Source organism: Nicotiana tabacum, chromosome 4 (assembly GCF_000715075.1).
Source record: "Nicotiana tabacum cultivar K326 chromosome 4, ASM71507v2, whole genome shotgun sequence".
Lineage (NCBI taxonomy): Eukaryota > Viridiplantae > Streptophyta > Magnoliopsida > Solanales > Solanaceae > Nicotiana > Nicotiana tabacum.
In genome coordinates, this window is record NC_134083.1 from 19,713,904 (window position 1) to 19,848,147 (window position 134,244).

The 134,244-nt window shown below is 36.9% G+C and overlaps 6 protein-coding genes across 15 annotated transcripts; 2 read left to right on the forward strand and 4 right to left on the reverse strand.

The window, feature by feature from the left end:
* Positions 1-5,688: 5,688 nt before the first annotated feature.
* Positions 5,689-11,053, reverse strand: LOC107824330 (uncharacterized). Its single transcript, XM_016651081.2, has 10 exons — positions 10,530-11,053; positions 10,274-10,339; positions 9,861-10,041; positions 9,448-9,644; positions 8,983-9,033; positions 8,803-8,894; positions 7,612-7,727; positions 6,518-6,612; positions 6,277-6,381; positions 5,689-6,040 (listed from the first exon to the last, which is right to left on the reverse strand). The coding sequence occupies exons 1-10, from the start codon at positions 10,857-10,859 to the stop codon at positions 5,903-5,905; spliced, it is 1,371 nt and encodes a 456-aa protein (XP_016506567.1). The 5' UTR covers positions 10,860-11,053; the 3' UTR covers positions 5,689-5,902.
* An 11,709-nt stretch (positions 11,054-22,762) lies between these two features.
* LOC107824328 (uncharacterized) lies at positions 22,763-35,861 on the forward strand. Of its 9 annotated transcripts, none has more exons than XM_075251484.1 (17): positions 22,763-22,964; positions 24,075-24,147; positions 24,814-25,144; positions 25,241-25,331; positions 25,454-25,661; positions 26,207-26,353; positions 27,241-27,315; positions 28,418-28,489; positions 29,375-29,446; positions 29,680-29,751; positions 29,899-29,970; positions 30,418-30,489; positions 30,849-30,920; positions 31,809-31,952; positions 34,087-34,158; positions 34,621-34,767; positions 35,123-35,861. In XM_075251484.1, the coding sequence occupies exons 3-17, from the start codon at positions 24,873-24,875 to the stop codon at positions 35,305-35,307; spliced, it is 1,773 nt and encodes a 590-aa protein (XP_075107585.1). In that variant the 5' UTR covers positions 22,763-22,964; positions 24,075-24,147; positions 24,814-24,872; the 3' UTR covers positions 35,308-35,861. The 9 variants fall into 9 exon arrangements, with proteins under 9 accessions (XP_075107585.1, XP_075107589.1, XP_075107584.1 ...); XM_075251488.1 differs by having other exon boundaries at positions 24,814-25,114; positions 25,203-25,331; XM_075251491.1 differs by having other exon boundaries at positions 22,954-23,198; positions 24,814-25,114; positions 25,203-25,331.
* Positions 35,862-36,493: 632 nt separating this feature from the next.
* On the reverse strand, positions 36,494-46,345 carry LOC107824331 (protein TOPLESS-like). Of its 2 annotated transcripts, none has more exons than XM_016651082.2 (26): positions 46,194-46,345; positions 45,408-45,545; positions 45,116-45,295; positions 44,916-45,029; positions 44,649-44,807; positions 44,158-44,335; positions 43,955-44,078; positions 43,159-43,268; positions 42,900-43,065; positions 42,683-42,792; positions 42,522-42,591; positions 42,351-42,424; positions 42,170-42,265; positions 41,977-42,072; positions 41,722-41,849; positions 41,323-41,557; positions 41,083-41,241; positions 40,910-40,987; positions 40,530-40,676; positions 39,446-39,556; positions 39,189-39,368; positions 38,980-39,108; positions 38,770-38,865; positions 37,933-38,115; positions 37,686-37,852; positions 36,494-37,086 (listed from the first exon to the last, which is right to left on the reverse strand). In XM_016651082.2, exons 2-26 carry the CDS (start codon positions 45,485-45,487, stop codon positions 36,873-36,875), a joined length of 3,384 nt encoding a protein of 1,127 aa, XP_016506568.1. In that variant the 5' UTR covers positions 45,488-45,545; positions 46,194-46,345; the 3' UTR covers positions 36,494-36,872. The 2 variants fall into 2 exon arrangements, with proteins under 2 accessions (XP_016506568.1, XP_016506569.1); XM_016651083.2 differs by lacking the exon at positions 46,194-46,345 and adding an exon at positions 45,816-46,127.
* A 24,206-nt stretch (positions 46,346-70,551) lies between these two features.
* Positions 70,552-71,058, reverse strand: LOC142179817 (uncharacterized). The gene is made up of 2 exons (XM_075250699.1): positions 70,894-71,058; positions 70,552-70,794 (listed from the first exon to the last, which is right to left on the reverse strand). The coding sequence occupies exons 1-2, from the start codon at positions 71,056-71,058 to the stop codon at positions 70,552-70,554; spliced, it is 408 nt and encodes a 135-aa protein (XP_075106800.1).
* Positions 71,059-71,150: 92 nt separating this feature from the next.
* LOC107825810 (uncharacterized) lies at positions 71,151-71,903 on the reverse strand. The gene is made up of 3 exons (XM_075250700.1): positions 71,776-71,903; positions 71,385-71,724; positions 71,151-71,279 (listed from the first exon to the last, which is right to left on the reverse strand). The coding sequence occupies exons 1-3, from the start codon at positions 71,901-71,903 to the stop codon at positions 71,151-71,153; spliced, it is 597 nt and encodes a 198-aa protein (XP_075106801.1).
* Positions 71,904-128,181: 56,278 nt separating this feature from the next.
* On the forward strand, positions 128,182-130,391 carry LOC107825816 (amino acid transporter AVT6E-like). Its single transcript, XM_016652729.2, has one exon. The coding sequence runs from the start codon at positions 128,542-128,544 to the stop codon at positions 129,958-129,960; it is 1,419 nt and encodes a 472-aa protein (XP_016508215.1). The 5' UTR covers positions 128,182-128,541; the 3' UTR covers positions 129,961-130,391.
* The last annotated feature ends 3,853 nt before the right edge of the window (positions 130,392-134,244 follow it).

A 134,244-nucleotide genomic window follows, 5' to 3' on the forward strand; every position in this document is an offset into this window, starting at 1 on the left:
AATCTGATACCCTCCTGATCTAACACAAATCAACTTTTGGGCCCCACCTATGGGGCTAAACCTGATCTCTCTAACAATATTACTAACACTGTGCAAGGGGAGAATAATTTAATTAAGCCTTCTCACTCTCCCTCTCACATTATAACCAACCTTGTGTCCCATCATCACTCTCCATCTACTGATTTGACTGACGTCGTTGCCTCTCAAAGATTTCTAATGATGAGAAATCTTCATGCACGGAAACCCAACGGAGAAGACACTTGCTTAAAGGGAAATGAAGGCATATCTGATGAGATAAACTCCATTATCATTCTAGACACTAACAATGGAGGGGGAACAAAACAATCCAACAAACAGCAGCAACATGCAGAACAAAGGGGAGGATCCAAATCAGATAAGGGTTTCATCTACCTCACTCCCCATTGATCACATTCCAACCTCATGGTTGGAGATGGAACTGCAGCCTGCAGGGATCGCCTTTCCCTTGAACTTCTTGATAGGGACAGTACCCATCTCAGTGGTAATTCAAAATCCCCACTACTTGGCCAAACTGGTCACAGCCAGCCTAAACTATGCCCTGCTAAACTACGGTCACCAATTGTGGTTGGCAACTCTCATGCAAGCTCAGTATGCAGTGAGCTAGAAAGCAATGACAACAGATCAGTTGAGCCTTCTCATGCAGCAGATAAGCCACACTCTCCCCTTCTTCCCACTAGTCTCTCCAAGGGAGGGGATCCCTAGCCCCCTTCTCCCCATGGATATCAGTGAGCACAAGGACCACATCTCCAAGGATAGGGTCAGAAAATGTCCACGAGCACCTAGAGGCCACCAACATAGAATTAGAGGAAATGATAGCAAGGCTGGGAGTGTCAAAGACCAAAGTTATGCTTCTACAGCAAGAGGAAACAATAGAGTTCAGAGGGCCTGGGGAGAAATACTTATCGTACTATGCCCAAGAAGCATGGTAATGTGTGGAGTAAGCCTAAGATCAGCCTTAGAGCCAAACTCAGGAGACTCAGTTGTGAACTTAAAACCAGTAATGGCCCAGTTAACTCCCCAGAATCCTTAGGGGATGGAGAACCTAGAGAGTTAAACAGTGAAGGGGAAATCCAAGTTCCTGAAAAGGAAGCCACAAACCAACCCAACGTTACTGATGAATTTCATCATCTAGAATGTTAGGGGGCTAAGAGTGAGGAATTTAGAAGACATTGTGTGGAGATGGTTAAGTTGCACAAGCCTGCCATGCTGGTTCTCTTGGAAACAAGGATGACTGAGCACAAGCACCTCATTCAAGAGCTGGGATTCACAGGGCAAATTCAGAACCCTGCTATAGGCCTATCAGGAGGCATTGTCATCATATGGAAAGATGACATGTTGAAGATTGATGAAGTCTCCACCACTCCCCAGGGCATCAATGTTATGGTCAAGGTAACTCCCTCCTCCACCCCTTAGCTTTTCACTGCTATTTATACTAGTAACACATATGCTAACAGAAGGGCTCTCTAGGATCAGCTTAAAACTATCTCTGATGGTTACAAGGGGAGCTGGATAGTTGGGGGGACTTCAATGAAGTCTTAAGGCCAGAGATAAGCAGGGGAAAACTACATCTCTGCCCCAAGAGCTCTCCTGTTCTGGAACTGCCTGAATCACTATAAGCACATTGACTTAGGTTTTAAGGGGAGTAAATACACTTGGACTAACATGAGGTATAGGAATAGGAATCAGTTAATCCTTGAGAGACTAGATAGGTGTTTTGCCAATGATGAATGGATCCATGATTACCCTTCTAGTAATGTGAGCTACCTCCCTAGAACACACTCTGATCACTGCCCTGTGCTGATCAGCTTGTGGCACAATGCTTCCAGAACCACTTCCAAAACTTTTAGGTTTGAGCCCATGTGGTGTAGTCATCCATCCTTCACCAACATTGTCCAACAGGCTTATAAAGGGTGTGGTAGCCTTGAAAGAGGCAATGCCCAGTTCCAGTCCCAGGTGATGACCTGGAACATGACTGTGTTTGGTAATATATTCCATAAGAAGGAGCACATTATTGCCAGACTTGGGGGTATCCAACAATCTAATGCCTACCCCTTCAGCACCTTTCTTCAGAATATATAGGCCAACTTCTGGAGGAATACTCCTCTATTCTCAAATGTGAAGATGTTTTTTGGAAAATTAAGTCTAGGATCAACTGGCTGATAGATGATGATACTAATACTAGATTTTTCCATACTTCTACCCTCAATAGGAGGAGAAGGAACAAAATCATGGCCCTGCAGGATGAAGTAGGGAACTGGATTGAGGAGCAACGAGAAATCCAAAACACCATTTATCACTACTACTCCAAGTTGTTCACCACTGAACACCTACGCTCCCTCACTCCATGGAAAAGCATAGTCTATGATACACACACTCTGTCCAATATGGAGCAAGTTACTCTGAGTGCTCCCCTAAGGAGTAGTGAAATAAAGGTGGCCATGTTCTCTTTCAAACCTACTAAGGCCCCTTGACCTGATGGCCTTTACCCCCTCTTTTACCAAAGACACTAGAATATCCTGGAGAGCAAAGTGACTCAGTTCTGTAACCAGACTTTTAACACCCTAGAAATGAAGCCTGAAGTTAATACAACCTACCTATGCCCGATTCCTAAGTGTGCCAATGCCACAATCCTTAAGAATTGTAGACCTATTGGGCTATGCAACACAATGTACAAGTTGATTACCAAAATAATTGTCAATAGAATCTAGCATGTCCTTCCTTCTGCCATTGGCCCAAGTCAGACCAGTTTCTTGTCCAACAGAAGGGCCAGTGTTAATGCCATCATAGTTCAGGAATACATCAGTCACTTTACTATGATGAAAGGGGAAAATGCTAACATGATCCTCAAAATTAACCTAGAAAAGGCATTTGACATACTAGAATGGTCCTTCATCAGAGACACCTTAGTGTCCTTTGGCTTTCCCCACAATATGACCAAATTAATCATGTCCTGCATTTCTTCAAGCTCTATTTCTGTCATGGTAAATGGGGGTAGGACAGATTTCTTCCAGCCTAGTAGGGATTCAGACAGGGAGATCATATGTCCCCTTACATTTTCATAATGTGTATGAAAAGGCTATCAAGAAGCATTGAGACTCGGGTGCAATAAGAGGGTTGGTTCCCCATCAAAATCAGCCACTCTGGGCCAAAAATCTCACATTTATTCTTTGCAGATAATCTAACTCTGTTTGCTAGGGCAAACCCCAAGAATTGTGCCACACTCATGGGTACTCTACACCATTTTAGTAGCCTATCTGGTCAAAAGGTCAATACCATAAAGTCCAAAGTTGTCTTCTCCAATAACTGTCATAGGGATATTATAGATAGCTTAGCAAGGACTCTGAATATCAAGCCTAGCACTTCCTTTGGGAAATATTTTGGCTTTCCAATTTTTCACAAGAGGCCAACCAATAGAGATTTCCAGTTCATCATTGATCGCATGCAAACTAAGCTAGCTGGTTGGAAAACCAAATTCATGAACATGGCTGGGAGAACTACATTAGCAAAGTCATCACTGGATATATTCCTAGCCATGCCATGCAGTATATTATGTTACATGCCCAGGTGTGCAACCAAATAGATAGGATTAAGAGGAATTTCATATGGGGAACTACTGCTGTGAAGAAGAAAATGCACCTGATTAAGCGGGGTATCGTTACTAAGTCTAGAGAAATAGGGGGTCTTGGTGTGCATAATGTTGACCTTAGGAATACTGCCAGTTATGCTAGTTTGGCTTGGAGGATGTACAACAACCATCAGGCCATGTAGGCTAGAGTGTTGTTCCACAAACACTGCAATAGCAATCACCATAGTAGGCACATTGCCTCCAGAACCAGGACTAGCATCAGAAATGGGTGGAAAGTGTGCAGAGATACTAATAGGTGGATAGTGTAGGTGATAGAATAAACCTCTATAATGACAGATGGATCCAAAACTTAGAACCTATTAGAGCTTTAATTAGTGGCCCTCTTAACAGGGGAGAGGAGAAGAGAACTCTGGCCACATGTCTCCTAAATAGCCAGCTCATCCCCAGCAGTCTTTCCTTCAACCTCCCTGGCAGTGTGCTTTCAAGTATAAACTCCACTATTTGTAATGCTAACCCACTTAGTATAGACAAAATGGTATGGAACAGGACCCATAATGGTCTCTTCTCCACCAAATCTGCCTACGCCATGATCCTTGATCAATCTGAGAATCTGCACCAAAGTCCAATGATGAATTTCACTTGGATTTGGTCAAAGAAAGTGTCTAACAAGTTAAAATACTTTCTGTGATTGATGACCCATGACAGACTCCCCACTACAAAACACCTGCAAAACAGGGGAATTAATCTGAACCCCAGATACTTCTTCTGTGACAAAGAGGGTGAATCAATTGAGCATGTCATAGTTAGTTGTGAGAATGCCAAGCTATTTTGGGATAACCTATCCCACATGAAGTATAATAACCATAGAATCAACACCATCCTGAATAAGCAGAACAACTGGGATTCACCAATAATACAATCCACAACAAAAAATTTAACTCACTTCTTAAATTGGGAGAGTTGATCCCTTTCTGGCTATGGGAGATTTGGCTCACCAGAAACAACAATTGCTTAAATGGAAAGAGAGAGCCTATCTCCTGTAAAAATGTCATAGCTAAAGCTGTTGAGTTCATTCGTGTGGCTGGGGAAAGCACTGAAATCACTAGCAATGTCCTATAACTTATGTTTATAACATACAAACACTTACGTTTGAATGCATATAAGAATGGATATTTGACTTCTATTTATTAAGGATGGATATGACTTCATGTCATATGTGTCTTTCCTTTATTAAAATGGAAATGACTCATATTGTTAATACTTGCCACATAACATAGTGGCTTATGAGTATCAACTCTTGAATTGGTTTGCTGCCACTGAAATCACTACCAATGTCCTATATATCAAGTGGCATCCTCTAAGGAGATGCCACTATAAACTCAACACAGACGGGGCAACCCTTCAAAATGGGCTTATAGGGGGAGTAAGAGGAGTAATCTGAAACAGCAATGGGGATTGGATGATGGAATTCATGGGGAAAATAAATTATACCAATACTCTACACTCTGAACTAACAGCTCTAATGCAGGGACTAAAAATGGCAATCTCAAACAACTTCGCGCCTTTGGAGGTTGACATACACTCGACAAAGGTAATACACAGTATCAATAAAGGCAATCTGATTTATGAGACTATTGTACGTGAATGCAAGACACTCCTAACAACACTGGGACATCCTCCAGTAAATCATAGCTACAGGGAAACCAATAGGGTGGTCGACAAACTAACCAAGGAAGCAAGCAAGACGAATGAAGCAAGAACAAACTTTTTTGGTAATTCCTCCGGTGTTTGCCAATGAAGCAATATGGGCAAACATCCTAGGAACTATTTTGGAAAGAAAAACAAGGGGTTGTAATATTTATAATGTAGCGATAGACTACAATCTTTTTGTGGAGGCTGAGACCTCTCTGATATATATATATATATATATATATATATATATATATATATATCTTGTTAATCAAACAAATGAAAATCTCCCACCAACATAATGTTCTTTTTATTAATTACGGGGAAGCTGAAAAGGGTAAAACAGCATAAAACTGCAAAGATGAAATGGGATATTAGAATAATAGTACTAGACTAGATTTCCAATTTAGACCAAAAAGTCTTCTGTATGTTCCCTAACAAGTCAATTATGCGTACATTTCCCTCTCCCCTGACCAAGTAACAGTAGTAGGTCATCAACCTTTCACAAAATAGTAACCAGAATCTCAGATTTATCTTGTTTGTTCTCGGTCATCAACCTTTCACAAAATAGTAACCAGAATCTCAGATTTATATTAGACAGCCTTTGAAGCCCTCCTCTAATTCCTTTGCGTCTAAGTTCTTCCCTATGAATACTATCTTGTTTGTTCTTGGTTCATCTGACCGCCATGGCCGATCTGGAGAACCTTGGAATATGTCATGGACTCCCTGTTACACCACCAAGTAGACACATCAGCATATTGTCAAATATCAGTGCCACAGAATTTACTCAGTCAAAATTCAATGAGGCTGTGATTCACACCAGTAAAGCACTGATCTTAATTATAGCATCCACATTACAAGAAATGTTTCAGCCATTCCATAAAGGGATTATGTAGTAGTAGTAGTAATCACATTATAACTCATCAGTAAGATAAGTAGCAGTAGGCAAAGAATTTAATAACCTGAAACACAAATCTCTCATCCATTCCCTGAACGGATAAAAGACCTTTCATCCGATAGATGTCATCGCTTCGTTCTATCAGCAACGTTCCCAGCCACATATTAGCCTGAATTACAGAATAACAACTCTTTAGCTTATTAATGCAACTAGCATACTTATCTAGATTTACAACTTACACACAATATCTTAGTGAATGAAGTATTTATATAAAATATGGCCAAATGAAAGACCGTGGTACCAACCTTCTCAAGATCCAAGCTTCCTTCACAAACTATGCTGACAGAAGAGACACCAGGGTCATGAGTGTGATCGTGAGAATGGTGATGATCATGATGTTCTGCAGAAAAGCAACAACACTCTTGAGGCAAACATTCAAGATTCAACTATATGCACAAATAGAACTGCTTTTTGAGAAATAAGCTTACAAAATATACACTAGTACATCACAAGTAGAGCCAAAAGGAAACATGAAAAAAATTGAAATTTTCACGAGGAGTGTGGCGAACAAAAAGGAAACTGGAAAAAACTAACATAAAATAGATTGGTTAATAGAAACAAGATAAATGCCAAAAGAAAGAATTGGAAAAGATAAAGAAAGGGCCTAAAGCTATAAAGGAACCAACAGGTTCGCCAAAGAAACCACAACTAGACTATTTAATTTATTAAATCACCGAGCTCAATCTCACCCTACAGCTCGACTTGGCTTGTTTAGCGTTTACGAATAGTGCCCCCCCCCCCCCACAAAACCCCCCGGAGGGGACTCCTTTTTTCCAATTTTATTCCTCTTTAAATACAAAAAAGTACTTATGCTCCCGTCAGTGTCTCTAATCCCCCAACCGTAAGGTATTCAATAGGAAAATGGTTATTTCAATATTCTCTTGTATTCAGTATTCTTTTAAAATAAATATATGGATCATAAACGGGGTCATGAACAAGCTCAAAGTCAAATAATTTCAAAATGAACTCAAGCTCAATCTTGTAAAAAATTATTCAAGCCAAAGTCAAACTTGACTCTTGACTTCTGGATGGTCGATCGAGCTAGGCCGGGCTCCAATAAATAGTTTAACCGAGTTTGAATTTCCTGAACTAGGCTCGTGCTTGGTAAGAAGTGCTATATGTAATAAGTTAATAGCTCCAATAACGAGAACAGGATACTCATAGAACTATGACTAGAGAGAAACCGTGAAAGTATCAAACACAGACTGCTCAAGTAGTGTCCCCAAAATAAGGGGAAATAGTTCTTTGGAAATCGAACTAACTGAGTTCGTGCAGCATTTTGTTGACATTAGCTGCTAGAAGGGCTAGTATAGAAGTTCTGACATCAAAGAACACTTACCATGCTTGTGATCATGTTCATGGTCATGGTGGTGGTGGTGATCATGATGATCATGATCATGGGTGTGGCTGCTATGGTCTTCCTTGGAACCTTCAGCGCCAACCGAACTCTCAATTCTACATGAATTTAACAAAAATAGCGTAAGCAATAGTCCTGTAACATAGGAACTCAGACAAATCCAAATGGATCTGAGGAACAATGGAAATCTATAAAAATGATTAAAAAGTTCAAATCTGAAGAATCATAGTGCTTTCAGCACACAATTTTCCATAGTTAAAAGAACCATAAGAAGAGTTAAATAAATTATCATTAGCTGAAGGAATTCATCAAAACCTTGACTAAAACGTCGCTGGAAGAAAAAAATGTCTGAAAAATATGAAATAAAAACCTAGATAACTGATGTTGCTCTTTTAAATGCTTTATTCACCAAAAAGGATCATGTTCAAATCCTATTTCCCACAATTCAGTACAAGAAGAAAACACCCACGTGCAACTTATAACTTTTCCTTTAACCCCCCCCCCCCCCAATATCTCTGTTTAAAACTTTTCCCTCCCTTCTCCCAGGGACATTTTCTCTGTTGGCCTGACTCCATGCTGGCCCCTTAGGGATTAATCGGTGCAGGTTTTACTGATTCCCCGGGTCCTGCCCCTCTAAGAGTACCAACAACAGAACCCTGATCTGCTTTTGGTACGAGTCTGCATCTGACATACTTCAACATAATGTTTGGAAGAATACTGTGAACCTAACAAGCAAATCCAAATTTTGAATGCCTTTTTTTACCTTGAAAAACATGAGTATCAGTTTAACAAAATTATCTGGAGTAAGACTTGACCAGTTATTTACATTAGTATACAGTATATGCATTTCTGCATAAAATGCAAGACACAATAATAGACATGCACACTTAAGAATGTCCTCAGAAACCATCTTCTTACTATATAAAATTCAAACAAGCTCCCAGCACATTGATACTAACTAATGATCAACTGCGAAAAGCAAGAATATTAATGCCTTTTCAATAAGATAGAATGATTTATGGGAGCCAACATAATTATTTAGGAAGTTGAAATATGACAATACACTTCACAGGTATGGTATCCAAAAAGCAAGCAAGAAGAAGAAGAAGACTGAATAAGCTCTGCAGATTTACAGAAAAAGAATACACAATCATGAAGGGGAAGAAGTGATACCTTTCCAAATCAAAGCCTCCAATCCCCAGAACATAATCCAAATCGACTTTTCCAAATTGTGTCCTCTTCAAATTAGCCATACCATTTATGCTCTGTTTATGCACCATGAGAGTTTAGTGAGTAACTCTAAGACTGACAGCTAAAAATAATGTCAAATGACAAAACAGCCACAATACCAACCTTTATTCGCTGAATCAAGGAAGAAACTTCAAACTCACCAACAAGATCAGTCTGGCAAGGATATGAAACACATTTGTCAGAACGCAGTGCGATGATTCATACTAGATGTCCAAGCTTAATCTAATGTTCCATACAACAAATTCAACTACATCTCAGATGACCTCCACTTGCAAATAGAAACATCTCACCAATATCACATCCACATGGAAGCAAAATTTGGTGATTGTACTGATAAAACAAATAAATTTGACAGGAAGTAGCAGTAAATGATATATCCCCAATGACTTTTGTCTGGTAAGCAATGATTACTTTTTTGTGATACTGAATATAATAAAATGTCACCAGATCTAGGATTGTTTTTGCTTCCTGGCAACTCCAGAGCCTTGATTGCTATTACCAAGAATAGTACCTGACCGCACGATTGGTAATTGAGATGAATCAGCCATTAAAGAGATCGACGCATACCTTGTTTACAATAATACGGTCAGCATAAGCAATTTGCTCGACCGCTTCATTGACCACACCTTTTGGCTTAATCTCGTCCAAGTGAAAACCAGCATGTTTAGAGTCAACCAATGTAACCACACCATCCAACTTAACATCATTGAAAACCTGATCCTCCGCATAGAAAGTTTGAATAATTGGTGCAGGATTTGCCAAGCCTGCCAAATCAACACAAGAGAGCTAATGTTGGTATCAATTCAAATGTATGAGAAATGAGAAAACGTTTGGCTTAGATGTGTAAGAACGCAAGAAGATACAAATCAACAAATAGCCAAGTTCCTAAATTAGTCAGCTGAGAACTTGTGGATCCCCCACCCAAAAGCATGTATTCTAACAATTTCAGTGCAGAACAATGTGTCTCATCAGTTTCTTACCTGTAGTCTCGATGACAATATGGTCAAATTTCCCTTTCTTTCTACTGACCAACTCCGCAATCATTCTAACTAGATCACCCCTCACAGTGCAACAGAGACACCCATTGTTAAGCATCATAATCTCCTCCGCCCCAGCAGCTTTTGCAGCAACCAAAGACCCATCAATATCCACTTCACCATACTGCATAGGAATAATAGATATAACAATTCAGATTTCAGACAATCACTACCTAGCTGAAACATGAGAAGCTTAAAATGACAATATAATTTCAGAAACTACCAGGGGAGGGGAAGAAATAATAATATGTTAGACATTGACTAGATACCAACATACACTAAGCCTAAAATCTTATTCAACATATAAGAATTAAATAAGCTCCGTAATATTAAGATTATCCGATCTATTCACATACCTCATTTTCGATAACAGCAATGCGCTTCCCATGATCCGCAGTCAATATGTGATTTAATAAGGTAGTCTGCCACATCATTTTCCCATCAAATAATTGCAACAACAAAAAGAGAGTTAAACTCCATCTACTTGAGTACAAACAATAAAGTAAAAGATATAACAATACAAATGTTAAATAATTTAACTATGTAGTTAATTGACAGTGAAATTAAAGCAGTGCGAGGTAAACTGAGCATATCAAGAAGTAAAAAACATACTTTTCCAGAACCTAAGAAACCAGTGATAATGGTAGCCGGAATTCGATTATCAGGAGGTATCTTGGTCAAAATATCAGAGTCCTCGCTTTGTGGGGTGGAAGTAGAAGTGGCAGATACAGTAAATCTGCGAGATAATCTGTTTCGTTTCGTAGGATTATTGATTGCAGAAAGAATTCTTGAAGATGAAGTGGACAATAAACTGGCTCTCTGAGATGAGCTGGTTTTCCACAAATTTGGGAACACTGCAGTGCGAAGACCATAAAGCGGTGGCGTTTGACGCTTGGCCAGTCCCATAAAGGTCGTGGCTATGTCTATGGACAAGGAAGCCATGGCTGTCGAAGAGGAGGGTGCGCAGTGCTTGGTCTTATGGCTATGGATTAGGGGTTTTAGCCTAGCAAGATATTAGCAGGCAACAGAGAATGGGTTTATCTGATACTATACAATTTACTACTATCCAATTGTGGTTTTGGCCGGCCGAACCACTAGAACAAAAAAAACAAATCACTAATTAAAAAAGAAAAAAAGTGAACCACTACAAAAAATAATAATTATACCAAAAACAAATAAAATAGAACCCAAAGGGGTTGCAATATCGTGGTATAAAATAGCGTTATAATAACATTTGACGCGGCATGCGCCACATCACTTTTTGGTGCAAAATATATAAATTTCAGCCTATTTTATTTTTTGATTTATTGGGTTTAATTGGATATTTTTAAGTGACAAAAATTAGAATATCTAATTTGTGCAACAAATATTTATTTAAATAAATTTTAAGTGATAAAAATTAAAATGGTATTTTTTGTGTATTGAACCTTTATTTGAATTGTAATATGGCCATTATTTTGTCAAATGGAGTTCATCTCACATAAGCATAAGCATCTTTGCAAAGTATAGACTTTGTTGGCAATATTGTTTGACACCCAAAAATATTGCATTGTGTGTTGGATATCATTTGCACAAGTTGTATCTCTTCTTTTACACCTGAGAGGTCAAGACTTTTTTGCCTATAAAAGGGAAGGCCATTAGTTCATTTTAGACACACCAACAAGACTTGTCTTCGATTCTTGTTTCTTCCTTTCTTCTTTTATTAAGAGTGTTTTGTATGAGAGTTAGTGTTGGGAAGCACTTGTGTCAACCATTTCTTTGGAGTGATCTTGTGAAGTTATTCTCTTAGGGTATTTGGGATTAATTAGAGTGTTTGCTCTAATTTTGTACTCTCTTTTGTACTCTTATTATTATAGTAAATTGCTCCTTTTCGCTTGTGGACGTAGGTTACTTTGACTGAACCACGTTAAATTTGTGTCTTCTTTATCTACTTTAATTGTCGTTGTTATCAATTTTTATTGTCTTTATTATTATCATTATACCGTTGTTTGGCAAAATTCCACACTATCCGGATTCCCGATCCTAACATGAATGATTACCAATAAAATCATTCGTAATTGTGAGTGCTTCGTTGTCATCTCCTCTGCAAGAAGAAGAATGGGCGATGATAAATTATTTTTAATAATAATCATGCATTTTATTTGAGCTTGAAAACTATTTCCTCATGTTAAGATTGTGTGGTCATTCCAGAAATAACAAAATGGAATGAGAGACGAACTTGGTCACTTAACAACATAACGTGCAATATTCACCACGTTTATTGGCAAACTTAGACATTTCACGTTTCCATTTTGGTACCTGAATTTCATAGCATTTTTTCAGTGGTCGCCTGGATAAATATTCAAAGTTTTCAAAAATGTTCTTCAATGAAATTTTTTGTGCATTTCAAATTATATTTTAGCGTTCTGGTGTGTTTATTTCGGAGAATCAGTTCGGATTCATGTCGGACCGGTCGACTACATAAGTCATTCATATTGTGAGGAGGTTGATGGAACAGTATAGGAAGAAGAAAAAGGACTTGCATATGGTGTTCATTAACCTATAAAAAACCTACGACAAAATCCCAATAGAGGTTCTATGAAAATGTTTGGAGGTTAGTAGTGTTGCGGCAGTGAATATTATGGTGATTAAGGACATGTACATGGAGCTAAGACTCGGGTGAGAATTATGAGAGGAGACTCGGATTATTTTCCAGTGGCGATAGGGTTGCATTAGAGATCAACTCTTATCCCATTTTCATTTTCCCGGGCGATGGATGTGCTGGCGCGACATATTCAAGGGAAGGTACCACGGTGTATGTTATTTATAGATGACATAGTGGTGATTGACGAAACGCGTTGCGGGGTTAACGCTAGGCTGGAGAGTGGAGACAAACTCTGGATTCTAAATATTTCAAGTTGAGTATGACAAAAACAGCATACTTGGGTTGCATGTCCAGTGTTGGACGCAGGCAGCAGAAGCGGACGTGAAGCTTGATGCACAAGTCATCCCCAAGAGAGATAGTTTTAAATATCTTGGGTCTGTAATATAAGATAACAGCGAGATTGACGAGGATGTTATGTATCATATCGGAGCGGGGTAGATGAAATGAAGGCTCGCATATGGTATTTTGTGTGATAGGAATGTGCCACCAAGACTTAAAAGCTAGTTCTAGAGAGTTGTAGTTAGACCGACTATATTGCATGGAATGGCGTTGGGTGCTGGTCAGTCAAGAAATCGCGTGTCCAAATGAAGAAAGTAACAGAAATGAGGATGTTGAGATGGATGTATTGGCATACCAGGAAAGATAATACTAGGAATACATTTACTAGGGACAAGGTGGGCATGTCTCCTGCGGAAGACAAGTTGCGGGAATTGAGGCTGAGATGGTTTGGGCATGTGAAAAGAAGAGACACCAATATCCCGGTTAGGAAGTGTGAGAGGTTGACCATGGCGGGTTTGTCACGACCCAAAATCTCACCACATGCGTCGTGATAGCACTTAGTCTCTAAGACTAAGTAAGCCCATTATAATTACAATTCAAGCCAATTTAATTTTTTTTTAAATAGATAATCAAAACCAACAACGGAAATAATTACAAACAACCTCCCAAGACTGATAATACTGAGTCACGAACTCTAACTGAATACATGAAATGATCTCAAGGATCGAATATTCAATATTGTTTGATTAATAATTAACAGTACAATAAAATGGAAAAACTCAAAGGGACTGCGACGACCAAGCAGCTCGACCTTGAATCATTGCGATCACACTCTAACATTGTCCGAGTCTGATATCTCCAATACCCGGCTCTGCACAAAAATGTGCAGAAGTGTAGTATGAGTACACCACAGTCGGTACCCAGTAAGTATCAAGACTAACCTCAGTGGAGTAGTGACGAGGTACAGTCAAGACACTCACTAGTCTAATAACCTATGCAATGTAGTATACAAAAATAATAAAAAATAAATAACAATGATGGCAACAATAATCAATCAGTGATATACACAGCAGGGCAACAAGAACACCATAAATATTGCTCAACAAATAATGAATACAAGTATAACCAATTAATCAAGTTCTTCAAATATAAATCTTTCGCCTATGTGCTTTTCAAATAATAATCTTCAGGATATAATACTTTTCAATAAATATATTTCGAATATACTCCCTTCAAATAAATATCTTTCAAATATAATTCTTTCAAATATAATTCTTTCAAATAAATATCTTTCGAATAAAAGCCACCATGTGACACCCCATTTCACAATTATAAAATGCGAGTCTCAACCCATTTTCATATTTCTACGGCACCTCGTGTCATTTTCTCTATCACAATTGTACGGACAACTCACGTGCCAATATCATCATCATTTACTCACGGCACCTCGTGCCCACATTTCATATCACAACTTCACGGACAAATCGTGTGTCAATATCATCATTATTTACCCACGGCACCTCGTGCCCATATTTCATTTCATAATCTGCCTGGCAATAGCCACATGCTCCCAATTTCAACATAAATCGTACTATTATCAAGTTTACCGAAACAACAAGACAAATTGTACAAGATATAAAAATAAATATAAGAAAAATTACAACATCACATAAAATTTACCAATGCAATAACTCTATATCATCACATATCATCCCTGACAATAGTCACCCTTATCTCTCATATAGCCACCCTTATCACTCCTATAATAGCCCCCTTATCCCTTATCGCTCTATATAATAGCCACCCTTATCACTCCGCCCAGACAATATCCCAACATACATAACCACGGTGAAATGCCACCCTTATACCCACATAATATCAACAGTGAAATGTCACCCTTATATCCTCATAATAATAACTCAAATCACACAACAATTTACACGAAATATTATCACGACAATACAACACAATCAATTCATATCACAATTTTTTCAATGACCACAACCGATTCCAATGATATAGTAAAATCAATAACTTTCTCAAAAATAACTCAGGGCTCCACACAACATATATAAAATCTCAAAATAACAACATAGATGGAAAAGTAACTTAGCATAGGACAACGCCTTCTTTAATCCAGATTTTAATAAATATAAATTAATGCCTCAATTTAAATTTATTTAATAATTATTTCCAGATAAGGATTCCATAATGAATTTAATTCCAATAAAAAATATCAAATCAACAAGCACACGGAATTCACATAAAAATTTAAGTGACAATAACACCAAATTATCATATAAAATACAGTTTCGACAAACTAGGAACAATGCATGATAATTCAAGGATTGACTAAGTTCCAATAATTTTTTAACTTAATACATAATAGTGTGTACGAATTTTAACCGATATAATTTGCACATATAAACCAAGTACGTACTCGTCACCTTGCGTACACGGCTTTCAATCACACAATTTTCACATAAGACTCAATGCCTAAGGGGTAATTCCCCCACTCAAAGTTAGGCAAGATACTTATCTTTTTGAAGTTAGGTTGATATTCCAAAATTACCGTCTTGCTTGAATTGATATCCGGACAGCTCAAATCTATCCAAATTAATTCAGTTCAGTAAATACTAATTATAGGAATTAATTCTATATGAAAATACTAATTGTCCAACAAAATTCGAAAATTAACTCAAAAATTGCCTGTGAAGTCCACGTCTCGGAATCCGATGAAACTCACAAAATCCGATAACCCATTCAATTACGAGTTCACCCATATCAATTTTATCAAATTCCGATAACAACTCGACCTCCAAATCTAAAATATTCGTTCTTGAAAAGTTTTGCAAAAATCTTGATTTCTTCCATTTAAATCCGAAATAAATGATGAATATAACCATGGATTTATGAAATATAATCACTTTTGGATATAGGACACTTACCCAAGTCGAAGTCGTGAAGAAATCCTCAAAATCGCCCAAGAACCGTGCTTCAAAAATCCAAAACGAAACGAAGGAAATGATCATTTTTGGTCCTTAAGTTTCTGGCCATCCGTCACTAAAAATCTATTTTCCGTCACTAAAAGTCCATTTTTCGTCACTAAAAGTCCACACCAGAACTTGCTTGCACCAGCAGTTATTCTTTTCACTAAAAAGACTCTAAGTCCATCATACGAACTCAGAATTCGACGATTCTTATTCCTACGAGTCACAAATAATAATACGAACCTAGTTGTTCAATCGAAACTTAATTCAGAGCTCATTTGCTCAATGCGATACCAATTTTTCTCGTTAAATAATTAACTCATGTTTCGCGCTAAAACCCCGATCGCTACTCGATGAAATTAGACCAAACTTTCCAGATCACTCCTATAATTCATTATCAAAAATTCGAAAGTCTCGAAATCGAATTTCGATCTCTAGAACTAAAAATGGACCTTTGAATCATTACATGCTTATGCTGAAAACATCAAACTCTTTCAAAACTCTTCCACGAGAGCCTGTAGTATATCAACCATAACTTCTTATACTCAACTCCAACAGCCAAACGATTTACATTTCTGAAAACTAGATACAAAGGACTACAACTTTTATGTTTTGCTTATCTCCCAACTCCTTATAGATTGCGAGATATAAATTCCCAAAGTTAGCCCTATGCAGCAGAAATTTCTGGCGATGCACACTGCTGTAAGCCAAAATCTGCAATACCAGCTTCAGTCAATCAATTATAACTTTTAGTACAAATGTCTGAATAATTAATGGTTTATCATTCTGGAAACTAGAATCAAAGGCCTACAACTTTCATGTTTTGAAAATTTCCAGATTCCTTATAGATTTCGATATATAAGCTTTCAAAGTCAGCTATGCGCATCAGAAATTCCGCACATTGCTGTAAAAAAAAACCAATTGTTAAAAATGATCCGAAACCACTCTGAAACTCACCCGAGGCCCTCGGGACCTCAAATCAATGCACCAATAAGTCCTAAAATATCATACGAACTTAATTGAAACCTCAAATCACATAAATCATTGCTAAAAGCACGAATCATACCCCAATTCAAGCTTAATGAGCTTAAGAATTTTCAACTTCTACATTCGATGCCGAAACCTAACAAATCAATTTCGATTGACCTCAAATTTTGCGCACAAGTCATAAATGATATAACGGATCTATAAAAATTTTCAGAACTGGATTTCAACTCCGATATCAAAAAGTCAACTCCCCGGTAAAATTTCCCAAAAATTCAACTTTCGCCATTTCAAGCAAAATTTCACTACGAACTTCCAAAAAAAATTTCGAACACGCTCATAAGTCCAAAATTACCATACAGAGCTATTGAAATTATCAAAACTCCATTTCGGAGTCGTTTGCTCAAAAGTCACATCTTCGGTCAAACTTTAGAAATTCAAGCTTTATAAAATCAAACCTTTTGTTTGTTTTTTTTTTTTTTAAAAACTAACGGAAAACGTGCCTACACACCTCGGAATAACTTCAAATTTTGTACATAAGTCATAAATATTATTACAAAGCCGATCGAACTCTCGGAATCCAAATCAGGACCCGATATCAATAAAAATCCAATTATGGTCAAATTTAGGAATTCCTTAAACCTTTAAATTTCTAGTTTCCGTCAAATGGCGATAGTTCAAACTAGGGACTTACAAAATTGATTCCGGGCATATGCCCAAGTTTTAAATCATGATACGGGCCCACCGAATATGTCAAAATATTGATCCGGATTCGTTTGCTCAAAATATTAATCGAAGTCAACTCAAATGAGTTTTAAAGGCAAAATTTCACATTTTCTTTGTTTTTTCACATAAATTTTTTTTTCAGAAAAAGATACGGATTGCGCATGCGAATCAAGGAAGGCTGAATAGAGCTATTCGAGGTCTCGGAATACATCAATGAAGGTTAAAATTAAAAATGGCCTATCGGGTCATCACAGGATTAGAGGAGGGGTAGATGGAGGCCTAAGAAGTCATAAAGAGAGGTGATTAGGTAGGACATTACATAACTTCAGCTTACCGAGGACATGACCCTCGATAGGAAGGTATAGTGGTCAAGAATTAGGGTTGTGGGTTGACAGGTAGTCGAGAGTTTCTCCTAGTTTTACCTGTAGTATTAGTACTAGTCTTGTATTTTTTTACTACCAATTTCTTGTTATTATACGATATGTCATTCCTACCGATAGTATTGGAACTATTCTTATATTTTCATATTCCTAGATCTTTGTTGGTACACGTTATGTCATTTGCTTCTGTTGTCCTATTACCTTGTTGTTGCTATTGTTTGTTTATTGCTTCCTTTTCACTATTCTTGAGCCGAGAGCATATCGAAAATAACTTTTCTACTTTATAATATAGGGGTAGATATCAGAAAGAAGACATGCGAGGAGATAAAAGCATAGAATGCATATTACCTTGCTTACAATGATAAACTATTCAATATGATTTTGAATAATTTATAAGAGCTTTTTTAGAAAAAGTAAAAAAAAAAAAAGAACGTTAAGGTTATATATCATACCAAAAAACTTCATTCCCCAGTCAGGGTTATATATTTTTCTCTGTCAAGTACTCATATATATAAATTAAAATAATTATAAAAGTGAATAGTAAATTCTTCAAAACATGATACTTCTATCTTTTATTTTTTTTTCAAGATTTTATTCAAATTAATAGTATTTTTATTTCAAGTGCTCTCTAATTATACCTTTTATTTCTTTATTTTTTGTCAGAATCTCATGCATTTCGAACTAATTTTTTTACGGGGGAAGAATTCACTTTTAGTATAATTTTAAATATTATATATGGGTATTGGGTCAGACTGGGTTGGGTCATTCCTATTTTAAAAAAAAAATATAAAATTAACCGGCCGATCAAAACTAATTGCATTTGCTAGCCAAAATATATATAGATTGTGTATGTTATATGTGTATAATATACACACGCGCGCGCACGCGCGCGCGCACACGCACACGCACACACATATATATATATACTCATATTTTATTGGCTATTATTTTTAGGAGCGGCTAAAAATATACTCATATTTCTTCTATTTTAATCGGGTAATTATTTATTAGACTGAAAATAAAAAATCAAAAAACGTAAAATAAGAAAATACTACCGAAAATTTATTTTTCGACTACTATGATTTTTGTGTGAGAAAACAAAGTTATATGACTACGGTGAAAAAAGTCATAGTTATATGATTTTTGTATAAGAAAATAAAGTTCTATAACTTTGGTGAAAAAAACTCATAGTTATATGAAATTTACCCCTAATTGTGCACATCTAATATGGAACGATATTTAATAGGCATTTGGACATAAGAATTGTAAAATTCGAAAAAATAGTGAAATTATTTTTCAAGTGAAAATTATATTTGAAATTTAGAGTTGTGTTTGGACATAAATTTCAGTTTGAGTTGTTTTTGAAGTTTTGTGAGTGATTTGAGTGAAAATTTTGAAAAACAGCTTTTTGCAGTTTTTCAAATTTTCAAAAATTTTCAAAATGCATCTTCAAGTAAAAATTGGAAATTTTATGAACAAACGCTTATTTCGGAAAAAAGCGAATTTTTTTTGGAAAAATCTTCAAACAAATTGTATGTCCAAATGGGCCCTTAGTGGGCGTTTGGATATAAGAATTGTAAAATTCCAAAATAGGGGAAAAATATTTTTCAAGTAAAAATGGTATTTGAAATTTAGAGTTGTGTTTGGACATGAATATAATTTTGGGTTGTTTTTGAAGTTTTGTGAGTGATTTGAGTGAAAATTTTGAAAAATAGCTTTTTAGAGCTTTTCAAATTTTCGAAAATTTTCAAAATGCATCTTCAAGTGAAAATTGAAAATTTTATGAACAAACGCTAATTTTAGAAAAAAGTAATTTTTTTGAAAAAAAGAAAAAAATTTCTTATGTCTAAACGGGCTCTTAGTGCAACGGCTAATTTCAATTTTGTAGATGTCAACCAATCATCAACATGGTGACTTTTGTTTCAAAAAATTTTAAAACTCGCTTTAATATATTTTTTTGCAAAATTGTTTCAACGAGATATTAAGAGGCCGTTTGGACATAAGAATATTTTTTCCAAAAAAAAAAATCACTTTTTTTCGAAATTAGCATTTTTTTCATAAAATTTCCAATTTTCACTTGAAGATACATTTTGGAAATTTTTGAAAATTTGAAAAACTCCAAAAAGTTATTTTTCAAAATTTTCACTCAAATCACTCACAAAACTTCAAAAACAACCCAAAATTATATTCATGTCCAAACACAACTCTAAATTTCAAATACCATTTTCACTTGAAAATATTTTTCCCCCTATTTTGAAATTTTACAATTCTTATGTCCAAACTCCCACTAAGAATGTAAAGTTATTTAGTTTTTAAAAAATTTCTTACTTAGTGTTTGGTTGAAAAATAATTTTTACATAAAATAAAATTAAAAAATTAATTGAAACTTTTCTGATAATGGTAAGGCAAATGCCAAAGTCATTCAAGGACGGTCGTAGTTAGGATTAAACGCATGACATGACTACTTCCGTTTGGCTATAGATTTTTTGCTATTTTAAAAAAAAATTATGGAATTTGATTGGTTTTTGATTTTTTTTTAAATTTCTTTTTTTAAGTTTTCAAAAAGTGGTTTAGAGCTTTTTGGTGAAATTTTTTCTTCCATACACAAAACTTCATTTAAAAAAATAAAAATAAAACACATGTCTAAATACAACTTCAGCTTTTAACACAGTTTAAAAAATTCTCCTTTTAAATATCAACCAAATTTATCTCCAAACGCTGCTTAGGAAGTTTATTAATTACTAAGCCAACTATTGGGGTAAAGATCGGGTAACACTTCAAACTAATAAAGAATTTACTTTATATATATTTCTAGTGTAATTTTTGTTATACAATCAAATTAGCCAAAATTATTTATATGTAACTCTTTATAATATGTGAAGTTTAAAAATTTGAAAATAAGATGGATTAATACATTCAACAACAATAAAATCAGTGCAATCCCACACATAGGGTCTGAGAAGGGTAATGTGTACGCAAACCTTACCCTGTTCCCGATAAACCATCGACTCAAGAACAGTGAAAAGGACACAATATAACAAATAGTAACAATGGCAAGGAAATAAAATAACACAAACAAATAGCACAACATGTAATAGCAAAGAAACTAGGAATACGAAGCTATAAGAGAAGTGCGAAAACTACCAACAATAATGCCACATCGTCTAACAACAAGGAACTCGGAATAGGAGAATACAAAACTAGTACTAATACTACTAGCACGACTATAAGAGACTCTCGACTACCTGTCAACTCACAACCCTAATCCTCGACCTCCATACCTTTCTATCGAGGGTCATGTGCTCGGTAAGCTAAAATAGTGTCATGTCCTGCCTAATCATCTATCCCCAATACTTTATAGGCCTCCCTCTACCTCTCTGACCCGTCATGGTCAACCTCTTGCATCTCCTTACCGGGGTATCGGTGTCTCTCCTCTTCACATGCCCGATCCATCTCAGTCTCGATTCCCGCAACTTGTATTCCATAGGGGCCACACCCACCTTGTCCGTAATAACTTCATGATTCCTAATATGGTCTTTCCTTGTATGCCCACACATCCATCTCAACATCCTCATCTCTGCTACTTTCATCTTCTGGGCATGAGATTTCTTGTCTGGCCAACACTCGGCTCCATACAATATGGTCGGCCTAACTACCACTTTGTAGTATTTGCCCCTAAGTCTTGGTGGCACATTTCTATTACACAAAATACCAGATGCAAGCCTCTATTTCATCCACCCCCGCTCCAACACGATGCATAACATCCTCGTCAATCTCCCCGTTCCCATGAATAATACACCCAAGTTATTTGAAACTAGCTCTCTTGAAGATGACTGTGTATCAAGTTTCACCTCCACTGAACTTGCACTCCAAGTATTCAGTTTTTGTCATACTCAACTTGAAACCTTTAGACTCCAGGGTCTGCCTCCACAGCTCCAGCCGATCGTTAACCCCGCAACGCGTCTCATCGATTAACACTATGTCATATGCAAATAACATACACCATGACACATCTCCTTGAATGTGGCGCGTCAGCACGTCCATCGCCAGGGCAAATAAAAATGAGCCAAGAGCTGAACCCTGATGTAACCCCATCATCACATGAAAATAGTCCGAGTCTCCTCCCACAGTCCTCACCCGAGTCTTCGCTCCATCGTACATATCCGCAATCACCCTAATATACTCTACCGGAGCGCCACTAACCTCCAGACATCTCCATATAACCTCCTTGGGATTTTATCGTAAGCTTTTTCTAAATCAATGAACACCATATGCAAGTCTCTCTTCCTCTCCCGATACTGCTACATCAACCTCCTCATAAGATGAATGGCTTCTGTGATCGAACACCCCGGCATGAAACCGAACTGATTCTCCGAAATAGACACACTACTCTCCACCCTTCTCTCCATCATCCTCTCTCACACTTTCATAGTGTGACTCAATAGCTTGATACCCTCGTAGTTGTTACAATTTTGGATATCACCCTTGTTCTTTTACAACGGGACCACCAAGCTCCACCTCCATTATTTAAATTAATATATTCGAGTATATAAATTAAACTCATATTTAACTTGGTGGATGATTCTTAGCAGATTATTTTTTCAAATTCTAAGCAGATTGATTGCTCATAAACATGATTATGCTTAAATTAGAGAAGATTTAATAGCAAGTCCGGCCTTAGGACCCCGCAGATTAAGAAAGGCATTTAAGAAACCTTGTGCGCTTGGTAGTAATTTGAACACATTGCGTACACTATCTTCCAATATGAGGGACCCAATCAAACTCAACCCCCAAAACGGATAAAGCTAGCTGAAAAAGAAAGCCCGCGCCCTCTCTTATCTCATCCCTCCAAAGCACTGAACCAAACCTAGTTTCCTCACACGTGTTTCCAATCCGTTGGTTCGGACTCTGGTTCGGTTGTACGCTTCTCTACTTTTTCTAGTTCTAGTACTTGTTCTTCTGCCACTTTCCACTACTTCCTACTCTCTCATCTTCTCCCTTTTAGACGACGAAGACTGATCACTAAGATGATCGAGACTTCAAGGTTCAGTTTTTACTTTTTTTTTTAATTAAATTTATTATTTCAAGAAATATAATTCATTATCTGGTGTAGAGTTGATCATCTGCTGTTGATTGTTTTTTTTTTTCTATTATTTCTATCATATGTTGTTAATATAAATATAAATATTTTTCCGCTTCGGGAGTTGGAATAGTGGCGAGTCTTAAGTGACGGAATATAATCGTTGTGTGAGTTTTGCTCTAATATTGTGGTATTTCGGTTAGTTTTAATGTGATTTCTTTAAATTTTTATTTGTTTTCACGATTTTTTCTGTTAGTTTTGATGGAATTCCGTGTTCTTTGCGTCCCTGACATGCGCTTAGTATGTATTTTTAGGTGAATATACAATAATTTTTTCTACTATTTTTATCTGTATGATGTTCCTTTATTAGTTAACTGGATTTTAGTCCCCGAAGTATGTTTTCCTTTTTTTTTTTTTTTTTTTTCTAATCATTTTTTGGGAGATGTTTCCTTCTGAACTAATCATCAGACTGCGAGGTATCGTCCCTCTTCAGAAATCTAAATTAGAAGGTAAGGAAGAAAAAAGGGGAAAGAAAGAGTTCAATCCATACTGAGAAGTGTTGTTGCCTTCAATATTTTGAGAATTTTCTGAACAGGTTTTAAAAAAGAGTTCAATCTACAATAACAGCATACTCAGTGTATTCCCACATTAAAAGGGAGTTCAATCCACACTAAAAAATCTTTCATGTTATTGGGTGATTGAAAAAGTTTGCGACTTGCTTATATTTTTTAATTATTAGCGGCTTTGTGAAACTGGTATGATACTTCGCTTTGCCCTATACTTTCATATATAACTATTTGAACTGACGTTTCATAAAAGTTAAAATTATTTCATGAACAGTAAACATTCTTTTTAATGAATATTGTGGTTGTACCATATTCTTCTTTTTAGTGTGTATTGGAGGAATCAGAGAGAGACGAAGTAGTGCGGATACGTTTTTTTTTGAGGTGTTGGATATGGCCACCCTTTTCCTTTTTAGAAGAAGCTTCCTGCTTCACGAGTTTCCAAATAAGCAACTACTTGCTTTTATATGGTATACAAACTTTGGGCTTAACATATATGGTTGTTTTGCAGTTACACGCATTGGTCTGAGTACTCTCTTAATGTCTTGAGGTTCTTCCTTGTGTTCTGTGAGAGTGCAGCTCTAGTATGGTTTCCTTTCTTCTTTGGCATTTTCTATGATTGTAGCTCTTGGGATCCTCATCCATTGTTGTGCCATCATGTACACTATTACTGAACAAGGATCATATTTCGCGAGGTCCTTGAAAGCTATTTGTCTGTTTTAGGTACTTCTAGTATGGGAAATAAAATTCCGCTGCATCATATCAGTAAAAGATAAAACAGGAAGAATAAGTCCCTATGTTTTGGCAAATAGTCTGCATCGTGCAGTCACTTCAATATGTCTTTCACTGTTTGTTCTTGTTTAGACATGTTCCCCGGTATCCTTCAAAATTGTACAGTTTCATCATATGTTGGTGCCTGTATCTATATATGCAAATAGTAATATGCAGGTGTAGCCATTTTTTTCTTTATGTCTGGATGCTCTAAAGATGTCAAGTATTTCACCATGTGCGTTTGGACATTCTTTTCCCTTAGGATGTGCACGATTTTGTCATCATCCTGCAGCGGATTATATGACTGCTTATTGCCTTATTGATTCACATTCACGTCTCCCATCATTTCTAGGTTTAAGCCTATGCCTTTGATGTGTTCGTATATATGCTAATGACCTTTTAAGTGATTAATTCACTTGCATTATTAGAAAGGTCTCTGGAGATCAGTCTAAGGCTTTCATGGTTTTGTTGACTCGCAGGGTGTAGTGGTAAAGGGCACCCCAGAATTTAGAGGACCCCATGGCTAGCCACTTGAGCTATGATTTGCAGTTTTGCTGACATAAAGAAAGTTGAACACTGTATCAGATGGGAGGAGCATGTTCTAGGAAGCGTGACCAGCAAGTCAATGATGAAAGTATACATAGAGGAGTTTCTGGACGATATTCCAAAAGTGCAAGTTCAAAATGGTTGGGAACTTCATTTTCTAGAGGAGCAGATGTTAAACAGGGAAATGGAAAATACCCATCTCTCATGGAATTGTGTATTCGTAGAATCTGTGAAGTATGTCCTCCCTTTAGAATGCTTTATCAGGTGAATACATGACTGACCTCTATTTTGCAAACTGATTTCTCCTGCACTTTTGCTGCAGGACATTGATAAATACAATACCTTCTCTGTATTGCCTAGGGACATTAGTCAGCAGATCTTTGATGAATTGGTTGGCGCACAGCGTCTTACCGATGTCTCTCTTGAAGCTTTTAGAGATTGTGCTCTTCAGGTATCTTCATGCCTATTCGTTAATAAATTAGAACAAGTAGATAAGGGGTATTGTAGCAGCTGATTCATTTATGTGATTTTGAGGTCAGCCAAACTCTTGATGAAGTGATTTTGGCATTACAGGATCTTAATATGGGAGAATATCCTGGTCTAAATGACCACTGGATGGATGTCATCTCTTCACAGGGTCCATCTCTACTTTCCCTAGATGTGTCTGGATCTGATGTCACAGATTCTGGACTGACTAATCTCAAAGATTGCAAAAATCTGCAAGCACTAAATCTTAATTATTGTGACCGGATTACGGACCGTGGAGTGGAAAATATAAGTGGTAAATATTTTTTTCCCTCTGATGTGCTGTCTTACTGGAGGAATGTATGTAAGTCATCTAAACATTCATAGCACAACTCCTTAAGCAGTGATGGGGATAGAAAAGGAAGAGAACAAATTTAAATGGCAAAAAGTTAAAGAAGGCGTAGTCCTTGAACTGCTGGATGAACTGCGCTATAATATTTCCTAGTGAATCTAGTTTTGAAGGATAAACTTTGCAGGGGAAGTTTGTCTTTTACCTTGTATTTTTCCATAGTAATACTGGCTACTTTTTAAGCTGCATGATACATTGAAAAAATTTCTCTCAAAACAATGTATGGGGTTTTATCTAGGTTTGATTTTAAAGTTGTGTTTTCTTTGGAATTGTTCTGTAGATAGAAGTTTCCTTTATTCATTTGTTTTTTATTATCTACTGCTTCTTTACATATATAATAATATCTAAGCAATTTTTTTGAGATACTATAATCCAACTTCAACCCCCCAAATTCCAATATTCCCTTCCATTTTGTATTTGTGGTATAGCTGCTAACTACACAATGATTTCAGGTCTATCAAACTTGACTACTCTGAGTTTTAGGAGAAACAATATACTTACTGCTCAAGGGATGAGTGCGTTGGCTGGGTTAATTAACTTGGTGAAGTTAGATTTGGAGAGGTGCCCAAAAATTCACGGCGGTATGGTTCATCTTAAAGGTTTGTTCTTCTCCCTAGACCCTAATGGTGCTTAACTGTCTATAGTTCGTACAGCACCCTTTACAGTTTCAAGCTTGAAAAGCCAAAAATTCTGTTGCAGTTATACTCTCCATGAAAAGTTTGTTGTCTTAATTTGGCTGTCGAAATTCTTGCGTTCAAGTCTATGAGTAGCTAAACTCCCGTATGACCGTTCCAAGTTTTATTTTCTTTTAACACAAGTCAATTCCTGTGTATAGGTGGATCAGATAGGATTTTTAGAGAAGAATCTGTAACCAGTTGTGTATATATCTTGTGTATTGGAGTCTCCCATTTATCGAATAATAAAATATCATTACTGATTTGAAAAAAACTTAGTTCTTTATATATGATGTGATTGATATGACAATAAGATTGTGGTGAGCTGCAGAATAACTGACATGATGGTGGTAATATGAAATTGATGATGTTAGCTTTCTACATGTTTTCTTATGGAACTCGCAAGAATCTGCTCCCGGGATTGTACTTTTAAGCCTGTTCTGATGTTTCTGGTTTCCTCTAGTATAACCTATTATGTGGCATTTTGATTTCTGTATGAGCTGATACATGTACACTCTCTCTCTCTCTCTCTCTCTCTCTCTCTCTCTCTCTCTCTCTGTATATATATAAAATATTTCAGATTTTAATATTTTAATAAGTGGGAAAATTTCCCTATACAAGAAGTATATCAAAAAGTAGAGAGCCTACCCGAGATAGTTAATTTTAGCAAAACCATATGGTTTTCCAAATTGCACCGAATACTCTATATACAGTTAGTATAGTTAATTTTGGCAAAACCATGATTTTATGCCCCCATTGTCTTCTGTGCATAAATGTACTGAACTTGATCCAAGGATTTTTATTCGTGGCAGGTCTAACCAAGCTTGAATCTCTTAATATCAATTGCTGCAACTGCATCACGGATTCGGATATGAAGCCTCTTGGGGGTATGTCTGCCTTGTTCTACTATTCAGATCGCATCGTATCTGTATATCGGAAAAAAACATAAATAAGAAAGCAATTAACTTGGGGAAAGAATTGAAAAAGAGGAATGGAGAAATGAAACCTTAAGATGTGGCCTGCTATTACTGAAAGATTGATGATTATTTCAATTTAGAGGCTTTAGTTATCGAACTGGAAGGCATGAGCCTCTTTCCATTGTAAATCACAATCAGTTGCTTATGTTGAAGGTCATTGATATTAAGGACACCTTTTATCCGTGCATATGCGTCTGTCAAGACAGGTCTATAGCTATGCAAGTCTCTTATGGATAGACAGGAACAGCAAGGATTTAGGAAAATTGAAATATGAATTGTATGGGAATGTTTGTATTGTTTTCTCCTATAAGTCTCTTAGTTTCCCTGCTGTAGATCTGGTTTTGAAATGCTAATTGCTAATAATATTCTTTCTTTATTATTCATACTAGTGATAGTAGAATAGTTATTCAGATATTTCTCCTCAACTGTTATGATTTGTTTAATGAAGTATTCATTTCTTTCGACCAGCCACAGACCTTTTGGATATAACACAGTATGTTGAGGGCGCGTGCCATTAATTTAAGTGAGATATAAGCAACAGAACGATCACAAATTATTTGCTTCCCTCTGAGATGTTCCCTGTCCTATTCTTTTGGTAGATATCTTTGCAATAACACAAGAAATAGTGTGTTGACAATATTGCACCCCGTAGGGTGGTCAGTGAAGTGAGTTCAAACCTTGGGGATCAGGGTTCAATTCCAACGGAAACAAAAAATATTAAGGTGATTTCTTCCCATATACCTAAGCCTTGGTGGCAGTTGCCCGGTACCTACCCTGTACATATGCTGGTATGAGGTAACAGTACCCTGTGGAGTAGTCTGGTACAAAATTGTGCGCATGCTGAATTTTGCTCTTTAATTTTCACAAAATTACTTAATGCGACACATCATGCACAGAAAGCTGAATTTCAACGAGATATAGAGGATAGTATGCGATCTTTTTACTACTTGTGCTGAAATGTTCTGTGTTCATATTTTGTTTGTGATAAAGTTGTTTTATGTTTGTATTTCAGGCCTGACAAATCTGAAAGTGTTGCAAATTTCATCCAGTAAGGTCACAGATTATGGTGCTAATTTTCTGAAAGGTACATATTCTCCCATGTTGAGTACTGTTAGTTGTCACCTAATATGCCACACCTTTACTAGATGGATATGACAAAGGGATGTCCTTTTCTCTCAACTAGCAGTTCTGGACCTGCAAGGCCACCTGATTATTACCCCCATTAGGTTTGGGATTTAAGCTATTTCTAAGTGAGATTTCGGAGTTGGGTCTTGGCTATTGAACTGGCTAATGTTTAGACCTCATTAAGTGCTTTAATCGAAGGTAATGCCTATTTATGAGATGGTTGGAATCCCCCTTCGCAACTGATCCTTAGAAGATCTTTTTTTTTTTTTTTTGTGAGAAGGTAAAGTGTCCAGTATATTCAAAAAATCATCAGCACAAACTTTGTGCTGGAAGCCAAAATAGGCAATTACAATATGGAAAAGCAAAAATATAGTTCTTGTTCTTCTTATAAGGAACTCAAAACATCTAGGATTGAATCAGGATCCTCTACATAGAAGAGTTGTAATCAAGGGATTGAAAAGGGTATCACACACACTTGATCTTAGCCAAAAGGCCGAGAAAGGTGCAGTAACTGGGTAAATTGAGACTGCCTCATTTCATTTATAGATGAGGAGTTCAATATTTAACCAGCCCCGTCACCCCGAAGTCTCTTTGAACCCACAGGGCATTACCAGTACTCTAATTTTGTAGCACGATGAACAGACAATAGTTGATGTTTATTTTTCCAGTCATTTTAAGGGTTTCGTTTGCTAGATAACAAATTTGAATGGAGCCAGCCAGAGCACGTCTTGTGATACATGTGTGGTATTCTGCACTTGAAAAATTTCTTCGGCCTTTCTTATTTAATGCAATTGTTTATAGGCTCTCGTAATGAAGCTTTGTTGTTTCTTTTGTTCTTGGTCAGCTCTAGAAAAGCTTACTCTGTTGAATATGGAGGGTTGTCCTGTCACTGCGGCGTGCCTGGAGTCTCTTTCAGGTATTGTCTGTACGAAATTAGATTGTACGCGAATATAGCATTCCGGGCTGTCAGTTAACTACTTGGCAATTGCAATGACTAAAACCTGTTTGCTAGTCCTATCGATGTTAAAATCCAGTGATGGGGTTTTACCTAATCTGAGAAATCCTCTACTTCAGAAAATGCTTGTTTCCTTTGCCACCTTCCCATTTTTTAATTTCAGTTTTTGATGCATCTTTTTACTGTTTTTGCAGCTCTTCATGCTCTGCTATATTTAAACCTGAGCAGATGTTGTTTGACTGATGATGGGTGTGAGAAGTTTTCGAGTGAGTTTATATTTTTATTATTAATTTATCGGCTCTTATTATCTGACTTGGCATATCATTTCAGATGCATGAGCCATTGATGCATTGTGATCATAATATTCGAAAATCGAAGTTAACTCGTCTACATCATTTTTCATTTTTCTGTAGGTTTGCAGAGTTTGAAAGTGCTGAATTTGGGATTCAACGAGATCACAGATGCCATTCTTGTGCACCTGAAAGGTGATATTGTTTTCATATGCGTCTTTCATGTGGTTGGGATATTGACTGCTCGTTCTGTTTCTGCTGTAGCTTTAGGGAGGCCTACTGTTACTTGTTGGAATAAATGGTGGTTGGTCACAGATGGGATAGGATGGTTTACCAAATTATTGTGTAGGGACTTTGTATGCCTTAAGTCTGCCCGGGGTTAACATGGAGGAGATGGGAATAGGATCAATCGCGGTTCCCATCCCCCCCTTCCCCTTCCATGACCAAAAAAATGAAGGGGAAAAGAAGAGGAAGGGGATTGCTAGTTCAGTTCCCTTATTAGGCCGGTTAAAGATACTATCTTATGGACTTGAGTTGCCTAGCATGGGGCTGTAGTTGGATTTTACCTCTCCCAAAAAGGAGACAAAAGCATGTAGTTCTGATCTTGTAAATTTACGCAAGCTTTTGTCTTGCTTTGAGCAGGTTTCACAAACTTGGAGAGCTTAAACCTGGATTCATGTAGGATTAAGGATGAAGGGCTGATTAATTTGTCAGGTCAGTGTTTCACTATCAACATCAATCAAGTGTGCTTCATTCCCCTATCATTCAACTTATAAGCATATTCCACAAATTAATTTTGAGAAAGTCTTTTGCTTTAATTGTTCTCAACTAAAAAGAAAAAATTGAAGGTTAACTGTGATTTCTTGCCCGGGAGAGTACTCTTAATCCCTCTCTTCCGGACAATTTTATGCCTGTGATCCTTATCCAAAAACAATTTTATGCCTTTTTATAATAGATGTCTTGACCATTTCTTTGGTTAAGATTCATTCTTAAAATTCTTCCTCACTTTATTCTGAGGGACTTGCCTATGTTTTATTTGCTAATCTCCCTCTTCTTTGGTATTCTCTGTTCAGGTCTTCATCGCCTGAAGAGTTTGGAGTTATCTGACACTGAAGTTGGAAACAATGGGATCCGTCATCTCTCAGGTTTCTCTTTTGCATTGTGCATGGAGTAGAAAATTTCAACTGTATTCTGTTTCTTCTTTATTCGGCTGAAGCATTTAGAAATTCGAGAGTATGGCTGGACTGGGTTTCATTCCCACTTGTGACGAGATGATTGTGCTCTGCTTTGTTTTCTAGGTTGCTTTTTTGGGTGAAACATAGCAAATTAAATGTAGTATAGGTAAACCTAAGAGTTGGTAAATAATTTATTGGCTGCATCAACTTTGGTCTTGCTCTATGCTTAAATACAACCAACAAACCCAGTGTAATATAATTACACTGGGGTCTGAGAAGGGTAGTGTCTGCGTAGACCACCTTGGGATGGTAGAGAGGTGGTTTCCAATAGACCCTCGGCTCAAGGAACAGTGTAAAGGAAGCAACAAACCATAGCAACAACAAGGTAATAAAATAACGGAAGCGAACGAGAAAACGAATAATAATAAAGATCTAAGAATAGGAAAATACAAGAATAGTACTATGCTTAAATGCTGTCTGCAATAATTCAACAGAACTCCTTGGAAACCAAGTCTGGATAACAATTTTGGAAATAAAAACTGAATGTTCCAGATATAGTTTTTTGGTCTCGAAGCTGCAGTAAAGTTGCATGAATCTGATTGAGAGTAGTGACTATGGCTATTGAAATTTGAATGTTATAACCGAGGATCTATGAATTGGTTCATTTCCTTTTAGCCCATCTAAATCCATTTCTTGAATGTTATTGCCATGGCAGTGTGAATAGATGCTAGCTCAAGGGAAAGCATTGAACTACTATCTTTAGAGAGTAACTTTTGGCAAAACCCATACCGTAATTGGATAAGTGGACTCTACTTTGCATTTTGTGCTAATGCAATTTGTCTGTTCATTTCTCTGTAGGATTGAGGAATCTAGACATCTTAAATCTGTCCTTCACTGTTGTCACTGACAGTGGTCTAAGGAAGCTTTGTGGTCTGTCCTCTTTGAGGTCACTCAATCTGGACGCACGCCAAATAACTGATACTGGGCTTGCAGCACTTACAAGTAAGAATTTTCCCATAACAGTATCTTTGGTAACACTGTCGTCTCAATTTATTTTCCTCTGTGAATCAAATGTCTCAAAATCGGCAAGTTGAAGATATTTTTTTTTTTGGAAAGACAAATTTCTGCACTCAAAATTCAAAACAGTGCAGAATGCACACAACAGTTACGAGATTTGGGAAGAATGGCAAAAATTCTCTTAACTTTTCCAGATGAAACAAGGATCTCAACACCCTAGTCAATTTTGATCATTATCTAATGGTGCCCAACAACACACAAGCTCCCATAACCTCTCAAACCTTCTAAAATTTTCAGAAAATTTGGCCATCAGGTAAATGGTCCCACAACCAGGAGAAATTTCTGTTTTTTTTTTTAAACTCTTTCAATTGTGGAGCGTAGAACTAAGGAACTTTGATTTGTTTATACTAACTAAAACCAAAATGCTGATACCAAATGCATTCTCAAATAAAATGCTGATACCAAATGACAACACCCAAATTACAACAACAAACCCAGTGGAGTCACACAAGTGGGATCTGGGGAGAGTAGTGTGTATGCAGACCTTACCCCTACCCTTAGGAGGTAGAGATGTTTCAGGTAGACCCTCGGCTCAAAAAAATGAAAATAAAAGAAACAAGCAGTATCAACCACAAAAGCCAGAAAGAAAGTAACAACAATCTAAGGACCAAAAAAATTGGCGGAAGCAAGCAATGCTTCTTTGGCACAAAAAAATGCTCGACTTTCTACTAATCTCTTACCATAATTCTTGATTTTCACACCCTCATATCAAGGCCATGTCCTCGGTAAGCTAAAGCCATGTCCTTCCTGATCACCTCTCCCCAATGCTTCTTTGGCCGCTCTCTACCTCTTCTACCTCTTCTCATACCCACCAGAGCCACCGCTCACACCTCCTTACAGGGGCATCTAAGCTTCTCCTCTTCACATGCCCAAATCTTTGCTTCGCTTCCTGCATCTTGTCCTCTATGGGAGTCACGCCCACTTTAACATAGATATTTCATTTCTAATCTTATCCAACCTAGTATGCCCGCAAATTCATTTCAACATCCTCATTTATGCTACTTTCATTTTCTGGATATGAGAGTTCTTGACTGGCCAACACTCTGCCCCACACAACATAGTCTGTCTACCCACCACTTTGTAGAACCTACCTGTAAGTTTTGGTGGCACGATCTTGTCACACGAGACGCCAAATTACAAGAAAATGAAAATCAAAAAGGAAAAGGAAATAGAGTAGAGATGTAGAAGATAGCGTTAAAATTGAGATCAAAGATCCTAAGAAAATATACAAAAATCAATATGAATTAACTAATCACCTCCTAATACAGATAAGGTTTAATGCCTATAAACATCTCTCTCAAAACACATGAGGAAGTCCAAAACATAGGTAATACCGCCCTGTCAGCTAGTCAAGTGATTAGGGCCAAGTCAGTCCGCATTCTACATCTTCCAAGTCATTGAGCTTGCGTCTCCTTTGAGTAGGTTGCAAAGTCTTGGGCATTCAAGAGTCTCTAAACTCATCTTTTGGTGGTCCATGTCATCTCCCATCTCCGGATAAATTGTTGTATCATCTCCATATTTTCTGATCTCCCATCTCTGGATAAAGTGTTGTATCATCTCCATATTTTCGAACTTTATTGTAAGGAGGTTGTAATCCTCGTAAGTTCCTTCCTTGATCTCTTCAAAGACGTCCGTCTTCGTCAACATCAAATGCAAGTTATGGAATTCTTTGCTCGACTCCTTGTAAATGTCCTCCTTGACATCACTTGACTAGAATCCCTCTCCTTGGATATTGGTGTGGTGCCCGGTGTTTCCGATGTGTAGATCTTTCGTCTCTTTTTGCTATTAATTTTTACTAGTTGAATTTGAAAGCCTGGGAATGTCTTTACTTTGTTTTTTTATTTTTATTTTTTATTGTTGAAATAGGTTGTCTCTAGCATTATAATAATGTCAAGCTAATGCTTGCATATTTTACAACTCGAGTTAGCTTACTATGTGAGGCCTTGTGTTACATGTAACTGGATTATGATTTCTGTTTTAGAAATGTATAATTTAGATATTATAATGATTTCTGTTTTAGAGTAGTATAATTAATTTGCCCGATATGGTACAAATGCAGGCTTGACTGGGCTGACTCACTTGGACCTCTTTGGAGCTAGGATCACTGATTCTGGAACAAGCTATCTTCGACGTATGTCTGATCTGTGTCTCTTTTATGCAACATCTGGTTCTCTCCCTTTCGTCTCAATCTGTGTAATGAAGCATTTGGTCCCCTCCCGTTGTCCCTCTATTCTGTTTATTCCTCTTCAGGGTCGGGGCTTTAACTATAGTCCTGTTGATGGTAATATGATTATGTAATATAGTGTACTTATCAAACAAACAAAAGAAGATATGTCAATCAGTTCGTTCCTGTTGCTTGTGGCCAAGGGTGACTTATTCATGTGAAACAAACATTAATCCTGATATGCCAGTGCTACTGCAGTTGTGTTACTAGATTTTCAGATTGGTCATGCCCCTGTTCTTCTTTTTGCCCTTTAAGAATCATAAAATCCCAGTTCATATGTTTACGCCTTAGAGTAATTAGAATGTGTATAGATTATCACATCATACTTCTGAACTAATGATTATACTGGTCAATCATGTCTGATGATAGATTTTAAGAATCTGCGTTCTCTGGAAATCTGTGGTGGAGGTTTAACCGATGTTGGTGTAAAGAACATCAAGGACCTGACGTCCTTGACATTGCTAAATCTTTCTCAAAACAGTCACCTCACGGATAAGAGCTTGGAAGCGATTTCTGGTATTGTTGCATTCTTTTGTGTTTTTTTTTTTCCCAGTGTCATGGCTTCTTTTTTTTTCCACTTTGATTTTACTAGTCTGAACAAAGGTATATTACGTTTATCTTCCGCCATCTCAAGGCTTTTTTATCGTATGCTTTTGGGCAAAGTAGCTGAATTAGTCATTTGGCTGCGAGTACTCTCCTTAATTCCTCCCTTTGTTCTTCTCAAGGAGCTTTAGCAATTGATACACCAATTTTGTGATTTTTCTTCGAGAATTAGAACAAACTATGCATTTTCCCCCTACCAAATAGTCTTTAAATTTGTTTGAATTTCTGAATTTCTTGCGAATTTACTTTCGTCTGCACTGGAATGCAGGGTTGACGCAGCTGGTGTCTCTGAATGTTTCAAATTCCCGCATAACAAGTGCAGGGTTGCAACATCTGAAGCAACTCAAGAACTTGAAATCACTTACCTTGGAATCCTGCAAAGTGACTGCAAATGACATCAAGAAACTGCAGTCGACTGAGCTCCCAAATCTGGTGAACTACAGGCCGGAATAGATGGTGCAAGGATACTTTCTGCGATCACCTGGTCAGTGCTGGAGAAGTGTTGTACATAGATCAGCAATAAAATGTGTTATTTGTTGAACTGTAAATAATCTGTCTGCTGAAGATTTGGTTAGATCTCATTCTTCAGTGTGTCTTGGTCTTTTCATAGTGCCACAGCATGAAGTTTTCTTTCATATTGTGCGCTTCAGTATGAAGGAAAATGTACATAAGCTTCCTTGGCACTGGATGGAGGTAAATAGGTTTTGTACATATTCGTTGTCAAACTGTTAAGAAACAGTAATGCGCTTCTGAATTGGGGTCCTTTTGTTGGTTCTGGCCTATCTGGCTTTAGTATGGTTTCTGACTTAAGGCTCAGATACGGAAATGAATGATTATTCTCCTTGGCAAGTTGTGGATGCCGTGAAATGCTTGGCTATTGTACCATTTCTATTCCCAGTGGACTCTTACCCAAGGACCTTTGTCTGGATGAATATTCTGTGGACATTATGTTGTGTGATTCTCAGTTCAGTATTTACTTTATCCTAAAATTTTAGATTAAAATAGTAGCCTGAGTAATTCTTAAATAGCAGCTCTTTAGAGTGGCTAACTGGTGTCATTTCTGCTTGATCTTCCTCCTGTCAATATAAAAGTTTGTAGTAGGATTAAGTATTTTTTGGACGAATGCAGGAATAGATTTAAGTGTAAAAACTTTAGGTTTCTGAAAAGTGCAGTACTAACCCGTAAAGACGGTTAACCTTTGACACCAACTATTAGGATTACTTATATGAATAACGTGTTTTCACTTTTAATCACATTTAATGGTTAGTGTATTTTCCATGGCAACCATTTGTCTACTATGAAAATTCAGTCTGAAGGAAGCTAAAATAATGTAGAAATCAACGGCATGGCACAAAAAAAAAGGGTACGTAATAGTTGGGTTCTGTCAACGTTATGAACTGAAAGAATCCGAAATTAGTTGCAAGCTCAGAATTGGATTCTGATCATTATCTTTTTCACACGTCAAAGGATTTTAGAGTTACATCGTGTGTCTGAAATCTCAGCATGTAATAGAAAGATTACACTTATGTTCCAAAAATGGTGCAAAAAGTTGAGCTGAAGTAGATATACGAAGAACCAATTGAAGCGTAACTCAAATTACAAAGCTAGTAGGATAAGTTTCCTCACTAAACTAAAGATATTAGAAGAGTAATGCATTCATTTTACATTACATCTTACCGCATGAGTTGTACATTTACACATTGGAGACTACTGGGCTAAGTTATGTCCTGTACCAAGAAAATCTGTAATACAGTACCACAAATGAAAGTCACAACATTGGTACAAAAAACCAAGAACCTTAAGCTGCAACTAGTGCTAAGACTCCTAGCCCCAGTCGATTTTCTTTCCCTTTCAATTGCAAAGAACACAAGCATTGGGCGATACATTACAGTTTGTGTTTTAACTTGGAGGACTCTGGTTAGTCTACTAAAACGAACATTTACCCGTTAGTCTGAACTGAAATTTGGGAAATATCCAGCAAAACAACACACAAGACCTTGTACTCAGTGGCCTCTTTGTTATCTTGGTGCTTGTTCGGAGCCTGAAGCTCCGACAGATGGAGCGGTTGGCATACCATTTGCTGATCCATTTTCAAGTGGCGGAGGGACCCCCCATTTGCCTTCAGATTCAAGTGGTTCGAAAACATGAACACTACCATCTGACAAGCCTAATGCGAACTGGTTTGGATCTTGTGGATGCGCTGCAACTACAACTGGGTGGACATTCGAATTGCTGCACAAAATATACAAGGTTTTTGAAAAATTACTTCAAATATCAGAGACGAAATTTGTTCGGCCAATTGACCATGTATCCTCACATTACTTCCCGAGGATATCAGACAGAGAAAATTACTTATTGTGAGGACTCGGGATGCAAAGAAGTAACAAAAATTAAACACCTGAAACATAGTATTTGGAGGGATATTCCTGTGATGCTATAAATGATAAATTGATAATAAATGATATTACAAATACATAATTGCAAAATGAATTCTTTTGGGATATCTATTGCACGTGGTCAATATTTTGAAGAAAGAATATGGTCTAGAATGGTGAACTTTGTAATCCTCTTGAATGCATTAAATTTACGTTTCAACATAGCCTATGCATTGGTTAATATCTTTGTACCAATGGCCAAACCAGTGGTTTTTTTTGGGTGACAAGTTGAAGTTCAGACTTCAAGCCTGGATATTGCTTTGATACTGAGTTCACTATTCTATCTCATGAAGGTCTAACTTTTAAAAGAAAAGATGTTTATTTTGTCTTCAATAGTGGAGGCAGAATATCTTAGAATTAGAGCAGTAAATAAGTTAGCAGCGCAGGAAAAAATACCTAATACTTGGTGATAGATAAGCTGAAGGAATAATACGGCATCGCATATGGAGGGGCGTAAAAGTGAATACGCAAACAGTTGCATCCAAGAAACTGGCATATATCAGCTGGCTATCACACGAGAATGTCGCATGAGAAATAGGGGCAGCACTTTCACGTGGAACCCACTGTAGAAGAAGATATTATGTATTAATGTTGAGATCAAGCGGCGTTTGAATAACCAACTGCAGTCACAAAGAGGACTTACCTGCTTTACACATTCCAATTTTGTTGTTTCATATATAGCAATCTGCGCCTCATGCACAACCAGGAAATGAGTTTGGTCCTGATGAAACTGCACTCTGGTATCTGACTGAGATGTTGATCTCCCCAGCAGCTGCAAGGATCTAGCTCTCTGCTTTTCCCACCCATCGGTGCTCCATACACACAGCTGTACAGAAGCAGATGAAGTTGATGAATACAAATGGATAAGAGTACAGAGAAACATATAAAATGTTCCTTTAAAGAGTGCCAGAAATGCAGAATGATAACTTTGATAGACTAAACGAATGATATTTGAAAAGGATATTGCCTTGGCATTTGTCATCAACGGAAGACGTTAAAAATGTCAGATAACTAAACATGACTGCAGAGGGGAGCTTACGCAAAAGGAGATAACCTGCAATATACTCCTCAGCTCATCTTAGGCTATATATTATAGATTTTGGTGTCTCCCAAAATGCTTGAAGCACTTCTAAAACAATAATTTCATGTATGATTTTGAGGATCTTCAAAAAATCAGAACTCACTCAGCTCTTATAAAGAGCATGAAATGATCTTATTCTCCATCAAGCTTCTAAATACAACTAGAATATTTATCATCTTCTAATATGAAATGCAGTGAGATTACTTCTAATTCCCATGCCTAGTTGATTTGCTTAGTATTGAATCGGATGGTGTTATGCATTTTATGCAACACTGTTAGTAGAGAAAATGCAATCTATCATATACATGTATTCTCCACATTAATCTTGAGAGTAGTCTAACAAATCACTGAGAAGTAAGTCAAATAGTACATGATAGCCAAGAGTATCAAGCCATTAACCTGAGAATCAGCTCCTGAAGAAACCAGCACATTAAGCGAATGAGAGAAGGCGAGGCCAGTTATCCTTTTAGAGTGGCCTTTAAGCTTGCTTTTAACCTTCATCAAGATATTGACATCTAGTGAATAACGATATATGGTAACTGGCCCAAAAACATGAAATTCTGATGACTGCCAATAACAGCAAAACCTTCTTATTTATCTCTATCATACCTCATCCACTCGAACATTATATATCTGGATGGTAGAATCATCCATGCCAATAGCGATAATGTTATTATCTTGAGGATGGAATGCTAGAAAAGTTGCTGCTGGAGGTGGGGGCATGAAAGTCGTCATTGTCTGCATCCAGAAGAAAATTCAAAATTCAGCACCTGATCTCTGGGTAAATGTAGAAATAAAACAAGACAATCTTCCTATACCTTGAATGTCATCATATTGAACAAGGAGATCTTTCCTCCAGATGCTGACATCACATAAGAGTCATTCTTGGACAAAGCAAAGCAGGAAACAGCTTCCTCATGGTTTAGTTCGGTCACATCATTTGTCATTAGGATGCCACTTGAAGGTTGCCACAATTGAGGTGATACACTGGCTGTTGCCTAAACAAGATTACCTCACTCCTCAGAATCACTTCTTTACCAAATGGAGGAAAGCAATAATTTTGGTGTGCATTTACCTTTCCACTGGAATTGCGTTCATTTCTTTGCCACTTCCAAAGCAGGTGAATAGCATTTGATGCTAATGCTAAGATAGCATTACCAGAGTTTGTATATATTAACCTTGATATCTGTAGTAATCAGCATTAAATCAGATCAGGAAACTCTGAAATCAAAACTAATACAGTTGAAACAAACCAGGCAAGAAATATTGATAACTCTCCAGGTCAGTATTGTTTCCAGTGAGTTCTATGCGAAATTTTCTGTTAACTGATACAATGTCTTACATCCAGGTTGCATAATCATGGAGACACAATGGCATGCTACCGGATTGAGTGGGTGGGTGGGGTGGGGGTGGGGGTGGGGGGTGCACAATTCAGTAGAACAATAGAGGTAAACATGAAATACTAAGCAGAAGTTTAGTTATTGTTGCTAGTCCTAAGTTGGACAGTAGTACAGTTGCCAAATCATTGCAGGCATAAACTTTAGAGGCCTTTTTATCTACTTGAAAAGATAAAGATTTTTCTCTACTCTGGACAATCTGAAGGAATGAAGATGAAGGCCGTATGGAGGTGCAGAAAATGATACTTGAATATCTGGAGATATGAACTTGAACAATCTATTAGGAAAAGAAAAGAGACTAAAACACAGAATGTCTAGGTGCTAGATTTTGTTCAGAAGGCTTTAGACCTCCATGACATTGTGATTGATGACCTTGATGGACTTCCATTGCACTTGAATAGAATCACATTCAGTGACCAAGAAAGGGAAAAGAGAGGGCACAAAATCAATATATTCCCCTGGCATGTTGTCCTATGGTTCATTTCCTCATTAACCTAATAATTTCATTTGCTGATGGCATGTTGTTCTATCACACCTTGATAATGTAATTGATGCACAAAGGCAACTTTTAAACTTGAAGGGACAAGCCCTTACTGAATGTGCATCAAATTTTATACATGAATTATCTGTTATCTGTATGTTCAATGGAAAAATATTTCCTCAAGAAATAAAAAAATGGATAAGTTTCCAGAGTCCAAAAAATAAGATAAGAAAAACAATCCAATTAGATATCTCATGAATCAAGAGATATGGAGTTTATACCTTAGTCACTCTGAGGTTCTCAGGAAGCTTCAAGGACCGGCACTGTGATGGTTCAGTAATTTCAGTGAGCTTCCATATCTTAGATTTATCATTAGGCTCTTCAACAATCCGGGGTTTTACATCCACTGTATTTCTTGCATCTCCATTCTTAAAAGTCAATACGATGTAAAGAAGTATATATTAGCAGATGATATTGACATGAAAACCAGGTAAGACTTCTGGTGTGTCCTCCACCTTTGAACAACAGAACGAGTAACTAGGGGAAAAGTGAGTGTGGACTGTGGATATGCATATATATAGTTTTTCCATGGGCCTACGAACTATGTCAATAAACAAAAACTTCTTTGCATATTTTACATTTGAGAGTAATATTTACAAACCATTCCAGAGATGCCAACACCAGAGGCCACCCTGTCTGCAAATCCAGAACTGCTTGCTGATATTTGATTTACTGTGGGCTGCATGACATTAAAGCAAAGCATATCCTGGTCATCTTTGTGTTAAAATAAAAAGGAGGGAACCTGAATATTTATATAAATGGGGTTAGAAGTACCTTTGCACTTTCAGATGCCCTGGAAGCATCATAAGCTAGGTTCTCAAAAGCACGAACTAAACGAATACCATCACTATTTGCCAAAATCTTTATACCATTTTCATTAGCAGAAACAGCCAATAGAGAACCGTCCTTGTTAAATCGAATTCGAGGGCTTGCCTTTAATTAATATAAAAGAAAAAGCAGTTAGACCATAGTAGAATACAACAATTTTCTCAGACAATCTCAAATTTAACTTACTGGAAGACCTCCATCAGCATCAATACTGGTCAGGAGTTGAACATGGTCCATATCCCAGAATTTGATCGAGAAATCATCACCAGCTGCCAAAAATCTATTTTTAGTGGTATCAAATTGTACAACACCCAACGATCTTTTCCGAAAACCTAGATATGTTCTCTTAACAGCCCCTTCACTTTCGTTCCACTCAACAATGTGTGACTCCCCATCTTTGCTGGTTCCACATGAAAATAGTCTGCAATTTTTCCACCCACCCACCCCCATCCAAAAGGGAAAAGAGAAAAAGAAGAGGCAGACAAGAAGAGAGAAAATGTGAGATCGGAGAAAAAGCTATTGTCCCCAAGTGACTTCAGTAAACTATGTAAAGTAGCAATAATGCAATGCATCAACAAAATCAACCTAGTTCCGTCGGCACTGTATGCCATTGTTGTGCACCAACGACCAGGAGCATCATAATCTACTCGAGATCCCAAATTATCATATAGCCATGCTTTTATCTTTCCATCTAATGCTGTTGAGAAAATAAACTGAAGAAGAACAGAGGTCATCAACACAAGTACAAATGTGCAGACAGCTAAACCTTTTGTAGTGTTTAAGAGACATCATGACGTCCTGATCAACAAAAAAAAAAAGACATCAAGATGGTATCCATACCTGAATGTTCTCTTTATGGTGAGGGCACACAGAGTACACAGGAGCCTCATGACCCTCAAATGTGTATTGTTTTGCACCAGATGTGGCATCCCAAACCTAGAAATTAGGAAGTGTTGGAAAGAACTAGCTATTATTCAACTACCAAAAAATGTTGTTCAGAGGCAACAAATACATATATTTATGCCTAGCCAACCTTTATAGTTTTGTCGTCTCCACATGTTATAACACAAAGCTGCTTATTAGGGTGAGAGAATGCAAGATCATTTACGCCTCCAACATGAGCATCAATCTGCAAAAGCATTATCAGTCTAACCTGCAAACTTATTCAACATTTATCACCAGGGCAAGAGTCATGGAATGCCACCACAGTTTACCTCCAAATGCTGACGAATATCATCATTCCCATGATAAGAATATATTTGAACAATGTGCCTAGAGTATGCAACCCCTGCTCAATAGAAGGATGGTCATTCTAAAAGATCATTCAACTTCTTTTGACAGCGAAATACAGTAAGATTGGAAATGTGCATTTCATGAAAGCTTACCAAATAATGAACCATCGGGGCTCCATATAACACGGTTAACTGAGACACCAGGATCTTTTACCAAAGCAGTCTGAGTTCAGTTGGGAAATTATTTTGATCAGATTAGATGAATCTCACTTAACTTAGGATGATCAGTTCTATTTATGGAAAAAAGATCAAACCTGTAACGGCATTGAACATGCACCCAAGTCCCAGACTTTGAAGTTTCTCAACACCAGTCTCTCCCTAGAACCAACTTCCCACAATGCAATATCTCCAACATTCGTGCCGACTAGTTTGTCACACGGATAGATATGATTAATGCAAACAGCCAAAAAGAGCCAAAAAGTAGGTAGACACCAGTATGTTAATAAAGAAGAGCATTCAGATGATGCAGACCTAGAAGCAACGTCTGCTGAGAAGGATGAAAATCCATGCTCATGGGAGATGATCCCTGGTTTAAAGTTCGTGCAACAGTCTTGGGCAGGTCATCAGGTACACTAAGCGCTTGATTATGACCTTGCCCTGGAAATGATATAGGCAGCACATTGACAGGAAGATTAACCTGTATTATGAACAATTAAAAAAAAAGTAAAACAACAGTAGAAAATCTGAATATTGCTGACTGAATGATTGAAAAATCTGGAGAGTCTACTACCTCATCAGATATTCCAAGTGACCTAGTTCTTTTGGCAACATGATCAGATTCCCCAGATGGATAATCAATGGAAGGATTTGTTGGTGGAGTCCTGGGATGTTTAAGGGAAGCTACAACAGGTAATAAAAAAACTCACAAGTTAAAAGAACAAGAATAACCTATAGAAAATCTAATGGAGTAGTTTCATGTGAAGACCAAACTCTTTGTTTTTTTTTTTTTGGGATGGGGGTGGGGGTCAAACAAATTTGTTAATCCAATTAGACCAATTTCATTCACTTTGATTTTCTGATTCCTAGATCTCAATACGAGTTCATATGATTTATTCAAGAAAAATGCTCAGAAACAATTTTTCAAAATTGACCAGAACTGGAAAAAAAAAATCACAACTATGTCTGTATGCAGCAAAAAGAGGTCAATCAATTCCTCATGCCAACTTGCGACCAGACTGTACTAATGTAAAAGCACTATCATCATGATCTATGTTACTCGGACTCTTCAATAATGTTGTTGGGTGCGTGTCGGATCCTCCAAATTTAGTGCATTTTTAAAGGATCCGACACGGGTACGGTAACTTAGGTGATAACTGATGGCTGAGCATTTTAAGCCTTTCTTTATTCCCAATTGCATATCTGAACATACTTGTGAATGCCATCAACCAAGTGAAGAATGATTTGTAACAATCAAAATGCTCAATAAAAAAGATAGCACCAAGTACCGGCATATCTCCATATTCAGTTGCTTATTAAGGGAAAACAAAAGAGTCATTCACCCCATCTAAGTAACCATTAAGTGATACCTGGAATAGATGAAGAACCAAGACCCATAGGTCCACCAGAAACTGCTGGATGAGCTACAGTCGGTGTGTTGGACATCCAACCAGCAAGTGGAGCTGCCACAGGTGGTGGCCCAGGTTGGAAAGGCTGAATAAAGTTTGTAATAGATAAGCAAAAATCTTATAGGTTCAACATAATTAGCAAGTAAGCTCTAGAAAACACCAACCCCATGTGCACCAAGAGGAGGAAAGCTGCCAGGTTTTGGCACTGATCCAAGCAACGGATTGTTTGCAGGTGACGGAGCACGAGCACCATTTGGTTGTCCACAAGAATGATCCACAAAAAGAGTTTTAATATCTGGATTTGGTCTAGGATTTTTACAAAGTTGGTGCTGCCAATTTAGGCTGCAGCATGCATTCGTCGTCAGTTCCCAATTTATAAAAACCTAGTATTGCTAGTTTACTTGAATAATCACAGGGCAGGTTACATTGATGGTGACTAATACTTTCATAATTTTAAGCTAATTATTTGGACCAATATCATGAGTTGCTTACATTGCATAGCACTTCTTAGGTCCAAAAGGACCTTTAGCTCAAGTTGTGATGTGCACAAGTAAATACAAGATAGCTAAGTTAGGCTTGGAAGAGTATGCTCTGGTAGTGCATTTAGGCCACTATATCTTTCAAAACAAATGCTGAAGTTTCACATGGACGTCACCTTTGGTTAATCAAAGTTCGTAATCTTGAATTTTTGAGGTTTGGAAACTGCAATTTGTCACGAAACAATGGATTTGCTTCAATAAGCTTCTTGAGCTCAACCAACATGATAGCTCGTGCAGATTTAGTATCTCCATACTTGGACAGCTGTTCATTCTCCCTACAAATTGATCAAGCCACTTAATTACACGTCTAAAAGGGTCATATCTTCATACCTATCCAAAGAAAAGGGTTTTATATTCATTGACAAATTATATGAAGGCAATACCTGAAATTCTCTAGTGTTAACAGCTGAGTGATCTCCTTAAAAAGCTCCTCATTGAACGATGCAAAAACTTTAAGATCTTTTACAAGAATTTCAACACCCTTGGACCGGTCACGCCTATTACAAACTCAAATTACCCAATTTCATCAATAAGTAAAATCTGGGGAAAGCAAAATTATTCCTCAAGAAAGATAAAATCTTACTTGTCCAATGCCTCAAGATACTTTTGCTTCCTTATTTCAAAGAAAATTTTCATGGAATAACGGTTATCGTCCACTTTGGTAAAACCAGAGAGATACTTTTCAACTTCATCCCAGTTACCATTATGCACTTCATCTTCAAAGTACTTCATGTTAAAGAAAAAGCCAGATTCTTGTTCAAGTCTATAGCAACAAAACAAAGGGCCTTTTAGCAATGCGAATGTGGAAAATTAACTGCTCATCAGTGGGTAAATCGTTAAAATGGAAGCATTAGAAATTGAAAAAAGGTACATACTTGTGGACAGATTCTTTGAACTTTTCCTCATCTAGAAACTGTAAAATCAAGAACACAAGTTCTCTGCTGAGAGATGACATTGCAACTACTTTGTCTTCAAGCCCAGAGGAAAGTATGAAAATCCTTATGTTTGCAGATCTGCAAAATTCCATAAAATGAATTTCTTAACTAAAAACTCCAGAGATATTAATAATAAGAATAAACAAATAACTAACCCATATGATTAAAAATGTTGTCCAGCTCATACTAACTTTATATTAAATCATTAAAATATCTAAGCATTTAATAATTGCCGGACACAAGCCCCGAAACTCAATAAAATAAAGTAACTGTTCAAAAATTAAACTAATCCCCAAAATATTAAAAGTAAAAAAGGAAAAAATGAAAAGAGATCCAACGAATTTAAACCTAAAAAAACTCAAACCAGAATCCGATCATTGAACTGATCTTCTTCAATCTAACGAGAACACAACTCCATTTAGCATTCACCGACGCAGCTGATGTAGAAAGTAGAATAACCCCAAAAAAAGAAGATTTTTTTTTCACACACACAAAAAGCAGCTTTAAATCGAGTGAAATCGAAGATGCAAAGTTTGGGGGGGGGGGGGGGGGACGCAAATGAAAACCAAAAGCGAGTCAATATACAGAGAGAGAAAGTGGAGAAATTAAAGCGAAAAGCAAAGACTGGGAAAAAGTAAATATTCCATAAAAATCTATAGAAACACATATACTAAAAAAATGTAGAGTGGGTTACAGAGAAGAGTAAAGGGGGTAAAGGGGGTTTACCTTAAAGAACAAATAGATCCATGGAAGAGAAAAGGAAGAAGAAAACACAACAAACGACGAGCTCGAGGAGAGGCTGAATTGGTATATATCCTTCTCTCTCTCTCTCTCTCTCTCTAAATATAGAACTCTATTAATGTGTGTGTGTGTTTCCTACTACCCCTTTTAATCTCTACTCTATATTTCGCGAGAAAATGAAAATATATCCTTTGGCCACATTACTTGCAGGAAATTGTGGTTTCCATAGGAACACATAGTTGACGATAAGTGATATAAGTTCTCGGATAAGTACCACTGCTTATCATAGAGATTGCAGGAGTACGATTCAATAAGTACAGTGTCAGTGGGACCGACAAAGCCGGCTACATTTTGTTCGAGTTAATCGGCTTGGATAAACCGCTGCCAGCTGTCTCCACTTCAGCTCGAATACCATTTTTTCATTTTAGCTAATTCCCCCGTCTCATATTATCATTAATAGTTACTAAAAATAATTATCTCAAATTATTTGTTATTTTAAAATTTTAAGATAAAATTGATTATCTTTTTTTCTTTTTAACCCTTAATAATAATTATCTTTGAATACTACAAACACCTCAATTATGGATAACTTTGTTCAAATATCAATAAAAAAAATTAAATATTAAGATATAAATAAGGGTAAAGTAGTCAAAATCACATTATAATTAATTTTTCTTAAAAAATGTGTCAAGAGAATTAATTAAGAAATTATATTTCAGCATTAATTAATAATATAATTAGTCAGATTAATTTTAATTTGTTCATTGAAAATATAACAAATACTCGTAGGCTCTTTACTTCAATGGTAACTTTGGAAGAAAAAAAAAGTTAACTCTTTTTTGATATTCGAAAAAATTAAATATTATGAATCACAAAAAAAAAATTAAAAAATTAATTAAAGTAGATCGGAGGAAATACCGCTTAAATAAAGGAAAAGTTGTCCTAGACCTATAATTATGAAATTTTATTTATCCCACAGCGACACTTGATTGATTAATTGGCACGAATATTAATTGTTTTTGGGTCCTCGAATATTAACTTGGTATAATGATGCTCTAGTTTAAAATATGGTTGCCACGTCGCACTTGTTTGAACACCTTGATTTTACCCAGTTAATATCCCTAATTAGTTTTTGGAAATCAAACGGCCAGAAATGAAGGAAAGCATACAGCAAAGGTTGATGGTTGTGAGAACTGTTGAATTGGCGAAACTTTACACAGTTTCAGATCCTCTTCTAGGAAACGACGAAATTTCTCGGATGTGGCTCTTAATTTTTGAGGTCCAAGTTGAGCCAAGATTTACAGAATTGCCATCCTACTCATTTTAGTATCTCGAGAAGGGTTCAAAATGAGTGAAAAGGACAGCCAATTTATTCGCGATAAATTAGTGATATTTTGGAAGAATTAATGGCTTGAAAATCTCAAACCTAAAGGGTTTTTTATTGGGTGGGTCAGAGAAAAAGACTAAAGAAGAGTGTGTACGGTTTTCTAATTTATTCGCGCGAGTAGGAATCTAATGGGTTGATGAGTTCCATAAACGGTAAAATCAACTAGATGCCGATAAATAAATGCATATTATCCAACAGCATTAAAGAATCATTGAATGGCCGTTCGCCCACGCGCCTCACAGTGCATCTGCATGTCAACTACCACAATAACATTTCTCCTATCAGCTTATTTATATGACAATATAGAAAGGTTGAGTTTTTTTAAATTATGTGGTTTCTTTATTCGGATAACAATAGTAGTATTGCTCAGCTTAATCGATTCAATAATGAGTAGTACTATGTAATATAATATAGGAAATACATCTGCCTACATACTTTTTGTTTTATAAAATATATTTATACAATAAAAGGTAAGTCTCATGTAACTCTTATAGAGTATAATATATTTATAATAGTTTGTGGGGTCAACATTTGACATGACATTTATTTACTTTATAACACATTACCTACTACGTTCACTATATTTGGTCTTTAACTGTCCAAATACTGAGCTTATCAATCATGTTATATGCTTGTTTCATTTTAATTTATGTGTCTTATTTTTTAAATTTGAGCTATTCAGTATTCTTGTTAATATTCAAAATCCTGTAAAAGGTAAAATAAAACTAACATACTTCCCTTGTCACCATTTTAGTTTGTTTCAAAATGAATATCATATTTTCTTATTTAAAAATAATTTAATTTTAAATTTCTTATTTTATATTTAATAAGATGATTTATAGTCACACAAATATATATATATATATATATATATATATATATATATATTAATTTTAAAAATATTATTTTTTAAAAAATTTCGTGTTGAGTCAAACAAATTGGAATAAAGGGAGTAATAAAATTAGAGAGTAAGTCAGCCGTAACACCAAGGATTGACTAAGATTACACTACCTTATCTTGAAATGACAGCATTACGAATAAATTCACTGGCATCGACACTTAGGTGGCATTTGAATTGAAATGCCAATTTGTTTTCAATTCTTCCAAACAAATGCATAAAAGTTATATTTTATTTTCAAACCAAAAAACTAATATTGTTTCAATTTTTAAGAAATTAGTGAACCGGTTCGTGGACGTTCATAGGAGGAGCCAGATGCATCGGTGAGAAGGTATGAGCGGCTGGCTTTGGTGGGTACGAGGAGAGGTAGAGGGCGACCTAAGAAGTATTGGGGAGAGGCGATCAGGCAGGACATGTCGTGACTTCAAATTACCGAGGACATGACCCTAGACAGGAAATTGTGAAGGTCGAGCATTATGATTCTAGGTTAGGAGGTAGTTGTGCATATTTCTGCGGCGCACCAGAGCGAGGCTTGTCTGTTAGGACTTAGTCTTAGACTGTTAGTGGTTTATGTTGAGTTCATACTACTCTTTCGTTCCTCTTAGTGTCGGGCTTTATTTACTGGTTATTGTTTTGATTTTTATCTATTTTTTGGTTCTGGTGATGCTGTTATTTTTTTCTATGGTTTCTATTAATGATACTGATATATTGTCTCTTTTCGTCTTGTTTTCGTCTTCCTGAGCCGAGGGTCTTACGGAAACAGCCTCTCCACCCCTCGCGGTAGGGGTAAGGTCTACGTACACACTACCCTCCCCAGACCCCACTCGTGAGATTTCACTGGGTCGTTGTTGTTGTTTTGGTGAATCGGTCCAAACATGATATTGACAATAACCGGATTCACTGAATCATCAGTTAATGAAGGAGTAAATTTCATGGGTGGTCATTCAACTTTGTGTTCATTAAACATAAGTCACTTTTCTTCTTTTTGTTACGTAAAAATCATTCAACTTTGTATTTATTACTCAAAAGTCATTTTTCTTTCTTTTGTTATACAAAAATTATTTTACTCTGCTCTATCTATCAAAAAAGTTAACTTGGCAAGATTTTATAATATTTTTACTTGAAAAGTCTATTATGTCCTTGACATTATAAATCCTCTCATTTATGTAATACCTTCTATATTATATACTATATAATATATTTTTACCTAGGTATTTTACTTATAATTAAAAATACTTTAAATTAATTTATTTATTATTTTTATAATATATCCATACATCTAATTTTTTATGGCACTTAATTTATTTAATCATATTCAAACATGAACATATTTTAAGTATAAAAATGATTAAAAAATATTTATTTTTAATATTTATTTAAAATAATAGAAACATATTTGTTTAACAAATCATAGTTCTTTTATAGTCAATAGAAATTTTAAAAGAAGTTTCAAAGATATTTGTCTTTAATATTGGGTATGGTTTGGCTAATAAATCATTGAACTTTGATTTTTTAATTTTTATTAAACATATTTTATTAAGCATGATTAAGATTGTGGAGTTGAGATTTGTTACTGACAAATTTAATAATGCTACTTATATATCTTGAAAATTAATATTAAAAAAAATTAAATTTACGAATATATTATAAAATAATAAATAAAATTATATTAAGTTATTTTAATTATAAGAAAAATCAGTGGGTAAAAATTAACATATAATATAGAAGGTAATACATAAATGAGAGGATTTATAATGTCAAGGGCATAATAGACTTTTCATGTGAAAGATTTGTAAAATATGGTCAAAGTGATTATTGTGATAACTAGAGCATAGTAAAATGATTTTTGTATAACAAAAGAAAGAAAAATGACTTTTGGATAATAAATACAAAGTTGAATGACTTACGTAACAAAAGAAAGAAAAGTGATTTTTGGGTAACAAACACAAAGTTGAATGACCACGCATGAAATTTACTCGTTAATAAAACTTTTTTTCTTTTTACAATTTTTGTTTGCTAAACTATTCAAAAGAAAAGGTCAACATTTCATATAAAAGTCGTTTAACGTACGTTTGAACAGTTTTTAAGTTCAATTAATTTCCTCATTCAAATTGACATGGAGTAGTAACTTAGTGAAACTTTTTTTTTTTTCATTTAATAGATGTAGTACTAATACAGATGAATAAAATACATTAACTGTAATGACAAATTGATCTAACACCTCGTTAAAGCTACGGACTAACATAATTCAAACTCAGCTGGTATTTTCTTTATTTTTATTTTATAAAAACATCGCCGTGGAAAAAAAAGAAGTGCTTGCTCTCGTCATATTTCTTCGACTGTATATTGCCGACAAAGGAAATGGTGGGTCAGAATAATGTTGCGATTGACACATGCGGTTTTAACCTTTACACCCACTTTTTTCTTTTAATTTCTTAATATTACGAGATTAATAGAAAATAAGGAAAGAACCAACAGTATCAGTAGCAGTAAGTCACTGAAATGTGTAGCATAGTCCATACACATTATAATATCTAGGTGTGGTTACTTGACCTGATTAAGAATTCCCTTTGTCGTTTACCTTCTTTTTTTTTTTTTTTTTTTTTGTAAACACTAAATGCCTTCCTCTTATAACGACCAAAACCATAAAACACATATTCTTATAGTCATATTCGACTTTGGATCAAATCAATAAATGATAAACATGTTGAATAATCTTTGTCGGCGGAACATATAAAAGATCTTCTTTTTAATTTGTAATTTGTAATTCTTACTGCGCAAACCTACAATTCTGAGGGCAGCAAATTCAGATTCGATACGTTATTATATTCATGCAAATATTTATCTTTCTAAGTAAACCGTTGTATCTGATTTGATATTAAAATTGAATATGAAACATATTCACATATCTCATAGAAAATAAGCAGCATCAAACATCCAACTAACTATCCAACGATGGTTAGCATTCTATAAAATAGATGTAAACCTTACATATTATAGTTCAAATTTCAACATAGACAAAATATTAAGTGATTTATTTCTCTCTCTATATATATTTAAGCTTAGCAAAATTACCTATACCTGATGGGGGAAGCAATATACATTGAAATATCAAATGTGCTTTCATATTGATCGGATATGACAATTATAAAAGGCAGCCCGATTCACAAAGCATCCCGCGTTTACGCAGGATTCGGGAAGGGTCGCACCCCAAGAGGTGTGATACCACTGTATAGGGTAAAATATACCATGATAAGTGGTTGCATAAGAGAATGACACGTGGAGCCGAAGACGGAGGATAGTTAAATCCGAAGACAATTATTCCATTTGTCACCGGAAAGAATGACGCTCATAAAGATGCAATAAATACCTGCTGCCCAATAGCATTTAATGGAGAATATTTCACAGGATTTAGCACACTGCCCGTTACAAAGAACTTGTCATTTATGCTCACCGTTACACATTCTTCAATGACCCTCATAATTGACATTAAAGAAGGGCATGATCCTAGGACCTTGTTCTCTATGTGCAACTATAAATAGTGAGCTCTATTATCATTGTAAATGACACGAATTTTCTGGCAACCTTATGCTATAATCAATTCAAAGTTTTATATAATTTTATCTTCTTACTTCTGGATTTCATTGTTATTGTGCCCAGAAGTCCTGCTCTCGGAATTACCGTTTCTGCTATTTTATCTCCATTTCAAGGCTAAGTATTGCATATTTTTCAATTACTTTATTATTTCGGGATCGAATTAATTCACTTGTCTAGAAACCACGTATAAATTTAACTGCACCATTTTACGGATAAATATTTGGCGCCCACCGTAGGGGCCTAGACAACCATGTAATTAAGTTGATCTATGCCTCTTTTACTAACGCGCTTTGATTATTTGTCTTAGCAAAAAATAACAAAAAATGGCAGATAATGGTGTTAACAACATACACAATCTTGAGGCCTAAGGAGACCAGCTTCACCACGAGGATTCAGTCAGCGGCACCCGCACTGAGGAAAATGACGCTACGCCGGTCCACGACAGGAGGTACCCGCGATATGTTCGGGAGGTGACTCCCGATGATGCTGAAGAGGAGCATGTTGTTGAAGCGGTAAGGGTCCTGCAAGAGCAACAAACAGTCATTCTAGTCCATCTCACTCGGCAGGATAAGGTTATGGCGGAATTGAAGCAGGCGTTTTCGAGGGCTTCCAATAACGCGAATGGACGAGGTCTAATTCCTCCCGGTGCTCCCGTGAATCAAACAACGCAGAGGGTAGACAACAATACTCCGAGGGTCGTGGTTGGCTCCGATAGGGCTGGGGGAGCGGATCTGGCCCCTACAACAAGAACGATCCCTTCAAGAACGAACTCTTACGGTTTATGAGGGAAGTGAACGTCTGCATTGACTAGATCCCGAGTGCATCACCGGTGTTGAAAGGGCTGGACTTAAAGAAGTATACTCAGTTGCCATATAAACCTAGCGCGACACCAGAATTAATCCCGAAGCGGTTTAAAATGCCCGCCGTGCCGAAGTATGATAGAACTTCAGACCCTCAAGAGCATATTACCATCTATATGATAGCGGTGAAGGGGAATGATCTAGCTCCCCATGAGATTGAATCTATTTTGCTAAAGAAATTTGGAGAGACTCTCACGATGGGAGCCTTGATGTGGTATTCGCTTTTACCCGGGCATTCCATAGATTCCTTTGAGATGCTCGCGGACTCTATTATTAAGGCCCATGTCGGGGCCAGGAAGGTACAGGCCCGAAAGGCTGACGTATGTAGAATTGCACAAGGAGAGTCCGAGTTACTGCATGGATTCGTCACCTGGTTCCAAAAGGAGAGGATGTTGCTCCCGGCTGTTCCGGATGAATGGGCGGCTGAAACACCAAGGGTTTGAATCCGAGAAGTTCTGATGCTTCCTAGAATTGAAGGAAAGCTTGCTTGAGTTCCAAGCGACAACTTGGGCAGATGTCCACAACCGGTATGAGTCTAAGATAAGGATTTAAAACGATAAGATTGGCTTCCCATCGTCGACAAAAGGACGGGAGAAGAATAAGGAAAAATCAAAAGACGATTTCGACAAAGATATACGGTATTCGAGGGGGTGGTTTTTGCCCTACAAATGGAACGAAGGACGCGGCAGAGGTTTCTAGTCGGCAGACAGGTTCATTACTGACAGAAGAACTGATCGCGGTCGGAGCAACAGATCCTTACAGGACAAAGAAGCGTCAGGTACACGGGATCCTTCCTACCCCAAGCTATCAGAATACAATTTCAACGTCAGTGTAGTGGAGTTGGTATTAGCTATGAGAAACAGTAAAGAAGCATGGTTCCCAAAACCGATGAGGTTCGATCCCAGCCAGAGGGATCCCAATTTGTGGTGCGAGTACCACGGGACGAATGGCCACCGGACTGGGGACTGCCGACATTTGCGTGAAAAAGTGGCGACACTATTGAAAAATGGCCATCTTAGGGAATTCTTAAGTGACCGGTCCAAGAATAATTATGGTCGCAACCGTGATAATGCCGAGCCCTTGAAAGCAGGAAAAGATCCCCAGCGCCAGACGATCAACATGATCTTCGGGGGGAACGAGATCAACGGGGTCACCTAATCGGCAGCAAAAAAGATGAAGGTATCAATAACACATATCAAGAGACTCCAGGAAGTCGATGAAGACGACATTATTTTCACAAAGGAGGATGCAGATGGACTGTTGCTACCGCACAATGACGCTTTGGTAATTTCTTTAAATGTGTTAGATTTTAAACTCAAATGTGTTCTGGTAGATCCAGAAAGTTCGGCCAATATCATACAATGGAGGGTATTGGAGCAAGACAAACTCAACAGAAGCATCATTCCGGCCACAAAACTCCTCGCCGGATTTAACCTCACAAGCGTGACAACCCGGGGAGAGATCTTGCTGCCCAATAGCACCGAAGAGGTGATGAAGACGACTCTTTTCGAAGTGGTGGACGGTGACATTGGTTATAATATTATTTTGGGAAGTCCGTGGTTATACGAGATGAGAGCCGTACCATCAACATACCATCAGTTGCTGAAATTCAAGGAATCAAATAGATAAGAGGCGACCAACCGGCAGCAAGGGAGATAAATGCGATTTCGGCGTCCAGTAGTAAAGGGAAGGAGCATGCGACATAGCAATTACAAGAACCGACGCCTGCTCCCTAATCGAGTGAAGTTAGCTAGGGGGAAGAAGCGTCGAAATCTTATCAGGTGTCGAGATATTTCCAGGTACCAGAAGAAACGGATGCAACAAAATCCACAGCGGAGGAGCTCGAGCAAGTTGCATTGTTTGAAAAGTTCTTAGAAAGGAAATTCCACTTAGGGACAAGACTACACCCCGAGCTCAGGTCTAGCTTGATTGAATTTCTTAAATATAACGCCAATTATTTTGTGTGGTCGCATGCGGATATGACTGGTATCTCAACGGAAGTGGCCGTAAACAAGCTAAGCTTGGATCCCAACATCCCGCAGGTAAGACAAAAGAAACGCCCTATTGCGGAGGCGAGGAATAAATTTGTCAAAGAAGAGGTAACTCGCCTACTTGATATCGGTTCGATCCGAGAGGTAAAGTATCCAGACTGACTAGCTATTGTAATAGTAGTTTATAAGAAGAAAAATAAATTTCGTATGCGTGTAGATTATAAAGACTTGAATAAGGCGTGCCCAAAAGACTCGTTCCCACTGCCAAACATCGATCAAATGATTGATATGACGGCCGAGCACGAGTTAATGAGTTTATTCGATGCTTATTCCGGGTACAACCAAATTAAGATGAACCCAGAGGATCAGGAAAAGACTTCGTTCATAACGAATTTCAGCACATATTGCTATAATGCGATGCCCTTTGGGCTAAAGAACGCCGTAGCCATTTATCAACGACTCGTAAAACAAGATGTTTGAAAAACAAATAGGGAAAACCATGGAAGTTTATATAGACGATATGCTTGTTAAGTCTTTGAACGCAGGTGATCATCTTAAGCATTTGCAAGAAACTTTTGACATCCTAAGGAAGCATAACATGAAGCTTAACCTCCGCAAAGGCATTTTTGTCTGAAAATTCCAGCACTGTATAAATAGAAGAGATTCACTTTTTAGGTTAATTTTTGACATCAGCAGCCACTCTAGACGTTTTACTTTGCTTCTTTTAGTAGTTTTTGTTATTTTGAGATTTTTTAATATTACTTTTATCATCTTAATTATTATTATTATTATGGGTTTAATTATCGCTTTTTCTTCTTTTTTCTTCTAATTTAAGCATGAGTAGCTAGATTTTCACTAGGGTTGTGATCCAACCCTAGTGTGTAAACTTAATGAGTGTTTGATTTATTGCTTGTTTATGGTTGGGTGTTGATTATCTAGCCTTGTTCTTGCTTTTATTTGAAGACTTAATGGTTGCAAACATTATTTCATGCCTATTTGACTTGGTCTCTACTTGAGAAAGAGAGACTTAGTCTAGGAAAACTTGGCTACCAAGAAATTGGGTCAATCGAGAGATTGATAAGCCTAATTAAAGGGTTGAACCTAGAGATAGTAAAACCCGACTTGAGCTTATTATCAACTTCTTTATTTAATACCCATTTGGATTTGAGAAAACCAAATTGGGCAAAATCACTCTTTGATCGAGAGGTATTGAGTGGGTACTTGAGTGGGTACTTGAGTGTTGATAGCTATAATACACTCCATCCAATAAAACAAGCTTTAAGACTTACAACCCATTAAGCGAACACCTAGATGAAGGTCATAGCCCTAGGCCTTTTATCATTTGAAAAACAACCAAAAATAATTTACTAGTTTCGTTCTTAAAATCGCAATAGTAGTTTAAGTTGGATTTGCAAACAAAACCCAATATTCTGGAAGTGCAAATCAAGATATACAATTTCACGCACTAAGATATATACTACTAGCACCCATTCGCATAACTCTCAGTGAAATTTGACCCCGACTCTGTTGGGTATTATTATTGCATCAACCGTTTTCATATCCTAAAATAGAGGAGTGAAATTGGACGAGATCAATTTTTGGCACCGTTGCGGGGAGTTAAAAGTCGGTGTTAGCTATATATTTAGGAATGTTTTTGGAATATCTTCTTTTCCTTCCTTGTTACTAACATGTGAGTATTATAGGTGCAATCATGGCAAACAATGAGCTCGGAAACATAGCCGTGGGGGATGTGGACATTGATAATGATGCAATGGATGAGGTCCCTCTTAACCTCAAGCCAATAGATGAGGCCAACCGCCTCACGATAATGTTTCTGTTCCACCCCCACCTCCTCCACGAGCGGCTCCACAACGGGTATTGCAGAATAAAGGGTATGCAAGTGCTATAGTCCCACCCCATATTAGGGCTGGCAACTTTCAAATAACCAACATAATGCTCACTTTGCTCGAGCAACGGGGGTTCTTCACCGGTGCAACAACAACAACAACAACCCAGTGAGTTCCCACAAGTGGGGTCTGGGGAGGGTAGAGTGTACGCAAACCTTACCCTTATCCCGGAGGGTAGAGAGGTTGTTTCCGAAAGACCCTCGGCTCAAGAAAATGAAAAGAGACAAGAGAGACAAGAGAGAGACAGAATGTTACTACCATCAACAGAACCATATGAGCAATAACAACAGCATAAGAACAAGAAAACATATGAGAAATAATAACAAAAACCAATGAATAAAGCCCGATACTATTAAAAACAAAAGAATAGTGTAGACACAACAATAATCGGTAGCAGCCTAGGACCCAACCTTATCAGACCAGCCTCCCCCATGGATGAACTTTATCAGCTACCTCCTATCCTAACACCCTAATGCTCGACCTCCACACCTTCCTATCAAGGGTCATCTCCTCGAAAATCTGAAGCCACGCCATGTCCCGCCTGATCACTTCTCCCTAATACTTCTTAGGCCACCCTCTCCCTCTTCTCGAACCCGCCAAGACCAACCGCTCACACCTCCTGACCGGGGCATTTGGGCTTCTCCTACGCACTTGCCTGAACCATCTAAGCCTTACTTCCCGCATATTGTCATCCATAGGGGCCACACCCATCTTCTCCCGTATATCTTCATTCCTAATCTTATCCATCCTGGTATGCTCGCACATCCACCTCAACATCCTCATCTCTGCTACTTTCATCTTCTAGATAGGTAAGTTATTAACTGGCCAACACTCTGTCCCATACAACATGACCGGTCTGACCACCACTCTATAAAACTTACCTTTGAGTATGCGCACCGCACAAATATTGTGCAGCCGCAAAAGAAGATATTCAGAGAGCTGGTTTTGGGAAAGCTGAAGGAGTGCGGACCGCACCATAATTGTGCGGCCGCACTCAATATTATGCGGTCCGCAGAAGACAAAGATCAGAGAGATGGAATTTCAAGTTCAAAAAGAAATGAGGACCGCACCATTTTTATGCGGTCGCATAATTAAAAGCGCGGCCGCACATATTTTTATGTGGTTCGCAGAAGTCTCACACAGTTAGAGCCTAAGATCAAGAAGTGCGGACCGCACTATAATTGTGCGGCCGCACTCACAAATGTGCTGTCCGCAGTAGTTGAAGGAGTGCGGCCACAGAACTAGAACCTGTCAAGCCAAGTCTCGTTGTGCGGACCACACACATAATTATGCGGCTGCACAACCTCCGCAGGGGCATTTTTGTCAGATATTTTTAGCTTTGTATAAATAGAACTTTTTATCATTTTTAGGGTAAGTTTTGTTTTGGGAGAGCACCTGAGCCGTTTTCTTTACTGCTTTGAGTAATTTTGTATTTGATTAGCTTCTAAACATTAGATTTTCTTTCCCTAATCAATTATTATGCATTCTATCTTAATTTCTTCTTATATTTCTTTATTTTTCATGAGTAGCTAAATTTCTAGCTAGGGTTATGGCCCAACCCTAGTGTGGGTACTTTATGGGTGTTTGATTTAGGACTTGTTTGTGATTGAGTTAGTGATATTTAGCCTAGTTCTTGCTTGAATTTAAGAATTAATGGTTGCAAATATTCATTCATGCCTAATTGACTTAATATCTACTTGAGAAAGAGAGACTAAGTCTAGGAAAACTTGGCTAACAAGAAATTGGGGTGAACTCAAGAAATTGATAGCCCCAATTAAAGGGTTGAATCTAGAGATAGTAAAACCTGACTTGAGCATTTATCACTTATTTTGTGCAATACCCACTTGGGCTTGAGAAAGCCAAATTGAGCAAAATCACTCAAACTACCGAGAGGTATAGAGTGGGTGATTGCGTGCGATTGCTATATCACAACCCCGACTAATCAGGATTGTCCTAGAGTATTCAACCCATTAGGTAACCACCTAGGTGGAAGTCACGATCCTAGATATTTTATCATTTAAAAAACAACCAAAACAAAAAATATTGTCTTCTAGTTTTATAATTACAATCAATAGTTTAAAGTAGAAGTAGAAACAACAAACAAGAATGTGGAAGTGTAATCTAAGGCATATTGTACAATTACACTAAATATATACCTAATCCCAATTCTAACTCCCTGAGGATTCGACCCCGACTTGCGTTGAGTTTTATTATTGTTTCGACCACCTCACTACCTATATTTGTGGTGTGAGTTTGGACGACATCAATTTTTGGCGCCGTTGCCGGGGAGTTAAACACATTTAGCTATATATCTAGGTTTTTGTGTGATTTGTATTCTTTTCCTTCCGAGTCACTAATTTTGTTTTTGAATTGCTTATAGGTACGATAATGGCTCTCAACAACGAGCCCATTGGTAATTTGCCATTGGTGAAGGATGTGGATGATGGTCAAGGAGATGAGGTTCTTCCCGAACCTCAAGAAAATAGGCGAGGTCGACCACCTAATAATAATGTTCCTGTCCCTCCCCCGCCTCCACCAAGAGCGGCAATGCATCGGGTGTTGCCGAACGAGGGTTATGCAAGTGCTATAGTCCCTCCCCACATTAGGGCGGGCAACTTCCAAATCACCAACGTGATGCTTACACTACTTGAGCAATGAGAATTTTTCACTGGGGCTCCAAATCAAAATTCTTACAAGCATCTCAAGGGGTTTGTCGATACTTGTTGGGGGAGCAAGCAAACCAAGCAAACCAATGTTTCTGAGTTTGGACTGTCTAGAGAGATTTCCTAATCATTCCATCCATACATGTGATGAGTTGGATGAAAAATTCATTGTCAAATGCTTCTCTCCGGGGCACATGGCTGCACTACGGGATGAAATTCTAGCATTCAAGCAAGAGCCCAATGAGCCATTGCATAAGATTTGGGAATGATATCGTATCATGGTTAAAGAGTGCCCAAATAATGATATGACCGAGTCCATGATCCAATAAACCTTCTACAGGAGGATCAACACAATAAATCAATGTGTGGTAAATCAACTCGCCGGCGGGAACTTCATGAACACACCTTATGCCGAAATTTGTGAAATTTTGGATGAGATGGCGGATACCTCATCGTCATGGAAAAGTAGGGCCAATGTTCAGCAAGGTGACCCCAATGTCATTCACCTACACAAAGAACTTCATGATCATGGGCAAGCTATTACAGAGTTAATAACCACAATGAACCAATTGGCCAAAGCTCAGCTGCAACAAATTCAAGGGTCGAAACAAGTGAGTACGATGGAAGTGTAAATATGATGATGAACAAGAGGCGACAAAAAGGTCAACAAGGGCAAAGTTGTCCGGAACAATTCATGCAAGATGATAGTGGGTATGACCAAGGTGATTCGTATAATGATCTAGAAGAAGAAATGCAATACGTCAACAATTATCAAGGTCAAAGAAACAATGCTTAAAATCAACAACAATGGAGATCACAAGGAAATCAAGGAAATTGGAACAACCAAGGCCACCAAGGCAATTGGAGTGGTGGCAAAAACAATCAAAGCAATTGGAATAATCAAGGAAACCAAGGCAATTGGGGTAGCAACATTCAAAGTAATTGGGGAGGTAATCAAGGAGGGTGGAACAACAACAACCGGGGGTCGGGTTTTCAAAGGCCCCCGATGTTCCAACAATCAAGCAATCCACCCCTATCCTTCTCAAGGCCCGAGCTCTTATAACAATGAGATGAGACGGATTGAAAGTATGTTCAAACAAATGATGGAGAAAAATGACGACTCCGATGCTCAATTAGCCTCCCACAACACTCCAATCCGTAATTTGGAGGTTCAACTTGGCCAAATCTCACAAGCATTGAACATTCGTCCTAAGGGGGCACTTCCAAGTGATATGGTGGTGAACCCAAAGTGGGGGAATAATACGGGACATGCTATGGCCGTGACTACGAGAAATGGAACAAGTGGAGATGCAACAAAGTCACTCGCAAAGATCATTTTCCTCTTCCATTTCTTGATCAAATGTTGGATAGGTTGGCCGGACGTGCTTTTTATTGCTTCCTGGATGGATACTCCAGCTATAATCAGATTCTTATTGCTCCTGAAGACCAAGAGAAGACCACTTTCACTTGTCCATATGGTACCTTTGCATTCTCGAGGATGCCATTTGGGTTATGTAATGCACCGGCGACTTTTCAACGGTGTATGGTGGCTATTTTCATCGATATGGTGGAAGATATTCTTGAGGTCTTCATGGACTATTTCTCCGTCGTTGGGACTTCTTTTGATGATTGCTTGAACAACGTGGACAAGGTATTGGCAATATGTAAGGAAACTAACTTGGTTTTGAATTATGAGAAATGTCACTTCATGGTCGACGAAAGAATTATCCTCAGTCACAAGATTTCAAAATATGGTATTGAGGTTGATAAGGCCAAAGTTGAAGTGATCTCCAAGTTCCCTTCCCCTACATCCGTTAAGGGAGTGAGGAGATTTTTGGGTCATGCGGGGTTCTATCGCCGATTCATCAAGGATTTTTCTAAGGTGGTTAACCCTTTGTGTAAACTTTTGGAGAAGGATGCCAAGTTCTATTTCAATGAAGATTGCATGAAGGCATTCGAGTTGCTTAAGTTAAAGTTGACTAATACTCCTATTATTACCGCACCGGATTGGAGCTTGACATTTGAGCTCATATGCGACGCAAGTGATGTGGCGGTTGGAGCAGTGTTGGGGCAATGTATCAACAAAATCTTTCATCCGATCTATTATGCAAGCAAGACCATGAATGATGCCCAAGTCAACTACACAGTGACAGAAAAAGAGCTCCTTGCTATTGTCTTTGCTATGGAGAAGTTCCGCCCGTACTTGATGGGTAAAAAGGTGATTGTTCACACCGACCATGCGGCGCTTCGGTATTTGATCAGCAAGAAGGATTCTAAGGCAAGGTTGATGTGGTGGGTGCTTATATTGCAAGAGTTTGATCTAGAGATTCAAGACCGCAAGGGTAGTGAAAATCAAGTGGTGGACCACTTGTCCCGATTGGAGGAGGAGGGGAGGCCACATGATGGCCTTGAGATAAATGATTCATTTCCCGACGAGCAACTCCTAGCCATTTCTATGACCGGGATGTCATGGTTCGCCGACTTTGCCAATTATTTTGTGAGTGGAATTTTACCAAATGAGTTCTCTTCAAACCAAAGGAAGAAGCTCAAACGGGATTGCCTTGACTATTATTGGGATGAGCCGTATCTTTTCCGGATATGTACTGATGGTGTGATCCGACGATGTGTGCCGGAGGAAGAACAAATGGGTATACTTGAGGCTTTCCACTCTTCACCGTATGGTGGTCACCATGGTGGAGCAAGAACGGCGGCAAAGGTTTTGAGTTGTGGATTATATTGGCCTACTCTCTACAAGAATGCTAGTGAGCTTGTCAAGCGGTGTGATGAATGCCAAAGGGCCAGTGAGATCTCAAAGAGGAATGAAATGCCTCTCAACACCATTTTGGAGATAGATATTTTTGATGTGTGAGGTAATTATTTTATGGGTCCATTTGTTAGCTCTTGTGGGAACACCTACATTCTAGTTGTAGTGGATTATGTATCTAAATGGGTTGAGTCCGTTGATTTGCCCAACAATAGATCAAGGAGTGTGGTGTCATTCTTGAAAAGGAACATCTTCACAAGGTTTGGTACCCCAAGAGCCATTATTAGTGATGGGGGTTCGCATTTTTACAACAAGGCTTTTGATACCTTACTCACAAAGTATGGTGTCACTCACAAAGTATCAACCCCCTACCATCATCAAGCAAGCAGACAAGTTGAAGTTTCCAACCGGGAGATAAAGAGTATTTTGTCAAAGATAGTCAATGCCAACCGGATGATTTGGTCAAGAAAACTTGATGATGCTCTTTGGGCTTATAGAACGGACCTACAAAATACCGATCGGGATGTTTCCATACCGGTTAGTGTTCGGGAAGGCATGCCATCTTCCGGTAGAACTTAAGCATAAGGCCATGTGGGATTTGAAGAAGTTGAACCTTGAATGGGATGTCGCGGAAAATCTAAGGGTCTCACAATTGAATGAGCTTGATGAATTCCGGTATCATGCCTACACAAGCTCGTCCCTTTACAAGGAAAGGATGAAGTACCTCCATGACAAGTACATCCACAACAAGGAATTTAAAGAGGGTGATTTGTGCTATTATTCAATTCCCGGTTACGGATGTTTCCGGGCAAGTTGAAGTCAAAATAGAGTGGTCCCTTTGAAGTGGTGAATGTAACCTCCTTTTGGTGCTCAAGATTTGAAAAATAAGAATGACGAGGTATTTAGAATCAATGGGCACCGCGTTAAACATTATCTTGGCAAGGTTGATGATGGCCACATTGTGGCATTACTTCATTTCAAATGATTGATAATCTGTGTCGTGCTACGACGTTAAATCAGGCGCTTCTTGGGAGGCAACCCATGTGTCTTTTTCTTTTTCTTTTTTTCTTCTTTGTTATTTAGCTTTGTTGTGTGCTAACTAGTTTTGAAGTGTATGCAGGAATGGGTGTGCATTGCAGGGACTGTGCAAGAATAAAATTGGCTAAGTGTCACAAAAGTGCGGACCGCACCAAAATTATGCGGACCGCACAATCACTCTACGGCCGCACAATTCTGTGTGAGGTCACACAACTGGAAGATCAAAATTGCATGCTCTCTGAAGTTTGGCCTGTCAAAAATCCTTAACAAAGTGCGGCATCACACAAAATTGTGCGGTCCACAAAATTTCTGCGGCCACACTCACTTTTGTGTGGTCCGCAGAATGTCTTCAAAGGAACATGTAATGAATGCGGACCGATCTCAAAATTGTGCGGCCACACTCAGGTAGGTCTAGTCTCGATGGGTCAAAGTATAAATAGGGATTTTCTCAATTTTTTACACTTTACATTCTCTGAACCTTCAAGCCCTAAACAAACACAGTGCATCCCCCCACTAATTCTCAAACGTCAAGCATTTCATCTCTTAGATTCTCACCTGCATCCTCCATTACTGGTATGTTCATTTCATCTTTAGATTTTTCATCTTCTTTTAGTTTTGTTCTTTTGTGTAGGGTTAATTTCATGACTAAAAATGTCAATATTTAGTCATCTTTTCTCAAAATCATGTGGGTAGCTTCATAATTGTTAATTGAGGCCTGGGTAAATAGCTAATCATGCTTAGTTGTTAGGGTCGTGTCTAATTCTTGCAAAACTTGTATGAATCGTAAAGTAGTGCCGTGTTAATCCAAATTATACAGCCGCACACTCTTTCGTACGGCCCGCAGTCTCTAAGTTAAGGCATTTGTATGTTTGAATATGCGTACCGCACTCAAAACGCACTCAAAATTGTGCGGTCCGCACTTGGCAATATGCGGCCGCACTCACTTTTGTGCGGTTCGCACTACCTCTTCTAGTTTTTTTTCACAACTGACCTGCAAATCATGCATATATCTGTGTCCTATGTAGTTGAACTCTAACTGATTCTTATTGTTATGAATTGCAGACGATGGTTAGATCACGTGGTGGAGGAGATACATCAAAAGGGAGGGCAGAACCCTCCTGAGGCCGATGCCGAGGATGAAGCAAGAGTAACCTAACACTAGTCATCCAGAGAGTGTTAAGCAAGAAGGCTACGACCAACAGAGCCCCTCAATCATTAGACACCAGTGAGTATCTCCCGTATAGGGAAGTTTCTGAGGGAAACTCTGACCAAGCCCCACCTAACACCCAACCTCAACTAGTCCAGGGTAGATTCCACTTAGTTGATGAATCATCTTCCATTGCTAGTTCTTCTAATGGTTCGGAAGAGGGTATCCATGATTCTAAGCCCTCTTCCTCACATGCCCCGGCTGCACCAATCAATGTTGATGATGATGATGACGAATCGGATGACGGTAGAAGGGGAGACACTCAAGTGGGTGGTCTTGATAGGACAAAGAAAAGGGAGATGTGGGAAGACAGATTTGTCAGCTTTACTGCCTTCAATAGATTTAGAGAGTAGTGGCCCCATAGATCGCTCACTCTTGAGCAATAATTCCTGATGAAGGATTTGGACAAGCACAACCCAAATGTCCTCAGACAGTTCCAGGAGAGAAGAAGATGGAAATGGTTCACCCAAAGCGCCCTCGATGCAAATGAGCACTTGGTTAAAGGATTTTATGCCAATGTGGCTCACATTAAGAAGGGTACCAAGGTGACAAAAGTGCGGAATCTGAAAATCTGATTCGACAACTGTGCTTTGAACTCTTAAGAGGGATTTGAAGAAGTGGAGGCGGCCCAATACTTGGAAAAGCTGGCTATGGGTGATGCACCGTGGCTAGCTGAGATTTTGGCTATTCGAGGATCAACACCTCCGTGGCTCACAGCAGGGGTTCCCATAGTCCGGGCCACCCTAAACTTTGAAGCTAAAGGGTGGCAGACTTTCGTGTGCAGCCACATTGACCTGTGCTTGACTTGAATAAGAACAACCTCCCACTTCCCCGAGCAGTCCTGGTGGCTTCAATTATGGCTGGGTACCCGATCAATGTGGGTGCTATAATGTCAACCAACATCACTTTGGCTGTCAAGAAGGATGAGTGATCCTACCCCTACCCGAACTTCCTCACAGAGTACTTCAATGATCAAAAGGTGGAGCTGAGGCAGTATGATACTAAAGTAAAGGCCAAGAAGCCTTTCTCATGGTACCACCTAAAGGATTCTGACAACTCGAAGTTCAAGGGTAAGGCAACTACCTCCGCTAGCCAGTCTGAGGAGCCAACGGTAGTAGTTACTGATTCAGCTGCTGAGCCTTCCGCAGATGCTATGCCTTCCACAGCAGCCGGACCTTCCACTGAGACAGCAGACATGCCACCATCTTCTTCTTCTAGACCATCAGCTACATTATCAGTGCCAGCTTCATCTACTTATCTACTGACTGCGCTGCGAGTCTCCCATAGATTGGCGAGTCTCAACAACTGGATGCAGGCAGCTACTTCAAAGCTGTCTGACATATCTAGTGCTGTTGCAGCATAGTTTTCTGCCCAGGCTGCACCACAGGTACCTCCGTCAGTGGAGGAGATATTGAAGAAGATTCTGGAAAACCAGAAGACCATTATGGAGACTCTGGTGGCACATGGGGATTTCATTGAGGATTTGGGCAAGCAGGTAAAGAAAATGAGGAAGTCTCGATCTTCGAAGAAGTCGGTGGATAAGTTGACAACATCAGTTACCAAGCTTGCATCAGCCGGAGATCTACTACTGGACCTACTTATAGAGGGAGCACCGTCAGCACCAGCAGTACCAGAGGCATCACATATAGCAGTCGGCCAGTCTGAGGAGTCGGTTGCGACTGCCCACACCTATGAGAAGATGATCCAGATGCTCAGCAACCCTGTTGTCCCTCAGCCAGGTGATAATGAGATACATCTAGAGGAGACCGAGGGTGCTGAGGATGCCATGCAAACTTAGACCACATAAGGAGTTCTCTTAACTCTCTACCCCTTCTTGTTCTTATTTTTGATAAGCATTGGGGACAATTCTCATTTTTATTCGGGGGGGAGTGGTCTATTATGATTAATTTGACATTGACATTTGGTCTGTAATAACTTTTATACTATTTTTATTTTATCTTTATTTTCTCTTTTGTTATGTATATATTCTCCCCTTTCCCTTGATGTTTATATTCATTTTCCCCTCGATTTGTATATTCGTTTGCCTTACTTTCTGTAGTTTAGCTTCTTTAGTTTATTTTTCTTAGTAGTATAACTTCTTATTTATTTTAGTAATTTTTTTTTATTTTAGTATAACGTTTTACGTTTGAGTGAACAATAAGCCTTTGGTTTTCTTAATGACACGGTTCTTTCCAAAGGTGGATTTTGTGTGAACCGGGTGGCTCTTCCCAACGATGGATGGCGTGACAACCTTCTTAAGGGATTGAGTCCGTTTTCTTTTATGTTTAGGTAAATATAGTAGTAATGAATAAAAGGGTCTCAAGCATGCTTCACTTGGTACCAACATATTTACCTCCAACTTTATGGTTAAAAATAAAGTTGCTGGCGTAAAATAGCTCTAGTTTTGATCTTTTGACAATTGTGTTGACTTAAACAGTCATCAAGTGGTTCAGTCGAGCCATTTGTGATTCTCAATCTTAACTAGGGTTATTGTGGGCCCTCGACTTCGGTCTCTTTATCAATCCAGCAGCATGAAAGGGGAGGTATTGAATTGCAGGTCCAAGTACCCGTGCTAATAGTCTAGAACTTGCCCCGAATATTTTTCTAGGTGAAATTCTAAGTGTAGCTTGGCTTGAGAAATGATTGTAGGCTCTCCTTGATCGGATTTGAAGTTTGAAATCTTCCATAGCCTACTGATGTGATATCCCTGGTCAACCTATTTGAGCCTAAGCCTTTTTTCTTTCAATAACCATGTTACATGCCTTTATCCGTTTTGTAATGACCCTCTCTTGGCACCCAATCTTTCCTTAGCATTCTTGAGAAACAATTGGCAAAAACATAAGTTTGGGGGAGAGACGAGGAGTTTGAAAGTGATAAAAAAAAGGTATAAAGAAGAGAAAGAAAGGAAGAAAAGGAAAGGCAAAGAAAAGAAAGAAAGAATAAAAAAAATGCCAAAAAGAAAGTGAATAGAGTAAATAGTTGAAGGGATTCAAAGAAAAGCAAGGATGAAAGGCATGGAGTAAACAGAAAAGGAGAAAAATGAATGTCATGATCAAGAAAGAGTGACGTTACGTCTCTCTAGTTCCCTCGAGGAAAAATAAAATGACTCAAAGAGTCGAAAAAGTATGAGCCGAAAAGAGAAAATGGAGTGCTTGAGAAAAGATGAAACCATTATATTCAAACAAGTCCTACCTTGGTCCAAAAGCCTTCATTACATCCCACAAAAGCCTTTCATGATTTCAGGTTGAGTGAGCTTACATTAGTGGTGATTTACGTGAGGGACAAGCTTATGGTACTTAGAGCCGGACTTGTGACATTCTTTTGAGAGACATGAACACATTTTTTACAATCCTTGATTCGAGTGTTACATTCTAAAGTGAGATTTGCTAATAGAGAGTGGAGGAGGAGGAGTTTGGGATCCAAAATGACATACGTGAAAGAGCGAGCTTCCTTGATGAATCGAGTCAACTCTTGATACTCTAGTGTCGCATTAGAACTATGGTACTCAAAAAGTCAAATCATTGTGTTGTTGATAATTCATATGTGTTATGGGTAATTGTTGGTCCCAATTGATGTGTGATTGATTCGTCTTAAGCCAGCTGAAATATCCCTTTTTTTAGTAGAGGTGAGAATTGCCTTAATTGCTTGAGGACAAGCAAAAGTTTAAGTTTGGGGGAGTTGATAAGTAGGGATTTTAACCGCTTATTTGCTCTCTTTTACTTGCATTTTAGCTCAAAAATGCTTAAAGGTAATCCCGAAAACTAATGAAATGTGCTTTTGTACAGGAACATTGGAAAACGAGCCAAATGAGTCAAAATCAACTCATAAAGGAATCAAAAGTGGATAAGAACCAAAACAAGGCAAAAGGCCCATAGTGCGGACCGCACAATACTGTGTACGACTGCAAAACAAGAGAAGAGCCATGTCAATTCTTCTTCATAGTATGCGCACTGCACAAATATTGTGCGGCTCCATAAGAGGAGATTCAGAGAGTTGGTTTTGGGCAAGTTGAAGGAGTGCGGACCGCACCATAATTGTACGCCCGCAGAATGTTATGTGTGGCTGCACTCAATATTGTGTGGTTCGCAGAAGACAAAGATCAGAGAGATGGGATTTCAAGTTAAAAAAGAAATACGGACCGCACCATTTTTATGCGGCCGCATAATTAAGAGCGCGGTCGCACTCATTTTTATGTTGTCCGCAGAAGTCTCACACAGGCAGAGCCTAAGATCAAGGAGTGTCAGAATCAAGAGTGTGGCCGCACTCACAAATGTGCGGTTCACAGTAGTTGAAGGAGTGCAGTCGTAATCCAGAATTCTGCAGCCGCAGAACTGGAACCTGTCAAGCCAAGTCTTGTTGTGCGGAACGCACACATAATTATGCGGCCGCACAACCTCCGCAGGGGCATTTTTGTCAGATATTGTCAGCTTAGTATAAATAGAACGTTTTGTCATTTTTAGGGTAAGTTTTATTTTGGGAGAGCACCTGAGCCATTTTTCTTTACTGCTCTGAGTAATATTGTACTAGATTAGCTTCTAAACATTAGATTTTTCCCCCCAATCAATTATTATGCATTCTATCTTAATTTCTTCTTGTATTTCTTCATTTTTCATGAGTAGCTAAATTTTTAGCTAGGGTTGTGGTCCAACCCTAGTGTGGGTACTTTATGGGTGTTTGTTTTAGGACTTGTTTGTGATTGGGTTAGTGATATTTATCCTAGTTCTTGCTTGAATTTAAGAATTAATGGTTGCAAACATTGATTCATGCCAAATTGACTTGGTCTCTACTTGAGAAAGAGAGACTAAGTCTAGAAAAACATAGCTAACAAAAAATTGGGGTGAACTCAAGAAATTGATAGCCCCAATTAAAGGGTTGAATCTAGAGATAGTAAGACCCGACTTGAGCATTTATCACTTATTTTGTGCAATACCCACTTGGGGCTTAAGAAAGCCAAATTCGGCAAAACCACTCAAACTACTGAGAGATATAGAGTGGGTGATTGCGTGTGATTGCTATATCACAACCCCGACCAAACAGGCTTGTCCTAGAGTATTCAACCCATTAGGTAACCACCTAGGTGGAAGTCACGATCCTAGATCTTTTATCATTTGGAAAACAACTAAAATAAAAAAAAAATAGTGTCTTCTAGTTTTATAATTGCAATCAATAGTTTAAAGTAGAAGTAGAAACAACAAACAAGAATGTGGAAGTGTAATCTAAGGCATATTGTACAATTACACTAAATATATACCTAATCCCATTTCTATCTCCATGCGGATTCGACCCCGACTTGCGTTGGGTTTTATTATTGCTTCGACCGCCTCACTACCTATATTTGTGGTGTGAGTTTGGGCGACATCAACGTCCAAGCCTGCTTCTCTCGACTCAACACCGAATTTGCACTCCAGGTATTCTGTCTTAGTCCTGCTCAACTTGAAACCCTTAGGCTCAAGGGCCTGTCTCCAAACCTCCAGCCTCCCGTGAATGCCGCGTCGCGTCTCATCAATCATAACTATATCATCAACAAACAATATACACCATGGCACCTCCCCTTGGATTTGTCGTGTCAGTGCGTCCATTACCAGAGCAAATAAGAACCGGCTGAGCGTAGATCCTTGGTGTAAACCCATAATAACCGGGAAGTGCTCGGAGTCGCCTCCCACATTCCTAACCCGAGTCTTAGCTCCTAACGTAGGCAACCGACACACCTTTTGCTTCCAGGCATATCCAAAGAACCTCATTAGGGACCTTGTCATACGCTTTCTCTAGGTCAATAAACACCATGTGCAGATCCTTCTTTTTGTCCCTATACTGTTCAACAAACCTCCTAATAAGGTGGATCGCTTCCGTAGTCGAACGAACCGGCATGAACCCGAATTGGTTGTCGGATATAGACACCGTTTTCCTCACCATCACTTCCACCACCCTCTCCCACATTTTCATAGTATGGCTTAGTAACTTGATACCCCTAGTTGTTGCAACTCTGGATATCACATTTGTTCTTGTACAATGGTACCACCGTACTCCACCTTCACTCATCCGGCATCTTCTTCGTCCTAAAAATAACACTAAATAGCCCCGTCAGCCACTCCAAGCTTGCTCTACCCATATACTTCCAGAATTCTACCGGAATTTTGTCTGGCACGGTAGCTCTTCCCTTACTCATCTTACGCATAGCCCCCACTACCTCCTCAACCTTAATGCGCCTACAGTACCCAAAGTCTCGGTGACCCTCAGAATGCCCCAATTCACCTAGCGTAATATCCTGGTCCCCCTATTCATTCAGAAGTTTATGAAAGTATGTCTGCCATATCCGCTTAATCTGAGCCTCTTCCATCAAAACTCTACCATCCTCGTCTTTGATGCGCCTCACTTGGTCCAGATCTTGAGTCATCCTCTCTCTAGCCTTGGCCAGCCGGAATAACTTCTTTTCTCTGCCTTTGTTCCCCAGTTCCTCGTATAGATGACCAAACGCTGCAGTCTTAGCCTCTGTGACTGCCAGCTTTGCCTCCTTCCTAGCTACATTATACCTCTCCATGTTCGCTCCCATTTCCTCCTCGCATGTGCTACTACTAACTTTAGGTACACCGCCTTTTTCGCTTACACTTTTCCTTGGACCACTTCATTCCACTACCAGTCACCTTTATGCCCGCCAGAGAAACCCTTCAAGACCCCTAACACCTCTCTCGCTGCCTCGCCGTCATCGTCCACATAGCGCTTGCGTCCCCGCCACTCCTCCAGGCTCCAATAACCGATAACCTGGACGCAACTCCTCCAGGCTCCAATAACCGATAACCTTCCCTCCAACTCCTGAGCTTTATCTATAGTCAAGGCTCCCCACCTAATCCTCGGCCGTCCTCATACAGACCTCTTCTTACTCTTAATCATGATACTAACGTCCATCACCAAGAGCCTATGTTGCGTCGCGAGTGACTCACCCGGGATAACCTTGCAATCCTTGCACAACCCTCTATCATACCTCCCGAGAAGAAGATAATCAATCTGAGTCTTCGCCACCGCACTTTGGAAAGTGACCAAATACTCCTCCCTCTTCGAGAAGCTAGAGTTCGCAATCACCATCTCAAATACCTTAGCAAAATCCAACAACGAAGTACCTCCTCCGTTCCTATCCCCAAAGTCGAAGCCTCCATGCACCTCACCATAGCCACCAGTAGTCGACCCAATATGATCATTGAAATCCACTCTGATAAATAACCTCTATGCAGGCGGAATACTAAGCACTATCTCATCCAACCCCTCCCAGAAGCGCCTTTTAACCTCCTCATCCAAGCCCGCTTGTGGCGTATATGAGCTAACGATACCATCTTGGACTTCCAGCATTTGCTTCAGACAGAAAGTTTGGGACTCAAAGTGTGCCCTCATGTGGCAGGGAAAAGCTTCAAAATGTGTCTTTTACGTAACTTGGATAACTGAGTGGTCAATCCTTCACCAATCGTTGATGAGTTATCTCGCTCGAAAGCTAAAACCTGCCCCCCCCCCCACGAACTCGCTGGAATACAATCATGAAATTGAAAGTACCAGAGATTCCTAGAGGCATACCATCAGAAAAACTTCCTTGACCGAGTGGGTAGATCAAGAAAACTGCGGTAGCAGCTGCAACAGGAGCTGAATATGCAACAGCAATCCAAGGTCGCGGTAGAAAAATGGATGATCTATTCTTTTTTCTTTTTCAAAAAAATCATCTTGGAGATTGTGTAATGCTGACTCTCAAACTATTCGTTTACACAATAGTGATATTTTTTCTTTTCTCTCTTCATCTTTGGATTCCTATCAAATGATCCCGGACATAATCCTGGACGTGAAGAATAAAATAAAAAGGGGTTTTCCTTGCTTAATTTTAAAATTTTCTTATGATTTGGTCTATTCCACACATTTAACTAAGAATAAGAACAAGGGATTTCAAAATTTAAAAAAAACAAAATCAAGTCATCAACGAAAAGAGAGGGATTCGAACCGGCCCAAATAAATGAAATGGGATGAATCAAATCAATAAGCTTTTTGATTGATTCAGGGCGCAACATTAAGGGTGCACGGGGTCAAAATGCATATAAAAATTTGAAGGGGTTCCTTGATACGTGTTGGGGAAGCAAACAAACAAATATCTTCGAGGATGCTTTGAGGCTAAGGATTTTTCCTTTATATCTACGTGAAAAAGCTTTAGATTAGTTGGAACGTTTGCCAAATCATTCCATTCATACTTGGGATGAACTTGCGGAGAAATTTATTTCAAAGTACTTCTCTCCTGGGCACATGGCTATTCTCCGGGATGAAATTCTAGCATTCAAGCAAGAGCCTAATGAACCACTACACGAGATATGGGAAAGATATAGGAAAATGGTGAAATAGTGCCCTAACAATAATATGACAGAGAACATGATTCAATAAACTTTTTATCGAGGGATCAATACCACCAACCAATGTGTAGTGAATCAACTTGCCGGTGGGAACTTCATGACTACGCCTTACGCGGAGGAGTGTGATATTTTGGATGAGATGGAAGATACTTCATCGGCGTGGCAATCTAGAGCCAATGTTCCATAAGGTGATCCAAATGTGATTCTTTTTCATAAAGAGTTACATGACCATGGACATGCCATAGACGAGTTGACAACTACCATGAACCAATTGGCAAAGGCTCAACTTCAACAAGTGTAAAACCCGAGGCAAATCAATGTTATGGAAGGAGTCAATATGATGGTAAACAAGAGAAGAACAAAAAGTCTACAAGTGCAACAAAGAGTGGACAATTTCGTGCAAGATAATAGTGGGTTTGATCAACGAGATTCTTACAATGATCAAGATGAAGAGGTCCAATATATGAACAACTTTCAAAGGCAAAGAAACAACTACCAAGGCCCTAGTTAACAACAACGGAGACCTTCGAATAATCAAGACAATTGGAATTCTAGCAACCAAGGTAATTGGAATAGTGGAAACAATCAAGGCAATTGGAGTGGAAGCAATAACCAAGGGAATTGGCAAAATAATAATAATCAAGAAAATTGGGGAGGCAAAAACCAAGGCGGGTGGAACAATAACCAAGGAAATCAAGGGTCGGGTTTTCAAAGGCCCCCGATGTACCAACAACCGAGCAACCCACCTCCTTATCCTTCTCATGGTCCTAGTTCCTCCAACAATGAAATGGGTCGTATTGAGCACATGTTCAAGCAAATGATAGAGAAGAATGTCGATTCTAATGCCCAACTTGCTTCACACAACACATCAATCCGTAACTTAAAAGTGCAAATGGGTCAAATCTCTCAAGCTTTAAATTCTCGTCCTAAGGGTGCACTACCAAGTGATACGGTGGTGAACCCGAAGGGTGCGAACACTACGGGGCATGTCATGACCGTTACTACAAGAAGTGGAAAAGGTGGGAATGTACCTACCTCAAGTCAAAGGAAACTTGTTGACGATGAGCAAGTGATAGAAGAAGAGGATATCCCGAACAATATTGTGCAAGAAAATGATGAAGTGAGGATTGATATTGATGACACGGTGGAAGTGAATCAAGAGGATGTGAACCCGTCTAGGGATCATGTGATTGACATACCGGAACCGGTAGTTCAAAAAGCTAAGGCACCATTGCCTAAGCCACCTCCTCCCTATCCTCAAAGGCTTGCCAAGAAAAATAGCGAGAATCAATTCAAGAAGTTCATTGATATGATGAAGAGTCTCTCTATAAATGTGTCATTAGTTGAAGCTTTGGAGCAAATGCCTGGATAGACCAAGTTTATGAAGGATTGGTGACAAAGAAGAGATCGATGAATTTTGAAGCTATCAAAGTCACTCACCAAGTGAGTGAAATTATGCATTTGATGGCTCCAAAGTTGAAAGATCCCGGTGCTTTTATAATTCCTTGTACCATTGGAAGTACCGAATTTCCAAAAGCTCTTTGTGACCTTGGGGCGAGTATCAACTTGATGCCCTATTCGGTTTTCAAAACATTGGGAATTTGGCAACCAAGACCCACATCTATGAGATTATAAATGGCCGATCGTACAATGAAGAGACCGTTGGGGGTGATTGAGGATGTATTGGTTCGAGTTGAAAAGTTCATTCTCCCGGCGAATTTTGTGATTCTTGATTGTTAAGTGGACTATGACGTGCCTATTATTCTTGGTAGACCTTTCCTTACTACGGGGAAGGCTCTTGTTGATATGGAAGCCGGTGAACTCACTTTTCGGGTGGGTGATGAAATGGTTATGTTCCACGTGTGAAAATCTATGAGGTAACCAAATAGCAATGAAGTGTGTTCGTTCGTGGACTTGGTGACCGATGTGATTATTGATGATACTAGTGCCACGATTAATGTGGGTGACATGTTGGAGGCCGTTTGGCCCAATTTTGATGATGATTAAATGGATGGCTTCATGGAATATGTCAATTCTTTGCAAGGGATGGGGTCATACAATTATGCACCTCGGAAACTTTCCTTGGATCTTGAGAATAGGAAAACTCCTCCTACAAAGCCTTCAATTGAAGAGCCTCTTATCTTGGAGTTGAAGCCATTGCCTCCACATCTCAGGTATGAATTCCTTGGCCCTTGCTCTACTTTACTGGTTATTATTTCCTCTTGTTGAACTAACGTACATGTTGACTCTACATTGGCGGTGCTCCACAAGAGGAAGAAAGTTATTGGGTGGACTTTGGCGGATATTCGGGGAATAAGCCCCGCATTTTACATGCACAAGATTATTTTGGAGGAAGATGCCAAACCCTCCATTGAACATCAAAGGAGACTCAATGAAGCAATGCAAGAGGTGGTCAAAAAGGAGATCATAAAGTGGTTGGATGTCGGGGTTGTCTACCCTATTTCTGACAGTTCGTGGACTTCTTCGGTGCAATGTGTTCCGAAGAAGGGGGGCATAACTGTGGTCACCAATGATAAGAACGAGTTGATTCCAACAAGAACGGTGACCGGATAGAGAGTGTGCATGGACTATCGGAAGCTAAACTAAGTCACAAGGAAAGACCATTTCCCACTACCCTTTCTTGACCAAATGCTTGATCAGTTGGTCGGCCGGGCGTTCTATTGCTTTCTGGATGGATATTCAGGCTACAATCAAATCCTTATTGCCCCGGAAGATCAAGATAAAACTACTTTCACTTGTCCCTATGGCATTTTCGCTTTCAAGCGGATGCCATTTGGCTTATGCAATGCACCGACAACTTTTTAACGGTGTATGATGGCGATCTTTACGGATATGGTAGAGGACTACCTTGAAGTCTTATGGATGATTTTTCGGTAGTCGGGGATTCCTTTTATGATTGCTTGGCAAATTTGGATAAGGTATTGGCAAGGTGTGAAGAAACGAACTTGGTGTTCAATTAGGAGAAATGCCATTTCATGGTCGAGGAGGGTATTGTCCTTGGCCACAAGATTTCAAAGAAGTTTCTAAACTTCCACCTCCAACATCCGTGAAGGGCGTGAGAAGTTTCTAGGGTCATGCGAGGTTCTACTGGCGTTTCATAAAAGATTTTTCACTTCAATGATGATTACATGAGGGCATTTGAATGCTCAAGTTCAAGTTGACAACTACTCCCATTATCACCGCCCTGAATTTGAGCATTCCTTTTGAGCTCATGTGTGATGCTAGTGATGTGGCAGTTGGAGCAGTTTTGGGGCAACGTATAAACAAGAGTTTTCATCCGGTCTACTACGTTAGTAAGACCGTGAATGATGCCCAAGTCAATTACACTGTAACCAAAAAAGAGCTCATTGCCATTGTGTTTGCTATTAAGAAGTTCCGCCCGTACTTGATAGGTACAAAAGTGATTGTCCACACGGATCGTGCGTCACTTCGTTACCGTATGAGCAAGAAAGATTCCAAAGCTGGATTGGTGAGATGGGTGATTTTGTTGCAAGAGTTCGATATAGACATCCAAGACCGAAAAGGAAGTGAAAACCAAGTGGCGGACCACTTGTCTCGTTTGGAGGAGGAGGGGATGCCGCATGATGGCCTTGAAATCAATGACTCCTTACCCGATGAGCAACGCTTAGCCATTTCAATGAAAGAGGTGCCATGGTTCGCGGATCTAGCAAATTTTCTTGTGAGTGCTATCATCCCAGAGGAGTTCTCTTCAAACCAAAGAAAGAAACTCAAACGAGATTGTCAAGACTATTATTGGGATGAACCGTACCTTTTCCAAATTTGTACGGATGGAATGATTAGAAGATGTGTACCGGAGGAGGAAAGGGTTGAAATTCTTGGGGCTTGTCATTCTTCACCGTATGGTGGTCACCATGGTAGAGCAAGAACGTCGTCCAAAGTGATAAGTTATGGTTTCTATTGGCCCACTCTCTACAAGGATGCAAGTAATTTAGTCAAGCGTTGTGATGAATGTCAAAGGGCCAGTGAAATCGCAAATAAAAATGAAATGCCCCTCACCACCATTTTGGAGATTGATGTTTTTGATGTGTGGGGTATTGACTTCATGGGACCTTTTGTGAGTTCTTGTGGAAATACCTACATCTTGGTCGTGGTTGATTATGTGTCTAAATGGGTTGAGGTTGTTGCTCTACCCAACAATGAAGCAAGAAGTGTGGTGACATTTTTGAAGAAGAACATCTTCACAAGATTTGGTACTCCGCGGGCTATCATAAGTGATGGTGGGTCGCATTTTTGCAACAAAGCTTTTGACACCTTGCTTAGCAAGTATGGTGTCACTCATAAAGTTACGACTCCCTATCACTCTCAAGCTAGCGGTCAAGTAGAAGTCTCTAACCGGGAGATAAATAGTATTTTATCCAAAACAGTGAATGCTAACCAAACGGATTGGTCAAAGAAGCTTGATGATTCGCTATGGGCTTATCGGACTGCTTTCAATACTCCAACTGGGATGTCTCCATACCGGTTGGTATTTGGAAAAGCTTGTCATCTTCCGGTGGAACTTGAGCACAAGGCCATGTGGACTTTGAAGAAGTTAAATCTTGATTGGGATGCAACTGCTACCTTGCGGGTTGCACATTTGAATGAATTAGATGAATTCTGATACCATGCATATGCAAGTTCGTCCTTGTACAAAGAAAAAATGAAGGACCTTTACAACAAATACATCCGAAATAGGGAATTCAAGGTGGGCGATCTTGTTTTGTTGTTCAATTCATGATTGAAGATGTTTCCCGGAAAGTTGAAATCCAAATTGAGTGGTCCCTTTGAAATTGTAGGTGTGACACCTTTTGGTGAATTGGACTTGAAGAACAAAAATGATGAGGTATTCTGAGCCAATGGTCACCAGGTGAAGCATTATTTGGGACAAGTTGATGATGGCCACGTGATGGCAGTGATTCATTTGAAGTGATGGGAATTTACTTCGTGTCGCGACGTCAAATCAGGCGTTTCTTGGGAGGCAAGGCAACCCATGTTTCTTTTTTTTTTTCTCTTTTTCTTTTCTTTTTTTTAGATAGGTCTTTTGTGCTAACTGGATTTGAAGTGTGTTGTAGGAATGTGTGTGCTTTACAAGAACTGGGTTCAGAAAAATTGGCTAAGTATGAAAAAAATAAATGCGGACCGCACAATTCTTGATGCTGCAGCAGAAGGAAAATGCGACCGCACAATTCCTGTTGTGCAGCCATAGTTCAGTATTATGCAGCCGCAGGTTTCCATTCCTGCCAGGCTGAAGAAAAGTGCGGACCGCGCATGGAATTATGCGACCGCAGAATCTCCGAAAGGGCATTTTTGTCCGAAAATTTCAGCACTGTATAAATAGAAGAGATTCACTTTTTAGGTTAACTTTTGACATCAGCAGCCACTCTAGACGTTTTACTTTGTTTCTTTTAGTAATTTTTGCTATTTTGAGCTTTTTGAATATTACTTTTTATCATCTTAATTATTATTATGGGTTTAATTATCACTTCATCTTATTTTTTCTTTTAATTTAAGCATGAGTAACTAGATTTTTACTAGGGTTGTGACCCAACCATAGTGTGTAAACTTAATGAGTGTTTGATTTATTGCTTGTTTATGGTTGGGTGTTTATTATCTAGCCTTGTTCTTGCTTTTATTTGAAGAATTAATGGTTGCAAACATTATTTCATACTTATTTGACTTGGTCTCTACTTAAGAAAGAGAGACTTAGTTTAGGAAAACTTGGCTAGCAAGAAATTAGATCGATCGAGAGATTGATAAGCCCAATTAAAGGGTTGAACCTAGAGATAGTAAAATTTGACTTGAACTTATTATCAATTGCTTTGTTTAATACCCATTTGGACTTGAGAAAATCAAATTGGGCAAAATCTCTGACCGAGAGGTATTGAGTGGGTACTTGAGTGTTAATAGCTATAATACACCCCGGCCAATAAAACAAGCTTTAAGGCTTACAACCCATTAAGCGAACATCTAGGTGAAGGTCATAGCCCTGGGCCTTTTTATCATTTGAAAAACAACCAAAAACAATTTCCTAATCTCGTTCTTAAAATCGCAATAGTAGTTTAAGTTAGATTTGCAAACAAAACCCAATATTCCGGAAGTGCAAATCAAGATATACAATTTCACGCACTAAGATATATACTACTAGCACTCATTCGCATAACTCCCAGTGGAATTCAACCCTGACTCTATTGGGTATTATTGTTGCATCGACCATTTTCATATCCTAAAATAGAGGAGTGAAATTGGACAAGATCACTGCTCAAAAAGAAAAACAACTCCGAATGGACCCCTGAATGTCAGCAGGCTTTGGCAGGTTTGAAAAGGTACTTGTCAAGCTCTTTGTTACTATCAAAATCGAAGGAAGGTGACACACTGTTGATTTACCTCGCAGTCTCGGAAGTAGCGATAAGCACCATTTTAGTAAGTGAGGATGAAGGTACGCAATCTCCCATTTATTACGTTAGTAGAATTTTAACGGGAGCAAAAACTCGCTACCCGTATATGGAGAAGCTGGCCTTAGCTCTCGTAGTCGCCGCTCGGAAGCTAAGGCCTTACTTCCAATGTCACCTGATAGCTGTGGTGACCACATTCCCCCTGTGGAACATCCTCCTCAAACCCGAACTCTCGGGTAGATTGGCCAAATGGTCCGTCGAAATGAGTGAATTCGACATAGAATATAAACTGAGGACTGTGATTAAGTCACAAGTTCTGGCCGACTTTGTGGCCGTATTCAGTTCGGGGTTGCTGCCTCTAGCAAACAAAGAAGCAGTGATGGTGTCAGAATTGACATCGGAAGTTTGGAACTTATTTACGGATGGAGATTCCAACGTAAAGGGGTCCAGGCTTGGCATAGTATTAACCGCGCCTTCGGGAGAAACCCTAAGGCAGGCCATCAGAACGGTCCCTTTAAGTAACAATGAAGTAGAGTATGAAGCTTTTATTGCAACACTCGAATTGGCCCGGGGACTAGATTCCGAGGTCATAGAAATCAAATGCGACTCCCAGCTGGTGGTAAATCAGGTCTATGGAATATTCGAAACCAAAGAGGAGCACATGCAATAATACGTAGTGAAGGTTCAGGTTGTGCTTGCTCGGTTCCAAGAGTGATCAATTACTCACATCCCGAGGGAAGAAAATGCATAGCAGATGCATTAGCTAACCTGAGTTCATTAACGGAAATGAAGGGATCGAATTCCGGGGCGGTAGTACATCTCATGCACTCAGTTCTGGACGCAGATAGTTACTATGAGGTAAATGCGACTAATCTAGTTTGGGACTGGAGGAATGAGATCACCCATTATCTCGAGCACGGGAAGTTGCCTGAAGACTCCAAGGCGTCTCGGGCTCTGCGCAAAAGCAACACGATATAGCATCAAAGGAGGCCAATTGTAAAGGAAATCATTTCAAGGCCTGCTGAACCGATACTTGGGAGTGTCCGAATCTAATTACGTTATGTGAGAAGTCCACGAAGGGATATGTGGAAATCATTCGGGCACAGATTCCTTAGTACTAAAACTGATAAGGGCAGGGTATTATTGGCCCCGAATGGAAAAAGACGCCAAAGCTTTCGGGCAAAAATACGATAAGTGCCAACGCTATGCTACACTGGTACATCAACCAGCAGAACCATTACATTTAGTTCTATCTCCGTAGCCGTTCATGAAGTGGGTAATGGATATTGTCGAATCGTTGTCGTCGGCCCCTGGTAAGGTAAGGTTTCTTTTAATATTAACTGGCTATTTTTCTAAGTGGGTTGAAGCAGATCCTTATCAGAAGATCAGCGAACGTGAAGTGGTGGATTTCTTGTGGGAGAACATAATTTGCAGATTTGGAATACTAAAAGAGAAAGCATGCGATAACGGGCCACAATTTATAGGCGCAAAGATCACAAAGTTCCTTAAAGATTTGAAAATCAAGAGAATCACATATTCAACCTATCATCCGAGCACAAATGGTCAAGCGGAATCAATGAAAAAAGTGATTATACAAAATCTCAAGATGAGGTCGGAAGCGGCTAAAGGTAAATGGCCTGAGAAACTACCTGGAGTGTTACGGGCGTACTGAATAACGGCCACATCGAGCACATGAGAAACTCTTTTTTCCCTTGTGTACGGAGTAGAAGCCTTAATCCTGGTGGAAGTAGGAGAGCTTACCTTGAGATATTTCTAAGTAAGCGAAGAGACGAACAATGAAGCGATGTTGGTCAACTTGGAGCTACTCGATGAGCGTAGGGACTTGGCACATATAAGAATGGCAGCCCAGAAGCAGAGAATGGAAATATATTATAATCGAAGAGCCAATCTCTGTTATTTAAAATGGGAGACTTGGTTCTAAGGAAAGTAACTCAAAACACCCGGGAACTCATCGCAGGGAAGCTAGGTACGACCTGGGAAGGCCCCTACTGGGTTTCAGCTATTACCGGGAAAGGCTCATACAAGTTGGAGAATCTGGATGGAGAAAAGTTGCCAAGCAACTGGAATGTGGCACACCTCAAGAGATATTATTGCTGACAAACATCAAATATACTGAAAGTATGCGCTGCACTCTTTTCTCCTTCGTCCAATTTTTGTCCTAATTGGATATTTCTGGTAAGGTTTCTAACGAGGCAGCAATGAAAAACATACTACAAAGAAAGTTTCAACAGCAGCAATAAGACCTTTAATAGCAAGGTACACAAGCAAAGAACCATTCCGGGACGATTAGATAATCTTTGGCTCGATAGCAAAATTTTCACCGGGAAAGTGAGTTTGCTATCAAGAAAAGGTTAATCGACCGTTCACAAGTGAAAATCACTAGAGGATTGTTAGATAGTCTTTTTCTCGATAGCATAAATTCCTAATGGGAAGCAAAGTTATTACTGAGCTGAAGATTGTCTAGCAATTCATTAGTGGGGTTCTCAATGGTGCAAGACTTCCAATGTTCCAATTAGCATTCTTCGCATTTGAACACTTGGGGGAATGATATGAGGATACGACAACAATGACTGACACATCGATTAGAACACAAAAATTGGGAGCATTGTTGTATCATTGGGACCGGGGACTGTGCGACCAGCCCCGTAAGAAACAAGTTGTACAAGTTAGCCCCAAGAAATGACAATTTCATTTTAGCATAACGAATGCTTTATGTATTTTTTGAAAAAGAAAGGAATAAAGTAAAGTCCTTTTATTTTCTACCTTGTTTCTTGTCTGACCGATGAATTGATTTTATCATTTGAAAGTTAAACAAGCACTTCAAATGCTAGTGTCATAGTGAACAGTAGACGTCCTCTTCAAGAGCACCGTAAACATAAGACGGACCTCTCTTATAAAAACCCTCACGATAAAAAGTTGATTTTGGAAGAACTTGTGCCCGAAATCCAAAAGCTTTCGGGGGAAAAATACACCCAAGGCCTTACATAATAAGACGTAAAGAATAAAACTTGCGTAGTACACTTAAACAAAAAAGAATGCAAAGATTAAACTTGCATAAATGATCAAACGAAGAAAAGACTCGTGCAATACTTGAGCAAAAAATGTCTTTATTCACAATAAACGTGCCGAAGTGGCACGGATACAAAATTGGAAAAAGAAAGGAAAAGCTAAACTGTTGCATCTCCGGAACTCGGAGGAAGAGAAGTGTCCGCGCCCCCAGGGGAAGTGGGTATATCCGCCGATGGCTCAACATTTTCGCCTTCTGGTTCCTCTTCAGTTCCTGAAGTTTCAGAAGCGGAACAAGAAGAACTGGAAGCACCAGGCCCTGCCGGGAGACCCCTTTTAGCAGCTGACTCAAGCACATGGGCCTTAGCGATTTCGGCATCAAAGTCAATAATACCCGTTTTAGCCTCTTTCAAGGTTTTTTTCCTCATGTTGTACATAACATAAGTTTTCTCAACAGCAAAGGAAGTCGTTCGGCGCTTAAGTTCTTCTTTGAGTTGGATAACCACGGCAGAAAGGTTTTTCCGAGAGGATCTAATGGAGTTGAGGCTAACATCGAGCTCGCGGACAGTTGAGCTTAAAAGCCTATTATGCTCAATAGTCTTCCTATACTTCTCCTCCAACTGAGCATGTTTCACCCCCGCAGTAGCAAGCTCTTCAGTTTTGGAGTTCAAGGCTGCCTCTAAGATGGTCAATCTTTTAGTAGAGGCAGCATCGCGATCGGTTGCAGCAAGAACGACAGTATGGACTTCAGCCCATTTGGCCTTGGCTTCGTCAAACTTAACCTTCATCGGTCCAATCTCTTGGCTAAGGGTTACCGCTTCTTGCTCGCTTTGCTGCAAACGAGTCTCCAATACAACAGCCTCAGCAGCTTTGGCTTCCAATTCTGAGAGGCGAGCAGCGGTTTGCTCCCGCTCGCACAAAAGTTGATCCCGTACGGAGGTAAGTTCTTCTTTTTTCCGAATCAACCTTTGGAGGCCCTTAGAAGCAAGAAAATTGGCCTACAAAATAAGAAAGGCAGAGTCAGGATATTTTCAGGCAAAAACATAAGAAATAACAAAAGAAGTGAAGAATGTACCAATGCGGCGTTGTGCATGGCATTGTTCAACAAGCACTCCCACGAGAAAACATGTATCTTTTCCCAATCTTTTTCTGAAGCCAAAGGCTTCAGATAGTTAGCAAGTTCCACCGGCCGGGATAGCAAATTGCATCCGGTGGAGACTGATAGAGTAACGCTCCTCCTCCTATGCAGATCTTCTGAAAGGGGAGCATAATTTTGCTCCAAATTCCCATGAACTAGGGACTGGGGGAGAAGAACACCCTCTTTTCGGGAAGATGCGGCCGGTGGAGATGATGTAGCAGTTGCTGGTGGAAGAGTTGGTGAATATTGAGATGAAGTTGATGGTGTTGAAGAGTGAGAAGCAGCTGCGACAAACGCAGTGCTGGTTGCTCATCAACCAAAGACGGAAGGGACCCGATACTCAGCCCCAAAATACCGGGCACACTGATTGGGATCCGGAAGTGGGAGTTGGCATTTTTCACCATTTCATACTCCCCCCAGAGCGCCGATACATCGTCCTCAGTTGGTGTAACTAACTCAACAGATTGAGCAGTCTGTTGAGTTGAGAAAGGTCGCCGTCTTCTATGTAGAGCAGCTCTCTTCCGCTAGCTTCTCCAGCATCGTCAATCATCACGGTATCTATAGCCGGCCCGGGCGGAGGGCTCATCACCAGGACTTCCGGAGACGACTCGGGGGAAGCATTCTTCGCCCTCTTATTCTTTTTCCCGACTGCGGAGGAACGCCTTCTTTTTGGTTGCTTGTTATCCGATCGGAGACTCCGAAAAGAATCACTTGCGCCAGAAGTAGGCTCGGAGACGCCTGTCTATGAAAAAGATTTCTGTAGCAGCCTCGCCACATCAGTAGGATCAGCCAAAACGTCCTACTCGAGGACGACAACTGAGCCCTAGGTAGATATATATTCAATAAGAGAGAGGAATCAGATAACTTTCTCATAAGAAAAGGTAAGGACATTATGAGTTAAATTTACCATAATTTTTGGCCTTCCACCCATATTTCAGGGACAACTCTTTCCACGAGCGGGTTTCGGGCATAGTAACGTCCAAAATTTTCTGAACCCATTGGTCCAAGCCCTCAACCCTAGGGGGAACCCACCGAGTTGCTGAGGTAGGTAAAGGAAGAAAAGTTAATAATGACGAGAAAAGGATCTTTAACCAGAGTAGAAGCAAATTATATACTTACGAGTGCGGTTCCACAATTCCGGGAAGGAAGGTGTCGAGGCCGGGATGATGTCACTGGTGGCAACGGAGACAAACCGCTCCATCCATCCACGATCGTCATCATCATCCATACTGGATAGCAATGTATGGTGGTCGTGCTTGCTGAAGTTGATCATCCCCCACGAAAGATCTTGGGGAATAAAGGTTCATCGCATGAGCTAAAGATAGCTCCTCCCCAGTTTCCTGACACAGACGTCGCAGGCAAACAATCGTCCTCCACACTGAGGGATTCACCTGTGCCAAACACACTTAATAGCGGAGACAAAACTCCTCAATGACGGAGTCAAGCTCTCCACTCAAAGAAAATATCCCCAAAGTAAAGGGATGCGCATAGAAGTACGTAAAACCCTACTTGGGTAAGGTTACCCGCTCTGCCAGGTCAGGAGTGATAATGTCTAAATCCTGGCAACGACAATCTTTCTTCACAACATGAATGCTGGAAGGACGGATGAAAGAAGGATATCTACTAACGGCCCATGTACGAGGGCTAACAGCAGGGGCGGCCCTACCCTAAAGCAGGTAAAGCAACTTCTTTAGGCCCCACATTTGTGGGGGGCCCATTTTTTGTTACACCTATTATATTATATACTCTCTATGTTCCAATTTAGATGAGATTGTTTGACTCGTCATGGAGTTTAAGAAAAAAAAGACTTTTAAAACTTGTGTCTTAAAAGTTTAAGGGGTAAAAGGATTTACAACTGATATGCTTTCTACCAAGAAAATTGTATCTCAAATGAAAATCAAACCCGAACTTTGTAAGTAACGTGTGATATATAGAAAAAAAAATTTGACGTGAATATTGATATTGAAATCTCTTGAAGAGTCCTTCAGAGTTAATTACTATTTATACATAGTAAAGAAGACTATTTTTTCACTTCAAAATAGATTTGAATAATTCGAAGCATATAAAAATATTTTTTGTTTTCTATTTAGCATAAAAAACTGAGATCACCAGATAATAAAAATTTGAAAAAAATACTGCCTTAATCTTGAGTGTTCCTTAAAGCATAATAATCAATCCGATATTGATGGTTTAGATTTATTTTCTGAATTAAAAGCGTTAAGAAAAATAGTACAATTATGAGATAATAGTTTTGAAGGGGAGCCTTGGTGTAACTGGTAAAGCTGTTGCCATGTGACTAGGAGGTCACTAGTTCGAGCCATAAAAATAACCTCTTGCTAAAATGTAGGGTATGGTTGCGTACAATAGATTCTTGTGATCCGGCCCTCCCCGAACCCCGCGCATAGCGGGAGCTTAGTGCACCGGGCTGCCCTTTTAGAAGATAATAGTTTAATTGATATACTCAATCAAATAAAAAGATTTGATTCTTTTCCAAATGCCTATATTGCTTATAGAATAATGTTAATAACTCCTGTTACCGTTGCTTCAGCAGAAAGAAGTTTTTCGAAATTAAAATTGATAAAATCTAAACTAAGCTCAATAATGTCTGAAGAGAGGTTAAATAAATTAACTATATTGTCAATTGAGAAAGAATTATTAGGAAAAAAATTAATTATAAAAAAATTATTAATAACTTTGCATCTAAAAAAAATTAAAAAAATGGACTTCAAATTAAAAAAAAAAAATAAGGCCCCTCATAAAATTTAATTTTAGAATACAAAATTCGTTGTGCCGCCCCTGGCTAAAAGAAGAAAATTTCTATTCGAAGTCTTTTGTTGTAACAATACTTTTAGGGATGATGGTGCTAACTATTGGAGGAGCGGCGTTCTCGGCTTCGCATCCATAATTCTCGGCCCGTTTGTCATGAACTAGGTGATAACGACTCTTTCATTGAATTATAATTTTAAAAGCTTTCTATGTGGCTGTTTTATCAATTTCTTTTGGTTGTAAAGTTTTGAAAACCACATTGATATTTAAAGAAGCTTTAGAAACCTTATCTTATCTTCTCACCTTATGCCCTCTGTCTCTCAATCTCCAAGTTTCTGATTTCACTCGCCTTATTAGTGTCACTATCTGGAAAGTGGCTCGGGAATAACGTCTACTAGTTGTATTTTCTTAAACAGCAAATTAGTGTTAGAGATATTATTGGAACTTTATTCTAGTTTCCTTCTTTTGTTCGTAATTGAAACTTCGCTTTCTAATTCCGGCGCGTGTATCAACATGTGGGGATCAAAACTTCTGGTGCTAAGTAGATGGAGAAACACATGGATTTCAATTACACTCTCTTATCTTAATTATTCTCTCCGTTCATTTTTAATTGTCCAATTTTGACTTTACATCTCCTTTAGAAAGGGTAAATAAAATATTTATTCTATAATTTTACCCACAATAATGATCTAGCATTTTCAAAAGTTTTGAAAAATAATTTGGGAATAAGTAATTAATGATAAAAGGTAAAACAGAAAAAAAGAAATTGTATTTCTCTTTAGTATAATGACCAAATATAAATATATTTTTAATATAGAGGACAAGATTAAAGTGTTCAAAGTTTGACTTTTAAAATATGAAACAGAAATATTTAATTTGAGACAAACATTATTATGGGGTGAGACAAAAGAAAAAGTAGACTGTCATTAGAGAATATTAAAAATATAATATATGGTTGATGGAGGTTGAGGAGTCATCAGTCACGACATGACTAATATATTCAACGATTTTGAAACTTATAGGTTTAAATTGACACTATTTAATGCACCAATAAGAAAATACCAACATGTTAGATGAACACAAGCATATACTTCAGTAGAAATTGAATTTGATCCCTTTTATTACTAGTTTCTTGTTGATATCTGAACAAAGTCTCATATTAATAGCTGAAAATATTTGGAACTCACATATAATATATATGAATCTCTTAATGGTATATAACCTTTTGGTAAAAAATATTACTAGTTTGAGTCAAGACAAATAATATCACACTATATTAAAAATATATTTAGTTGGTTTAACCCAACTACTAGTGGAGGTCCCAGGTTCGGCACGATGACTATAGGGATGATAGATTGATGGCGTGTGGCATGATTTACTTCCCCTGTGCGAGCTCAGAGATGCACAAAGAGCAGCTGTCATAAATATTCTAACGATGTGGGTGACATAGAATAAATTTCGAAAATTGAACAATGTGCGATCAAAGTCTAACATTGATAGCTGAAAAAATTGAGAGTCTACATATAAGGTTGTAGAAACTTTTTAGTTGACTAAAGTCTTTTTAGAAAACCGTGCAGTCTTGATTCAAAATAAATAACATCATACCATGTTAAGAAAATATCTCGGACGAGTTGAACTCAACACGTCCTTTCTATAAAATCATGTCAATATTCAATTTCACTTTGTAATTTCGTGATTAAGGATTGTGTGTATTGTGTGTTTGTACCAAGATTGTGAATATATATGTAAGATATTTTTCTTTTATACGAGACCTTTTTACCACATAATTATGGTTGGTGAACAATATATCTAACGCATTTATCTTTTGCAGTAGCGTTCAAATCCTTTCAGTACAGTCTTCTTTTAATAATGTAATAAAAAAATTAATCTAATTCCTAATTATTTGAATTAAATATTTAATATAACATATGTATGATTGCGAATCAATATTTTTTTGGCCAAGGCTTCATTGTCGTCTTCTTCAATTAATAATGGATAATATTCCCTTTATATATGTACTCGTGACCTTATTCTAATACAGGTTCAATCACTTAAAATATAGGGATGAATGCGGACTAAAATTCCATCAATTCGTAATTCAAAGGAATTCAATTTAGAAACGGTTCAATATAATCATTTATAATTTATACAAGAAAATCCTACAAAAAACAAAACTTAAAAAATTGTAATGACCTACAAAATAATAAATTCGGTTGGTTAATTTGAACGATATTACGTAAAGTGACGCGCCGAATGGGTGAAAGTGGGTCCAATTAATCCCGGGTTTTTGATTTGAATGTTACGTTTAATATCGCTTTCTTTTCGAATTTCTATTTTTCTGATATCTCCATCACAACACGTTAAGTAGCTAAAGCGTAAAAGCTCAGTCAGGGAAAAGATCTCCAGCGTATCGTAACGCTACTATCTCACGATAAAAAGTAGGAGATATTACGAGAAAACTATGAAGAGCCAGTCAATCCAGATATGGACGTGTTCCGTAGGATTTTATAAGTTGTCAGTGTCAGATAGTGCTGTTTCTTTTATAAAATATTTATTTTCTACAGTAGTTATTTCTTTTGTAATTTTGCGTTCGGTATTTTATATCTGAACGAAATTTGATTAAATTGTAATTTTTCGTTCGGTATTGAAATTTTATTACTCCTTCCGGTCCACAATAAGTATTTTTTTACTTTTTTTATCCATAATAAATGATTTTTTTAGATTTCAAGAATGAATTAATTATTTTTTTCCTACACTGCACGTAGAGTAAATAGTGTTGGAGTATGTGTTATGAGTATTTATGTGAAGAGATAGTAAATGTTAATATAATCAATTTTATTACTCCCTCCGTTCCAATTTATGTGAACCTATTTTCTTTTTGGTCCGTTTAAAAAAAAATGACCCCTTTCTAAATTTGAAAATAATTTTGCTTAAACTTACAATTCTACCCTTAATGAGAAGCTTTTATAACCACACAAATACTCTAGCGCCTTTTTTGACTTATTTAGGACCATAAATTTTAAAAGTTTTTATTTTTTCTTAAATTCCGTGCCAAGTCAAACATGTTCACATAAATTAAAACGGAGTGAGTACTAATTAATGTTAAAAGGTGAATTTCTTAATTTGCGTGAAAATAATCAAAAAATTACTTATTGTGGACCGGGAGAAGTAAACTGTATTTCATGCTCCCGTATTAAGTGGGCTACAACGTTCTCTAATAAAAATGATTTTATATTTAAAGTTTGGAGTCAAAACTTTTAATTAAAGATAAAAAAAATATAAAACACTCCACTATAATTTTTATTGATAAATGTTTATTTTGTTACTATAATAAAGAAATGAGTGGGACAGTGGAGCTTATGCTATTTATGCGACTTGTCATTTACTGCATTGGGTTCTAGTTTTAGTGCTGTGGTCCATTTCCTTTAATAAATTAGAAAATAATTATAGTCGGTTTACAAGTCAGCGAGACTTATATGTAATTTCAAAATCCTGTTGTTCTGTACTTTAATATTATTTCCTAAGCTCTGCCAAACTTAATTACAGTACTCGAAGATAGATCTACATTTACGGTGAACTGCTAAACAAATAATACATCTATTTCAAATTATCTGTCCTGATTTTTAAAAATAGTTATCTCAAATTATTTATTATTTTAAAAATTTTAAAAAAAAATAAATTTTTCCTACTTTATCTTTAATAGTAATCATTCTTAAATATGAAAATAGCACATAAATAAAGTAAATATTCAACAAAAAGATATTATTTATTAACACATAAACAAGGGTAAATAGTCCAAAACTCCTCATAGTTAATATTTTTCTTAAGGGACGTGTAAAAAAGAAATACGATAAATAATTTGTGACGGAGGGATTATATATATGTAAATAAACGGGGAAAACTCTTTCTCTCATTTTCTCTTTTATTTTACTTTAAATGATTACCCGTTTTATAGTGATTACGGTGTATTAAAATGGTCGATTATCTCATCTAAAAATATAAATGAGAAGAAAGATATTTGCTCTGTTTTATTTTATGTGGTCTTATTTAACTAGGCATATAATCGACAAAAACAATAAAAACTATTTAAACTTATAGTCTTAAATTATTTTATAATTTTTGTGTAATTTGTTGACTTAAATATAACATTTTGTGACTATAAAGTTAGTTATTATAAGAAAAGAAAGTTAAATTATTTTTAAACTCAATAAATAAGTTATTCTTTTTTGAACAAACTAGAAAAAGCTAAGATTTCATAACTTGAAACCGAGGGAGTAATGCTTTTATTTATTTAGTTAGGCTTAAGATTCTCCCTCTTGTGTATACCTATTGTTTATAATTTTTGAACCAAGCAAGTAAGAGTATTTTTTTTTTATAGTAAATGATGATGAGATTTGATTTAAAAAACTTTGATTTCTCCTATCTATATTGAACTATGTAATCATTTCATTAAAAAGTTAAGTGGTGAGACAAATTGCTTTTTCTATCTAGTAGTCCTTTTTAATATTGTACAAGTATTTTTTGGGGGATTTGTTAAACTTATTAAGAAATTCTAATAGTATTAATTCTAAGGATATTTGATTAAATTATTCTTTATCCCTCTTCTTCTAATAGATTATTTAAATAGCAAAGGGCCAAATAAATTCCTGTACTTTTGAAAATGGTCTAAGAATACCCCTCATTATACTATTGGGTTATATATACCCTTCCCGACATACTTTGGAACAAATATATTCTTATTTTGGATAGAGTGCCACGTGACAACACCAGATGAAAATGACTCATTTTTTTTACCCAATTCGTTTTAAAAAATTCACCACCTAACCCGTTTTAAAATTCAGTTTTTTAAAGCATATATTTTGTAAAAACTTTTTTTTTTGTACAAACTGAAGGAAAAAAAATTGTAAAATATATATTTTTAAGTCTTTTCAGTTTTTTTAAAGTATTTTTTTGTAAAAACTGGAAAAAAAATATTTTTTTTGTAAAACTAAAAAAAAGACTCTCCTAAAGCAGTGGACTAGATATGCATTAGTTTTAAAAAAAATAAAAATATTTTGCAAAATCTTTTTTTTTCCAGTTTTTACAAAAAATATACTTTAAAAAACCGAAAAATATATATTCTGAATTTTTTTTTTTCAGTTTTTACAAAATATATATTTTTCAGTTTTTAAAGCATTTTTAAAAAAAATATTTTTTGTAAAACTGAAAAAAAGAAATATGCAAAATATTATTTTATAAAAATAAATCGAAAAAATATTGAACCGTCAAATTGAAAAAAAAAATTGCAAAATATTTTTATTTTTTTAAAACTAATGCATATGTAGTCCACTGCTTTAGGAGAGTTTTTTTTTCCAGTTTTTTTAAAAAATATTTTTTTTTCAGTTTTTATAAAACAAATACTTTAAAAAAACTGAAAAGACTTAAAAATATATATTTTGTAAATTCTTTTTTTTCAGTTTTTACAAAAAAAAAATCCAGTTTTTACAAAATATATGCTTTAAAAAAAACTGAAAAAATTTAATATTAAAACGAGTCGGGTGATGGGTTTTTAAAAACGAATCGGGTAAAAATAAAAGAAAAAAAAATGGGTCGTTTTCATCTAGTGCTGCCACGTCGCACTCCATCTAAAATAAGGGTATATTTGTTCCAAAGTATGACGAAAAGGGTATATATAACCCAATAGTATAATGAGGGATATTCTTAAACCATTTTCGAAATTACATGGGAAGAAATAATTTATGCTTTCTTAGTTTGTTAAAATGACTTATTTTGGACTAAATTTGAGAGGGCAGAAAGACTATTAAAGGGAACAAGATGGGAACAGTGACTTGTAAACTAAGTTAAGGCTCTAGTTCCTTGGACCAGCCTACATAATCCCACGTGTTTAGAAAACTGTTTTTATTTTTATTTTTTTGGTAAATGTATACCAAACAAGTGAGTATGTCAGTGTAATTTATTACTCCTTTCGTTCACTTTTACTTGTCTAATATGAATTTTGAACAATTTTAAGAAATAATAAATAAAGTGCATAATTTATCATGATATTCATATTAATTGATGTAAATTTTTAATAGATTTGAAAAAATAATTTGAAATGAGTAATTAATATTGTGGGTATAACATAAAAAAAATGTCTTTTTTTAATATACAAAAAGTGACAAGTAAAAATAAAAATCTATTTTTAAAATAATGGATAAGTAAAAGTGATCGAGGTAGTATACTCTTCCAACTCTGGTACACCAAATAAGGCAAGAGAAATGAATGCTTTTTATAGGGTTTCTTTCCCCAACACATTTTATTCAGGTTAAATGACTATTAATTGTCCATTCTGCCCGGCCTTTATTAATACTTCTTGTATGAATGGATCTAGTGCGGATGACCATTTCCTTTTCTCATGCAAGGGGATAAAAGATTTACTATGTAGGACTAACAATTAATATTTGGTTATTGTATTTGTCCGAACGGAACTTCGGAATAACAGTAAAATTGTCATTTATGTGATCTATAAGTCACTAATTCAAGTTGTTAAATTAATTAATTATGCTTGGACAAGAATCATGTCATGGAATAGACTTCCTACATCACAAATGTTATCATTCGGCTCTTTCTTGAATGCTAAATAAATGTAAAATGCTTCGTACATCAAGTTACCCTTTTTTCGTGGAGTTGCCAACCGTGTTTGTCCTGTCCTTTTCCCCCTTCTGTCTTGCCCTAGTAGTGAAACAATGGCATGATTCAAACTACTTGAGTAAAACATATATTAATTAGATGTTAAGTTCTTAATTATCTGAAATAAATACTTATATAACAACTCTATAAAATTACTATAATCACAGTTTTTATTATAACTAAAATATAAAGGTACACGGATTGTTTCAAAAAAGAAAGAAAAGAAAAAGTAAAAATTCAACTGGAATAAGGAATATATCATAAGTACACTATGTGACCTGCCCTTTCCCAAAAAATCAAACATGAAAATGTAAATATTTTTGTTAGTGTCTTCTGTTTAACAAAGGCGTATCTATCTTGTTCCAAGAGGTGTCGCAGGGCACTGTTTTATCAAGAAAAATCATTAAATATTTATATATAGATGATAAATAAAATAAAATATTAAATATAAATATAAATATAACATTACTTATTATTATAATAATTTATTTGTCATTACAGTTTAGGATTTCCACGAGCACATGAGCCCCACAGGTACATGGAAGGTGTGAGCCACAATTGGCGTGGACCACCCCCTTATCTTTCCTTTATCAAAAGTTTGATTGATATGAATCTCGGAAAATTTAATATTCCGATATTTATATCTACTAATAATAAGTACAATATGTATATGCTAGCACGTGAAATTTATTATCTAATTATAGACAACTGATATATTTATTTATTTATTACTAGAGTAAATTAATATAATTGAATGTAAACGTTATGGACGAATATCTTTCGTGTTCATGTACACCAGAATTGCCTTATGTGCATACCTTGTATTCTTCTCGCAATTGTCGGTCCTTATTGTAAAATCTTAAACTTTTACATTTTAATTTTTTGAATAAAAAAATGATAAAATTGACTTTTTTAGTTCAATTATTTTTAGGCTCGCTTCTCTATAGTAGACAAGATTTAAATACTGTCAACAGTTTTCCTTTTATTCTCCTTCCCTCTGTCGGAGCCTCATCATTGTACTCAAAAGAGTAAAAACAAGCAAATAATTAGATGGCTAGAAATTAGAATACATAGCGGTACACAAACTGTTCCCTCCTTTCCATAGTGGTCCAAATCAAGAAAGTCAAAATATAGAAAGCGTTTACATTTAGACATAAATTTGATTGAAACTTAAAAAAATATTATTAAAAAATATTTTTTGAAAATTAAAGTTATGTTTAGACATATATTTTATTTAAAAAAAAATTAAAAATTTATAAGTGGAAGAAAATTTTTTACTCAAACAAACAATGTACTCAAATTTTTTATTTTAAAAAAATAAAGCTAAAATCTATGGCAAGACTAGCTAATTTGATGAGCTCTCTGCTTTCCGCAGTTGAGATGAATAAGCAGTTGAGGACTAGCTTAGCATCTTCCCTCCCCTCACCCTGATGTAATAAACAAAATTATAAAAAATTATATGTCTATGGCAAATGCTGTTAGCAAATTAAACTTAATTTACAAAAAAGAAAGTATTATTGGAATTATTCTGCTAAAATTTTGGGTTGAGGTACTCTCGCAAGTAGTGGATCGGAGTAGCAAATCAGAGGAGGAGAGTATTTTTGGTAGAAATAAATTCAAATACATTCTTAAAGAAAATAGTATAAAGTAGCACAAGACTTGATAATAAATAATGTGGAAAAAAAACGAGAAAACATTAATTACACTTGACATCGCCTGTGGTGGCGACTATGACTGGTCCACACATCGACTTCATTATCTTTTGCTGGAATACTACATCTTCTCTAGGGGGAATTTTGAACTAAATACCATGCAAAATGGGGGAAAGAAAGAAGATAGAAACTTTTTGCTAGCGTTTGGATATAAAATTTGATTGAAATTTGAAAAAAAAATTTGAAGTTATATTGAAAAATAATTTTTGGAAGTTAAAGTTGTGTTTGAACATGCATTTTAATTGAAAAAAAAGTTGAAATTTTGTGAGTGGAAGAAAATATTTCACCCCACAAAACTGCCCAAAATCAGTTTTTAGGAATTTAAATTTTTGTTTAAAAGCTTTTTCAAAAACTAGTTATATTCCATAAATAAATAAATAAGTAATTTTAAAAAAAAATAAACAGCCAAATTTTATGGCTAAACGGGAGCTAGAAATAATAACATAAAGGCGCTCTGGATTTGTCAAAAGCAACTATTGATTGAACTTGTTTCAGCACAATAGATACTATTAGTTCATGATAAAACTTCGTATAAATATTGGGTTAAATTTAAAAATATACTTTTAATATGAAATATTATATATACCGTTTTGACTAAACTGGCACACCCAACAATAAATTCTTGTACTTTTATCTCCAGCGAATGATCCATTATTCAATGTGGGCCAAAGCATTGGACTCAAAAAAATATGGAGAAATTAAAAAATAGTCCGATTTACAAGTGGTAATTCAAAAATAGTCATAGTTTCAAAAGTAGTCGAAATTTAGTTATTTTTTATGTAAAGATAAATTTGAACGAAAATATTGTTCAAAATCCGGAAAATATTCCAGCATAATATGCTGGAGTTCCAGTATAATATACCGGTCTAGCATAATATGCTGTAAGTTCATACACAGGTGCTCCAATCTCCCGTATATTATGCTGGAACTTTTCGCGTGTTGGAGTTCCAGCATAATATGCTGAAAGTTCATACACAGGTGCACCAATCTCCAATATATTATGCTGGACCGGTCCGTATTACAGAAAAATAGTGACTATTTTTCAATGACTATGCAAACGCTGACTATTTTTGAATTATCAGTCCGAAAACTGATTAGCCCGTACTATTTTTACCAAAAAAATTAAAGACATTACAAATAAAGCTCAAAATTTGACATTCTGTTATTATCATAGATAAAAGATACGCTCATATACCATATTGGTTCTTTCGGACATAGGACAAATGATATATAAATATTTACTAATTGAGCTTTGTTTTTTATTCTTGGGGTTTATAAAGAAGCATTGCAACTTGTGCTTTTATACTTTTTCGGTTTACTTTTACTTATCACGTTTCACTTTTTGAGAGTTAATTTAACTAATTTTTAAAGTTAAATTGTATTAGATTTTCTTAATATTTTAAAATTAAAATTTGAATATTCGAAAACTATACGAAAAATACTATAATTTATAATTTTTCTCATATCAATATGATGAAAAAATACATATTAAAATATTAGTCAAAGTTTATGTAGTTGGATTAAGGGGAAGTACATCCTAACAGGGTGCCTTTAGATATGCAGGAAAAGTAAGCATGTGGTGGTCATGTCTGCACCTTTTCTTATTTTGTCTCTCACGTGGCCAACAATAATTATATCTTATTCCTAAATAAGTTGGAATAACCATTTATATTATGATAATTCGTCATAAATTTTAGCAAATTTTATATTGGCTACCAAGCAATCGCAACCTTCATGTTTATCCTAACTTAGAGACTAACAATATGAGCAAGTTTACACTGACGACATTACCTACCTCTCACCTCGCCAATACCATAGTAGCTCTGGTTGATTTGAGACTATGATAGAATTAGACATGTCTCTCTCTCTTTTTTCCTTTCTATTTGTTTGTTTTATTTAATCATCAGTGGATATTTTTATTTAATTGTGAATGAGATGTTAGATGGGTTGGTTTGTGCATTTGTTATATCACAATGTCAGCACAATGGGTCTTCTTTTCAGATATCTACTATTGCATTATATTGATTTTAATTTCCACGCAAAACCTAAGGTGAAGTGCCTTATATAGACAAAAGGAAATTATGATAGTTTGACGCATAATATAATTCATTATAGTTGAGTTAAGAGTTTTACTAGATCTAGACAAATAATTCTACTAAGTCGTTTCAATAACTACAATATCTCAATATCTCAAAATTAACGTGACTTAGCGGAGAATAACTACATATAGTAGAAGTAAAGATCTATACCGGTGAAACTAACTAGTTGAAATTAATGTAAAGTTGACATCATTACATCTATCATTAGGTCCAGTATGCATTAGAAGTCACACCTACAATTAGATGACTCATAATTTGACCTTAATTTTTAAGTATTGAATATCAATAAAATGGAATAGAGTAGAATTGATTTATGGAGTATAATTCACCATTACTACTCTGAGATTGAACATAGTTTATTGTTGTAGAAATCTTACCACCGTACAAAAAAGAAAATAACTCTGCTACCTAAATTAATTTTATCCCCCTAACAATATATGATTACTGATCATAAGAGAAGTGTTGCGCCATGATTCAACCATCGTTTTCAACTAGGAAAAATTATTTTGGATGCTTATGATCGATGGTGTAATTTTCACCCTATCAACATCAAAACTTTATTGCTGGAATTTTGATATTTGTTTGTTAGCACTGACAAATGACAATGAATATTTTAATTTGTGGCTTTCTTTCATTTGTTACTTATATAACTTATTGTTAAGAAAGTACTACGCTAACTTGTTACCCTTCTTACACTTGCTGTCCAGTATATAAAAATTGGTCCTTGCCTATTCATATTCACAATCAAAAAGCATGGGTACATGGTATTTGCCGACTTATTTTCTCCTTTCAATTTTTTTTTTTTTTTTTTTTGTATAATTTTTTCTCTCACTCTTTTCCTCATGCTCTTGAATAAATATCACTTTGACATTTCAAATATGCCAACAACACAAATGGTTGTGGATCAAATTGTTTTAGAAACGTACGCTTATAGAAGTGTGTGGTTGCTTAATTTTCTTTCAGTATTTTGTTCTTATTTTGTCTTCGAAGTATTTAGTATTGGTTACATCCCAAGGCCCATGTGAAAGAAGATGAAACTTCCTTTTGGTTTTGTCAAGCCAATCAATTTAAAAGTTCAATTTGGGCAACTAACTTTTGAAGTAAATATTGATGTCATGCATACATCAATATGGACATTCTTCTACTATAAATAGGTGCATCTACCTTTTATTTGTAATCACAACAAAACAAAGAGAAAGAGAGTAGTTTACAAAGTAAGAAGCAAAATACTCTGTGAGAAAAAATATAGAGCGTTTGAGCGGTATTATAGTGAGATAGAAAAATCAAAAGAGGGCTATTTCTTTTGAGTGTTTAGTTGTCTTGGAGTATTTTACTCGGTACTACAAATTATAAAATACTCACTATAGTGAAATCAGTTGCTCCTCTCGGGCCGTGGTTTTTCCCTTATTCAGAAGGGTTTTCCACGTAAAAATCTCGGTGTCTTTGTTTCTCTTATTATTACCATTAGTTACAGTATTTTAGTAATTCGCATTTATTATAATCGTATACCGTGAATATTATTTCTGTGGGAGTTAATTTTCCCAACAACTGGTATCAGAGCACATGTTCTGCTCATTCACAGAAATATTATTTACAGTCAATTTTTTTCCGTGACAAAAAAAAATGTCAGGAGTAAAGTATGAAGTAACATGATTCAACGGTAATTACGGTTTCTCCATATGGCAAAGAAGGATGAAGGACCTGCTCATCCAACAAGGGTTAGACATTGCACTAGATGGAAAAGAGGCAAAGCCGAAAATCATGAAAGCCGAGGAATGGACAGACATGGATAAGAAGGCGGCTAGTGCAATCAGACTGCACTTGTCCGATGAAGTACTCAATAATATCGGGGATGAAAATAGTGCATGTGGTATTTGGAAAAGACTAGAAAGTCTATACATGTCCAAATCCTTAACAAACAAGTTATTTTTGAGAAAGCAACTTTATGCCATCAATATGAGTGAATGTACAAATTTCTTGTCCCATTTAAATATGTTCAATGGATTAATCACGCAGCTGGCAAACCTTGGAGAAACAATCACTGAAGTAGATAAGGTCATCATGCTTCTAAACTCGTTGCCATCTTCCTATGATAATTTGGCAACAACCATCCTGCATGGTAGAGATACCATCGATTTAAAGGAGGTCACATCAGCCATCCTACTCAATGATAAGATGAGGAAGAAGCCCGAAAATCAGGGGCTGGCTCTTATCATGGAAAACAGAAAAAGAAATTTTTATAGAGCATCGAGTAGCCGTGATAAATCCAAATCTCGTGGAAAGTCTAAGAACCGGTCAAAGGGTAGAAATTGCTACAGTTGCGGTCAACCCGGCCACTTCAAAAGAGATTGCCCAAAGAAAGGTCGAGGCGAGAGCAGTGTCCAGAAGAATGATGATAACACAACCGCTGCAGTGCACAATGATGATTCGGTGGTTCTCTTCGTTCACGAGAAGGAGGAATGCGTGCACTTGGCAAGCCAAGAGTCAGAATGGGTAGTTGATACAGCAAAATCCTACCATGCCACACGGGTAAGAGAATTCTTCTGTAGGTACAAAGTAGAAGACTTTGGAATGATCAAGATGGGAAATACCAGTCACTCAAAGATTATGGGGATTGGCGACATTTGTATCAAGACAAATGTCGGATGCACATTAGTTTTAAAAGATGTGCGACACATACCAGAATTGCGAATAAATTTGATTTCAGGGATCGCTCTAGATCGAGACGGGTACGAGAATTACTTTGCCAATAGGAAGTGGAGACTCACCAAGGGATTATTGGTGATTGCTAAAGGAGTTGCTCCATATACATTGTACAAGACAATCGTTGAGATATATGAAGATGGATTACATGCGGCTGTAGATGATACGCCTGCAGATTTATGGCACCGGAGATTGGGGCATATGAGTGAGAAAGGACTGCAGATCCTATCCAAAAAATCACTCATCTCATTTGCAAAAGGTACAACTGTGAATTCTTGTGAATATTATTTATTTGAAAAATAACACAGGGTATCGGTTCAAGCAACTCATGGAAGAAAATCGAATATACTTGATTTAGTATATTCTGATATTTGTGGTCCAATGGATGTAAAATCAATGGGAGGTAACAAATATTTTCTCACATTTATTGATGATGCTTCACGGAAATTGTGAGTTTATTTCTTGAGAACCAAAGACCAGGTATTTCAAGTATTTCAGAAATTCCATGCTCCGGTGGAAAGAGAGACAGGTCAGAAATTAAAGCGTCTCAGGACAGACAATGGAGGAGAGTATACTTCAAATGAGTTTGAAGACTACTGCTCAAGCCATGGAATCAGACATGAGAATACAGTTCCTGGAACCCCACAACACAATGGTGTAGCTGAAAGAATGAATCGCACCGTTGTCGAAAAAGTGAGAAGTATGCTCAAAATGGCAAAACTACCTAAGTCATTTTGGGGTGAAGCAGCTCGCACAACCTGTTACTTGATTAAAAGAAGTCCATCAGTTCCATTGGAATTTGACATTCCAGAGAAAGTCTGGACCAACAAAGAGGTGTCCTACTCCCATCTGAAAGTGTTTGGATGTAAAGCTTTTGCACATGTGCCGAAAGAGCAGAGAATGAAGCTGGATGACAAAGCTATTCCGTGCATCTTCATCAGTTATGGAGATGAAGAGTTCGGCTACAGATTGTGGGACCTAGAAAGGAAAAAGATCATCAGAAGCAGATATGTGGTCTTCAGAGAAGATTTGGTCAGTATTGATAGTGATAAATCAACAAATACCAAAAATGATAATGGTACAGTTACTAACTTTGTTACTACTCCTACTGTACATATACGTAATGCTTCCACAGGTGAAGAATGGCACACGGAAGGCATAGATGAAGAGGTTGCTGAGCAGGGGGAGAATCCTAGTCCACAAGAGGAAGAAGGATAGCAACAACAACAAGAAGAAGGACAACAACCTTTGAGAAGATCTGAAAGAGAGAAGGTAGAGTCCACAAGGTATCCTTCTTCGGAGTATATCCCCGTCACTGATGAGGGAGAGCCAAAGAATTTCAAGGAGGTGCTATCTCATCCGGAACAAATCCAGTGGATGAAAGTCATACAAGAAGAGATGAATTCTTTACAGAAGAATGATACGTACGAACTGGTTGAACTTCCAAAAGGCAAAAGATCGCTCAAGTGCAAGTGGGTCTTTAAGCTCAAAAAAGATGAAAATGGCAAGCTGGTCAGACACAAAGTTCGATTGGTGGTAAAAGGTTTCGAACGGAAGAAAGGTATTGATTTTGATAAAATTTTCTCACATGTTGTCAAAATAATTTCTATTCGAACAATCTTGAGCTTGGCAGCTAGCCTAGATCTTGAAGTGGAGCAGTTGGACGTGAAAGCTGTGTTTCTGCATGCAGATTTGGAAGAAGAGATCTATATGGAGCAGCCAGAAGGTTTTGAAGTAAAGGCGAAGAAACACATGGTGTGCAAGTTGAAAAAGAGTCTTTATGGGATGAAACAAGCACCTAAGCAGTGGTACAAGAAGTTTGACTCATTCATGAGAAGTCAAACGTACACAAAGACTTTTTCAGATCCATGTGCATACTATAAGAAATTCTCTAACAATAACTTTATCATCTTGTTGTTATATGTGGATGACATGTTGATTGTAGGACAAGAAAAAAAGTTGATTGCCAAGTTGAAGGAAGATCTGTCCAAGTCATTTGACATGAAAGACTTGGGTCTAGCACGACAAATTCTAGGAATGGAGATTGTCCGAGATAGGACAAATAGTAAGTTGTTGCTGTCACAACATAAGTATATTGAACGTATACTTAAACGCTTCAACATGATGAGTGCTAAACCAGTTAGCACACCTCTTGCTGGTCATACGAAGTTGAGCAAGACAATGTGTCCTACAACAAAGGAAGATAAAGAAAGTATGGCTAAAGTTCTATATTCATCTGCCGTCGGGAGCCTGATGTATGCAATGGTATGTACCAAACCTGATATTGCTCATGTTGTCAGTACTGTTAACAGGTTTCTTGATAATTCCGGAAAAGAACATTGGGAAGTTGTGAAGTAAATACTTAGGTATCTAAAAGGAACCTTACATGAATGCTTGTGTTTTGGGAGATCAGATCCAGTCTTGAAGGGCTACACGGATGTTGATATGGCAGGTGATCTTGATAATCATAAATCTACTACAAGATACCTGTTCACTTTTTCAGGGGGAGCTATATCATGGCAGTTGAAGTTGCAGAAGTGTGTTGCACTCTCTACAACTGAAGCAGGGTATATTGCCGCTACTGAAGCTGGCAAATAGATGGTTTGGCTGAAACGGTTCCTAAAAGAGCTTGGATTATATAAAAAGGAGTATGCCGTCTATTGTGACAGTCAAAGTGCAATAGACCTGAGCAAAAACACCATGTATCATGCAAGGGCGAAGCATATCGACGTGAGATATCACTAGATTCGAGAAAGGATAGAGGATGGATCTATGCAGGTCAAGAAGATACATACAAGTGAGAATCCTTTGGATATGCTGACCAAGGTGGTACCAAGAGACAAATTCGAGCTATGCAAAGAACTTGTCGGCATGCACTCAAACTAGAAACTCCGGTGTTACCTCCTTTAGGTACATGGGACTGGGGGAGATTTATTGGGTACATCCCATGGCTCGTGTGAAAGAAGATGAAGCTTCCTTTTGGTTTTGTCAAGCCAACCAATTTAGAAGTTCAATTTGGGCAACTAGCTTTTGAAGTGAATATTGATGTCATTGCATACATCAATATGAGCATTCTTCAACTATAAATAGGTGCATCTATCTTCATTTGTAATCACACCAAAACAAAGAGAAAGAGAGTGATTTACACACTAAGAAGCAAAATACTCTGTGAGAAAAAATATAGAGAGTTTGAGCGGTATTGTAGTGAGGTGGAAAAATCAAAAGAGGGTTATTTCTTTTGAGTGTTTAGTGGCCTTGGAGTATTTTATTCGGTACCACAAATTATAAAATACTCACTATAGTGAATTAGTTGCTCCTCTCGGGCCGTGATTTTTCCCTTATTCAGAAGGGTTTTCCACGTAAAAATCTCGATGTCTTTGTTTCTCTTATTATTACCGTTGGTTATAATTTTTTAGTAATCCGCATTTATTATAGTCGTATACCGTGAATATTATTTCTGCGGGAGTTAATTTTCCCAACATTTAGATACTTTCATGTAGTCCTTGTTAAAAATTCCATGTCATAGAGCCCATTTAGGAAAAGAGTAATTAAATATTATCTCTGTTTTAAATTATGTGGCATTTTGCTTGTTTACTTAATTCAGTTTTCGATTTGTCCTTTTCTTCCCTTTTGTTTTCTTATGAGTTATGATTCTAGCTATTGGCAGGATCAAAGTTTAGGGTAGGATTAGTTTGTTTATTTTATAGTTGGCTGAGATAGCACATTAAGCTCAGCTTGCCTCATTTAGAGCTAAGTACTAAAGGCTTATAATATATTTCTGACAAAGAAGGTTAAAGTAAAGTGAAAGGACCAGGTAAAGGGACTGCCGCTCGTTGTGCTTGTAAAACTCCTCAATTACTTACCCATCCCAATTTATGTGGTAGTATTTGATAAACAGATGCAAGTTTAAAATTTTATTTTATTTTTTATATTTATAGTTTAAAATAATTATAAATTTTTTATAACTATACATTATTTTATGAAAAATAAAATAAAAAATTTAAAATAAATTATTTCTAGATAAAAAGTATAGTATTCTTTTTAGGATTAAAAAAAATATGACACGTAAATAGTACTACTAATAAAGAAGCATTCCGAATTGCAAACCAGGGAATTCCCCTATTTGTGAAGTCCTGGCGGGTTGACCCGATAAGGGAAGAAAGAAAAAGGGGAAACTATATGCCTATAAAAGACAAATTAGTTACCCGTTTTTGCCTCTCTTTACATTATTTATTATTTTTACCTATAGGCTCTAAATTTATTACGCGCCTACCCATTCCTCTTTTCTCATGTTTTCCCCTTGATTCAATAGTAAAAGGTCCGACAAAAAAGGCAATGCTCTTCATATAAAATCCTATTCTTTCATTATGCAATCATTTACATGTAAAAAGAAAGTTTAGTGTACCTATTTTATTTTATCTTTATTTTTTTAAATTATAAGGAGTTTATTTCTACAATATGCAAAATCACAACACTTATAAATTAGCTATGCAAATAATTTTTTTATGATTAATATCATTAGTAACCTAATAAAATTACAATAAACATAAGTTATATAACAAACAAATATTATGTTAATAGATTAAATATTTTTATGTTATTGCTAATGTATATAACTTAAATAAAAAATAAAAAATCTCTTAAACTTGAATAATGAATCAACTATGATTCTAGTATTGCTAATACATAAAAGGGTGATGCCTTGCTAGTTGTATCTTAGAGTAAATTTTTAAATTTTTGGTTGAAATTGAGTTGAACTAGCAAAGAAGACAGATTTGAACTATATACCAAAATGGTATATTGTATACTGTATTAGTATACAATAATTAATTCAAAAGCATATAATTAATTACAATAGTATATTACTAATATTTTTTTGAAGGAATGAACCAATCCTTTATATACCAAAATAACATATTATATATCATTTTGGTTAATTCAATAGTGTATAATATTGCGTTGAACTGGCGAAAAAGAATTTGACAAAGAAGGTTAAAGTAAAGTGAAGAGACTGCCGCTCGTTATGCTTGTAAAACTCCTCAATTACTTACCCATCCGGATTTATGTGGCAGTATTTGATTACATATGAAGTTTAAGATTTTATTTTATTTTTTAAATTTATAGTCTAAACTAATTATAAATTTTTTATAACTATGAATTATTTTATTAAGAATAAAATAAAAAGTTTAAAATAAATTATTTCTAGATAAAAAGTATAGTATTCTTTTTAGGATAAAAATAAATATGACACATAAATAGTACTACTAATAAAGAAGCATTCCGAATTCCAAACCAGGGAATTCCCCTATTTGTGAAGTCCTGGCGGGTTGACCCGAAAAGGGAAGAAAGAAAAAAGGGTCCGCTGCCCGTTTCTATTGGGATGTATTGATTGATTAATTCTTACCCCTTTGCCTTTTCGTCTCTCTCTGTCTTTTTGTAGTGTAGTGATTGGCTTGACCCAGAGAATTCAATGAAAAAAATCAAGATGAGGTCAACCTCTCGTCCTTTTATTTATTTTAAAAACAAGTTTATAACTAATGAAAAATATGAAGATTACCTTCTTTTTATTTTACAAGTTAAACAATATATACGTCAAGACACATTTTTAGCAAACCCAATAGAATCTTAATTCAAACATGTGAATCCTTTAATAATCACACCAGTTCAATGGTTGAATTAAAATTTTGTATAAAGGGAATACAAATATTATTATAATATCACAATTTCGATTTAGAGTTTTTTTACACACTTGATCCTTTTTTAACTATTATTTAAAAAATAGCATCATTTATTGTTCATTCCATAAAGAGCACTTTTTTTTTCATTATTAGCATATTACAAAAATTAAACCCAGCATTCATCTTCTTCACTCCATTTTTTAAAATCTGATTCATATGTGAATGCCACCTAAATTCAAGATGTATTGATTTATACGTCTTTTATACTTTGTATATCAAGTATCACTTTAATTCAAAATGTATTTTTATGTATATAATTTTTGTATATTTATTTGTGAAGTGCCATCTTATTTTAAGATGTATTTTTAATGTATATTTCAAATATATTTTATATGTCAAGTGCCATTTTAATTCAGGATGTATTTTTTATATATATGTTTTTTGTATATTTATATGCTATCTTAATTAAATTTAAGATATATTTTTTTTTTATGTATAAGAAAGGAAGAAAGAAGGAAGAGAAAGACTTAAGAAAGATAATTAAAAAAAATGGAACAAATTTAGAAAATATATTGGTTTCGGCAGAAAATAAAATTAAGAAGATGAGGAAAAAGAAGAAAAGCTAATAGATAAAGAGAAAAAAAGGCATGATTTCTGTACAAAGAATTATTGACTTTCCATTCAAATTGCTTATGTTTAGAGATTAATTATTAATATTCCTATTTTAATGGAACTGTATGCTACAAACATAAATATTTTCCTGCCACAACTGTAATATTGGATTTCATGCTACGAATTTGTTATATTTCTTTTAAATTGTGACAGTTATGTAAAGTTCCTGATTTAAGCATATGACTTAAAGTAATTTCTGAATTGCCTTGTCTACTAAAAACTAATTTTTGAACTCTCTTGCCTACTGTTTACCTGTATAACAGTACAGTTGAATTTATACGTGGTTTCTAGACAAGTGAATTAATTTGATCCTGAAATAAAATAACAATTGAAGAAATGTATAATACTTTGCCTTGAAATATAAATGAAACAACAGAGATGACAGTTATGAGAATAAAGCTTCCGGGCACAACAATGATAAGATCAAAAAATAAGTAAATAAAATTGTATTAAGCTTTATATAGAATACAGTGTAAGTTTAGCCAGAAAATTCGTGTCCTTCCAATGAACACTGAGCTTATTATTTATAGCTATGAAGTAGGTACTAGGATCGTGCCCTTCTTTAATGTCAATTATGAAGAGCATTGATGAAGACGTAACGGTGAATATAAATGCCAAATTCTCTGTAATGGACCGTCGTTCTTAATGTAGTAGAATATTCCTTATTAAATATTACCGGGCATAAAGCATTTACTGCCTTTATGAACGTTATCTCTTTCGGTGACAAACGGAATAGCTGCGTCCGGTCTTCGGTCCTCCCCGTCTTGGGTTCCACGTGTCTCCTCCTTGGGTGGCCACGTGCCATATACATATTTTACCTAATACAGATAGTCCCCCTGCTTTCCGGTGACATAACTTTGTGTTACAGAGAAATTGGTAGAAACACTCTTTTGGCGGGAATTACTATAATTTCTTTTGAAGGCCACTGACGGTTGATTAGACGTTTGTCTCTCCGCATTTAATGCCCCGAACACGCGTCTTCCCATGATTTAGCACGTCTTTTGTCGGTTATCGAGCTAATCTTGGCCATGGATTTAGCCGCCAAAACTTTTACTTATATGTATCAACTTCCCCCTTTGTACTCCAACTTCCTTCATCTAATCTCGCCTACTGTGTCTTCATCTTCTTCAAACAAAAAATCATTTCTCTTTTTCGATGGCTTCCTCCTCAAAACGTACTGTTTCTTCAAAAGTCAAGAACAAAACCAACGACTTTATCGCTCTAACAGTGGGCTCCATCATACCAAAAAGACTCAATAACACAATGGATTTTGAAGAGAAATTCCCTTATACTAACCCTCGTACATGGGCTATTAGTAGTTTCCCTTCTTCCATCCGTCCTTCCAGTATTCCTGCTATGAAGAAAGATTGTCATTGAAATGAGTTGGATATCATCGCTCCTGATCTATCGGAGCGAGTGACCCTTCCCAAGGAAGGTTTTACATACTTTTACACGTATCCCTTTACTTTGGATGCATTTTCTTTGAGCGTAGAGCTCGATTCCGTGATTGCGAAATTTTGCCTTCGCTATCAGGTGTGTTTGGAACAGGTAAGTCCTTCAGTGTGGAGGACGGTTGCCTGCCTTCGACGCTTTTGCCAGGAGACTGGAGAAGAGCTAACATTAGCTCACATGATGAATCTCTACTCCCCCAAAATTTTTCGGAGGGGGGAGGGAGGGGTATGGGGGAGGGGTATGATAAATCTCTGCAAATGAGGTCACCATGCTTTGTTGACTAGCATGAAGGGCATGATAAATCTCTGCAAACGAGGTCACCATGCTTTGTTGACTAGCATGGATGATGATAGTGACCGCGGGTTGACAGAACGGTTCGCTGCAATTGCCACTAACAGTATCATTCCAACAACGGCTTCATCCTTTACGGCAGCTTGGAACTGTACTCGTAAGATCTGTAATATATCTTCTTTCATTAAATATTCTTCTATGGATGTATATTCATTCTTCGTATGTTCCAGTAACTCAATGGGTCCCACCGGTGGTGGAAGTCTTAGACCGTTGTGTTCAGAAGATTTTGGACGTCACGATGCCCGAAACTCACTTGTGGAAAGGACTGGCCTCGAAATACGGGTGGAAGACCAAAAATCATGGTAATTTGAACTTACCCCGCTTCAATATTTCTTTGCCTTGTATATGGAGAACTTGATTGAATCCTTCTGACTTGTTTATGAAATTAGGTCTACATGCGGGCTCTGTTTCTATCCCCGAGGAGGACGTTCTGGCTGATCCTAGTGATGCAGCGAGACTGCTTTAGGAAGATCTTACTCGAACAGGTATCTTCGAGCCTATTTTGGGCGTAAACACATCTTCACGGAGTCCCCAGCCAGAAGATAAGCAACCGAAGAGAAAACGTTTCTCCGCGACCGGGGAGAAGAACAAACGGGCAAAGACTGCTGACCCCGAGCTATCTCCGGTGGCGATGATGACTGGTCCTCCTTCCGGGCCGGTCATAGACACTGTGATAATTGATGATGATGAAGAAGCTAGTGATGAGGGAGATTCTCTTCATAGAAGGCGACGATCCTCATCATCTCAATAGGATGCTCAACATGTTGAGACAGTTACACTAACCGAGGATGATGTCTCGGCACTTTAGGGAGAATTTGATTTGGTAGATAATGCCAACTCCCATTCTCGGACCCTAATTGTTGTGTCCGGTACTGCGAGGCAGAGTACCGGGTCCTTGTTGTCTTCGGTTGGCGGGCATCCAACATCCAGCACTGCTTTTGACGCAGCTGCTTCTCATTCTTCAACCCCATTAGCTTCATCTCCACCTTCTCCAATACCAACAACTGCTACATCACTTCCGTCTTCATCCACTCTTCCACCAGCGGTAGCTACATCATCTCCATCGCCCGCACCTGACCATGAAGAAGGTGTTCCTCTTCCACAGTCCCCAATTCATGGGAATTTGGGGCAAAATTACGCTTCCCCTTCTGAAGATCCACAAAGGAGGAGGAATGTTACTCTTTGGGTATCTACCGGGTGTAATCTGCTTTCCCGGCCGGTGGAGCTTGCTAACTATCTGAAGCCTTTGGCTTCAGAGAAGGATTCTGAAAAGGTTCAGGCACTCTCGGGAGAGTGTTTGTTGAACAATGCTACGCATAACGCCGCAGTAGTACATTTCTTTCTTCCTCTGTTATTTCTTATGCTTTTGAACAAATGTATTTTAAGTTTTATCTTTTCTTGTTTTGTAGGCCAACTTTCTTGCTTCTGAGGGCTTTCAAAGGTTGATTCGTGAGAAGAAAGGACTTACTTCCGAACATAATCAGCTTTTGGTGGAATGGGACCAAACCATTCTCCGCCTCTCGGAACTGGAAAACAGAGCCACTGAGGCCGTCGTTTTGGAAGCTCATTTGCAGCAAAGCGAGCAAGAAGTGGTAACCCTTAGCCAAGAAATTAGCTCGCTGAGGTTAGATTTGATGAAGCCAAGGCTAAATGGGCTGAAATCCAGGACATCATTCTTGTTGCAATCGAGCACGAGGTTGCTACTGCTGAAAAGGTATCTAACTTGAAAACAGCCTTGAAGTCGAAAGTTGAAGAGCTTGCTGCCATGGGGGCGAAACATGCCCAGCTAGAAGAGAAGTACAACAAAATTATCGAGCATAACAGGCTCTTTAGTTCAATTGTCCGTGAGCTTGATGTCAACCTTAAATCTGATAGGTCCGCCCGGGAGAATCTTTCTGCCAAGATAACTCAACTCAAAGAAGAACTCAAGCGTCAAGAGGCTTCCCTCATTGTTGAAAAAACTTACTCCATGTATAGCATGAGGAGAAAAACCTTAGAAGAAGCCAAAGTTGGTGTTATTGATATTGATTCCGAAATTGCTAAGGCATGCGAGCTTGAGTTAGCTGCTAAGACTGGACTTCCATCGAGGTGCGATGTATCTGGCCCATCTAGTACTGGTTCCGAGTTTTCGGGAACTGGAGAAGAATCGTAGGGCAACGATGTTGAAGATCAGACTGGGAAAAATCTCGAGCCATTGGTGGAACCATCCACCACTCCCGGGGGCTCAGACACTTCTCTTCCTCCTGGACCCGGAGGCACTGTAGTTTACATTTACTTGTCTTTTCCATTTTTGTATTTCCTTTGGCACGTTCTTGTAAATGAAGACATATTTTTGCTTGAATATTATTTGAGTCTTACTTCCTCTTGAATATCCGTGCAAGTTTTTTAACCCTTGTATTCTCTTAAGGATTCTGCGCACGTTTTTGTGTTCATATTTTTCTGTATGTATTCTCGGATTCATTTTCTTCGATGCACTTTGGTTCCGAGCATTATCCCTTTTACGTGAGGGTTTCAATAAGTATTTGCGCAAGTTATTTTTTTTTGGGCAAATATACCACTAGGCAGACTGTCTAGTGGCTAATCTATATATAATAAACAAAACCAATTAGCCAATGTTTACAATTTGTCCAACCAAATCACAAATATGCTAAGCTACGGCTAAAGCTAATGAAATAAGAAAATGCTAACTATTACAAATGATTTCATAGCCAACTCCCCACATTTGATGATGTGTGTATCCACCAACCAAGTGCAAAACCTCAATGTATCATCTCTAATGCTTTCACCAGGCGCCAAATTTTGCGTTCCAAAGAACAAGGCAAAAGTAAATCTCCAAGTAACACCACCAATTGGAAGTAACCAAGAAACCATGTAGATTACCAACTTCATGAGCACTGTTGGCAAAAATTTTGTCTTCCCTGCAAAAAGAAAATGTAGTCCAGGCCAAAAGACACGTATGTATTATGAAAATAACCAAAGAGAAACAGTGGAAGGTTTCAATTCCTGCATTATATACCACATGCATGTACTGCCATAACACCTCCAGATTGGACATGTATACATGTCAATACCACTGAATAATGTCATGACATTATAGAGCATACTATGCTGAGACATTACACCTTCCAGTAACATTGAATGATCCTTCAGAAAAGATTGTGGAATTGAAGTTCTTTTAAGGAGTAAACATAAAGCTACTGCATGCCCCTAATTACATCTCCAGATTGGGCATTAGATCATCTCAATACCACTGGCTGATGTGCTAGCATTACACATATACACATTCGTAACCACGAATCCTGTTGATACCATTGGATTCCAGCTTTTCCATTTCAACCACCATTGATCAAATATATGTTCGTAAGTACCAGGGACATGATAAGATGAGCTATCCATAGGTTGCTTGTATGTAAACCTCCCTACACCCTTAGGGCTCCTCCAAAATGAGCATAATACCATGCTAACATCACTGGATAGTACTCTAACATTGTACAGACTCTAACCATTACAATGTGACAAGCAAGGAAATGCAGTAAATGCAAATGTGAAGCTCCAAATACGACCTAGAACTTGTGAAGCTGACAATTCCAGAGAAAGTGCCAATGTGTAGAAACTTTTAGTTGTTGTTTCCATGCCAAGATAACCTGCAATGTATGTTGTAACCTGCAATAGGACTCTCATGCCTGCTTTGCCATATATCCTCCAGCATGGATATTTAAGCATAACAGTCGAACTGCATTTCTGGTGTGTAGTGTGTTGCTATGCACTCCCTACAATCAAACTCAAATCTTACGATGCACATCACAGTCCAACCTTTTAGGATCATACACTGCCAAAAAGCATAAACACAGATGCATGTTGGCCGAGCCATAAACCACTTAAAAGTGCTTCTGTTAAATATGCATTCTGGCGATGTAATTACTCCACTAGCCAATGCCATAACAGTACCTAGCTCATCAACAATAAACAATAAACCACTGTTGGATTCCTGCTTGTCTGCACCATTTGGATCTTCTGAGAAGTGCGCTAGTGATTTATTGTAATTAAACTGGAAGCATAACTTTTCTCCCAGCTTGTCACAGCATATAAACCAGTAATTTTGATTAGTAAATATGATTCTTTGTGATATCATTTGTATACAAGTTAGTTGCTTGCCTTGAAGAGATGTTCCATACATCCTTAGTGCACTACCATATTGAGCATTATAACATGCTAATACCACTGAAAAGTGACTTAGTAATACACAAAAACATATATCAACTAGAATAGCAGTTGTCAATGTAACTTAGTATACCACTGCTTTTCGTTTGGATATCCTAATCCTAAGATTAGGCACTTGTGATTTGTCAAGGTTGAGTAGTCTCCTCCCTGCACTAGGCAGTTCGGAGAAAGAATAAAACTAAAGTGTACCTGTAAAAGAAAATACAAGGTTAGCTAAAACATCTGCCAGAGAGTTGCCCTCCCTAAACATATGCTGAAATATCATATTGAAGTGCCCCTTCATCTCCTTAATCTCATTTACTTCAGCTACTACACACCATGGAGGATCCCATTCCCCATCTATAATCTTCAACATCACAAGTGAATCAGTCTCAATAATAAGAGGATGTAGGTCATGTTCCACACAGAAATGCACTCCATCTTTGAATGCCTTAGCCTCAGCTACTATGTTAGTTGTTTCTTCCGGTTGTTGAGCCCTAGCATACACCAAATTTCCTTCACTGTTCCTAACATAAAACCCTATAGAACTAGGACCAGGGTTACCCCTTGATTCCCCATCTGTGTTGCACTTGTACCAGCCATTATATGGAAGTTGCCATATTACTCTTTTAGTCACCATAATTGGCTTGTACCCCTCCAAGTATCTGATTATATCCGGCCAGAGATGAGGCATGTGAGGTAGCCAGTTATACCTAATCTTTTCCAGGTTATGTTGTGTCTTATTTATCTCATGAATTACCCTATGAACAAACAATGCTCCTCCATTCATGTTGTTGTTCCTCATCTTCCATAGCTCCCAGGTTATGATTGCAGGTGCTGTTTGATACAAAGGTTTTAGTTTCGGGCAACAAGAAGAATTCCACCATGCCCTTATCACCTGGTGTACCTGCACTAATGGAATGTTGATACCACCAACATTAAGAAAAGTCCTCCAAACCTTGGTTGCAGTAACTCCTTAGAGGAATAAGTGTTCAAAAGACTCTTCTTGTGGTGCTGTACAACACCAACATTTAGACATGCAAATGTACCCTTGTCTTTTCCACATGTCATCAGTAAGTAGTTTGAATCTCCATAGCCTCCAAAGAAAGAAATAAATTTTGAAAGGCAAACCCTTTACCCACATATTCCTAAACTCTGGATTAATGTTAGCCCTATGTCTTACAAGGTGCCATCCACTACGCACATTAAATCAACCAGAAGTAGTAGGTTTCCACCAGGGTCTATCCCAAAATTCACCACTCCCCTGATAATGTACCTGTTGCTTGATGTGATCGGAAATATCTTCAGGAAATGTTTGTTCCAAAGTTCCTCATTACATCCATTGTCTTGCCTCAGTTGAACAACTTCTTGTAGCTCCTTATTGATGTGAAAGTCTGTAGGTACTAAGTGATATAAAGCTCCCAGTCCCATCCAATTTTCATGCCAAATATTCATAGTTCCGACCTTCATCTCCCACCAAATCTCATGCTCCACTTCTTGTCTAGCATTCAACATTTGTCTCTAAATATGTGATCCTCCCCTAAACTGTACAGTTGTAGGAATTTCTTTTTGCAATACTTGTTATTTGACCACAATGATTTTGAGTTCCTAAATGTCCACCATAGTTTTGCAAATAGTGACTTGGACACATCAAATAAGGATCTGAAACCTAGCCCACCTTCCTCTCTTGGAAGACACAAATTGTTCCAAGATGCCCAGTGCCTACTTCTCCCCTCCTCCTTTGTACTCCAGAGGAATCGTGCAAACATTTTGTGCAAATGGACTATGATGTTCCTAGGTGGATCTAGAACAGATAACATGTAAATAAGCATACTCTGAAGGACATTGCTTATCAAAGTAGCCTTGCCTCCAAACGATAGTAATTTACCTTTCCATGAATGTAATTTTGCTTCCAACTTCTGAATGAGATCATCATAATACTCCTTCCTCCTCATTGTATATAATATAGGACACCCAAGATATGTAGAAAAAAAAATGTACCCCTTGAGAAGCGTGTGATTGCACCAACAATTTGGAACAAAACATTTGCTGCATTAGCATGCATATAGTATGAGTTTTTTGCTTTATTGATCAACTGCCCTGAGGTATTCTCATAATCTTTTAGTACTGTCATGATCTTCTCCAGGGAGTCTGGATATGCTGATGCAAAAATGATGGTATCATCAACATATGCAAGGTGATTCAATTGATCAGTCCACTTTGGCATACCAAATCCTATAAATGCCTTGTCTTCAAATAACTTGTGTAGTGATCTAGATAGAACCTCAACTATGGAATGCTCGGGTAATAATGAATACCACATTAAAGCTTCACTCGTGAGAGTTTCTCTGAATTTTTTTAGCAACACTGATTCAATTACGTGAGGAGCTAAATCATTTCCCTTCACTGCCATTGTATATGTGGTAATATGCTCATGTGGGTTTGAAGTTCCATCATACTTTGGAATTTTAGGCATTTTGAATAGCTTCAGGATTAGTTCTGGTGCCGCACTCAACTTGTACGGTAATTGAATATACTTCTTCGAGTTCAAGCCTTTCAATACTGGTGGCGCGCCCGGGATTTGATCCATGCGGGCTTTACTTCCTTCATGAACCGTAAAAGTTCATCCTTGAATGGATCGTTTTCATTGTTGAGGCCAGATCTACTCCCCATCGACCCCCGTCGGAGCCGACTTCGCCCCTGGGAGTGTTGTTGTCGACTCTCTGCGTCGTTTGGTTTACGAGAATATCGGGAGGAATTGGATCTCGTCTGTTTGCATTATTTGAAGCACCTGATAACGCGTGCTTCAGTTTCGTCATAACCTGATCCTGTCGCGTGAGATGGCCTAGAATGATTGCGTGTTGCTCTTGCAAGACCCTCACGGTATCCGATACATGCTCCTCATCAGCATCATAAGGAGTTGTCTCCCGAACCTGTTGAGGGTACCATTTGTCATGCATCGGCGTGGAGTCATTCCCCTCACTGCAGGTGTCACTGATCGAATCCTCGAAATGAGGCTGATCCCCCCGAATTTCAGGGTTGTGTGTGTCGTTAACAGTGTTATCTGCCATTTCTCGTGATTTTGCTAAGACAAAGTTATCAAAACACGTTAGTAAAAAAAAAGGCAATGATCAATTTAATTGCACGGTTGTCTAGGCTCCACGGTGGGCGCCAAACTCTTTACCCATAAAACGGTACAGTTGAATTTATACGTGATTTCTAGATAAGTGAATTAATTTGATCGTGAAATAATATAACAATTGAAGAAATGTATAATACTTAGCCTTGAAATATAGATGAAACAGAAAAGATGACAGTTCCGGGAACAAAGCTTCCGGGCACAACAATGATGAGATCAAAAAGCAGGTAAATAAAATTGTATTAAGATTTGTATAGAATACAATGTAAGTTTAGCCAGAAAATTAGTGTCCTTCCAATGATCACTAAGCTTATTATTTCTAGCTATGAAGTAGGTACTAGGATTGTACCATTCTTTAATGTCAATTATGAGAAACATTGATGAAGACGTAACGGTGAACATAAATGCCAAATTCTCTGTAACGGACTGTCATTCTTAATCCTGTAGAATATTTCTTATTAAATATTATCGGACGCAAAGCATTTAATGCCTTTATGAACATTATCTCTTCCGGTGACAGACATAATAGCTGCGTACGGTCTTCGGTCCTCCCCGTCTTGGGTTTCACGTGTCCCCTCCTGGGGTGGCCACGTGCCATAACATATTTTACCTAATACATATTCTAAAGTCATTTTTGAACACCCTTATCTACTTTACATTTACTCATCATCGCGGAGGAGAAGCGTAGATGCCCTAGTTAGGAGGTGTGAGCGATTGACATTGGCAAGTATGAAGAGAGGTAGAGGGCGGCCTAAGAAGTATTGGGGTGAGGTGATCAAGCAGGACATGACGCGACTTCAAATCTCCGAGGACATGGCTCTGGATAGGAAGGTGTGGAGGTCAAGCATTAGGGTTGTAGGTTAGGAAGGTGTCGAGCGTTTTTCTATGTTGTTCCGGGGGCAGGGCTAGGTTGATAATGTTTCGCATTGGGTTGTTAGTGGTTATGTAGTTTCCACACTATTTTCTATGGCATTATTACTGGTTATTGTTATTGCTTTACCATTCCTAGACTCCACTTGTAAAATTTTATTGGTTGTTGTTGTTGTATCTACTTTACATTTACTCATCATCGCGGTATAAATTAATACTAGTAACAAATGTGAATGTTGGAGTCTTGAAGCAATAGTAAAGTTATCTCAGAGTGATCTATAGGTCACGGGTACGAGCCGTATTGATATTTGTATTAAGGCAGATTACCCACATCATATACTTTTCGGATGCGGCTCCTCGTCGAATTTTATGTGAATACGAAATATTTCGTGCATCGAATTATTCCTTTTTAATAATAAATGTGAAAACACATACGAAAGACTTTCGAAAATGATTAGAAAGATCGGCTATATTGGGTTTGCCGTCAAAGCAAAATGGGGCCTTTAGTCCTTCCGTGGAATGTAAGACTGCGTTGAACGTGGATCCATTCCTTCCTAGTCCTTTTCAATTGTCCAATTGGAATTGGATGAATCTAGTCATAAACAAATGGATTGTCCGACATGACTAGCTTAAGTGGCAGTTCGGATATTTATGGCAAAACAAAGGGTGTTAAACTATAAGAGAGTGGTTGACGGTCATGTCATTCGAAACAGTCTGATTAAATCTCCATTTCCCAACACGAGAAATATATGTCATATCACGAGATATCATGATATAAAGGGATTTTTCATAAAGTCCAGCTTTTCGTCGGGAAGATATTCAATTCTTTTCCTTTATCTTTTTAGTACTATATTTGGTTTTAGTAATGCCCAAAAGGGTCCAAATGACCAACCATGTCATTATATTATACACCAAATTGGAATTTCTATTTTTAACATTTTTGAATGATTAGCATTAGCGTAGCTGAGTAGGTTTGATTTGTCTACCGTGGAAACAATGAATTTCTTAGTAGAACGTTCATAAGTTTTGAAAGTTTTTTTATTTATTTTTTTAACTATGTGTTTGTTTAAAAAAGTAATCTAGTTTTTAGGAGATTTTGAAAACTAAAACTTCAAATTCCAAATACAACTTAAAACTTCTTTTTGCGTCAAATCATGACCATTTGAAACTTTTTAGCTGAAAAAAATAAAAATTTAACATGTCAAAACTTGCCAAAAAAATCATGTCCAAACACATTTTCAATTTCAAATTAAACTTCACTCAATCACCTTTTTCAAAAAAATATTTGAGAATCTATATCCAAACGGTCCTTAAAAGTTTGGCTGGTGACAAATTCCTCAATTGGACTTTCAAATGATTACATAATTTCTTAAAAATAATGGGCTACTCTTACCTTGTAATTTGAGAAGAAAAGTTGAAAAAAGATCTTTCATATAAATTTGTTAATTGGCCTTCTTTTTATACAAGGGGTAGGCACATGAGTAGCCCATAGTCTTTTGTTTCCTCCAAAACTGAGAACATAAAACTTTATAAATACCTTGTCATTGTAATGTGATAACTAATTACTTCTTTTTTTTATAATTGACAACCAATATTTTCTTAGTATGTAATGGGTATAATAAAATATACTAATCGATAACCCAAAAAAAAGGAAGGTGTAGATCCATTTCTGAGGAAAACTAATTTTTTTTTTCTCATAGGAAGACTAATTTCATATAGAAGAAAAGTAGTTTCCAAAAATTTCCACTAGAAATGGTGTGTTCGGGACTTCAGGTTTAAGATAAGGAAATTTTATAAATGTTGATACCTTATTTATTATAAAAAAAAAAAGGGAAAAGGCCCAAAAATGACCTTGTGGTATTCGAAATGGACCAATTATAACCCCTGTTTAAATTTGAATCCAAAAATGACCCTGCCGTTATAAAATGGGTCTAATAATGCACTTGTGTTATTCAAAATGGATCAATAATGCCCTGAATTATTATTATTTTTTAAAATACTTTTAAAAACTGAAAAATATATATTCTGTAAAAACTAGAAAAAGAAAGAAATTTGCAAAATATATATTTTTAAGTCTTTTCAGTTTTTTTAAAGTATTTGTTTTGTAAAAACTGAAAAAAAAAAAAAAAAAAAAGTTGGAAAAAAAAGCTCTCCTAAAGCAGTGGACTACATATGCATTAGTTTTAAAAAAATAAAAATATTTTGCAGAATCTTCTTTTTTCAATTTGACGGTTCAATATTTTTTCGGTTTATTTTTATAAAATAAAAAATCTACCATAATTATCCGTACAGTTATAGATTTATATAAAAACATACGGTTTTATTAAAAAAAACCTAAAAATCGGTTCAGCACGGTACGATTATGTCGGTTTAGTCGGTTTTTAAATATTCATTTACAGTTATATGTCGATTTCTTTTTAATAAATTTCCAGTTTTTTTAAAAAAAAATTCCAATAAATTTCCAGTTTTTTTTTTTAAAAAAAATATTCAGTTTTTACAAAATAAATACTTTAAAAAAACTGAAAAGACTTAAAAATATATATTTTATAATTTTTTTTCTTTTTCTAGTTTTTACAGAATATATATTTTTCAGTTTTTAAAAGCATTTTAAAAGAAAAAAAATTCCAGGGCATTATTGATCCATTTTGAATAACACAAGGGCATTATTAGACCCATTTTATAACGGCAGGGTCATTTTTGGATTCAAATTTAAACGGGGGTTATAATTGATCCATTTCGAATACCACAAGGTCATTTTTGGGCCTTTTCCTTTAAAAAAAATACCCTTTTAAAAATTTATCTCATATAGTTACCTTTTAATTTTTATAGCCAAATATCCATTTATGGTCATTTCCTACCTTTAAGCCATTAAATATGCTTTGTATTATTTTTCTCTCTCCTTTCTTTTTTTACTCTCACAAAATTACCATATAGGAAGTAAACTTCTCTCTCTTCCCTCTCTCCTCCTTTCTCTTTCCTCTTTCTTCTCTTTTCCCCCCGATTTTTTCCTCCCCTGCTTTAGAAACCCTAGCAGGGGCTGTGCCGGCGACCACTTCCCCCATTCCTTGTTGTGCTGCATTCAACTTTTTTTGCTCCAAAGAGTTGTGGTAAGTAGAAACAAAGATCTGAAAAAAAATAAAATAAAGGAGAAATAAAGATCTGGAGAAATACAAGTGCAGATCTCAAAATTTTCAAAGCAGAAATGAGAGATTCACTACCTGGACGACTCAGAGGGCGCCGGTACCGGTGGCGACGCCCCACATGGTGGCGGCCTGGATATCGGTGGATTGGGGATGGAGTTTGGGGCTGAGGAACTTGAAGAGTCTGTTACTTTTTTTCATTGTATTTCAATGTATCTCGCTGTATTCCATGTATTTCATTGTATTCACTGTCTTTAGTTTTTTCTACTTTTTCAATATATTCACTGTATTTAACTGTATTCAATGTAATTATATAATTTCAAAGTTTAACTTTGTTTTACTGTTTTGTCCAGCAGTATATATTCAGCAGTATGTATTCAATGTATTGTAGAATGTATTCATATATTTTTTTAATTAATATAATTTATGTATTCAGATGTATATATGTATTCAAATGTATCTGCATTATGTATTCATATATTTTTGCACTATAGATGACCTGCTATACTTCATGTATTCAATGTATTTTTATGTATTTAACTGTATTCAATGTAATTATATAATTTCAATATATAAATCTATTTGTAAAGATACCACTAAAAAAAGAAAGGATGGATTGAATCTCTGAAGATTGCTCTGTTTTGGGGGTATTTTTTGGTTGAGAATCTTTTCTATAACTGAAAATACAAATTTTGTGTGTTATAATTGAGTTTTTTGAGTTATATTAGGAGTCTATCGCGTTAATTGATTCGCTTACTGTTTTTAAACAGCTGAATCCTTTTTTTTTTTTTTTGCAAATTCCGTTATTGTATTCACGAATACAACTCACGAATACATATGAATACAGTCTATACGTTAGCTGTAATTCCCTTTTTTCCACCAACTTTTCCTATTGTGTTCATGAATACATTAGTTTAAATATATTGAATACACTCTATAACAAGTTAAAACATAGCTACAAGAAGTAATTTAGTAAATGGTAGCTATGACAAGCTAATAATCACTAAAACATAGTGATTTCTGAAAATTTCTCTTAAGATAACGACGACCCATATTACACAACCAGAATTGAATGGGCCATATTTACTTGGGGAAAAATAGCAAGAATAGGATATTTTAGTGTCACTATTAACTTTTTGACCTAGGTAGTTTGAGAAAAAAGATATTTTTACTTACCTATACTAATTTTGGAACTTATTTACTCTCATCATTGAGGTTTAACTTAATTACAGTCCATAAACAAATTATCAATTCCATGCAAAGATAATAGTATATTGGACTCTAATCTTCCATACTTTCTCTCCCTCTTCCACCCAAAACTAAAATTATAAATTAACAAAAGAATGTCTAGGTTCTTTCTCCTCAACTTCAGCCATACCTTTACGAGAACAAAGAGATTTGGCATCAAGCAATTCTATTATATTTTCTATTTCTTTTTATTTTCTATTTTTTTCTACGTTAAACAATGAACACGAATTATCACTTTTAAACGAGGGGAGATCGATAATCTCTTTTAGATTTTTGGAATCAATAAACAAAATAGTATTAACCAAAAATGAGTAGATTGAATTGAAAACTATGTTAATCTATTAGAAAGCATATAAGCTTTGAATTCGAAAATAGAAATTTGCAAAATTATTTTTTGTTTGAATAGGGTGTTGTTGCAAATGATTGAGAATATCCTTTGGAGTTTATATCTCTATTTTGAGAGAATTTGGTGAAGATTCGAGTGGTTTTGATTGAAATTTCAGATTAAAACTAAAAAAATGAAGACATAAACAAATTGTATATATTTGTATGTCGAGTGTAAAATATACAAAATTTTTACAACTTACATAATTATATACAAGTTGTATATAAATTGTAGTTTTGACCGATTTTGTACAAAAAATATATATTAAATTATAAATAAATTATAGATTTTGACCGAATTTGTATATATTTGTAAAAAAAATTATTTTCCATAAATATGAATACTTAGACAAACCATGTGAATAAGTTTAAAATCTCGTATATATACGAATAAATCCAGAGAAAAAAGTTCCGCAGAATATTAAAGTTCGCTTGACAGAATTTTTTTAGTCGTAGCAATAATCAGAATATTGCCACAAATCATAATTGATCAATAGAATTTTTCAGCATTGTCGATGAGAGTTTTGGTGACAATCATAATTTCTTGTGCTTTAATAATCTAGTACTGGAAATTCTGATTGTTGTCAGAATTTTTGGTGGTTTAAAAATTTTGGCGAGCGTATTTTAAAATTTTGACGTGTGGTTATTTTTCTAAATATTTATTTTTTAATAAAGTCAAAATATAAATAGTGATTTTAAAAAAAGGTACATTCAATGTAAATTTTACTTTACTTGGTTATATGGGCTTTGCTTCTGAATACTCTCGAAAAAATTACGCGACACAATAAACACTGTATTTACTATTTATAGTTATACTTTCAGAAAATTACCATTTGTACGTGTATTTAGATTTTATAGTAAATTTACATGTAGTACTGAAGCAACAGATCAATTTTTTGTACCCTTTGTATACATCGTTGTATTTGGCCTTGGTTATATTCGTTAAGCGAACGAATATAGTTGACACAGACTGTATTTGTTGCGCATCTGAATACAAGTAATACAAGCTGGTAATAACTGATAATTAGCTACAAATAATAATTAATCAAACTATAATTATGTATAGTATTTAGGCTCCAAATTACGGTGCTTTATGAAATTTTTTCAATATTCTCTCTCGGGATCGATTGATATGAAACTTCAATTAAATTCAACTACTGTCGTCTCATAATAAAAAAGTTTGACGTCTTACATCATTTTTAAAAATTTCACCAATTTCCCTTCTAAAAACCAATATTTTGTTATATGGTGTTAGTTTGGTACTTTGTCAATCATCCATCAATGAAAGAAGTGTAATTAACCAATGTATTTAATCAATTTTGAATTATGTCTATACAAGTCTTAAGATAGTATTTCGTAATTATACGTACGGATTTATTATTTTGCAAGGTACAATTACAAAATGACGATAACTTATGGAGCTAAATTAAGTTTGTGCGATGACTTTAAAGCTGCACGTGTGTTTTTAGTGCCTACACTTCATTTGGTTGATGAAACTATATTTTCAACCGAGCGTTGAAGGATCAACTTATATAAAAATTAGATCAAAATATTTCTGTAATGCTTCTAATTTACCATCCAATTGCTTTTATTTAAATTTTTGTTTCTTAAACAAGTATGATCCAATTGATTGAACTTTGAAAACTCAAGCAAAGTGATTAATAAATCTTAAAATTGAACATATGCGCTGTTGATAACTTGTGTTTGAATTCTTATCCTCCCTCAGCTTATTAAAAGAAAAAGTTAAACGTATAGTAGAAGTAAAATGCTTCATCCACCATTCAACATATACACCGACTCTTTTTTTCATATAAATCATTGTCAGTTAATCAAAGCCAATTAATATAAATTTTCAACTTAATTTTATCTCTAATTATGAATTTATGACAAACTAACTCCCCCCCCCCCCCCAGTTTTCATGATAAACTAAACTAACTAATTACAAGGAAAAACAAGCTAAGAGATATAGAGAGAAGGAGATGGGAGATTCTTATTTCTTCTTCAATTCTGTGTATTTTTCTATCTATTACAAGGCCTTTATATAGGCATGAAAATTGAAGAAATATGTCATTGAATATGTCATTAAGCATAGAAATATGTCATTGAATATGTCATTAAGCATTTGAGAAGATCACGGAGGAAGAGTAGACATCCACCATAATTTAAGTTTTCTTATAACACTCCCCCTTGGATGTCCATAGATAATGTGTCTCGTTAAAATCTTATTAGAAAAAAACCCTATGGAAAAAAAATCCTAGTGAAGGAAAAAGAGTACACATGTTTAGAAATACGCATTTTGGTTGCCTCGTTAAAAACCTTACAAGGAAAACCCAGTGGAACAAAACCTTGTAAGGGAAAAAGAGTACAATGCGTATTAACTCCCCCTGATGAGAGTATCAATTCACATCCTTGAGCCTTCGCATCCCAATCTTGTACACTAGTTTCTTGAAGGTTGACGTCGGTAGAGATTTGGTGAACAAATCAGTCATATTATCACTTGAACGGATCCGTTGCACATTGATATCACCATTCTTTTGAAGATAATGTGCGAAAAATAATTTTGGTGAAATGTGATTTGTCCTATCCCCTTTTATGAATCCTCCTTTCAATTGGGATATGCATGCTGCATTGTCTTCATACAAAATTGTGGGTAGTTTGCCACACTTCAAACCACATTTGTCTCGAATAAGGTGTATTATAGACCTCAACCATATACATATTCTCGACTTGCTACATGAATAGCAATTATCTCAGTATGATTAGATGAAGTAGCCACGATTGATTGCTTAGTCGATCGCCAAGATATGGCAGTGCCTCCATATATAAACACATAGCATATTTGAGATCGAGCTTTGTGTGGGTCTGATAAATACCCAGCATCGGTATAACCAACAAGATCGAGACTGCAATCATTGCCATAAAATAATCCCATATCGGTAGTCCCTTTTAGATACCGCAATATGTGTTTGATTCCATTCCAATGTCTCCTTGTAGGAGCAGACCTATATCTTGTTAAGACATTAACTGAAAAAGTTATGTCATAACTTGTAATGTTAGAAAGATACATTAGTGCACCAATTGCACTAAGATATGGTACTTCGGGACCAAGAAGCTCTTCATTATTTTCATGAGGTCGGAATGGATCTTTATTTATATCGAGTGATCTCACAACCATCGGAGTACTCAATAGATGTGCTTTATCCATATAGAATCGCTTTAAAATCTTTTTAGTGTATGCTGATTGATGGACAAAAATTCCATCTTTCATATACTCAATTTGTAGATCAAGACAAAATTTTGTTTTTCCAAGATCTTTCATTTCAAATTCTTTTTTAAATAGTCTACTGCTTTAGGAAGCTCCCTAGGAGTTCCAGTGATATTTAAATCATCAACATACACGACGATTATAACAAATTTAGATCCAGATCTTTTTATAAAGGCACAAGGACAAATTGAATCATTCTTGTACCCTTCTTTCAAGAGGTACTCACTCAGGCGATTATACCACATGCGACCTGATTGTTTCAATCCGTATAAGGATTGTTGAAGTTTTATTTAATAAATATCTTGGAAACCTTAATATGCTTCAAAACAATTTAAATACTTCAATGATTTCTATTATACGCATATCACGTTTTTTTGTATTGCCAGATTAAAACCTGAAATGACGACATCCACCACAGGAGAACATGTCTCTATCTAATCAATGACAGGATATTTACAAATCTTCTTGTGACACAAGTCGTCTTTATGTCTATCGACTTGACCTTTTTTTTCGCACAAGAACATATTTATACCTCTATTGGCTTTATACTTTCAGGTGTTGGGACTATCCGTCCAACTTCATATTTTTCAGGTGAAATTAATTTTCATTGCGTATTTTTTATTTGGCCAATCATTTATCTGTCCAAATTTCATGACAGATTTAAGCTCAAAATTCTCGTCAATATTAATAATATTGAGCGCTACATTATATTAATAATATCGTCGACAATCATTTTATATCAGTTCTACTATTACCCAATAAAGACATAACTTATTGAGATTTCTTTATCTTATTATTTTAAGGTATCTGAGCCTCTCCCATGAGGTCTTATGAAGTGTTATGTTACGGTGCTCTTCTAGAGCACTTGCCTCCTTATTATGACCATCTTGAACATTTGCTCATCTCCTTTTTCAAGGAGTTTTATCTTTGGAACCGATTAGTCTATTATGCTTCATGCATGCCATAGACTCTATTCATTATGAACTTTATTTTATTTGGAACATTAGCAGCTGGATATGACATTTAGCTTTGGGTCAGCAAAAACGCCTGGCAATATTTTGCAAATGAATTATCACTTGAACTTCAAGTTCACATTTTCTAGTATGAGGATCTAGATGTACTCATAATAATTCATTACATGCATTACTTTTTCAGCTGCCCATTTTCTCCCACTATTGTTGGGATCACCAACACATATCCCTAGCCTTATTTGGGGATCCATCTTTGTGCATTGTGGTAGAATAATTAAATCATATAGCACATTCATATTTCTAGATAGAAATTATTTGGTTCCTGACTCTGAACCGATTGTGATAGGGAGAACTTATCATAACTTGGCTAGATGCGTACAAGTGTTATTGTATATTAAATAATACATCACATACCAAATTTTATTTTGGAAATTTTGTTTTCATCACCAATGGTTTAGATATAATTGGAGGCATACAATTTCTGCTAAACCAACTTGGATTTAAATTAGTATTATCAAGATAAATCATCATAATTTATATTCTGGAACTGTGCTCTAATAATTTGAGTAATCAATCTTGCAAAAGCCAAACTGCAAGTTGATAACAAATGCACATGTGATCATAGAATAGATGCATCTATTAAAATCATATAATAGTAAACGGTCCACATGGAAGGTGACTAGGGCCATATATTTATAACCTTTTATTTGTTCCAAAAATCAAGAGATTCAATCCCAACCTTAACTAGTATATCATGAGAATAAGCAGCACAAGAGAATTCTTGAAGAATTTTCTATTTCTTCAATATATGCTAATGTAATTCTCAATTAATTTTTCGCATCATAATTGAACCTGGATGGTCAACCGATCATACCAACTAATATTTGTTTCAGTAAACCTCTAGTTTACTTGTGACATATATTCCATCATCATGCATATATTTGTGTAGTACAAATAGAAAGAAAATCGGGTAACCTTTCATATTTACCCGTTATGACTATAGAAATATGAAAATATTCAATATTCCTTTCATTTATAGTATCAATATGCCAACCACTTTGACTTATACACTTGAAACTCAAAAAGTTTCTTCTCAGACTTTACAATATCAATGTCGTGAATAATTTTATTCATCCTGGTAGTAACAAATTAATTTTTCCGGAGCTCTTGACAACTTTTATACTACAAGATCTTTTGTCACACCATTTATATGGTAAATGTCTCCTTCACAGAGAAAATTATATCATAATAAATTTTCATGGTCAAAATCATCATAAGAAAAATCATTTTTTGCTTAATTTTACCTTTAATAACATTTTATAAGGCACAACAAAATATATTTTTTTGGCGTATCACATGTACGCGACCAATGACATATTCATGTAACCACACAATAATATTTATTCTCTTTATTTCACTCAAACCTCCCTTGGAGGTAAGTTATGTGGTATTCATCTAACCATGCATTGCATGTCTTTATTCATTACTTTTATCACATATTGCCACATTCACCTTTAGGAATGGGTCTGCATTCTTAATGCTTATCATAAGTCACATTCTCTTCAAGAAATGGATCATAATCAACGGCGTGCTTTATTATTTTTCATACTAATTTGATGGTAAATATTGCCTTCACATTTTGAAGGACTAGTTTGAGAACCCTTATTGTTCTCCTTTTATAATCATAGTGATGATTATTATTATTTTAATTTTGAAATGCCCACATTCATTGTTCAACCACTTGTATTCATTTAGACTTATTATGCGCCGCTACCACATTCACTTCAAGAATGGAGTAAATCAAGTGAGACAATATTCATGTCTTTTCATGAAAAATATATTATTTTTTTTAGTTATCATTATATCATCAATATGATATAGTGAGACTTAAACCCAATGTCTTACCAATATAAAGGCATGTTAGGCCATAATGAATTGGATCTCAAACCCAACTCTTATCATCATGGAGCATCAGGACTGGATCCTGATGTCTTACCCTCATGGTGCATTGCGACTTGAACTCATTGAAGTTGATATCATTAATAGTAAATGACAAAAACAATTTCAAATACGAAGGAAATGCTTACCTCTTGAGTTAAACTCTTCATAATCTCATTTGGATATAATTCTCAACAATAGACTTTCGTTTACTCAAATCAGCTAAGTAATTAGTGTCAAACAAATATATAAAAATACAAAATAATATTGAAAATTCACATGTGGTCTTTGCTGCAATAAGCTTACTTCAAGATGAAAGTGATATGACCAGAACAGTAAGAAAAAATTATGTATCAAATAGAATAATAGTACTACTAGTTACCATGCACTTTTGTGAAAACTAAGTGTTATGCTCTCTAGAAAAATAAAAAGAAATAGCAGAACCTTTAAGTCAATCAGGAAATCAAAAAAATAGTGGACAAATCTCAGTCTATTATCTACTACTATATGTTTTCCATATAGAAATGATTCAACATGTTAATTTGATAAGAACTATCATCAATGAAAAATTTGGTGTAGTACATACTTCTTGTACTAATATTTTATCTTATCAAAATAAAATAGTTACAAATATTATTATTATTATTATTATTATTATTATATTATATTTGACAGTAAACTAATGTATAATCATTATACTAGGCATACTAAAATCGTATTATAAGGTAAAATCATAAGCATACATAATAAAGTATAATTTTAATTTTGCAGATTATTTAGTATACCGCATGTCACCTATTATTTAGTTCATGAAAATTTAACAAGGTGATATCCTTAGCAGCCACATAAATACTATTTTTCTAATAACCAGACCATTGCTTATTCTAAATAGTGGTACAAACTTATCCGGTTTAAAGCTCGGACTTATTGCTGGAGCAGAAAGACGTGTCTGTAACACTACATACCTTTCTGAATAAAATCTGGATAATTTTGATAATAGATCATCGAGATATACCTTACCAGAAGTGGAATTCAACCTTGAGGTTAGAGACTTCGTACTGATAACGTGTTATAAAATATAGCTCAAAGTAACAATATAGAACAAGAAAAAATAAGCTAAGAGATATAAAGAGAAAGAGACGAGAGATTCTTATTTCTTCTTCAATTGTGTGTATTTTCCTATCTATTACCAGGTCTTTATATATGCATGAAAAGTGAAGAAATATGTCATTAAATATAAAAATATGTCATTGAATATGTCATTAAGCATCTGAGAAGATCATGAAAAAAGAGTAAATATCCACCATAATTTGATTTTTCTTATAACAGTACATATTTTACCGTAAACATCCGATGTGGCTAACTATTTTCTCCAAGAATAGTGAGGCTACAGAGAGACTTCCTGCTCGCCACAATACATGATCTCTTCTCCTAGTTTCAAATAATACGATATACTGCAGAATTTCATATTGAAGCAACCAATAGGAAACTTTTACCCCAAAAAATAAATAAATAGGAAAATTCTTCTTTCTTCCTTCCATCTGAAATTCTTAAATCTGAACTTTTCCATTGACCATTTTCGAGTTACAAACTAAACCTCTTTAACTTTGACTTGGGCGATCTAGGGTTTTCGTCTTCCTCAGATCTCATTGCGAACACAATTTGAATCTATTAGTTATTAAATCCAAAACCCACTTTCTCATTTTCACTGATTCTAACGTAAGTTCTTCTTGCCTTTGCTACCTACATATACATATATAAGTGTCGTGTAGATGCATTTAATTTTTGATAGTAAATAGCATATTATAGTAATGGATAGTAACTATTCGGCTATTACCAAGGATTCTTTTGTTGAATTACAAGTGAAAGATGACAACTTTACCGAAAATGGACATTTAAAACCAAACTCCCCGGATGATCTTGAAGCTGATGACATTGATTTTGATAATTTACCACTTATTTTTGGTGAAAATAAATCTGGGTCTGGTATATATGGGGCAGTATTTAATCTCACAACTACTATTATTGGTGCTGGGATTATGGCTTTGCCTGCTACTATGAAAGTTTTGGGTTTAGTTCTTGGGATAGTTTTGATATTCTTGATGGGTATTTTGTCTGAGATTAGTGTTGAATTGCTTGTCCGGTTTTCGGTTCAATGTAAGGCTTCTTCTTATGGGGAGGTTGTTCAGGCTGCATTGGGTAAAACAGCTAAGATCTTGTCTGAGATTTGCATCATTGTGAATAATGCTGGTGTTTTGGTTGTTTACTTGATTATAATTGGCGATGTTCTGTCCGGTTCAATTCGGCATATTGGGGTTTTTGATCAATGGTTAGGTCATGGAGTGTGGGATCATAGGAAGTTAGTGATTTTGATCATATTGGTGGTTTTTCTTGCACCCCTTTGCGCGATGGACAAGATCGATTCATTGAGTACGTCTTCAGCTGCTTCTGTAGCTCTAGCAGTTGTCTTTGTTGTGGTTGCTTTCACTATAGCATTTATTAAGCTTGTCGAGGGGAAAATTGAAGCTCCAAGGATGACCCCTGATTTCGGGTCTAAGAAGGCAATCCTAGACCTGCTTGTGGTGATCCCTATAATGTCAAATGCATATGTTTGTCACTTCAATGTTCAGCCCATTTATAATGAGCTTGAAGGCCGCTCACCTCAGAAGATGAACCGTGTGAGCCGAATTACTGCTGTTATTTGCGTGTTGGTGTATGCTTCTACGGCAATTGCTGGCTATTTACTTTTTGGAAAAGATACTGAATCTGATATACTCACCAATTTCGACAAGGACCTTGGAATTCGTTTCAGCACAGCATTGAACTACATTGTGCGTGTTGGCTATGTTTTCCATCTGATTCTCGTTTTCCCTGTTATTCATTTCTCCCTGAGGCAGACAGTGGATGCTTTGTTGTTTGGAGGATTAGCACCACTCACAGAAAGTAGGAAGAGGTGTCTGGCTTTGACTGCTGTTCTCTTGGCACTCTTATATTTTGGATCGACTATGATTCCTAACATCTGGACAGCTTTCAAATTTACAGGGGCCACAACTGCAGTCTCTTTAGGCTTTACGTTTCCATCTCTCATTGCTCTAAGGCTGAGCAAAGAAGGGAGCGGTTTGAGTGTGAGGGAAAAGATTGTGTCTTGGTTCATGTTGATATTGGCCATTATAGTTAGCATTGTTGGAGTGTGTGGCAATATTTATAGTATCAGTAGCGAGGGTGATTGAGGTTTCTTCTTTTTCATACAGTGGAAAGACCTCTTGCATTATCGATCCAAGTGAGGATAAGTCAAAACTGTCATTTTGTAGAAGGAAAGTCCTGAGATATACTTCCATTTAAAAAATCATTTGAGCTTTACCAGTCCATGTAGAATAGCAAGAGATTGCCTACATTATCAAAAAAGCAAGAGATTGCCATAGCTGTTGAAGATTGCATATAATAGTGAATTAGTGATCACGGATTCAAGGAGAAGTGTTAGTTATTGAGAGTTACGAGGATTATGACAGCTGGTAAAGACTAAATTCTTTTTATTTGTTTGTAATTGTTAAAGTGGCTCGCTACATATTCATAGATTTCTCTCCCTGCCATACAGGGCTTACTATACCATGTACAATAAATTGATCTTATGAATACAATAATTGAATGTCGTTCTTATAACTACCTGAACTATCTGAAACTTTTACATCATTCATGCAGGTCGCTACTTATGTGCTTCATTTTATGCAATTTGTGCTAATATGTTTTCCACGATTATTATTCTTTTTGCTGGTCAAAATTATTCTCAAGTTTGCTCGGAAAAAACAGATTACCTCTTTTGTTGTATAAATTCTACTAAACGCGCTTTTAGGATTTAGAATGCTGCATCTATGACTATGAATTGTAAAAGTAGATTGCCTTATGTTTGTAAAGTGGGTACTTGCTTGAATGGTAAGCCTTAGCTATGTCTTCTATTTCTCAAAAAAAAAAAAAAAAGCCTTAGCTATATCTTCTTAATCATGTTGCTTTCAGATCTCATGTAATTATCTGGTATAAACTGGAGATATGGAAACTCTGAGAAGTTGAAACAGTTGTCCCATGACTAATGTTGCCGTTTTTCCTTTCAAATCTAAGTTGCTTTTCTACTTGTTCACTGCATGCCATTTGTGAAAGTTTTAATCGATGATCTCGATATATAAACACAGGATTCATGGGAATGTATAAGTTGTTGATGGTCAATCTTCCACTAAACTTGTTTTTAGAGAATTAAAATGCTGCAATCTCTGACTCCTTACTTTTAACAATTAAAAAAATGTCTCTTGACTCCTTACTGTGAAAGGATAGATTGGGCTGTGTTAAAAATGGGTACTTTCCTGAATGGGCAGTCCGGTGCACAAGGCATCTCGCGTTCACGCAAGGTCTAGAGAAGGGCGCACCCAAAGGGGTGTGATGTAGACAGCGTAACCTAATGCAAGCATTCATGGCTGCTTCCACGGCTCGAACCCGTGACCTATAGCCTAAAGGTTACACAGAGACAACTTCTTTAAAGTATCCTTCAAACTTTTCCATAGCTTCTTTCCCGTGCCATGTAGGGGTCATTAGACCATGTACAGTAAACATCATGTGTGAATGCTATTATACATCAGTATTGTTCCTAAACTTCCTGCACATTTAAGTCTTGTTCTTCATTCGCAACTTATGGTTATTATCTTTTAGAGAGCTTAACTATTCTTCTGTTGGTCAAAAGCCTTCTGAAAAAATGCTTGTACAAAGGGTATTAGTTCTTCTGCTGTAGAGAACTACAAATTGTGTTGAACTTGTTTCTACTAATTAATTAATGCTACAATCTGTGACTAAGGTCACCTCTGGAGTGGCTAGCTTAAGCTTGAAAACAGATCTCAGGTAGCTTCCTGAATGAATGGTAATATATGGTAACACACCTATTCGGTAGCCAAATTTGCCCCATAACTTGTTTCTGGAAAAAGAAACATAAACAATGTTAGGTGTCCTCCAACATGATCCATGTTTTTGTATCCTACTAAAATGCTGTAAATTCATGACATTAAAATCTTAGCTCATTATAGATATTTTTAAGTGATGGGTTTGGGTACTAATATTAATTGGCTTACTGTTGTTTACCAGATTAAGTTAGATTGGATGTTGACTGTTGAGTATGCAAATATTTGGACATTTGCGTTGATTACTACTGGTAATTGGTAAGATTTTTTAAGCTAGTGAAATATAGTTTTCACCAGAAATTTGGAAGCTCCCGTCATGTTTGACATACCATGACCGATCCAGAGCTAGCGCATATAATGTGTTCTGGTTTAATCGTTCAGTATCCGAATTTTACTGGCTGAATTAATCCGAATTCACAACAGACAAGCTCACTAAAGAAGTAAAGCTCCCTACCGAATGCTTCTCCATTTCCTACTCTGAAATAATACTCTAGATAAATGAAATGGATATACGTCTTCTTCTGGGTTTATACGTTTATATACGGTCAAAACCGAGTTTACCCTTCGTATGACTAATCAAGATTGGAGCATGATGGACCGAGGTTCGTCATTATAATATCGAGCTGTGATGTGAAGATTGGAAGGTCGAGCTCGAGACGTTGAGACTGATCAGTACCGAGATCGATTCAAAGTCGAGCTCGAGACCCAGAGACCGATCAATACCGAGATCGAGTCAAGGTCGAGCTCGAGATCCAGAGACCGATCAATACCGAGACCGGCCAAGATCGAGACCGAGCCAAGGAACAAAAAAGTTGTTATAGCCGCATTTAGGGAGAGAATCTCGGCTAAAATCACGGCTTGAATCAAGGAAAAGCCAATTAATTAATCTATCATAGGATCCCCACTATATATTTTTAATTATATCCAAAGTAGGATTCCTCCACTATATTAAGAGTGACTATCGTTTGTAAAAGGCATTGATTGATATACATGGATACAATATACATTCTCACATTCAGATTTTATTGAGATTTACATAACCTCTAGCAAGTATTATCCATTTTTGGGCTTTGATATTGATTCATCATGTTCTCTTATCAATCATATTCATCATGTTCTCTTATTAATCATTCTCTATTTAATTTGGGTTTATATTCATTCCTTTTTACAGTTAATATTCGATATATCTTTACTTATTTTTCCGATTTGTACAAAGTTATATCGTGTATCCTTAGTACTACGTATAAATTCAACTCTATCCGTTTTTCGGATAAACAGTTTGGCGCCCACCGTGGGGCTAAGGATAATAGTGATTATTTGGTACGAATCTCTGTAAAACACACTATTTTACGCTTGCTCTTGGAAGTGTCTTTGATTCCGGGTTTAAAACGACAAACTCTCAATTAAGTGTCCTACCTATCGACAACGAAGTTGGCCTTCAAGATGAGAACAACAACCTGACGGCCGGGGATGAAAGCCCACTCGTCGACCCCGTTGGAACTCGAGTCGTAGATCTAATTGACGTTAATTCATATGTGGCCATTAAGGCGAACCAACGTTCCGACCCCGAAAATAACATTCATGGTGGAACTCGGCCTGTAGTTCGAAATACCCAATATATTGGAGAAGACGGGATCAACCTGCGTATGATTTTTGAAATGTTGCAAGCTCAACAGGTAGCAATAGCTCAGTTGCAGAGCCAAACCCAGGCACCGAGCAGGGCCGAGCCCGGTCCACCCCGAGAAGTCACCCACAAAATGGGGCCAGCTGTAGTAAGATCAAATGAAAAAGAATCGGGGACTAATCCCGAAATTATTAGGATGCTCGAGGAACTGACAAAACGAATTGAGTCATGAGAAAAGAGGATTGAAGCAAACAACAAAAAAATAAAAACTTATAACTCCAGGGTTGATCAGATCCCGGGGGCACCATCGATATTGAAAGGCTTGGATTCCAAACAATTCGTACAAAAGCCTCTCCCCCCGAGCATAACTCCCAAATTGATCCCTAAGAAGTTCCGCATGCCCGAAATTCATAAATATAATGGAATGACTGACCCCAACGAACATGTCACTTCTTACACATGTGCCATTAAAGGGAACGATCTAGAAGACGACGAGATCGAATCCGTATTATTGAAAAATATCGGAAAAACCCTGTCAAAGGGGGCAATGATATGGTATCATAATTTACCGTTTATCATTGCCCCCTTTGATAGGGTTAACTCTATCGATTCTTTTGCTATGCTTGCAGCTTCTTTCGTAAAAGCACATATCGGAGCCAAAAAGGTCGAGACCAGGAAGTCGGACCTTTTCAAGGTAAGACAAAAAGATAACGAGATGCTAAGAGAGTTCGTATCTCGTTTCCAAATGGAACGAATAGATCTACCACCAGTCACAGATGATTGGGCCGTTCAAGCTTTCACCCAAGGACTGAACGAACGAAGCTCGATGGCTTTACAACAGTTGAAGCAGAACTTGATCGAGTACCCAGCTATTACTTGGTCCGATGTACACAATCGATATCAATCGAAGATTAGAGTCGAAGATGACCAGTTGGGTTCTGGGTCCATTATTA

Excerpts from the sequence above, each read along its gene's own strand:
- LOC107824331 (XM_016651082.2), bottom strand. The coding sequence starts at position 45,487 with ATGTCATCTCTCAGCAGAGAACTTGTGTTCTTGATTTTACAGTTTCTA. Across the intron at positions 43,269-43,954 it reads TGGTTCTTCATCTATTCCAG|CTTCCCTTAAACATCCCAGG; the intron begins GTATCACTTAAT and ends TACCTGTTGTAG. Across the intron at positions 38,116-38,769 it reads CTTCAGGAGCTGATTCTCAG|CTGTGTGTATGGAGCACCGA; the intron begins GTTAATGGCTTG and ends GCTTCTGTACAG.
- LOC107824328 (XM_075251484.1), top strand. The coding sequence starts at position 24,873 with ATGATTTGCAGTTTTGCTGACATAAAGAAAGTTGAACACTGTATCAGA. Across the intron at positions 25,145-25,240 it reads CCTTTAGAATGCTTTATCAG|GGACATTAGTCAGCAGATCT; the intron begins GTGAATACATGA and ends TGTATTGCCTAG. Across the intron at positions 34,768-35,122 it reads GAGCTTGGAAGCGATTTCTG|GGTTGACGCAGCTGGTGTCT; the intron begins GTATTGTTGCAT and ends ACTGGAATGCAG.
- LOC107825816 (XM_016652729.2), top strand. The coding sequence starts at position 128,542 with ATGGATAGTAACTATTCGGCTATTACCAAGGATTCTTTTGTTGAATTA.
- LOC107825810 (XM_075250700.1), bottom strand. The coding sequence starts at position 71,903 with ATGAGGGCACACTTTGAGTCCCAAACTTTCTGTCTGAAGCAAATGCTG. Across the intron at positions 71,725-71,775 it reads AAAAGGCGCTTCTGGGAGGG|AGTGGATTTCAATGATCATA; the intron begins GTTGGATGAGAT and ends GTTATTTATCAG. Across the intron at positions 71,280-71,384 it reads TTAAGAGTAAGAAGAGGTCT|GTTATCGGTTATTGGAGCCT; the intron begins GTATGAGGACGG and ends AGTTGCGTCCAG.
- LOC107824330 (XM_016651081.2), bottom strand. The coding sequence starts at position 10,859 with ATGGCTTCCTTGTCCATAGACATAGCCACGACCTTTATGGGACTGGCC. Across the intron at positions 6,382-6,517 it reads GAAGCTTGGATCTTGAGAAG|GCTAATATGTGGCTGGGAAC; the intron begins GTTGGTACCACG and ends TCTGTAATTCAG. Across the intron at positions 6,041-6,276 it reads ATGAGAGATTTGTGTTTCAG|GGAGTCCATGACATATTCCA; the intron begins GTTATTAAATTC and ends GTGGTGTAACAG.
- LOC142179817 (XM_075250699.1), bottom strand. The coding sequence starts at position 71,058 with ATGGAGAGGTATAATGTAGCTAGGAAGGAGGCAAAGCTGGCAGTCACA. Across the intron at positions 70,795-70,893 it reads TGACTCAAGATCTGGACCAA|GGGGACCAGGATATTACGCT; the intron begins GTGAGGCGCATC and ends CTGAATGAATAG.